General features: G+C 46.1%; 1 protein-coding gene, 1 long non-coding RNA gene and 4 gene segments (V, D, J or C); all 6 read left to right on the top strand.

The window, feature by feature from the left end:
* Positions 1-8,520: 8,520 nt before the first annotated feature.
* Positions 8,521-9,717, top strand: LOC125965467 (T cell receptor beta variable 20-1-like). The segment is given in 2 exon segments: positions 8,521-8,710; positions 9,028-9,717. Coding segments are annotated over 2 exon segments (381 nt in total).
* Positions 9,718-21,290: 11,573 nt separating this feature from the next.
* LOC105748116 (T cell receptor beta variable 19-like) lies at positions 21,291-21,880 on the top strand. The segment is given in 2 exon segments: positions 21,291-21,406; positions 21,525-21,880. Coding segments are annotated over 2 exon segments (405 nt in total).
* Positions 21,881-26,842: 4,962 nt separating this feature from the next.
* On the top strand, positions 26,843-88,897 carry LOC117199257 (T cell receptor beta constant 1-like). The segment is given in 6 exon segments: positions 26,843-26,935; positions 27,064-27,273; positions 86,921-87,307; positions 88,010-88,027; positions 88,199-88,305; positions 88,629-88,897. Coding segments are annotated over 6 exon segments (792 nt in total).
* Positions 35,572-97,136, top strand: LOC101273865 (T cell receptor beta constant 1-like). The segment is given in 7 exon segments: positions 35,572-35,635; positions 35,741-36,039; positions 92,786-92,825; positions 95,223-95,609; positions 96,314-96,331; positions 96,503-96,609; positions 96,890-97,136. Coding segments are annotated over 7 exon segments (921 nt in total).
* PRSS2 (serine protease 2) lies at positions 67,962-71,784 on the top strand. Its single transcript, XM_033432304.2, is given in 6 exon segments — positions 67,962-68,447; positions 69,415-69,574; positions 70,528-70,718; positions 70,721-70,807; positions 71,181-71,302; positions 71,580-71,784. Coding segments are annotated over 6 exon segments (792 nt in total). The 5' UTR covers positions 67,962-68,407; the 3' UTR covers positions 71,772-71,784.
* A 22,426-nt stretch (positions 97,137-119,562) lies between the features above and the next one.
* Positions 119,563-127,448, top strand: LOC125965374 (uncharacterized). The gene is made up of 3 exons (XR_007479164.1): positions 119,563-119,603; positions 125,414-125,614; positions 126,902-127,448. It is a non-coding gene; the product is annotated as an uncharacterized LOC125965374 (long non-coding RNA).
* The last annotated feature ends 6,211 nt before the right edge of the window (positions 127,449-133,659 follow it).

The raw sequence follows: 133,659 nt of genomic DNA, 5'->3' as shown, positions 1-133,659 counted from the left end.
TGTACCATCTAGTTTCTGTAATTTTCTCCTGCTATCTGGGGCACTTTGTCTGATAAACTCATGTTTACCATTCAAGTGTTTTCAGGGGCCTCAGGGTCTGCACCAGTGTAATGTTTATAGGCGCAGTATATTCTTTCCAAAAACTCAGAGGGGTTTTATTTTGTTTTTGCTGAATCTCTTGAATGTTGTTGACACTCTTTTGTTTTGGTGCCCGCCTTTCTGAAGGCCTGCCAAGATGCACTTGCAGTCGCGCTCTGTTAAGAGCATCCCTCTTTCACTGGAGTCCCAGTTTGGTTCAGCAGTGGGTACTGCCGAGTGGGTTTTGGGTGTACCATTTGGGTCCACTAGGTGGAGCTGGTGTGCTACCTCTCTAGCTTTATCCGTGACCACCATCTTCTCATCGCCCGGTAAGCATCATGTTGGGAATACAAATGTCTGCCTGTGAAAGCTGGTGGGTAGTGAAAATGGAAGTGAACAATTCTGTCATTTGAAAAGGATCCTTTCTATATGGAGGGTTTCAGTCCTTCCAGTTAAACAAATCTGAGGTTGAAAATGGACTGTGCATCCTTAAATACCCAGTTGGCTGGCCATTCTCATTGAAGCTCCCTACAGGATGATGGGAAATTGCCCTGCCCTGGAGGTGGCTCCGGGTCTAAACTGAGTGCCCAGTTGGGTCTTAAATGACGATACCAGACCATGTCGTTGTGCCCTGGGAACCAACACAAGATTTTCCAATTGATCCTATAAGAAGGGACTTCCCGCACCTCAGTGTCAGGAGTGGGGTACAGAAACAGGAGGCAATGGAAGGGATGGACATCAGTTGCATGAGGATGGTTAGAGCAGATGCAGGGACAGCCAGCATGGCCAGAGGAGGGTTTAAGGTTTGCAGCAATATCTCCTCACTCTCATTCCCTTCCTTGTCCTCCGGTAGAACAGATTTTCTCTTGGGTTTCTTTTCAGACCCTTGTACCATAAGGTAGCAACTGTCTGACTTTTTCTCTTCCTGATGTAACAACGTAAATGCTTGCATGTAAGGAATCTCGTCATTTCCCCCGCTCTTTCACAGAATAACTCTAACTGCAAGATTGTATAATAATTCAGAGAACCATTCAGACGCCACCGTTCCTCAGATGCCAGTGAATAATGTGGCCAGACACTTCTGCAATAAAATGTCATCTGTTTCTGTCATAGGTTCACAGCTATAATCAGACAATTTTTCCAAATGCGACCAGTGAGTTTTCTTTAGGGATGGATGAAATGTTTCCCATCTTTTAAAAAACAGAAAGGCAAGAAAAACAAAGCACAAGTGGTGCTCCCAAAACCAAATGCTAGCATCTAAAGAAACAAATGAACTGGTTCACAAATCAGGTAGCGTCTAACAACTATTTACCTCTTCAACAGGGTACCCCAGACAAATGCAAAACAAATGGGCTTATTCCAGACAGGAAAAGCCCGGGGTGGAGGGGAAGGGAGTTTTCAGTTGTACACACTGAAGTGACTTGCCGTACTGCATTGAGACTGCTGACTCCCAGATGTCAAGTGTTTGCTCCAGCTGCTAAGCGCTAGGGCAGCTGATGCTACTCTGAGGACTTCTGAAGGAGAATCCCCAGGGCCTGGCTGCATCTAGGGCCCTGCCAAACAAAATTCCCTGACCAGGGCCAGCTGGCCACGAGCAGCAAGATTCCTGGCCGGCTTGTCAAGTTTTGTTACCAAGTCCAAGCTCTTACTGCCCCACGCACCACAGGCCAGTAAGTCAAGAGACAAGGTATTGGGGCAAGAATAGCAACTTTATTCGGAAAGCCAGCAAGACGACAAGATGGTAGACTAATGTCCTAAATTTTGCAGTAGAATTCAGGCTGCTTTTACGCTAAGGAAAAAGGGGAAGCCGGAGGGTTTAATAATAAAGGGTAAAGGCAGATAGCAGGCTTCCTGGAGCCACCTGGCCTTCAAGGGAAGCATAACATTTCTTTGTTCTTCTGCTTGTTCACAAGGCTGCATCACGAGGCTTCTGCAAAACTCTGGTACATCTGTCAACTAAATAGACCAGACGTAGCCCTGGGCAGCGGCCATGTAGCCCTTAACTATTTGATGGTCCAGTTCAAAAAAGATGATGAAGACGGCCTTGAGAGCAGCTTAATCCCAGAACTTGTGCGTTCCTTGCTGCTTATGCGGAAACGTTTCAGTGAAACCACCAAATATATTGGTCCTGTCTGACTCTGCTGCATGGCGGTTGACTTGGCGTACATCTAGCCGAAAAGGGGAGCCAGAGAAATATGAATATACCAGAGTTGCTCAGTTTCCAACTTAAGTTACATTAACCAACTTAAAGAGGTTCATAGTATAGCTTTCCTTTGGTAGGTATGATGTCAAATAGATTGAGGAACTACGTCATTTGCAGTGCTTGTATTGGTTTAGAATATAGGATTCGAAGATCTTCCAACACTGTACTAAAAACATTTCAATAAAATCATGCTCCTTCTTTCAAAAAAAAAAAAAAACTTCAAGTTGTTAGCAGTTATTTTTACTTTACCACTCTTATCTCTGCTTATTCGCAAGGTTTCTAGGCTGAAAGCAAACTTATCTACAACAAGTGATAGCCATAATGAACCTGGGACTGTGGGATGGGGACTTTCTTAAGGGAACTTAATGAGCTATTTGGGCACAAGCAACATTTCTCTAATGTTTAACTCTTGATGTGCAGGGCTAAAGTAATAGAATACAGGGGCTAAAGAGTAAGGGAGGCAGTTTCGACCTGGTGTTCATTCTGTTCCTCCTCTGCTACAGATCTGGAGCAGTAACTATGGCAGCGACGGGATTAAAAATAAACTCTGCATTCTTGTGTGACCAGAGCACCTACTATGCTCCCATAGTAAGCAAACGTTACCATAACAAGGAAGGTGAAAACCCGTGGGCCAATCATTTCCAGGCTCTGGCCTGGAAATGTGGTGGTACCACCCATCCGGACCAGACAAAATGCAGAGTTCTGGGGAGAGAGGCACAAGGGGGGGGGGGGGCAAGTGATTCAGATCTCTGTTCTTAATCTGCAATATTAGGGAGCCTGTCTTGAATATCTCCAGGATTCTATCCAACTATCCTTTCTGGCCTTATGACAGATTCCACCCATTAAGACAGGGGGAGCCCCAGAGCTAAGTTTCTTTCCTCATTTGTCTGTGCTCAGAGCTACAAGGAGACCCCCTTTCCACTATGGGCAACCAGGTGATCTGCTGTGTGGCCCTTTGTCTCCTCGGAGCAGGTGAGTCCTGGGTTCAGGAAGCAAGTTTCTGTCCCAAAGGGGCTGAGCTCCAGAGCTAAGCCTTTCCCTCATGGCAGCAGCATTAGACACCCTCTTGGGCCGTGTTCCCAGAGCCACTCCCTTTCTTCCATAGGCACTGTGGATGGCAGGGTCACTCAGACCCGAAAATACCTGTTCCAAGTGGAAGGACGAGATGTGACCCTGTAATGTGAACAGGAGTTTGGTCACGACGCCATGTACTGGTACCGACAGGACCCAGGACAAGGGCTGAGACTGATCTGCTACTCTCACATTGTAAAGGATGTTCAGAAAGGAGACATAGCTGAAGGATACAGCACCTCCTGGGAGAAGAAGTCACTGTTTCCTCTCACCTTGACATCGACACCAAAGAACCAGATGGCTCTCTGTCTCTGTGCCACTAATACAGACACAGTGAAGCAAAGCCACCTCCTCTCTGCACATAAATGCGGCCCAAGCCCTGCTTCCCCACCAGGTGGCGGGGCTTTTCTGTTTTTAGTACCCTGGTCAGCCCCCTTTCTTCCTCCTCAACCGGGCAGCCACAGCAGCTACTGCAAGAGCGCACGCTGTGGAATTGGCACCATCACAATTCAGCGATCCACTAAGTTGATTTTTAAAATTACATAAACCTATTTATCTATATCTACCTACATCAGAGAGAGAGGAGAGGGTAATTTCACAACACAGATTTTTTTTTTTTTTTTTACCAAATACTGGAAAACAAAAAATGAACAGAAAATGGTCCCTTCCTTCAGAAAGATAATAAAAGTCTAGTGGGGAGAGAAATGTGTAGAAACATACTGTAATCAAGCATCATAGAATGTGTGCTTTCATCAGAGGTATTAGTGGAGTGTAGGAAATAACACAGTCAGTTCTGTCTGTTGACATCAGGAAGGGCTTCAAAGGAAAGGCAAAATGTGAGATGAAACTCGAATGTGAGTAGGATTTCACCACCAGATGGAAAAACACCAGCATAGTGATACAGGCTTAGGGAACTACGGCAGGAGAAAATCACGAGATAAGATAGGGAAAAGATGCTCACCACCTCCTCCCCGGAATATGGCAATAGGAGAAAATTTGGGAAAATGGGTGGAGCAACGTTATTAGACAAAACTGGGCTTCTAGTTCTAGTGGGCCTTCCTTGGATGTGTGCGTAGAAATACCTACCAGGCTCTTGTAAATGTAGGCTTGGCACTTAGAAGAGTCAGGCTTCAGAGAAATGTTTGCATGACTCATAAGCAGACCGGTGACCAGTATTATTTTGCAAATGGTCTTCATATTTTGTGTATCTTTTCTCCTTTTGTGGTCTGCCACCAATCTATCAAATTAGGAGGCAAGTGTGTTAATTCTTGGAACTTCATTTTGTCACAAATATTTATTTAATCACATAGTTCTGTTTCTAGAAAAGATTGACAGCCCATATTATTCAGACTAACCCTCCCACTGCATACAGCTAAAAAGGCTGTATGAAACATATTTTTAAATCATTCTTGGAAGCATTTAAGAGTCCCAGTCTCCTCGGTGTGACCCTGTGTCTCTTGGGACAAGCAATTTTGGGGAACACGTGGGGAGTCCCTGACCATTACGTACAAGCCTTGGCTCCAGGCATTTTATTCGGGTTCCTTCTTGAATTTTGTGTTAACTTTGGCTTTCTTCTCCCATATATTCTCCCACATATTCACACTAGCACCAAAATACTGAGAAACAGAGATGGAAAAGAGATACTAACCCCTTGAATAGTATTTAAAGCACTAAAATGTGACATGATGAGAGTTCCAAGCCCTCACTGCAGCTAGCGCTCTCTGAAATGGTAAGGAGATAGTTGGGAACGGATGGATCTAAGATCCTTTACTTTGTCCAGACCATGCTCACAGATGCCTCCAAATCAGTCCTCCCCTGAGCTAGCTGATGCAGTGATAGACCAGTAGGAGACACAGCCCCTCGAGCTCTCTGCTCCCTGCGTAGAAGCCATGCTCCAGAAATCCTGGGAGGGGGTGAGGCTATCTGTCCAATGAAAGAAAGGAAATTAAAGGGAGGACAGTCAGAGATAGGCAATCTTAAATGTAAAACAGATAGTAGTGGGAAGCAGCCGCATAGAACAGGGAGATCAGCTCGGTGCTTTGTGACCACCTAGAGGGGTGGGATAGGGAGGGTGGGAGGGAGACACAAGAGGGAGGGGACATGGGGATGTATGTATACATATAGCTGATTCACTTTGTTATACAGCAGAAACTAACACACCATTGTAAAGCAATTATACTCCAATAAAGATGTTAAAAATTTAAAAAAATTTTTTTAAGAGATAGGTAATCTTGTTTTTCTTTATCTTGGGCATAACCAGAAAGGATACGGATTTCTTCCCGTCAGTGGAAGAATTTATGAAACAAAGCAGATGGACTTTACTTGATTTTAAAACATCTACTCTAAAACTATTGAAACATTTACTTTTTCAGAGTGGTCCTAGTACAGAAAAGAACTCTTTAGTTGTGAAATTTCATAATAGCCCCCATTCCCATAACCAAGTTGTAAAAGAGTTACTGTATGAAATGAAAGTCAAAAAAGTTAAAGTATCACTAAATGCTTTCTTAGCAAGTTTTAAGAAGCCATTGCATCTATCACCTAGGAAGAACAATTTATGGAAAAATAAAATCCAATTTCTGAATTTAAATATACTGGAAGCAATCAGTAGTAAATTAGGCAAGTCAGAAAACCAATTTAACTGTACACAAACTTAAGAAATATTCCAGAATTTTGAGGAAATAGAAAAGGATATGTGAGAAAAACATACTATCCCAGCAGCTTTATTCGTGACAACCTCGAACTGGAAAACACCCCATTGTCCATCAACCATGCAATGAATAAATAGAGTTACACTTAGTAATAGGATAAAATATAGCAAAAAAACAAATATTATTTGCACAGTCATGAATGAATCTCATACACATAATCTTAAACAAAAAAGAAGCCAGAGTACAGACTATATACAAAGTTAAAATAATGGCTACATTTGAGGACATTTTTAATTTACTTGGAGAGAAGCATGAGGGAGGCTTCTGGGGTTCTGAAAATGTCCTATATCTTGATCTGGGTGATAGTTATATCCTGGGTTGGCCAAAAAATTCATTCGGGTTTTTCCATAGGATGCACTCATTTGTGAAAGTTCACTACGCTGTACACTCAAGATTGGTACAGTCTATTATGTGTACTTTATATCTCATTTTAAAAGCTTAGAAAGACAATGATAACAACAACCACTTCAAACTGTGGTGACTTAAACATGTATTATGTCTCATGATTCTGTGGGCTGAGCGGGATCGGCTGGGCCGTTCCCACTTGGGGTGTCTCATGCCGTCACGATCAGGTAGTCCCTGAGGCTAGAGACACCTCAAGGCTCCAGTTACCTGCACATCCAAGCTGGCTTCTTTCCACACATGCCTGATCCCTCGCCTGAGGTGACGGGAACGGCTGTGGACCAGCCTGGCATGTCTCTCTTTCTACATACAGCCCCTCAACGTGGTTAGGTGAGTTTCCTCACAGCATGGTGGCCTCAGGGTAGTGAAAATGATTACCTAGTGGCTGGCTTCCCCGGAAGTGAGAATTCAAGAGACCCAGGTGGGATCTACAGGTGGAAAATCATAGCATCACCTCCATTCAGGCAAGCCCAGATTCAAGAGGAAGGGACTTAGAGGAATGTGGATACTGGGAGGTGTGCTTCATCTGGTACCATCTTTTTTTTTTTTTTTTTTTGTACGCGAGCCTCTCACCGCCGCGGCCTCTCCCGCCGCGGAGCACAGGCTCCGGACGCGCAGGCTCAGCGTCCACGGCTCACGGGCCCAGCCGCTCCGCGGCACGCGGGATCCTCCCAGACCGGGGCACGAACCCGCGACCGCTGCATCGGCAGGCGGACCCTCAACCGCTGCGCCACCAGGGAAGCCCGATCTGGTGCCCTCTTTGAAGAGTAGCTACCATAGTATGAAAAATTGGTACTTCTGATCCTGTCCCTCACTGCCTTGGACCAATGACGACTTCAGAGCATCATGACAGCTGCTTCATTTGCAAATACTGTTTCTGAGGTCAACTCTAATCAAGAACTATAACACGAAGAAAATTCTGGAAAATTTGTTTCCTCCTTAGTTAAGTTGATACAGTAATATAAAACACCGCAGGTATATACCTAATGGCTGGTGGTCCTCAAAAGGAGTAGAAAGATTGTCTTCTGATCCAGGAGCTTCCGGCCACTTCATCCCATATGTCACAATATTGTGCCAGAAGTAATCCATTACAAGGCACATTCACCTGCTCTTTGCAGAAAAAGTAGTTATAATGGGAGATGATCCCATTCTAATGTGATCCACCCCATCATAAAAAAAAACCAACCACAAGAGCATGTCAGATGGCCTTTAATACATATATCAGTATTATGTGTATAGTAATAAGTAGTATGCAGTAATTTCCATGATAAAAATCTATGTCACTAGAGCACTAATACAATTTGATGGGTCAAATTCTAATTCCACCTTTTTAAGTTACCCATTCCAGGTAAAAAGAACTAAATATTAAATGAAAACACAAGTAGGAGGTTGTTATGAAAATGAAAGTATACTGCCTTGGAGAAAAATCTTTAACCTCTTTGAAATTGCTATACATTTCCAAGCCTGAGCCGTTTAGAACATATTCTAACATGTTCAAAACAGAAATAATTCCCTAGATCTCCTATAAGCTATTTCCATTGTCCAATGCTTAGCTGACGACCTGTATCATGATGAAATAGCTATAAATTATCCTCATAGCCTCCACGTTGATTTACACAGACATACAGACTGTAATAAATAGATATGTTTAGCATTAAGTCCATCAGTATGAGGGGCCTGGCATAAGATAGTCATGAAATACATACTTCTTTGAGAAGATGAGGAAGTGTCCTTATCAGTGTGAAGAAACATTGAGCTTCTAGTCTAGGATTTCTTATGTTCAGCCATAGTTCTAGTGATTAACGTAGTTAATCACTCGTTCTAGTGAGTTGTCTTGGTTACTTTGAGGATATGTTATAGAAGTAAAGAATTAACTATAATGTCATTTACTACACAAACATATAGCTCTTTCCTTATATAAGACTAAGAAACTGAAGTCACTGCAATGATCTAGGTCTCAATTTATGTTCTATAGAATTGGGAGTTGAGTTAGAACATCTCTGAGGCCCCTTCCAGCAGTGTTTGTAGAGTTCTTTGATATTCAGAAAGAGCGATGGATCCTGCATCATTGGCAATGATGGCCACCAGGAGGCAGAGTTGAGCATCTTTAGGATTACATAAACAGTCGTCCCTCCTTCTAGGGGTGGAAAAAGGAAGATTGAAGAGCAAGGTCCTACCTCTCTTCGGAGACGTGTGGTGTGAGGCTGGGTCCTGAAGATGTTGGTGTTTCTGCTGCTTCTGGGACCCGGTACGGGCCTTGTTATCTGAGTAGTTTGGGCAAGTGTGCGTGTGTGTTGGCACGAGTGAAGTGACAGCCAGAGGTTGTGGGGTTTTTACACTGATCAAAATGAGAGGGAACATCCGTGTTCTCCGGAGCTGTAAAGGGTGAGGTGAGAAGTCACCCGTCAGGGGAGACGGGGGATTAGGATAGGCAGATTTCACAAAACAAACAGGATTCTCTGGGAGCTGAGAGAAAGGTGAGCGAACGTGGCTGTGATTTTTCTGCCTGTGGTCATGTCTGTCTGTCCTGCTGGCCTCTCATCTCCTTGACCTCTGTCTCAGCAGGCTCTGGGCTCAGTGCTCTCGTCTCTCAACATCCCAGCAGGGCTATCTGTAAGAGTGGAGCGTCTGTGACCATCCAGTGCCGTTCAGAGACACTTCAAGCCACAACTGTGTATTGGTATCATCAGTTCCCCAAACAGGGCCTTGTGCTGATGGCCACTTCTAATAGGGGCTCTGATGCCACATACGAACAAGGTTATACCGAGGACAAGTACCCCGTCAGCCACCCAAACGCCACATTTTCATCTCTGATGGTGACAAATGTGCATCCTGCTGACAGCAGCCTCTACTTCTGTGGTTTCAGAGACACAGCGCTGGGCAGAGATCAGAGACCAAAACAAGAACCTTTGTAACAGCTCCCACCCCCCACCCCACCAAAGCCATGGAGCCCCGTGGAAGGAGGTGTGGAGAGAGAAAAACCACAGCCTCTCTGACTGAGTCAGCTGTGATCGTGTGTATGCAGAAAGAGAGAGAAAATATCTGAGTACGGAGCGTGGAAAAAGCATGGTGTTAGAGAGCCAGCCATATGGGAATGGAGCTGGTCCTATACATGGCCAACCAACCTGGAAAGTTCCCTGGGCTGAAAATTATAAAACCTGGATTTTTCTTCTGACTCTGCCATGTGTTAATCATATCTTCTTAGATAAATCAACACATAATCCTATAGGCACATCTCAAAATGCTTCCATAATGCACTGTGTATTTTTATAATAAACTCTGGCATTTGTCTCTCCAAGAAAATTCAGCACTGTCTTGTCACCATCCTAGGCCCTCAAGATAAACAGAATCATTAGGAGGCCAAGTAGAGATGTTCACTCTTGAAAGAATTCAGGGATGTGCTATATATAGTATTGGGGTTGATGAATGAACAGGGTAGGACTGCATGGGGTGCACCCTTTAAACCCAGGTACAGAGCATGCCCCGAACCTTCACAGGGAATGTGTTTCTGTCTCTCAACAAAGGTGTCAGAGGGAAGAGAAGACAGAGTAAATAAGAAAGACTTCAGACAACAAGTCTTGTCTATAAAACCAGAAAGTTCTGTCGGAAGCCAGAAGATAGTAAGTGGAGCAGTGAGTGTAAACCCCTCAAAAAAATCCCTTTATAGGAAAAATCACACATTGACCACAAATACTGTATGGCCCGCGAAAAAAACAAAAGATATTAACATACACTTAATAGAAGAATCATCTATGATCAATAAACACATGAGGAGATATTTGACTCCACTGGTGATCAGGAAACATGAAGCAAGACGCAATGATATGTAAGTTGATACCCATTTGATTAGCAAAGAAATGTAAACTGTTAGAGGGGGTCTGGTCCACAGGATTACTGCTGTGAGCATAAGTGATGCAAACAATTGGGAAACACTGGCATTAACTCATATAGTTGGTCATTCCTTTATTCCATGACCCAACAAATCCACTACATCAAGGAAGCTTCTGCATGTGCTTATCATGCAGAAGACATAAATAAAAATCTGTTCTCAGCAGCACTGTTCACAGTAGCAAAACCTGCAACCAAGGCACCTATGCATTGACAAGAGAGTGAATGAATAAACTGTGGTATATTCATGTGGTGGAAAACTACATACGTCCGTCAAAATGAATGCACTACAGGGATAAGCCATGTTATAGGTAATCTTAGCAATATAATACCAACTACAAAAACTAACCCTGGTAAGATTTTGTAAAGCATGACACAGTTTTTATAAAGCTAAAAGCAACTGAATCAAGAAAATAATTTTCACAACCTCAGATATATTAGAAAAATATTACATTAAAAGTAAAGCAAGAAACAGCTGTCGCTGGAGCTGGATTTTACAGCTCACGAGGGCCCATTGTACACATCTTTCCCAACTTTAATGTCAGTGACATCATGCTAATAGCTTGAAATCAGCCATAGTAGGGATGTTTACACCACAGTAATCAGCAGACACCACAAATCAGGGCTTGTTGTATTTTCCTCCAGAGAGCTGGTTGTCAAACATTTACCAACACACAGTGGCAAGCGAGGGTGATGACCCAAGTTCAGGATGATGTTTAATGTGGGACTTGGATGAGGAGTGGCAGGAGATGAGATGGGGGTAAACCACATAGTTTAAATATTTAAATATTGTCAAGGTCTACCTTGCATATCATTGGATGAGTGGGGCAGATGTTTCATAATTACCCACTATATATATATATATATATATATATATTTTTTTTTTTTTTTTTGGCGGTACGCGGGCCTCTCACTGCTGTGGCCTCTCCCGTTGCGGAGCACAGGCTCCGGACACGCAGGCTCAACGGCCATGCCTCACGGGCCCAGCCGCTCCGCGGCATGTGGGATCTTCCCGGACCAGGACACGAACACGTGCCCCCTGCATCGGCAGGCGGACTCCCAACCACTGCGCCACCAGGGAAGCCCCTCCCACTATTTTTTTAAATAAATAAATAACATGCATCAATAAACAATGCCTGTGTGTTATGAGTCAAGGGTTAAGACTAATCAAATCCTATGTATATGAGACCAAAAAGGAGAGAAAAATAAAAGAAATAACTGAAGGGATTATAGTTTGTGAAAGAGCAGGATGAAGGACATTATATAGTGAGAACCAGGGAGCTGATGCTTAGACACCAAGTGTGAAAATGAAGACATGAAGATAAGACCTTGTCCCTGACCAGGTGGAACTGAACAGAAAAAATGGGAACCAACTCAGCAATGGACCTGCTGCCACTTTATATCTACATGATGACCATGTCCATTTGTTACTGTGATTAAATACCCCACATAAGTTCAGTCACCTGCCCTCAGACTTTGTTCATTTCCACTGAAACCAGGGACCTATTTTAGTAGCAGCCCCCTGCTGTGTCAGCATTTCCAGCCTAGAGAGCTAGTAAAATATTTTTTAAATATCTCACTGCTTCCTTCACCAACAGCAAGGAACAGATAAGAGCATTTTATGCTCTGGCATGAAACATAGTTAAAGTGATAACATCTCTATCTCAAGCTGTCATTTATTTCCTTCCTCTACATTAAGCGTAAGAGGATCATATTCCAGTGTCAGTTAGCATGGATGGATGCTGCGTCCGAACTTACCTTTTCCAATCCAGCTGACTATCAAGGTCAGCCTGCTGCTCACATGTGTTATTTTAGGGGAGTATGGTATATTCTGAATATGATAGTAGTAGTACTACTACTATTATAGTAGTACTGAATATAATCCAGTCCAAATTTGTGTCCTGTCCTCCTTGAAATAGGACCATGAAAATAAAATCCTACATTACCTCCAAATTTTTCGTGATACAAGTGGGAAGTTTTTTAAGTGTAATGCTTTGTCTTCGTGCTCTGAGTCTATACTCTACTCTCTGGGCTATGTTGTATTTGAAACCAAGTTAGCCTCCGAGAGCCCGTGACGGATGGAGTAAGAGATAGACTCTTATCTCCCCCTCCCCCCAACACACACACACACACACACACACACACACACACACACACAACAGAGGCACAGTGTTCTCCAGTAATAGAGAGGCCATGGAGAGAATTTCAGAGGCTTTGAGGGAGTCAAGAGCCTTTAAGTCTTCCATATCCTTGGAGATCACCATTCTGAATGTCCATTTCTTACTCAATACCCTACTTTACACATAAGAGATTGGCAAGGTTGTGAGTCAACTGGCATTGAAATTCAACATCTCACAAAAATAATTTCTGGAACTGGTTTACAAGACTCTCAACACAATTGCTGCAGTATATGATATGCGTTAGGTGTCTGAAGGTGATCATTTGATTGGCTGCTTCCCTGGGTTTCCATTCTGCAACACGGAAAGCAAAGCAATTGGACACTTTTGAGTGATCAAGAGTCAATTTCAAATAGTGTCGAAATATCTTACTGTTTTTTTTATCTGTAATTCTCTCCCTGGTTCCATTTTTTAAAAATCAGTTAAGATGCTTTTGTTTTTTTTAACACAAATGGACTATTGACTAATTGACTGCTGGTGACAATCAATTTTTCCTCCCTTTGGGAAAGGTATGAGCGAAAACACTAAAAATTATTCTTATATGCTTTACACCAAGATTTGTGTGTCCTTTTACCAGAAACATTACTTTCTCCTCATTACACAGGGGGCAAAAGATGTTTGAAAATACCCTTAGAAAGATTTTAGTCTAAGTTATTACTGAGGAACCTCAACATATATGATGTGGAATTTAACATAAAATTGAGTAGGAGCCATTGAGGTTTTCTTACAGACAATTTTTTAGAACAGTTTCAGGTTCACAGCAAAACTGAGCAGAAGGTACAGAGAGTTCTCATATACTCCTTGCCCTGCCATTGAGGTTTTAAGTATTGGACTTCTGTAGTAATTGTTGTTTGCTGTTCTTGCTGTGTGTGTGTGTGTGCACTGTTTTGTTTTGTTTTGAATTATTTTGTTATTTGTCATTTTGTTTTGTTATTTGAATTATTCTGGCATTCCACAACAATGGGCAGTGTGGAAAGGATGAAGTAGAGAATAGAGTCAGCCAATGCCATTGCCCAGCCAGGCGATAATGAAGCTATAGGACAATGATGGTGGTGCTAAAATACGGGGAAATGAGAGATTTAAAACACAGTTAGGAAATAAAATCAAAGGATGGGGTAATTGATTAGACACAAGAGGCAATATATAGGGGGGATGGTTGTGACCACCAGCCAGATGGTTAGGAGGACCCAGTGGAAAGAAGGTCATGATTCACTTCACATTTGGGGTGCCTTTGAGACAGAAATCTGACCAGAAATATGCAGAAAGCAGTTGTATGTATAAGTCAGGGACTCAAAAAAAAGGACCTGGATGAAGGTAAAAATTCAGGACAATTTCCATAATTGGAAGAATGAAAATGTATATGGTCCCTTGATGATAGAATATACAAAGAAAAGAGCAGAGAACTTAGGACAGAGACCTGAGGAACCCACTCACCTTGAATGTGGCTGCAAGAGGTTAAGGTTAATTATACTGATCAACAACACCAATCAATGGGATTGGTGACTACTTGCGCAACTAAGTACTAGTAAATCTCTGCAGTACCCCAGCAGGTCACCACATCGATGGCCGCGTGTTTCTTAGTTCTGCTCTGATACTTGGTGGCCCTCGCTGCGCAGTGTGGAACCAGCAGCTCCCCACTCACCACGAAGGGGGTGCAGGCGCTGAGACACCAGAGGGCATGTGAGAAATGTGCCCCTTTGACCACTAGGGGGTGATGTGGTTCTTTCTGTAAAACACCTCTGCGCATAAAGGGCAGGCACAGACCTTCCTTCATCTGACAAGATTTGTCAGATACTTGAGGGAACTCAGGTGAGACCCTTTAGGTAGTGGTTTGGAACTCTGGGTAATGATTAGTCAAATCCATTGCACCTGCCTTCACTAATTAAGGTTGTTTTAAGACTTGCCTCCAAGGGGCACGTAGCCTAAATAAGATGTTTGCCTGAGTTATTTTCCAGGAAACTTCACGTAGTTCAGCTGGGCCCAGAGTCAGCTGTGTCTAGTTTGAGCTGAACTTGTTACGACTGGTGAGAAGCAGCGACCCTCCTTCTAGGCCTGCACAAGCGTCTGCTTGGTGACATTTTGACCTCAGAGGACCAAAGACTCCATGCTCAGATCCTGGTAAGCACTTCTGTTATGAACATGCAGCGGCTTCAGCTCAGTTACACCTGTGCAGAAAGATGGTTCGCGCACCTTTTCCCAATAACCTTTCCCCAAGCTTCCCGAGTGCCCCATGCTCCCCATACGTCAGACCATCCGGCTTCTTCATTCATGACCCTATAAATAACCAGAGCCCCTTGCCTTTTGGGAGGTGGATTTGAGGTCTTTTCTCCCAACCTCTTGTTTGGCTGCCTTGAGAATAAACCCTTTCTTTGTTGCAAACATCAGAGTCTCAACATTTTGGCTCCCTGGCTTAGGGCAAAATGAACCTCGTTCAGTAACAGTTGCGAGAATGATTTGCAGATATCCTGGGATGCTAATACGTCCTTAAAATGGGATCTAATCTTCCACTTTGTAACGACCATAGCATGTACCACATATCCAGTACCTGGAGTTGTCCTAGTCATATGTAATTGGTAAGTAAATGAATGCCACCACCATTTCTATTCCACATTGTGCTGAATTCCCAGCCCGTAGAACAAGAAAAAAGGGTGAGAATGAGAAAAGAAGGGGAAAAAAGTGATTATAGACAGATGGCAAGTTTAGAAGACACAAAGGAATCTAAAGAAGCATTGCATTGCTTATAACAACATTTAGTAAGTTCACTAAAATTAAAATAAAGTCAGTTTATTTCCATATACTAGCAACAAACAGTTGAAAAATAGATTTTTAAAGAGAGATCATTTACAAATAGTAACATAAAATATAAAATACAAAAAAACACGCAAATCTATTAGAAGATAAGCAATTAAGAAACATTAAATTTCAGAGGAAGGCATTTTAAATGTGAAATAAGTGAAGTTATATGGCATCATCATGAATAAGTGAAACTAACACTAAAAGCTTTCCAATACTGCACTATCACCTACGTATTCAATGCAGCACTAAGCAAAATCACAAGATATTTTCATGAAATTTGACAAAAGTAATCAGAAATTTAAGTGGAGAAAGAGGAAAGAATACTCAAGATAATATTAAAGAAGTACAAAGTGGCGTGAATTCCCCGTCTAATCATCAAATTATTTTAACTATTATCAATTATTTTAATTATTATCAATAATATTTTAATTATATTAGGATATTAAAAGGCATAAATAAATGGACAAATGAAAAATCATAGGTTTAAAATAGCACCATGCATATATAGGCAATTAATATATGGTAGAGCTATCATTGCAGGTATGTAGGGGAATAATGCACTACACAACAAGTTCTTCTGGGACAAGTGGTATCCACAGAAGGAAAAATTAAACTCTTTCTTACAGCATATGCAAAAATAAATTCTAAAACGATTAAATGCTTAAATGCAACATTTAAATTATTAACTATTTTGTAAATAATATGGTAGTACATTTTTATGAACTTGAGCTATGGGAACATTGCTTATAAAGAATTAAAGAATGCATATCCTCCCAAAAAGGAATGATAGACTCTACTAAATTAGGAATATCAACAAAAACAATTACAAAGAGTAAAAACACAAGCAACAAATTGAAAAGATATTAGCAAGATATATAAATGACAAAGTTTGGTATCCAGAATATACAAAGAACTGTTACAAATAAATGACAGCTAATCAAGCAGTGTACAGAAAAGCACTAGTGGCCTATAAATATACGAAGTATCCATCCCCCTTAGCAATCCTAAAACCGCAAACTGAAACTACGGTGAGACACCATTTTAACCTAATACACTGGCAAAGTTCAAACTGAGTCCTAGTTGTGGAACATTTGGAAACAGTTCATGAACTGTTGGACTGTTTTTTTAAAAACATCTTTATTGGAGTATAATTGCTTTCCAATGGTGTGTTAGTTTCTGCTGTATAACAAAGTGAATCAACTATACATATACATATATCCCCATATCCCATCCCTCTTGCATCTCCCCCCCATCCCAACCCTCTAGGTGGACACAAAGCACTGAGCTGATCTCCCTGTGCTATGTGGCTGCTTCCCACTGGCTGTCTATTTTACACTTGGTAGTGTATATATGTCCATGCCACTGTCTCACTTCGTCCCAGCCTACCCTTACCCCTCCCCATATCCTCAAGTCCATTCTCTAGTAGGTCTGTGTCTTTATTCCCATCTTACCCCTAGGTTCTTCATGACCTTTCTTTTTTTTTCTTAGATTCCATATATATGTGTTAGCATATGGTATTTGCTTTTCTCTTTCTGACTTACTTCACTCTGTATGACAGACTCTAGGTTCATCCACCTCACTACAAATAACTCAATTTCGTTTCTTTTTATGGCTGAGTAATATTCCATTGTATATATGTGCCACATCTTCTTTATCCATTCATCCGATGATGGACACTTAGGTTCCTTCCATGTCCTGGTTATTGTAAATAGAGCAGCAATGAACATTTTGGTACATGACTCTTTTTGAATTATGGATTTCTTAGGGTATATGCCCGGTAGTGGGATTGCTGGGTCGTATGGTAGTTCTACTTGTAGTTTTTTAAGGAACCTCCATACTGTTCTCCATAGTGGCTGTATCAACTTACATTCCCACCAGCAGTGCAAGAGTGTTCCCTTTTCTCCACACCCTCTCCGGCATTTATTGTTTGTAGATTTTTTGATGATGGCCATTCTGACTGGTGTGAGATGATATCTCACTGTAGTTTTGATTTGCATTTCTCTAATGATTAATGATGTTGAGCATTCTTTCATGTGTCTGTTGACAATCTGTATATCTTCTTTGGAGAAATGTCTATTTAGGTCTTCCGCCCATTTTTGGATTGGGTTGTTCGTTTTTCTGTTATTGAGCTGCATGAACTGCTTGTAAATTTTGGAGATTAATCCTTTGTCAGTTGCTTCATTTGCAAATATTTTCTCCCATTCTGAGGGTTGTCTTTTCGTCTTGTTTATGTTTTCCTTTGCTGTGCAAAAGCTTTGAAGTTTCATTAGGGCCCATTTGTTTATTTTTGTTTTTATTTTCATTTCTCTAGGAGGTGGGTCAAAAAGGATCTTGCTGTGATTTATGTCATAGAGTGTTCTTCCTATGTTTTCCTCTAAGAGTTTTATAGTGTCCGGCCTTACATTTAGGTCTCGAATCCATTTTGAGGTTATGTTTGTGTATAGTGTTAGGGAGTGTTCTAATTTCATTCTTTTACATGTAGCTGTCCAGGTTTCCCAGCACCACTTATTATCATGAAAGTTTTTAAAGCAATTTTGAGGCATCACATACCCACAATAAAGTGCACCCATTTTAAGTATATATTTCAAAACACTTTGACAAGTTTTTACACCCACGTAACCACATGACAATCAAGACACAGAATATCTCCCCCTCCCCAAACATCCCCACATGCTATTTTACTGAGCTCTTTTTAACTTCTCTCAGCATGGCTTTGTATTTTTTTTTTATCGAACATGATGTCCTGCACATATTTTGTTGAATTTTTCCTTAGTGTTTCCTAAAATTATTTTAAGAAATGTATTATGAATGCACGTTTTAATACTCATAAGGAATTTATGTATTAAAATGTTTTTTGCCAAGGCTTCACATTAGCCTACTTCATTTTAGTCTTCACATTTCTCAACTGATGTCTCAACTGAATAACAAAGCTCAACAAAGCTTAAAAGCTTTGAACAGCAAAGGAAACCACTGACCAAACAAAAAGACAACCTGCTGAACGGGAGAAAATATTTGCAAGCTATATAACCAATAAAGCATTACTATCAAATATATCTCAACAGTTCAAGCAACTCAATATGAAAAACACAACAACCCAATTAAAAAACGAGCAGAAGACTGAAGAGACAATTTTCCATAAAAGACATACAGATGTCAATGGGCATGGAAGAGATGCTCATCATTGCTCATCAGAGAAATGGAAATCAAAACACACAGTGGGATATCACCTCACGATTGTCAGAATGGCTATCATAAAAAAGACCACAAATAACATATGTTGGCAAGGATGTGGAGAAAAGAGAACCCTAGTACCCTTTTGTTGGGAATGTGAATTGGTGCAGTCTCTGTGGAAAACAGTAAGGAGGTTCCTCAAAACACTAAAAATAGAGCTTCCATATGATCCAGCAAACCCACTTCTGGGTACATATCTGAAGAAAATGAAAACACTACTTTGAAAAGATACATGCACCCCCATGTTCATAGCAGCACTATTTACAATACCTAAGATATGGAAGCAACCTACATGTCCATCAACAGATGAACGGATATAAGAAGATGTGGTATATACATACAGTGGAATACTACACAGCCATAAAAAAGAATGAAATGTTGCCATTTGGTGGCTGCCAAGGTCAATTGGAAGGGGTAAATGGAGAGATATTAAATTGATTTAAAATTTCAGTTATGCAAGTTTAATTCTAGAGATCTGCTCTAGGACATACTACATCTGATATTGTGCCTATATTAACAATGTTAACAATAGTGTATTATGCACTTAACAGTTTAAGAGAGTAGATCTCACGTGAAGTGTTCTTACCAGAAAAGACAATAAAATGAAACAAAGGGACACAAGGAAACTTTTGGAGGTGATAGATTCGCCTATTACTTTGATTTTAGTGATGGTTTCATTGGTGTATTCTACCTCCAAGCTCATTAAACTGTATACATTAAATATATACAGTTTTGGGTACATCAATTATACTTCAATAAAGCTGTGAAAAATGGATAAAAGGAGCAAAAATCTAACAAGTTCTGCTTAAAACAGTAACTTACGTATTAAAGGGACTTGGTTGGATGGATGCTGGTTGAGCTCAGAGGGACGTGAGAATCAACTGCAGTTTAGTGAGAAGGAACCTCTCTTCCCATGTCCTTAAGGCATAGGAGCTCCTAAGTCTTCTTTCTAAAAGACAGGCATAAAAGGCCTCAGCAACCACTACCTTCTGTCTCTGTGGCTCTGTTAAAGTTTCAAACTCATGGGAAAAATAATACCTGTTGGGATCTGGTGTCTCGGCCTTTATCTCAGCACACGGGCAGGGTATTATATGAACCCAGTTGCTACTTTTTATGACGCAGGGAGAACTAAGGGAGTCACAGAGCAGTTTCCTTAGAGAATGTCATGTCTACGATGACATCCTAAAGATGAGCTAGAGTTCATTAAGTGGGACCGGGGATAAAGAACCGATAAGAACCATTAGCATGGTTGGAAGCAACCTGTCAGCCAGCATTCTTTCTCAGAGTTCTACACCAGGGCTGCACTTTCTAATGATTCTCATTCTCTCATTACATCATTTCCTCTCTCTCTCTCTCTCTCTCTCCCCCTCACACACACACACACACACACACACACTCTCTCTCTCTCTCTCTCTCTCTCTCTCACACACACACACACACACACACACACACACCTTTCTTCCAGAAAGTGGAAGCAACAGTGTCTGAGCCACCACACTCCAACCAAGTTTTATCATAAAAGTGTCTTTTATTACAGATGACCCCAGAAATAAAAATAAAACATTTATCTACCAACATAACAACAGGTGATAAGAAATCATCTATGATTGTATTTTTATTTGTCTAAGATTCTTGAGAAGAAATGATGTTATGCAATGAACATCACAGCTCATTGAATAAGTTTCAGTTCAGTGCTGGGGAATGATAGCTTTGTTAGCTTACACAAGCCTATGTCAGTAAATATCTGAATTCCCTTGACATAGTATTAACTTCCTAAATCCTCTGGATTAAATAACAGATCCAGAAAGTAATAATAGCAAACACAAATAGTGCCTTTTCTGTGTTAAAAACTGTTCTAAATTCTATATTTATATAATATTCACAACTTTTTCTTTTTTTGCGGTACGCGGGCCTCTCACTGCTGTGGCCTCTCCCATCGCGGAGCACAGGCTCCGGACGCGCAGGCTCAGCGGCCATGGCTCACGGGCCTAGCCGCTCCGCGGCATGTGGGATCTTCCCGGACCGGGGCACGAACCCGTGTCCCCCGCATCGGCAGGCGGACTCTCAACCACTGCGCCATCAGGGAAGCCCTTACAATAACTTTTGAAGTAGATACTCATTATACCCATTTTACAGATGAGAAAACCAAATCAAAGGGAGGTTAAGAGACTTGCCCAGGGTTACACAGCTGCTACTCGGCAGGGTCAGAACTCAAGCCTAGGCTGTCTCCCAAATCCCTGCTCTAATCCACCTCCATAAGGGGAGGGTGGGTTTAGGGCCCTTTGTTATTGCTAAATTGCTGGAGTAGCCACTATACCATCTCTACTGTACCAATTATAATAAATACAGAGGACAGAGAGAATTGGCTCTATTTTATAAAACAACATCTGAACCTCTTCTTGTGTTGGGAGTTTGGTGGGAAACAGAAGAGTTGATAGACAGGCAATAGACTGAAAATTGTAGGCATTTCCTTTCCTAGTTTTCATCACAATGAGTGCACAGGCACATGGCATTCTGAGCGTGACTTTGACCGGGAAATGGGGGATTCAGTATCCTCACCATGTGGGCACTTGTCCATTTAGAAGGGCTATAAAGAGCTCTGTTAGGCAGAAGAGAAGATGCAGGTGTCTTGATCTCTCTTAGCCTTTGTTCCCCATGTGCGAAATCAGCTGTGACAGTCAGTCACCTTACAGCAATTACCAATTCTGTATATTGAGCCAGGGGGAGCCCTAGCTCCCAGCCCCTCCCCTTGGCCTCTCTCAGAGTCTTATCTCTGGAGATTTACAAATACCTAGTCCTTGCCATGGGTAGCTGGGCCTTCTGCTACGTGGCCCTTTGTCTTCTGGGAGCAGGTGAGCCCAACACCCAGACAGTAAATTCCAACCCTGTAGGTGCAGATCCCCACTCCAGCACCCTCTTCTCACGATAGTGTCAGGCTCTCTTCTGGACGTTTGTGTCTTTACCCCACAGGACCCATGGATGCTGAAATCTACCAAGTGAGATTCCTGCTCGCTGAGGCTGGACGGAATGTGACCTTGGAGTGTAAACAGAATCTGACCTACAACTCCATGTACTGGTACCGGCAGGACCCAGGGCAGGGTCTAAGGCTGATTTACTACTCTGCGGTGGTAAAGGATGTTCAGAGAGGAGACATATCTGAAGGCTACAGTGTCTCTCGAGAGGAGAAGGGGCTGTTTCCTCTCACTGTGAAGGCGGCTCACACCAACCAAACAGCCTTGTACCTCTGTTCTGGTAGCGTCACAGTGGAGCACGGCCACAACCCACCTGTGCACAAACCCGCTCCAGCCCTGCAGCTCCCAATATAGCCTTTATCTAAAACTATTAAAAACGTCCCTTCCTTGCACTCCCAGAATTCTTAATCAAGAACTCACGAGAGGGGCTTCCCTGGTGGCGCAGTGGTTAAGAATCCGCCTGCCAGTGCAGGGGACATGGGTTCGAGCCCTGGTCCAGGAAGATCCCACATGCTGCAGAGCAACTAAGCTCGTGCGCCACAACTACTGAGCCTGCGCTCTAGAGCCTGCGAGTCACAACTACTGAGCCCACGTGCCACAACTACTGAAGCCCGTGCGCCTAGAGCCCATGCTCCACAACAAAACAAGCCATTGCGATGAGAAGCCCATGCACTGCAACGAAGGGTAGCCCCCGCTGGACACAGCTAGAGAAAGCCTGCACGCAGCAACGAAGACCCAATGCAGCCAAAAAAAAATAAATAAATTTATTTTAAAAAAGAAACTATAAATAGAAAAAGCTTCATGTAAATCTGGAAAAATGTTTGCGAAAAAGTGTTTAAGAACACTTTAAAAATGACTTACGTTATCCAGTTTGATCAGGAGCCCAGCCAGAGGGTTACATTTATAAACTCCTTGTAATGGTGTCAGTTTGACAACAGAGATCAAGAACTTTAAAAACGCAGTAAGCATTATAGTAATTCCATAAGTATAATAACGATAAGTTGGGAATTTGGCTTTGGGTCAAAATGGATAGTTGTTACTTACTTATCCTACATCCTTAAGCCACTACAAAACCTGATGAAAGTTTTAAAGCAACAGTTTTCAGACATTAGACAGCAGGCAGTAGAGGGCTGTCATTCCTGAGAAGAGGAAACATACAAGTCTCTGTCTTAGTACAGTTTCTAGGCTGACACACAAGGACGTGGACACCAGGCAGAGCGTAGTGGTCTGACTGAGTCGGGGAGACAGAGACCAGAGCTCGGGGCTGTGGAAGCTGCTGATACTGCAGGGTCAGCTGCTGTAGAGAAGGGAGCTGGGCAGAAACAGAGCTCCCAGCATTGCATGGAGTCCCCTTTATTCTTCGGTCAAATGGTAACAGCAGGTGCATAACAGAGAACGCCCCCCTTCCCCACGTCCTGGCAGAGAGGAGTTGCTGGGGAGCTGTGAGAAAAACGGAGATGCTGGCATCACACAGTCGTGGGAGACACGAATTCTGACCAGCCAGAGTGGAGAGACCTCGCTGACACCCTGGGACAACACCTGGCACCCCTGGTGGGGGTCACACCTCGGGAGAAGGGCTACCCAAGTCCTAGAGTGAGAGCCACTCTAGAACTGCCCCAACAAGGCTCAACAAACCCCAAAGGGATCTGCCTGATCTGCCAATAAACTGCATTTTAGAGAAAAATATCGCAGCACTTGTTAAATAAAGGCCAAAGAAAATCTAGACTCTCAAAAGGTAGCATCTGCAATTTGAATCATGCAGTAAAAAAAGTATTAGACATGGGAATAAATGGGAAAATATGAGTTGTACCTAGAAAACAACTGGCGATAGAAACCAACCCTAAATAACACAGATGTTGGAAACTTCAGACAAGGATTTTTAGGAGCCATTATAGAAATATGTTCATGAATTTAGAGGAAAATACGATAATAATTTGATCAAATGATAAAAGTGTTTAGCCCATAACAATCAAGACAAAAAGGAAGAAAACACAAATTACCGTATCAATGATGAAAAAGGAAAATATGGACACAACAGACATTAAAGTGATAGAATATCATAAATAAGTATGTGCCAAAAAATTCTACAACTTAGATTATTTGAAAAACACAATTTACCAAACTGACTCAACATGGAATTAGAAATATGAAGAATCTGATATGTAGGAAATTGAATTCTTTATCAAAAACATTCCCTCAAAGGAACTACAAATCCAGATTCCTTTACTGGTGAATTCTATCAAACATTTAAGGAAAAAAACAATGTCAACTTTACCTAATTTTTTTTAGAAGACAAAAGAGGAAGAAGCACTTCATAACTCATTATATAAAGCCAGCAAAACCCTAATGCCAAAATCTGACAAAGATCTTATAGAATATCCACAGATGAGAAAAATTCTTCCCAATATATTAACAAACCCAATCCAAAAGAATCTGTGTATATGTATGTAGGCACGTGTGTATGTGTTTATACATAGATAGTGGTAATGCATCATGACCAAGCGGATTTATGGCAAGAGAAACAATGGGTTGGCATTCAAACATCAATGTAGGTCATCATATGAGCAAAATAATGAAGAATAATCATTTGACCATCTCAATAGATGCTGAGAAAACATTTGACAAAATCCAGTACTCTTTCAAAATGAACACTCACAGCAAACTGGTAATAGAAGAGAGCTTTTTCAATCTGGTAGAGATTATCAGCGAAAAATTTACGACTCACATCCTATTTAATGGTGAATATTGGACACTTTCCTCCTATAACAGGGAACAAGGCATGATGTTTCTCTCACTACTTTTCCTCAACATTATACCGGAGGTCTTAACCAGTATCATAGGGCCAAAAAAAATGAAATAAAAGTCCTAAATATTGTTAAGGAAGAGGTGAAATTATCAGCTTACATGATTATTTATATAGGAACCAATGAACCACAACTAGAAATAATTAGTGAATTTAGACAGAAACAAGGTCAATATTCAAAACTCAAGTGTCTTTATACTGGTTGCAAACAACTGAAAAATAACGTTCAGGAAACAATTCCATATACGATAGTGTCAATAACAAATAAATTTAGCAAATGATGTTCAATGAAAAACTACAAAATGTCACAAAGGGAAACTAAAGAAAATATTAAAGATGGAAAGATATCTGTTTATGGATTGAAAATGTCCATGCATTAAGGTAGCAATTTTCTCAACAAATAAAGTTGAAACAAATGGATGAGCACATGGAAGGAAATGAACTTTACTGATACCTCATATCATAAAAATCAATTTGAGGTGGATGAGGGGCCTAAGTGTAAAGGCTAAACTACAAATCTTCTAGAGGAAAGCACCTTTGTGAGTTGAAGGGAGGCAAAAATTTCTTATGACACAGAAAGCAGTAACCAGCAGTAAAAAGCCGTTTCTCCTTTGGCATCCTTTGTGCCAGAGGATGTTTGTTATACGGATCAGTAGTTCACAAATAAGAGCGTTTTCAGCGTCCCGAGGATCACATCCATGAATACACAGCACACAGCTGGCAAAGAGCTCGGCGTGTGGGTGAGAATGAGAGGTCTGTGCTCTGAGAGTTCTGAAGATAAGTCAGAGGAAAAGTGGGTTATAAATAAGACTGGAGAGCCATACGAGCTACCCAGAGTAGGGGGAATATTGGTCCATGCCATCAAGGACCCTCTTGGTTGCCCAGAAATAAGTGTCTTTTTCAACTCCATTCCCATCCAACAGGTGTCTCTTCCATTCATTCCTCTGATAATAGTCTCTCATTCCTCCTCAGGCATAGATTCTGCTCCCAGATGATTTCTGCTTCTTCTCTCCTTGCCATGCATCTCCAAACTGCTCCTGTAGGACTCCACTGGACCTGAGTCCTCTGTTCTCTCAACTGTTGTGACCCCCCCAATAATAGGTTATATTCAGCTCTCAAATCTCTCTTCTGCTCAAATCGCTGCCTACAGCAGGGGGCAGCAAAACGGTACATTCAAGAATTGCAAATGAGTGCCGTTATATTTTACCATTAAGGACAAACCCAAAATGATGATCTTTATTTTAATTACCCTGTTTGTGTTCACTGAACCCCAGGATAAGCAATTTACTGGAATAAATTCACCCTTCTATTGGTATGATTAATGGAGACCTCTACCAGAAAGAGAGAGAAGGGAGAGAACACTGGACTAGATCATATGGAAGGATGCACTGGCTGAAAATGCGCTTGGGTGCTCCTAAATAAATCAGGAACTCTGCAAAATAACACAGGAGAGAGAGAAGCCAAGTGGGGATAAACGAGAGAGGCCATGAGTTGGTAATTACTGAAGCCAGGTAATGTGGGAACATGGAAGCTCATTATACGATTATATCTACTTGGAGTATGTTAGAAATTTTCATAATCAAAAGGAAAAATATTTTTAAAAAGGCTTTCCCAATGTGAGGTGTAGCAGGATTGATTGGGGTGGAGCCAGGACAAGCACAAGTGGCAAACAATGTTTGCTTATTACATCACAAAGGGTTTCATGCCGTTGTTGTTTAACTGTGTTATTATTTGTAATTTGTTGCCTTGAAATACCGAACACTTTCCTCCTAAAATCAGGAACAATTTATGTTATGCTAAAATTACCTGTCTTTAAGGAACCACTTACAGTTAATTCAAGATATGAGTGAAGGTGTTAATATTTCTTTGAAATCCATACACACATTAAATGAATATCTTCCTGCAGTGAGCCAATGCTTTCAGTAAAGATCTGCATCTTGAAAACATTGACCAAAAAGGCAGCAGCCATTAAAGAACAGTGTCAATTTGGAACAAAGTTATAGTGTTGCCCTTCTTTTAAAAAAAATCTCAAATTTTGCAGTGCATATGTTCAAATTGCATAGCTTATCTAGACCTGAGTTAGAAAAATAAATAAATAAGTGCAGAAAAAATAGACATGTGACAGTGTCACAACCTTCCAATGAGACTGGACTCCTTTTATTTGAGAGGGTTCTGAATTTTCCCTGTGGCGTAGCCAATTGGGAGGATGACGCTTCCTTGAATGACTGAAGTAGATAAGGTCTGAGAAGAGGGAGAGAGACTTCTCTCTGATAGATGGCAGAGAAGCAGCAGGAAAAGAGGAGGGAGTAAGGGTTTCAGCATCTGCTGGTGGATATACACTAAGCTAAAGCACCACCCGCCTAAGGAGTAAGGGAGTGAAGCAGGTTAGACCCTTGGGGGATGTGGTGGGAAGAGGTGTGGCTGCATCTTTCTCCAAAACCCACTAAGTTGGGAGGGACAATGACATCACTGACTGAATCCTTGCAATTTCCTATTTCCGTGTCCTGTTCCCCCAACACTCAAAGCTAAGACCATCTTCTTCCTGCCTCTCGTCACCATGGGCTCCATGCTCCTCTGCTGTGTGGTCTTTTGTCTCCTGGGAACAGGTGAGTTTAGGAAACATGGGGAATCCCTGCTTTAAATTTTCCAGGTCGTGGCCAAAGCTTCTCCCTGAAGACTGTGGCAAGGACCCTTCCTAGGTTCTGTCTCCAGTTTTTGTCTTGTTTCTTCACAGGCTCCATGGATGTTGGTATTACCCAGACTCCAAGGAATAGGATAGCAAACACAGGAAAGAGCACTGTACTGGAATGTTCTCAGACTAAGGGTCATGAGTCTATGTACTGGTACCGACAAGACCCAGGACTGGGGGTCCGGCAGATCTACTACTCCCACGGTGTCGATGATATTAACAAAGGAGATGTCTCCGATGGGTACAGAGTCTCTCGTAAGGAGCAGGCGAAGTTCTCCCTCTTCCTAGAGCCCGCCACCCCCAACCAGACAGCCCTTTACTTCTGTGCCAGCAGTATTTGCACAGTGCTTCCTGGCCACCTGCTCTCTACACAGAAAGACAGGCACCTTTGCTCATAAGGGCACAGAGTCTTCCTAGATGTGGGATGTGGGATCCTTCGAGGTCGTTCTATGCTGTGTGAGCCTCAGTCTGAACTTAGGGCCACCTTGGGTCAGTGTCCCCAGGCCATGGGATGACTCCGAAACCACAAGCTAGACTGAACCTACCTCCCCTGCCTACTGACCCTCTTTATCTATTCTAGTGGGGCTAGCCCAATATTGTCCTCCCAGGAGAAGGAACCTGAGCATTTGGGAACACCATCATGATTTGCAATAAAAGCATTTCTTATTAGCGCATCCACAGTGTGGCTTTTAATGGTCCTTTGGCCTCTGTCTCCACCCGCCTTGCAACATCCCCATCCATTCTGTTCCTGCTGATGTCACCTTTATCCTGCCAGCCCCCTCCCGTCCCAGTCCTTCCAAGTTCTACTGTTTAGCTCTGTAGTTGGTTACCTTTATACCAAAAACAAACTACCTTGTTTTCTAAAACTTCATTCTAAGTAAATTTAATCACCATTAAATCTGACTCAGAAGGTGAAATTCAAGTACGAGAGGCTGTGATCTAGAAAAGTTATCTTACATCTATAGCCCGACACTTGGATCTCTACCGAGATCAACCTGCAGGAATAGATAGACTTGCTTCATGTTCTGGATATACTGAATTCCAGAACATTTGCCTGCTGTCCAGCATAGAACCAAAGCTAGGAGCTTGGAGATTCCCTTTTCTCTCAAGGCATTGGGAACTAACCCTGACTGCCCTGCAGGGAGGATCCTCCTAGGAGCCAGTGAACTCTAGACACAAAAATACTTAATCAAGGGCTGCAAGCATGGTGCAAAAGTCTGCCTGAGAATCAGGTTGAAGCCTTCCTCATGTGCTTTGTCTTCTTAACTCATAAACCTCGATAATTTCCACAGAAGAATCCACAGGACCTGGTGACAGTTCAGATACAAAGAACCCAATTTCTTTCATTTTCTACCTGTTCTAATTGGAAAAAAGTCATACTTCTTTTTTTCCTGTCTCCTTCATGAGTTCTATCTCATCTGCTATCCCTTTAAAAAATCCATTTTCTGTGGCGCTTTGTTGCCAGGTTTTCTATGCACATTTTATCAGCAGTCTCATCTGTAACAATAATTCTTCCCTCACGAGCTGATAACTGTTCCATTTACTTGTCTACTAGACATTTTTAGTAGATTTCCCTAGACTTTTCTTCTGCCTTCTTTTTTTCCTCAGTATAAATATTCTTCCTTAACCTTCCCATCCAGGATGATGACAATTTCTTTCATTAGTTCTAACTGGTAAATTCAGGCTTCTACTGGACACTTCCAGCTCGATGCTCCACAATTCAAACTCAAGGGATTTATTGCTGAATTTATTGCCTCGCCACCCCCACCTGCATCCATTCTGGCCCATATACTGTGTTTCCATCTCAGTGACCTGAATGATGGTTGTAAGTTCCTCTTTTCCATTAGTCCTCACATGAAATCCATTTATAAATCTATTACTTCTATATTGCACATTGTCATAGATCTGCTTTCCTGGTAAATGGTCTGTGCAGGGGACATTAGTGTACAGAAGGGTTATTAGAAAGTGCCCTTATGATCCACATGGATACAAGGGAAAAGAAGGAAGTCGGAAGAGAAAGAGGGGACGTGGGTCTGTCTTGCAGCCTCAACAAAGGCCTAAGCTGAGTCCACAGGGAGCTGGGAAGCTGGGGTGGCCCTTACCATCATCCGAAGTTGAGGTGAGGGGGCCAGGTCTTATGCCCACTTTACTGCAGCCGTGTCATTGGACATGGTGGCCCTGAGAAAGGGCATATGCCCTTGGGGGAAGAGGTGCCTCTTTAGCCGAGACAATTCACAAGGAGGGCCGTCAGCCAGCGGCACTCCTAGCAATGGGGGGAAACGTCCTTCATGCCTAAAGGGAGAGACACAGTCTCTGATATACAAATTTATCTGATTGAGCTGCTCCTTTCCTTCCTCGTTGCTTCTATGTCACGCAGGCCCTCATTACCTGTTACCTAGAAGAAAGGCAACACCCTTCTCACTGCTCCACCAGCCTCTTACTGCATCCACTTTCTTCTGACCCGGACATTCCTACCAGCCTGATTGAGCCTGGCACACAAAGCCCTTCACAGACACGTCTCTGTCTAGAAATATATCCAGGTCTTCCAAAGCCACTCAGCACTTTAGGATCCAGCTCTACTGAACGTTTTGTATTTCCCTGAACGGACCAAGCCACACTGCACAGCTGTACCTTCGCCAGCGCTCTCTCCTCTACCTGGAATGGGTGACCACTGCTTGACCGCCTGGCTCACTCTTGAGCATCCCTTCGTTCTGAGCTCAGAGGTTAGCTTAAAGGCTCTTCTGACCCCTACAGACAGAGAAGACTCAGCTCCTATTCATTCCCAAACTACTATAGTTAGTGTATTCTTTCATAATTCTTGCTCATTCTTCCCAAGGTTCCATATTCTTTAATTTGAGAGTGATGTCCCTCCAATTATATATCCCTAGACTGAGTACAATGTTTCACTTAGTGAAGAAAAGATAGAAGAAAGGGAGGACGGGGGTTTCCCTGTGGCGCAGTGGTGGAGAGTCCGCCTGCCGATGCAGGCGACACGGGTTCGTGCCCCGGTCCGGGAAGATCCCACATGCCACGGAGCGGCTGGGCCCGTGAGCCATGGCCGCTGAGCCTGCGCGTCCGGAGCCTGTGCTCCGCAACGGGAGAGGCCACAACAGGGAGAGGCCCGCGTACAGCAAAAAGAAAAAAAAAAAAAAGGGGGGGAGGGGAGGACGGGAGGGAGGGAAGAAGAGAGGAAAGGAAAATAGACTCAAATATGTCTCCAGTAGCTCTTCAGGATTTTCTTCCAAGTAACATGTTTTCTGAGTTCCAGTGCGTGTGTATTTAAGTCCTCTACACCCCTTGACCTATAAGTCCTTTTAAGCAGAATTATATAAGAAGACTGGCAAATGAGAGAGGCTGCTTTTACTGGATGAAAAGTGTATAGAGATGTATGTAACAGTTATCTCTGATGATTCCTGTATCCTCAAATGGTGACATGTAGAAATTCTCAGCAGCCGCTCTAGAGACTTTCCTAGCTATACCAGAAAGGTGGACCATGCATGAGTTATTCTTGAACTGGCAAACAAGGGGTAGATGGTTTATCTCTGCCTTCAAGCACCCCTTCATTTGAGTAGGACCTGAACCTCTCTCATATCTACTCCCAACACAGCTTCTACCCCTGTCATTCTTCCCTCTTTCTTTAATCACTTCTACTGTGAGATACAGAGTTTACATCCAGTCACTGCTGAGATCCCCCTACCCAGTGCAGGAAGAAGGATGCTTAAAGAGAAGAACTAAGGTTCGGGGGGATGTATTCAGCCCTGATACTCCAGGGCAAGCAAGAGTAATTTCAAACCATGACATGGTGCTTAATTCCAAAAACTGCTAAGAGAGGAGTCTACAGGGACATCAGAGAGGGCAAAGACCTAGAATGTGTCAGAAATAAAGAAATGTTGAGGGGAGAGCAGGAGTATGAGAACCTAGAACTCTTTTCTCCTTGCTTCGAAGGGCCAGTTTGGAGGGCTGGAGGAAACAACCAAACACCCATCACCATGAAGAAAGACCCAGGAGCAAGGTTCTTGTCAGCCTTTATAGATCTTGTAAACCATACATCACTTCAGGTTTCCAGGCAGTATTCTAAGATGTGGCACTGAGGAAAGATGTGAAGTATCCTCATCTAAAATATGTGAATGGTAAATCATAGTTCCTATTTGGACTCTTTCAAGGAAACATAACTTTCACTGTGGAAACATCCAGTCCTAATATTTACTGTACTTCCAGTAGAAGAGATGAATAACATACCACACTATCGATGATATAGGGAGCTTGAGTTTGAATCTTATTGTCATATAGCAGAGACATCCCCCGACCTCCTCAGCTTGAGACTATACCCCAGTTCGTATTTCTTTTGCTAGAATTATTTTTTTTTAATCCCTTTTGTCCTCCCTAGTAATTGTAAGTTTTACTGCATATTCCTATTTTGATACTAGTTATCTTCCAAGTCTTAACCGTTATATCTGTAGCTTTATTTTATCTTATATAGTATTATAGTTAAATAACCATGCTCCCCCCGCCCCCCAACATGCACACTCACACACACACACACACACACACACACACACACACTCACACACATACCGTTGTACTTCCCTCCTCCAGCTGCCAGTCCTGTTTGTCTCAGTCCTCTTCCAACTTTTGAATCTGCTTGAAACAATAATGGTCTGGGACTAAAGATCTTAAATTTCCCCTTTCAGCAAATTTTGAGATTTCAAAGCATAGGTTGGAGGTTTAAGATTATATGTTCAGTTACACTCAGGCTATTTCTCCCTTCTTTCCTTATTACAGCAGTTCAACTGGGTACCCTTTTAGATTACAAGTCCCTTGAGAGAAGGAATTAGAGGTGCCTTAATCACCTGTTGTCCCCAGAACTGGGACGTAAATAATAGTTACCTGACTGGAGAAGCTGTTCGCCAAGGATATGTAAAGTCACTTTATGTCTGACCATACAAGAAATGGTACCTCTTGAGACTCTCATCAGCTGTTGATAAGAACTCCCTTAACTGGGAATATATTGCTCTAAAGTTCAACAACAGCAATAACAAAAATCGATGGCGTTCCTGCATTTCAGTTTACTGAGATGAGGGAGACCTATCTCCTATCGTCAGGTGTTTCTACAGGATCGCTGGAGGATTAAGAATCCTTCTTTCCCTTCTTCACTGTCTCCTGGCCTCTTTCAGCTTTTCTCCCTCATAGCCACTAGAGTGATATGTATAATACTCAGATCTGATCATTCTACACACACACAATTTCTCCATATGCTTCTCCTTCACATTCAAGGTAAAATTTAGATTTCTTAACCTGGCTTAAAGGTATTTCGGGATCTGGACTCTGGAACCCTAGCTCGTCTTCAATCCCCTCATGCCTGCTGTTCTTCCAGCATGACTGAACTGGGGCTTTCTTACCTGTGCCTTTGCACATGCTCTTCCTCTACCTGCCATGGTCTGCTCTTCTCATCTGTGGGGCTGGCTTCTATGCTTCCATTAACCACTGTCCCGACACAAGAAGTCTTCATCTGTTGTCACTCTGCCTACCTGAGACTTATTTCTTTTCCTACAAATCTTACTTAAAACCACACCACTTCTGTGAAGTCTTCCCTTTCTTCCCAGAAAGATAAGCTGTTCCCTTCCTTTATGCTCCTACACCAATTTAAAGAAACCCCAGCATTTGTAACTGCCATGTGGCTTGTCATTTTGGTCATATCTGAGTCCTCATAGGCCAGTATGACCTTTGAGAGACTGGACTTCATATCCTTTTACATTGTAGCCCCAGGATCTTGGGCTGTGCAAGATATATTGGATACAAAATTATAAGCTCCATGGGAGCAGAGACCTTTTTTTGGTTCATGCTTATATCCTAACATCTAGTGGTATGTCTGGCACATAGTAAGTGTTCAATAAATTTCTTTTTTTTTTTTTTGGCGGTACGCGGGCCTCTCCCGTTGCAGAGCACAGGCTCCGGACGCGCAGGCTCAGCGGCCATGGCTCACGGGCCCAGCCGCTCCGCGGCATGTGGTATCTTCCCGGACCGGGGCACGAACCCATGTCCCCTGCATCGGCAGGCGGACTCTCAACCACTGTGCCACCAGGGAAGCCCCCTCAATAAATATTTATTCACTAAATAAATGAAAGATTCAAATATGCTTTATGGAATTGACCCTGAATTTGTGCCCCACTATCGTCTACTCACTCACCCAAATTATTTATTTGCTCAAAATCTCTCAGGTCTCATCCTCCTTCCCAGATAAACAAAGGCCCTGTTGCAAAGCAGCTTAAAATGGGAGGCTGATGAAGAGACCGCTGTGGAAAAGGCTGAAAAAGAGGCATGGAAATAAAAACAATATTGTTATTCTGGTGACTCCAGTTTGAAGTACAGATAACTCCAGAATTGGCCCATTTCTGTAAATGTCACACCTCCACAGGTCCAGGGATAGAATCTTCCATCAGGGGACTCCACAGTGATCCCTGGGCTCCACTGGGAGCTACTCTCCAGGGAGAGTTCCCTCCCTGACACTGAGTGGGCCATCATAGTGGCAGGAATCAACTTCATGGTACTATTGAGAGGAAAGAAAGAAGGTGTGACAAAGGGGCACAGGAAGTAACCCCCTGAGGGACTTTCAATTTGGAATTGGTTCTCTTTATAACCAGCAGAGAGTAGCCCGCTCACTTTTCCCATCCCATACCCCAACCTCAAGTGACTTCACTGTATACTAGGCATTGTTGTAACCACTTAACATATAAACTTATTTAATCCCCACAGCAACACTATAAGGTACATACTTTTATTAGCGCAAATTACAGATAGTAAAATTGAGGCCCAAACAGTTCATTTACTTGCTCAGGATGACAGTAAGTGACAGAACCAGTATTCAAATCCAGGCAGTCTCTCTCTAGAACCTTCCATGCTATCGACTAACCTCGTGGCAATGGTAGTTATTAAGAAATGTCATGGATGAAGAAATAAGTCTGAGTCAGAAAGAACGCAAAGGAATAGCATGTATTAACCCCAAAGAGCAATTGTTTTCCCTAATCTTAATTGATCAGGAAAGTCCAATGTCTGGTGGTGCTCTGTGAAAGGAAGAAAAGATTCCATCTCTGTAGATGTGGAGCTCTGGGTGTGGGCAGAGACAGTGACATCACAGGCAAACAGCCAATAGGCTGTCTACAGTTGGAAAAAGACCTATTCCTTCTCCCATCCCACGGTGAGTGTCGGGCTTCTGTGGGGAATGGCCTTTTTGTCTTTTGGAAATGGATGAGACCTTGGAGCGCAAGGAAAAATCAGATTCTGGGATTTCTAGGCTCCAGCACAGGGTTTTTTGTTTTTGTTTTTGGTTTTGTTCATAGCCCAAATGTTGGGCCTCCTGGTGGACACTGCTTGTAACTTCTGCATCCTTCTCCCACAGGTCGCCTGGATGTTAGCATAATCCAGAACCTAGATATCTAGAGAAGAACAGAGGGGAAAGACTTTTTGGAATGTCTTTCAGAATGTTCTGGTATGACCAAGACCCAACATTGGGGCTACAGCTGATCCAGTTTTCACTTGCTGCTGACAGCACCGGAAAAGTTTCCCCGATGAGCGCAGTGTCTCCCAGAGGAAGGAGCGTTTCTTCCTGGCCTTGGAGACATCGTCACACTTCTGTGCTCGCAGTTTATCCACAGCAATTCACTGCCACATCCTCAGGAGACCTAGAATTAAAAAAAAAAAAAAAAAAAAAACTTCCTAGAAATAATGTTAAACAGCACAGAGCCACATCAATGACATTTGAGCTTCAGTTCATCTGTGGCGACTAACATCCCACAATTTCCCTAAAATGCTTTTCTTCCCAAAGTGCTCCTTTATTCAGAGCAGTTACTAGATCACTCAGGAGGGAGAAGGCTGCTGGAAGTCCTTACATCAGCATTTGTCCACACCCAGTTCTAACGGGTGGAACCTCTGGTAAGATGAGTTACTACACCACATGAAAATCCTCTCTAAACACCTACAAGATTTTCCTAAATTTGTATACATTGTGTTGCTCCATTCCCTTCACCACACTTTTTCACTCCCTTAAGAATTAGCCTAAAGGAAAAGAGAGGACATAGGACTATATGGAAAGCATGTAGAGATTGTTCAGCATTCATGTAAGTGAATAACATTAGGCTGGCTAAAGAGATTAGAGCGCTTCTAGAGTGGAATTCGAGGTTGGGCATAAGGGCAAAATGGAAGAGTTCTAAAAGTGTTCAGAGAAAACACTCAGGGGTCCATGGAAGACTGTTCAATTTACCATAATAGCCTAGTAAAAATTCAAAAGATGCAAACCCACCATGTCAAAAAGGATATATTGTATAAGAAAAATTAGAAAATTCATAAAGGGAAACAACGGCCATGCTAATTCTTCAAGAGAACAGCATAAACAATTATGTGGCCCGGATAAATGAAACTATCACATCCTGTCAAGTCTAAGAGGCTGTTCATTCCTTTCTGAAGCAGTGGGGTAGGAGGGTGTGGTCTCTGGCCAGGAAGTAGATGAAACCTGTTGGTTTCAGAGATTAAATTCATCCCAGGAGCAGACAGCATTCTTCATCTGACGCTGCCATGAGCAACAGGCTTCTCTGCTGTTTTGTCCTTTTTCTTCTCAGAGTAGGTGAGTCCTGGGCACAGGTAAGGAACCCCTGTCACTGGCTTCCCAGGCTCCAGCTACAAAATGTTTCCTCCTGTCTTTATGTGATCCCTGCTTTATCTCTCACAGACCTCAAGGATGCTGTAGTCACACAGTTCCCAAGACACAAGATCTCGAAGACAGGAAAGGAATTAACTCTACAGTGTTCACAAAAACAGAATCATTATTCAATGTACTGGTACCGCCAAGACCCAGGATTTGGACTGCGGCTGATCTATTACTCAACTGGTACCAACACCACTGAGAAAGGAGATGTCCCTGAGGGGTATCGTGTCTCTCGAAATGAGTTGGAATATTTCCCCCTGACCCTGAAGTCTGCCAGCACCAGCCAGACATCGGTGTACTTCTGTGCCAGCAGTGAATCCACAGTGCTGCAAGGCTGCTTCCTCTCTGCACAAAAAGAGGAGCAAACCAGAGAGTGAGGGGATGCTGTCCTCAAGATTCCTGACTCCAACTAGAAGTTTTTTTCAAAAGCCTGCACTGAAGCCCTGCCCTAACTTTACTATTCTTTACTTCCCTGTTCCCATTCTTGTCCCTCTAACACCCTTCCTATTGTAATCAAAATCTTTGCTTCTGGGGCTTCCCTGGTGGCACAGTGGTTGAGAGTCCGCCTGCCGATGCAGGGGTCACGGGTTCGTGCCCCGGTCCGGGAAGATCCCACATGCCTTAGAGCGGCTGGGCCCGTGATCCATGGCCGCTGAGCCTGCGCGTCCGGAGCCTGTGCCCCGCAACGGGAGAGGCCACAACAGTGAGAGGCCTGCGTACCACTCACACACAAAAAAAATTCTTTGGGATGAGGAACAAAATTGTTTTAGTCCCTGAGTTGAGAAAACGGATAAAAAAAAAAAAATGAGACAGAACAGCAGTCAAAGGATGCAGTGAGGCTTGAGAGAACTTTTCCAAAGAGAATAAAATTAGTTGCAGAGGGAAAGCAGTATATAATTAGCCTTGTCCTTATGAATTTTGAGTAACCTAACATGGAAATAGTTTATTACCAGTTGATTAATTATTGGGGGAGAAAGCACAATCTTTTGAAATTCAAATGAGTCAGAAAACCAACACCTTCAAGGTGGGGCCTCAGAAAAACAACACATATTAAGGTCCAGTTTATATGATGATATATAATGTGATATTGTTGTTCTCAGCAAATTTGTGAAAATTTCCTGGAGAAGAAATTTGGGATAATCTGGGCACTGTTCTAATCTTGGGAAGCAAATTGTTTTTCTTGTGAATTGACCTACCCTTCCACAATGAGACAACAGGGATCGTGTCAGGGTAACAAATATTAATGAGTAAAGCAGAACTGGCTTGCCACCTGCTGCCATAGATGGAGAAAGTGATAAAAAAAAATAAGAGGAGGAGAAAAAAGGTACTTTCTTAAAGAGAGAGAAGAATTCTTAAAATAGTATTAGTCTCTTCTGTTTCCCGCTCTGTTACCAAACCAGACTTGGGTCCACTTGCCCTCATGCAGTTAAAGTCAATATACTGACATCAGGTTGTGTTGAAGGAAAGGGCAGCATTTATTGCAGGTGCCAAGCAAGGAGGCCAGGCAGCTAGTGCTTAAAGGCCTGAACTCCCGATGGCTTTCAGGGAAGGATTTTTAAAGACGGTGTGAGGGAGGGGGGTTGTGGACATCACATCAGCTCATGGACATCCTTCTGATTGGTTGGTGGTGAGGTAATTGGGAGTCAACAGCATCAACCTTCTGGTTCCAACCAGTCTGGGGTCTACGTGCTTGTGGGCAGCAAACAGATAATTTCTTCCCCCGAAGGGCGTTTCAGTCTCTGTAAAGCAGCTCAAAGCAGCTCAGAATATTATCGACAGCCCTTTGGGAGGAACTAAAATCCTTGACATTGTTTAATGGCTAAACTCTCAATATTATTATTTTGTCTTGTCTCACTCTTTTCCTTTGCTTCTGCATATTCTTACTTCTCTGACCAAATTTATTCTTTGGAACTCGGAGAAGGCCTAGGAGGCTAAGTTTTTCTATAAACAAGAGGCAGGCAGAGGCCATGGGCAGGGGTTAGGAGGTCTATCCTGGGAAGGCCCCATAGGGTCCTGTTTGTTTTCATCTCTGTAAGGTAGTTGCTATCCATTATTCCAAGATGGGGACTGGGGCACAAGAATCCCACCTGGTAATTAATGAATCCTAGATCTGTACTCTCCACCCTGATGCCTAATTTGAACTTAAATCCATTCAGGACACGAACTGAACACTTCACCCTGCAGGTTAAACACAACATGTCATCTTTGCCTCTGAAGCTACCCTTCTGGTTTCCTGATTTGGTGAAGAAGAAAGTATGAGTTATTTACATGCACAAGATTGAAAACAGAATTATACTAAATTTCTCTTCCTCCTTTACCCTGGACATGATATATATGTATATATATATACATATATGCCCATATCCCCTCCCTCTCGCATCTCCCTCCCACCCTCCCTATCCCACCCCTCTAGGTGGACACAAAGCACCGAGCTGATCTCCCTGTGCTATACAGCTGCTTCCCACTAGCTGTCTATTTTACATTTGGTAGTGTATATATGTCCATGCCACTCTCTCACTTCATCCCAGCCTACTCTTCCCCCTCCCTGTGTCCTCAAGTCCATTCTCTACATCTACGTCTTTATTCCTGTCCTGCCCCTAGGTTCATCAGAACCATTTTTCTTTTTTTTTTTTAGATTCCATATATATGTGTTAGCAATATGGTATTTGTTTTTCTCTTTCTGACTTACTTCACTCTGTATGACAGACTCTAGGTCCATCCACCTCACTACAAATAACTCAATTTCGTTTCTTTTTATGGCTTAGTAATATTCCATTGTGTATTGAGCTATAAAATCTTTATGGTAAAAAGACTTGTCTTTCCTTCATTCCTTCCCCAGTAGCTTCCTCGGGGCATGACATACAAGTTCAATGAATGATCAAACATAATCAATATGTCTTTTATGTTCATGTCTGTATTCCCGTAGTCTAAAACAGCAACTGACGCATAACCACTATTCATTATATGTCCTTTAAAGAATGGATAAATAATTCAGCAATGTCTACAATGACTTGTTCCTGCACTTTCTTCCTCTACTCTCCTGAAAAAATTATATTTCTTAAGTTTAACCAGTTTCTGGCCTTACCTTCCTTTATCTGGCTAAGGGTCCCTGATAGGCAGAATAATGACACTCCCCCAACCAACGTCCATGTCCTAGTCCTTGGAACCTGTGAATACGTTGCATGAAAAAAGAAACTTAGGTTTGTAGATGCAACTAAATCTGCTAATCAGTTGACCTCAAGATAGGAAGAGCCACCTGGATTGTCCAGGTGGGCCCAATTAAACTCATGCGTCCTTAAAAGCGGCTGACGTCAGCGTGATGTGAGGATTTCGTCCATTGTTGCTGGCTCTGAAGATGGAGGAACGGGGCCAAAGGACGTGAGTGGACTCTAGGAGTTAATAAAAAACGGAGAAGTTCTCCCCTAGAGCTCCCAGAAAGGCAACAGCCCTGCACGCTTTGATTTCAACCTAATGAGACCCGTGTCGAACTTCTGACCTATGGTAAGATAGTTCATCTGTGTTGTTTGAAGCCCCTAAGTTTGGATAAGTTGTTACAGCAGGAATAGAAAACTAATACAGAGCCCTACTTCCAAGCAGCTGCAAGGAGGCGGCTGATGAAGAAAGCCACTGTGCAAGTAGCCTAAGAGGCAAAGGGCTAAGGATGGGAGTTTGAACCAGACGATGCATTTTTAAAGGCAGATGCTACCAGTTTCTGCTCTTGACATACCCCATTTCTGCAAATACCTCATCTCCACAGGGTTAGGGTCAGAATGTTCCAGCTGGGAGCCCCACAGTCATTGCTAGCCCCAGTGGGGGGACTGTTCTCCCGGGAAGAATTCCTTCCTTTGGTCTGACAGTCGGTGGCCGGCACAGTGCGCATGGCCTCTGCTAAGGAGCGCAGAGCCACGGGGTGCTCTGCAGAGGAAGGCAAGGGGGTTGTAACACAGGGAGTCACCCTGCAAATAGCAGGAGGTTGGAATTTTTCCTTGTTACTGAGAATATCAGAGAAGTTCATCCACTTTCCAGCTTCATTCCCCTGTAAGGCGACCACACAAACACACTCAGGAACCCAGAGGGAAAGAAGGACAGGGAGACGGAGACTGGGAGAGAGTGAGAAAGGAAGGAAGAAAAGAATGATCTTCCCTTGGTCCTTGAATCTTCCACGGACATCCGAGTCCCTGTGCACCAGCAGTTTATCAACGCAGCCACATCTCCTGCGCAAAAACAGCAGACCCGAGGTGTGCAGGGACCTTGCCCTCGTGAGCTCCCCTCACCCACACAAGACCGCCCAGAGCCCTGCCCACTGGTTATCATCCTTTCCTCTGCTTTTCCCATCTTTGACTTTTAATTGAAGTATAGTTGATTTACAATGTTGTGTTAATTTCAGGTGTACAAAAAAGTGATTCAGTTATATATATTTTCAGATTCCCTTCCATTCTAGTTTATTACAAGATATTGACTATAGTTCCCTGTGCTATACAGTAGGACCTGGTAGTTTATTTTATATATAGTAGTATGTATCTGTTAATCCCAAACTCTTAATTTATCCCTCCCCCTCCCCTTCCCCTTTGGTAACCAGAAGTTTGTTCTCTATGTCTATGAGTCTGTTTCTGTCTTGTAAATAAGTTCATTTGTATCATTTTTTTGGATTCCACATGTAAGTGATATCACATGGTATTTGTCTTTCTCTGTCTACTTATTTCACTTAGTATGATAATCTCTAGGTCCACTCATGTTGCTGCAAATGGCATTATTTCATTCTTTTTATGGCTGAGTAATATTCCACTGTATATATGTACCACATCTTTATCCATTCCTCTGTTGATGGACATTTAGGTTGCTTCCATGTCTTGGTTATTGTAAATAGTGCTACAATGAACATTGAGGTGCACGTAGTTTTTCGAATTATGGTTTTCTCTGGATATATGCCCAGGAGTGGGATTGCTGGATCATATGGTAGCTCTATTTTTAGTTTTTTAAGGAACCATCATACTTTTCTCCATAGTGTCTGTACCAATTTACATTCCCACAAACAGTGCAAGAGGGTTCCCTTGTCTCCACACCCTCTCCAGCATTTATTATTTGTAGAGTTTTGATAATGGTCATTCTGACTGGTGTGAGGTGATACCTCATTGTAGTTTTGATTTGCATTTCTCTAATGATTAGTGATGTTGAGCATCCTTTCATGTGTTTGTTGGCCATCTGTATGTCTTCTTTGGAGAAATGTCTATTTAGGTCTTCTGCCCATTTTTTGATTGAGTTGGGTTTTTTGATACTGAATTGTATGTGCTGTTTGTATATTTTGGAAACTAATCCCTTGTCAGTTGCATCATTTGCAAATATTTTCTCCCAGTCCATAAGTTGTCTTTTTGTTTTGTTTATGGTTTCCTTGCTTTTCCCATCTTAAATGCTTTTTTTTTTATCACATTGTGCCACAAATTTTTAGTGTTGGTGATTGTTTTCTGTTGCTTCTATAACAAGTTACCACACACTTAATGGCTTAAAGCAACACAAATTTATTACCTTATAATTCTGGAGGTCAGAAGTCCAATGCAGGTCTCACCTGGCTAAAATCAGTACATTGGCGAGTCTCCGTTCCTTTCTGAAGGCTCTCCTTACATTATGACTCCCTTCCTCTAGTTTCAAAGTCAGTAGCATTCGGCCTCTCCGACTCTTCCACACTCAAGTCTCCCTATAAACATAGCTGGGTAATGTTCTCTGCTATTAAGGACCCATGTGATTCGATTAAGCCCACCTGGATAATCTAAGTTACTGCTCAAGGCCACCTGATTAGCAACCTTAATTGCATGCACAACCTTAACTCCCTTTTGCTATCTAAACATTCACAGAATGCAGGGATTAAGACTTGAACATCTTTAAAGAGCCATTACTCTGCCTATTGCAGTGTTATTCCACTAGAGGGCACTAACATATTCCTTAATATAAACGCATTTCAGACACTGATAAGAGGTTTGATAAAATTGAATACTGTATCACCAATTAAAAGAAAACTCAATATACAGCTATTCCTCTCAAGGTTTTTGAAAAGTTAATCATATAGTATAGAAAAATATACAGGGTAAAGTGACTTCCTCAGAACCAAAAATGGCCTGAGCAGAAATAAAATAGGATTTGAAGGGCGGTGAAAATTCTGTAGTCTGTTATCTGTGCTCAGGGTCACCCATAGAGAAAATATTGTTACATATTTAAAGGGACCAGTGTATTCTACTTGCAGGGATTTTAAAGGAATGTTTCCTTAATTGGGTAGAGGCAGGCATAATTATTATTGTCAAGAGACTCTCACCAGGAAGGATGATAAGAGATGCAGCAGATTCACTAATGCCTCAGAGGAGAGGCTGAGAGCAAGTAGGCACAGGGAAAGACATAAAGGGATGGACAGTGTAGAGTGAAAGGCATTACGCTGAAGTGCGAAAGATGGAGGGGACATTTCAGAGCTCCTGGACATCGAGAGGATTCTGTTTTCTTCCCAGTGCTTTTGTTAGGGACACAGGAGCCTGGTCCACATTGGGGAAGTGAAGTTCCCCAGACTCTTGCATGTGGTGGCCTTGGGAAGGAGAGATCAGAGGGAAGGTCCCAGGAAGGAAGGGCGGGGAAGATACAGGAAGTGGCTCCTAGTACAAGGATATCAGGGACTCAGGTCAACAGTATCACTTTGGTGTCTTGGTTGATGTTGAGAAAGAAAGAAGAGACCAGAGCAGCCTCACAGCCAACAGGACGGGGATGCGGGGAGAAGCATGGGTCTGAGGAGAGTGAATTAGCGCATGGGGGGTTAGGAATATAGAAGCAGCTGCCTCCTAAATCTTTGGTTAATCTAATATGGAAAGTACTTGGGATAAACTATAAATCTTTGAGTTGTAATTGTCCACCTCGATGACATTGGAAGTACCGTGGAACCTTGGAAAATCCAATGGGCAGGAGTATAAACAGTGAGTTTAGCTTTGTGGATGTGGGTAAACTGTGAAAGATTTTGAAAGATGCAATTTGGGATGACAGGTTAACTGAATAATACAAAGTTATTCACTTGAGGCAGATTCTTGAGAATTAAACCTGCTTAATTTTTTTCTTGAACACTTGTACCCATAGCTAGGATATGGAGGGCTTGCCTAGGACTGAAATAGAGCCAAGTTTGCTCCCACGGTCTTTTCCGAAAGGGAATGGCACAGAAATATAAAAAGAAAGAACACTCCTCCTTAGAGCAGAGTTAATGTCATGATAGCAAACTGCATCTCCCTTATTTGTATGGAATAGGGAGTGCTGGACCTGAACCTCCATCATGAAAGGGGTTGGGGGCAGAAAACCATCTCTGAGGTTTGAAGGCAGCCCAAGAACTGGGATGAGGACCCACTTCTTGCCTGGAGATGATAATGATTCGGCGAAATTCGGCAAAATACAGCTTTGCGAAGCTCTAGCTGTGGCTGAAGCAATTAGGAGGATGGGACAGTGTCCTTCCCTCTCTTCCTCCCCACACCCCCAGGAATACTTTGGTTCCAACAAAGCTCAAGAAAAGTTCAAGGGGGGAAATACTTTCAGCAACACCTGGAAAGTCACCTCAATGCAGGAAAGACATCATGACCCAGAAAAGAAGCAATATGTGAGTGGCTGGAGGAGCTAAGAAGATGCGATGACACCCCAGCTACAGGCAGAGCTCCCTGTGACTTAGATCCGGAGCAGAAAAGACAGCCCGGCTACAGTGAAATCTCCAGCGACAGAACCCTTCCGTGGGGAGCCCCATCTGCAGACCACAAGATAGCAAAGCACACCCCACAATCAGCAAAGAAACTGAGTTGGCTGGTAAAAATAAGAGGTTATTGAAGAAGGCAGATCTCTCCTCTGCCTTTCACAGCCCCTTTAAGAGGAGAGAGAAGAGAAGGAAGAAGGATGCATCCAACACCAGCCTTGAGGAAAGCAGCTATTCATACCTGCTACTAAATTTAATCTGCTAAGGAGAATAGCCCTGAGTCTAGGTTCATGAACTGGATACAAACTAATAAAATAACCCATGATGTGGATCTGGCTAAGTTTTCACACATGAGACTCTTTTAAAAGGTAGTGGCTAAAAAAATATATCCGTGGAGAGACAAAGATATGAATATATCTTGGATTTTTTTTTCTACAGAGTAGAAATGAGGACTTCTAAAGTAAAAAAAGTGTTGTTTTGATGATAGCATGAGTTTCATGTTCTCGCATTTCTAAGTGATAATCAAATATACCAATTTTCATCATAAAGATCCAAAATACAGAACTATTTTTCAACTTCGACAAGAGTGTGCTAATAAGAAGACATTGTCAAATGCATAGAAACCAGCAGCCTCAAAGGAGGACAAGGAAAATGACAGTGATCACAAGCTTGCCAGCACCCATTGGCCATGACTGATCCCCTGTGTTACCCTTCAGCCCTCTAAGGAAGGGGGAGTGGCTTCTCCCCTGAAAATGAGGATCGAGTAGCCGCAGAGAGGGAGAGAGACATCACAGAAACCAGCTAGGGCCCCCAGGGCTGGCAGAGCGATGCTGCCATGGGCCCCCCGGCTCCTGGGCTGTGTCCTGCTTTGTCTCCTGGGAGCAGGTGAGTCGTAGAACTCATGGGCATGCCTTGGCCATAGCTTTCGGGTCTTATCTCAAGCCCTTTCCTAGAAGCTGCAGCACAAGGCGACTCCTCAGCTGCCTCTAGTTCTGTCTCCTTCTCCTACAGACCCCCTGAAAGCCGATGTGACCCAGAGCGCGAGACACCAGATCACAGAGACGAGAAAGCGGGTGACATTGACTTGTTCTCAGAATATGCAACACGATGCTATGTACTGGTATCGACAAGACCCAGGGCTGGGTCTAAGGCTGATCTATTTTTCAAGGAATATTGACTTGGTTGAAAAGGGAGATGTCCCCAATGGATACATTGTCTCTCGAGAAAAGAAGCCAGATTTCCCCCTGACCCTGGCATCGGCCAGCACCAACCAGACCTCTTTGTACCTCTGTGCCAGCAGTTTACCCACAGCACGGCACAGTCAGCTGCTCTCCGCACAAAAAGGGCAGCCACAGGAGCAGGGAGGCTCCTCCCTCCGGAGGCCCCACCCTCCGGAGGCCCCACCCAACCAAGAAGACAAACTTCCCCCGCCATCAGTGCCCACAGGAGTCCTTCCCTGACTCTCCAACTCTGTGGACTCCGGGCAAGGCAGCCCCTCTGCAATGTGTCCTCCTCTCACTTCTGGTAACAGTGAGCTTTTCAAAGGGCAGGCAGGACAAGCTACCTGTGTTAAGGCTAGCACCATGAGTAAAGGTAAATTCCTAGAAAAGGAATTTTACACACACTGCAATCCTTCCTCCTTACTGAGCGCCATCGTTGCCCAAACTGAAGATTTCATTTTCAATCCAATCACTCAACAAAATTTCATCCCACCTTCCGGGTCCTCTTCCTGGAGGTTTTGTCACCTGGAGGAGTAGCACATCGGACTTGTTTACTAAATCTGATATCTCCCATTTTTCTCATCTCTGCAAATGGTCTGCCATCCACCCAAATGCCCGAGCCAAAGATGTAGGAGTCGTCCTCACCGTTTCTCAGATTCTCTCCTTCCACACCCAATCCATCCATCCCCTGCAGACTTCTCAGTATTAAATTCCTTGCAAATTTTACTAATTTAACCTCACGGACAACACTGTGATCCAGAAAATGTTGTCTCTCACCTGGATTCCTTAACCACCTTCCAGTTTGCTACCCGCCCCCACCCACAAACCACTCCGGAGCTTAAAACCCATCAGTGTTTCTCATTAACTTAGCTAAAGTCTCGAGTTTGTGGTACTTCACAAGACTCTCAACACCCTCCAAGATGCAGTCTTTGCACCTGTCTACCTTCCTAACGGGAATGTCCTCTTTTCTTCAGTTACCACAACTGCTTTCCATTCTAGCAGACAGAGTCCACCTCCCTCAGGTCCCCAAATATATCCTACAAAGACGCACTCCTGGGTCTTCACCAATGATGTTTACTTTCCCTAGAGCACTCTTCCTCTCCCTCTCTAGCCGGATCCCTAACTGATGATTTCTCCGCATACCAATTCAGAAGTCACTTCCTCCAGGAAGATTTCCTCGAACCCCTGACTGGGTTAGTTCTTCTGCTATGTGCTCTTAAGACAGCCTGAGCTTCTGTCCTCAGGGACACTTGATTGTTTGCTATTTAAAATTTATGTGAATAAATGTTGAAGTTAATGAGAGCAGGGACCGCGCCTATACTGGTTACTTTTTTTAATCTCCATATTTACCAGAGTGCTTGAAGAGAGTCGTGTTAAGTGAATGAAGGAATCAGTCTTCTCTTAGATCAGCTTCCCAATACCCCTCTTACTAGTGCAGGGTCTAAGCTCCCTGCAAAGTCCTCTCCCACACATACTCTGGGGGGATGCCAGGGGTTTTCACATGGGTATGTAAACAAGATAAATCATGTACTCTAGCAGAGTTTTATTCTTCCTCTCCTCCAGCCCCTGTTTACTCTGTGCTATATGTCCTCCTGACAAGGATGTCGCCTCTCTCAGGTACCACTGTATCCATGGGATTCTTTTCTTTTTGGCCCTAAAATACCTGCCAGCCATGGCAGATGCTTCTACTCTGTACCATTCCAGCTGCCAAGCTATGCAATGCAGCAGACCCTATTATTGCTCCCAATGAGTTCCGTCATCACTCCCAGGTATAGTTCCCTGCAGAGTGGTGCCTCTATCGATGAAGTACAAGAGGAAAGCTCAACCTTTTCCTTGCTGGTGTTAGAGGGGCAAGACTGCAGGTCTGTGTCTTGATCCCCAATGACTTACTGAGATTTTAGCGTAAAGGTTCATTCAATTACATACATTCCTTACCAACCACTAATATAGTAATTATAACCTGGAACAAGGGAATGCAGAGGACCTCATCCAAGACACAAATTCTGGCAATAAAAACCCAGCTGAGCTTAGAATCTGCTCATCTTTCCAAGAACTACGGTTGTATTACTGGGTCAGTCTACCCTGCCACGCCCCCATCCCCACCCTTACTTCAAGGTGAGCTCTCTCCTGGGAGCATCGCATGCTGTCATACACAGAGACTTCCAGGGGACCATCCTCTCCTTTTTGAAATACTTACCCAGACATTTCTGAACTACAAAAGTTGCTGCTCCTTAGGTCCAAGCTGGGTTTCCATTATACCTTTTATCATATTCTCAATATAAATAGAATTATACTAATTCAATCAAATATGTCATTGGAGGTTATAAGACCAAGACTGTTCCCTGTGAAACAGAGTCTACATCCAATAACTTATTCTTAGTTCCTGGAGGTCATCACAGGTGACTCCCATCCCATGAGAACCTCTGAGACAATGATGCCGACAGACTCCTTCATACTTATGAAGAATCCACAAACCTAGTTCCCTCCGTTATTTCAGAGCTTAGAGCTGGGATACCCTTATTCTTGACTTAGACCTGCCCTAGGCACCAGGTTACTCTGCTCTTTGTTTCCTAGGACCAGGAGAGTTCTGGTTTTAAATTGCTCTCTATAAGAGGAATCCAGTCTCAGTCTTCTTTATGGAATCTTTTTCCAGTGCCTAACTTCTACCTCAGTCAATTTCACACATGCTAAAGAAATATCTACAAAATTTGGTGAATTTTTAGAGTTAAAACATGCTATGGCCTGGATATTTATGCCCCCCACCACCAACAAATTTATGTTGAAATTCTAATTGCAGATGTGATGATATTAGGAGGTTGGGCCTTTGGGTGATGATTAGGTTATAAGGGCGGAGCTCTCATGAATGGAATTAGTGCCCTTATAAAAGAGACCCCAGTGAGCTCCATAGCCCCTTCCACCACGTGAGGTTACAACAAGAAGTCTACAACCAGAAAAGAGCCCCCACCAATAATGCAGGCACCCTGATCTCAGACTTCCAACATCCAGAACTGTGGGAAATAGTTTCTGTTGTTTATAAGCTACCCAGTCTGTAGTATTTTGTTATAGCAGCCAAACAGACTAAGAACACTATTCATGATTTGTTTCCATCTTAATTTTTGGTTCACTCATTGTCAATGTCCTTGGTAGACAACCATTTCTATATTCTTCCATTAAAAATGGTTTTCTCCAGTATTCCATCCTTTTCCCTCTTCTTATTACTTTATACACTTTCCCTGAGCAACATCATTCAAGTTCATCACTTTAATGAAACTCTCTGTTCTAATAACATCAAATTCAGTATTCTAGTCAGATATCTAATCTGAGCTTCAGCCCAATTTATGCAACTTTCTACATGGTAATGTCACTTGAAATCTCCACTGGTACTTCACACTCAATTCACCACATTCTACAAATTTAATCCCTGTGCCAGTCTTGATGAAAACCAATTCATCCAGTTTTTCATGTGACTAACCAAGGAGTTTTGAAGAACAGTCAGGGAGCACAGTTTCACAGCAATCCTTAAAAACTGGTTCCTGTATATAACTGAGTTTTAATGTACTTCATATTTGAGAAAAAAAGCAAAATGATTAAAACTAATTATACCCAAATTGCATGCAAAAATAAAAAAATAAATTAAAAAGAGGAATAAACACATACATAGAATGACACACAGTTACATGGATACACACACACATATGAAATGTTAGGTTTTCCCTAGACATCCAGAATCCAGGTCTCTCTACTCTCAGATGGAAAAGCCACAGTTTTCTCCCAGTTTCTTTGTCTGGGATTACCAAAAAGTTCCTCAAGTGCAGGAAATAGACATGAGGTATGTTCTTAGAAACATGTAGAAAAAGTGAAAGGAAATTTATAAGAGTAAAAGATGAAAATATTAAACAGAAAACATATTATAGACCTGGGTTAAGCTGGGAGAACAAAGGCATCTCAGTGTTTGGACTAAATAAAAGGATGGTAAAAAGAGAGCACAAATGGTGCACAGCAAAATGCATGAGCAGAATGGTGGTGTGGATCTGAAGAAAGAAAGAGAAAAGGGGTGTGGACTTTACAGTCATTTCCCTTCTTCTACATCATAGTCCTAATAATTGACCTAATTATCGAACTGCAGAGGGATAGGTACCCCCAGTGTGCGCTCAGGGTGAGGGGAACTTTGGCAAGCCCCTCACTAAGGGGAAATCATTGAAGATGGAAATCTTTGTAACAGGAGAGTCAGTGGGATGAAAGTAAACTTGCACATTTGGGTAAATTGGTAAAAGCAATTTTGAGGAGGAGTTTAGGGAGACAGTAGGGATGATGAAGAACCATCCTAAGGACCCAGACTATGGAAATAATTAGAAAATTCAGCCGCCATACATTAATGAAAATTTGTGATGCTGAAATAATAATGTGTGTAGAGATTTAAGAAAAGACAAAAGATAAGAATACATCACTATGAACCTGCGCAGACAGAGGCCACCAGCTTCTTTTCAATCCAAGTTGACCAGTTGTACATGAAAATCTCATTCAGTGTGATGGAGAAAATGGGCATGCCTTCTGGTCTTCAGAAGGGACGACTGGCAGACAAGATATCACCGACTGACTCCTTAGTACCCAGGTCTTTTTTCACTAATGCCAGAGTTGACACAGACACCCCACCATGAACTCCCCTTCCATGAGCACTGGGCCTTCTCTGCAGTGTAGCTCTTTGTCTCCTTGGAATAGGTGGTTCATGGGCACAGGAAGAATGTCCTTGAGCTTGGTTTGCCAGACCCTTACATTAAGCCTGTCTCTGGTGGTTGTACATCAGCTCTCTCCTGAGCTCTCTCTCCAGGTACCATCTTTCTTTATCCACAATGTCCATGCTGATGCCAGGAAAATCCCAGCTTATCAGGTTTCAGGGTCAGGAAAGAAGGTGATGGTGGTGTGACAAAAATATGTACTGTGACTTATATGTAATGATCCAGATGAGAGCCAGGAATGGGGCTACAACTAATCTACTGCTCACTTGGTGCAAGGAGTACCAACAATGGGAGTCGCTAAGAGATATGTGTCTTTTAAAATAAGGCTGAGCATTTCTCCCAACCTGAAGACGTCCAGCCCTTCTCAGACACTTCTGCCAGCGGTTAACCCACAACCCTGCACAGCCGCTTCCTCTCTGCACAGAAAGGTTGTCACAGCAGGAAGGTGGCTCGGCTTTCCTGGGCCTTGCCCCTACCAGGGGAAGCTACCGCCTGCAGAAGCTCGCGGAAGCCTTTCTCCACCCCCACCGGGGAGACATTTCGAGCTCCAGGGCCCCAGTCAGTAGGAGTCCATCCGCAAGTTACACAAAGGACAGCACCTGTGGGTGAGCTGTCACCATCCTCTTTTCCTTTCTTCTCTTCTGCTGTTTCAATAGGCTCCCTCCACCCAGGCCCTTTACAGAAGTCGCCTGACATCAATCCAGCTCCCCTCACACCACCTGCTGCAGAGCGCATCTTTCTAGCTGACACGCTTGGTCTTCAAGAACTCTCCCCAGGGCCGCCCAGGCTGTCCAGCCCATTGCATTTCCCTGTTCCCCTCTCCCCACCCTCTTCCAAAACAGCATTTGAGTGTCCTATTCTACTCCATTTCCAAACAAACTGCCTTTCCAACTTCAGGTCTTGGCCCTTGGATTTCACTTCTTCAGGACTCAACACCTTATACGGGGTTATTTGATAAGTGCATTTCATCACCTGTCTACCAAGGTAACCTCCAATTGCCCATCACGTTTCCTCCACTAGGTCAACCTGCAAACTCATGTTCTTCTCTGGATCTCATGACCGCTTCCCAGGTTCCCCAGGAGGTCTCTGGTCATTTCCTGAACACAACACACCTTTTACGCATCAGAGTTTTGCAATAGTCTTAGTGAAGTAAGTTCTTGTTTGACGTATATCTCCCCATTGTGTGTGATATAAGGGTTGATGAATTGAATGGAAGCTCTGGGAGGCGTGGACCTCTGTGCCTCTGTGGTCCATAGCTGTACTCCCAGTGCCTGGCATATAGCCAGAGTTCAATAAGTATCAATGCAAGGACTCTATGATGCCTTCCAGAATTCTAATCAGAAGATGTCCTCCTTATCTCTCTTTCCAGCCAAGAGCCCTTTATAGAAGCAGCTTAGATAACAAGGCCGATGAGTAAAGTCTCTAAGAGATAAGCTTTTCATGCTGCCCATTTCTTCTCTAGACTTACCGATTACGGTAAAGCCTCACCATCCCAGGCTCAGGCATAGAATTTTCTAGTCTTCGAATCCAGTCATCTCCAGCCCCAGAGAGGAGGCGTGGTGACCAGGGGTAGGAGGGGAGTTCTCCTGGGGAGAGGCCCTTCACATGAGCTGCTGGGGTCACTGGGCTTAGCGCAGGCACGTTGACCCTCTGCCACCAAACTGCTGCCGTGAAGACAAGAAAGAGCTTGTGACAAAGGGACACTGTGAAGGTAATCTCTTCCTGAGTATCTTTCAGTTTGGAATTTCTCTCCTTCATAACAAGTAAGAGAAAGGCCCAGAATCCTTTCCCTCCTGCCATGGCGTTATCTAGTCTATTTGTCTGCCAGAGCAAATAATATTTTAGCATCACCCTCCCCCCTCCCCTATACGACAATGTTATTTTCATTAACAGTCATGTAATAATCACTAAAAATCAGCATATTTTTGATTTGTTCTTTAGATTTAAAAAAAATCAACAATTATAAAATAAGAATGTATTAATGCATTTCAATGTTAAAAATCTTACTCAGATTCAATGAAATAGCCCATGTATGAACCCAAACTTGTATTTATCAAACAAAAATCTTACACTTCACAATAAATATTGTCTCACTGTTTAAAATTTTAAACATAATCTTAAATTGCGCATAGAGTATGACAGAAGTGACAAGTTTGTTTCTTCATCTTGACAAAAATTAGGCATATTTTAATTTAATGTTTAAATAGAGAAATATATAGTACTGAGGGGCTGGGGCAGAACCTGTGCCTGAAAGGAGCATGAATGATCCCAAACTTCGAGGACCTTAACTCTTGAAACAGCCAGGGTGTGACTGGGGAAGCGGCGTAACTAGGAATTCTCCAAATCAACTTCTGTGGAGAAACAGTGCTTGTTAAGAGAGAAATTATATGCGTGTGCACACACACACATATACATGTGTATGTGTTTATACAAAATATACATATATAAACATGGAAATCGTTTCTTGCTTAGACCAATGAAAGATTTTTATGGAAGGAGTTTTTTTTCTTTTTTAATGAAGAAAAATTCTTATTTTACCTCTATGCGCCAGGGAAGAATTTTAATCTTAGCCTAATGCCTTTCATTTAAACATGTTGATTACATTGCATATTTACAGATTTCACTGTCTTGTAAAAAAATAAAAAGGAAAACACATTCTAATAGAAATAAGAATGATGTATTGAGTTGAAACCCTTTGTATAAGTAAATAATGCAGTAAAACATGTTCAAAGGGTTTCTGTGTTGAGTAACTGGGTCAATATGCTTGTTTATAGCAAGGTTTTGGCTGTTGGATTAGATATTAGATCTTTACAGTAGTGTCAAATGTAAGGAATTTAATCTGAATCTTTATGATCGTATGATTTTATATAATTGCAAAAAACCGTAGAAGTCGGGCTTCCCTGGTGGCACAGTGGTTGAGAGTCCGCCTGCCGTGCCAATGCAGGGGACACGGGTTCGTGCCCTGGTCCGGGAAGATCCCACGTGCCGCGGAGCAGTTGGGCCCGTGAGCCATGGCCGCTGAGCCTGCGCGTCCGGAGGCTGTGCTCTGCGATGGGAGAGGCCACAACAGTGAGAGGCCTGCGTACCGGAAAAAAAAAAAAAAAAATGTAGAAGCCATTGTATGATTATAATTGATTTGTGTTGTACACAGGCAATTTTTCAACAATTTATATGCCATTAGAAAATTTTAATAGATGAGGGAAGAGGAGTAACTACAAATAAAACTTTGGGACATACAATCCTCATAGTGGCGTCCGCATCTGACCCTTTTGTCATGATGAGTGTTCTGAACATGCACCAACATCAGCTGGTGAGTTGTTTCTTGTTGTTACTATTATTTGGGTTGGGTTTTTTTTTGGTTTTTTTTGGTGATGACACTTAACATGAGATCTCTTTTAACAAATTTTTATGTGTACGATTTGGTATTGTTGACTACAGGCACAATGTTGTACAGCAGATTTCTAGAACTTAATTCTCTTGCACAACTGAAAATGTATACCTGTAGAACAGCAACTCCCCATTCCCTGCTCCCCGCAGCCCCTGTAAAGATTCTTCTTTCTGCTGCTCAGGGTCTGACATACTAAGTGAAAAAAACCAGTCACAGAAGGACAAAGCACTTAAGGGGTCATTTATCACCAAAGTTGTTTAGAATTTCTGGCACATGGTGATAATAAAAGCAGAACAACTTGTAATTGATTATTTTTTTATGTCAGTATGTTTTACTTTATTTATATTTGGCAATTGTCCAAATAATGTCCTTTATAGCAAAAAGGGGGAAAGATTCTGGTCCATGGTCCAATCCAAAATTACGTCTTGTGCTTAGTTTTTATGTCCCTTTACTCTTTAATCTGGAATGCTCCCCAGTCTGTCCTGCCTTTTGTAATCTTGACATTTTGACATTAATATAAGTTAATGTTGTGGTAAAGCATTGCATAAAAATAATTTGTACTTTCCATGTTTCTCTTGGTATAATATTTTCAAGGTTTTTATTAGGAAAATTTCTATCGCAAAAGCAGAGAGAATAATAAAATGAGTCCTATTACCCAGATTCAATAATTAACATTTTGCCACCCTTCCTTCTTCTATTCCCGGCATTTTTAGTTGATGTATTTTGGTGCAATTTCCAGACATCGTAATATTTTACTGCAGATTTTAGTAAGCTCTAAAAAAATGACATTTTCTTATCTTACCATAATATTACCTTACCTAACAAATTATTTCTAATTCCTTAATACTACCAAAATTATATACACATTTCTCCTATTGTTACTGAGTCCAAGCTTGCACTGCTCACCACACAACAGGCCAATAAATCAGGAGAAAAAGTGTTGGGGCAAAGAATAGTGACTTTATTTGGAAAGCCAGCAGACCAAGAAGATGGGAGGAACCGTCTTACCCAAGTTAAAACTCAGGCTTCTTTTACTAAACGGGGAGGGGATATTGCTCGTTGTTTCAGACTTCTTGATGCTGGCCAGGCCCCAGCAGGGATGCCATAATCCTTTGCTCTTGCTGTTGTCTAACTCAGCGGGGTCACAGTGTTCCTGTAAACCTCCAACAAGGTAAATGATATTCTCTGTTCTGCAACTTTGTATCTCTATGTGAATGAAAACTGTTATACCTTTAAAGGTCAAGCCTGGGAGGCAGAGCCTTGAGAATGGGCTATCATGTATATTTCAGGTTATAGGCAACATTCTCTACAAAGGTGCAGAGTCAGCGTGACTAAGCACAGGCAACAGAGCACAAAGGTTAGCGCTAAAGGAATAGATCCAATATGGAGTCAGGTTTGTTCTTCTCTGTTACGATACTCTGCAATGCAAGACGCCAACCTGGATGCACAGATGTCCTGGGGATAGCTGGGAGCTATTAGCAGCCTGATAAAAATCTCCTAAATGCTAAAACCAATCATTTCAAAAGCAAAGAGCAGCCTAACAGGAAGATAGAACTTGAATCAGGACACAAAGTCAGACGTACTTCTTCTGACCACTTCTGGTTAAGGGATTTCATCAGGAATTCAGGGGAGAGAAATTGATGGTTAGTGTTAGAATTTCCCTGGAGTTTGTAGCTTTTCCTTCCTAGCAGGTAAGCAGAGCCTGATGCATTTGTGTAAGGTGCCTGTTACAAAAGTATCGTGCAGCTTAGAGAAAAAAATCAATAGAGATGATGTAGGATATTTGGTAATGAATGAAAGTTTAATAACCATGGAGGCTAAAGAAGGCATGTTAAGTGTAGTTTTAGTTTTATAGATTAGATTTCATTGAAAACAATTCCTGCAGAAATATTTTGGAAGGTCAATCTAAACAGACAAAGACTTACATAAGGGCAGATGCAAGAGGGGCTGACCCTAAGTCAGGGCTGAGCTGTGCTGCTCTTACAGCACGTGTGCCCATTAGAAGAAAGGTGGACAGTTAGGAAGAACTGAGCCCATAGCCGCACGTCTTGGCCAGGACAGCACAGGGTATATTTTAAGCCCTACTCACCACTCCTTTCCAAGTCAGGGGCCATTCTGAAGTGAACCTGACCAATCTTACATGTTGTTTCCAACCTAAATTCATGAGACTCCAGCCAGGAGGAGGAGTCCTCTCTCAGAATCACGCTGAGGAAGCCCTGCCCTATTTTTTTTTTTTTTTTTTTTTTGCGGTGTGTGGGCCTCTCACTGTTGTGGCCTCTCCCGTTGCGGAGCACAGGCTCCGGACGCACAGGCCCAGTGGCCATGGCCCACGGGCCCAGCCGCTCCGCGGCATGTGGGATCTTCCCGGACTGGGGCACGAACCTGCGTCCCCTGCATCGGCAGGCGGACTCTCAACCACTGCGCCACCAGGGAAGCCCTCCCCTAACATTTTAAAATCAACCTTTCCTTTCCTCCCCTCCCCTCCCCTCCCCTCTCCTCTCCTTTCCTTTCCATCTTTTTCCCTCTTACTATACATTTGCTACTCTGCTCAGTATCTTTGCTCTTTTTAAAAATTAATTTTTATTGGAGTATAGTTGCTTTACAATGTTGTGTTAGTTTCTACTGTACAGCAAAGTGAATCAGCTATACGTATACCTATATCCCCTCTTTTTTGTATTTCCTTCCCATTTAGGTCACCACAGAGCACTGAGTAGAGTTCCCTGTGCTGTACAGTAGGTTCTCATTAGTTATCTATTTTATACATAGTATCAGTAGTGTATGTATATATCAGTCCCAATCTCCCAATTCATCCCACCAGGCCCCTTCCCCCTTGGTATCTATACGTTTGATCTCTACGTCTTTGCTCTTGACTGAGGGCACTCACACATTCTAAACCCTTTGTTGAGGTAAATGTTATTGTCCATGTGCTGATTCCAGAGAAAGTTTGTGGGATTTGAATTCTGTTCATTCAATCTATAAAGAGGAAAACTCTGATAAAAATACATCTTTCTCCAGGTTCTCTGAATGGTCAGTAATGTTTTATTGAAAAATTCTGATCAGGGAAGGAATAAACTATGATGCAGGAGATGGTAAGAATTAGGCTATATCTGAAGTTGCAGTGGGGCTTCCTTGCTTTCGTCCTCACATGCAGGGAGAAAAAGGGAGTTACTCCCAGAAGCTGTCTGTCCTGGAAGAATGAGAAAAACTTTCCCCAAAGACCTGCAACCTCTCATAGCATCTCATTGACCTGAATTATGTCTCATGTTCCTTCCTGAACCAATTACAACCAGGTTAAGATGATTTTGATTGACTTAAGTGCATCCAGGTCTATTCCTAGAACAGGAAATAGAGTCATATTTGCCTAACTTAATGGGCAGCATGGGAGAGAGATAGATAACTAATCAAAGTTATCAGCATCGTCCTAGGAAGAAGACTGAGGAGATGTATATTGTATGGGTGACTAATAATCATTAATGCTGTTCACCAAGTATTTCTGGGGCCCACCTTCCTGGCACACGATGGGATTGTACCTCCTGGTTCCTGGAGGTTGGGCAGGGGGTGGGGCATGAGCCGTTGCAGTGAGTGATCAGTAAGCAGAAGTGACATGTGTCACTGCCAGGCCAGAAACTTTAACAGCCAATGTGAGGCCTCCAGACCTATCTTCAGTTCTGCGTGGGAGGCGAGTGAATGCTTGAGATGGTGACTTCTGCTTCAGCCTACGTTCTTGAATGAGGAGACCTAGGGCAGAGCCCCCAGACAACCCGTGGTGGAGATGAACAAGAAATAAACCTTTGTTTTTAACTCTCCCCACCAAAAAAAATTAGGGTATATCCCTACTCACAATCAACTGGAGAAAATATCTGTTTATTTTGAAGAATGAAGCATCTACTACCCTTCTCGCAGCAAACATTGTCCAGACTCAGAAAATCAACTGCAAGAGAACAGAACAGGTATGAGCCTGTGAGTCTGTTTCCAGAGCTACCTGGGTCCTTCCCCATTACAGCTGCCATCACCTCAACTGAGCCTCTGGTAGAGAGAGCGCTATTCCCAGACCCAGTTCCTCTCCACATCTGTGCTGATCTGCAGTGCGCCTGCTTCTTCCAACATCTCTCCCTTCGCTTAGTTTTGGTTACGAAGCTAAACACACACCTACCTGCAGGTCCACAGCCAGCGCACTGCTGTCTTTGAAGGGAGCTGTATTCAAGGACTCAGACCCCCGGGCTGGTCATTTTTTCATAACATTTGCGTTCCTAGCCCTGAAACTGCATTCCTAGGTCTCTTTATCTGAGGCCTTGGGCTTTGGGTAGAGGGCTTTCTCAGGCCCCTTTGCCACGGCCTCCTCGTGGGAGGAGGTGGGGGAACCCTGGGACACTTCCCCATTCTGACTCAGCGCCCAGTACTTCTCCACTCCTCGCGCCCCCTTCACACCCTTCTCCCACACCCCAGGGTCCGAAAACCTGCTGGAGGCTTTTGTTCAGGCTTCTCAACAGTGAGAAGACCGCCCACGTCTGTGCTGATCCCCGGACCCTGAGCAGAATGCCATTACCTCAGGGAAATGGCACAGGGAGTCTGTGCTTTCTTCGGTCTTAGACTCTTGCTTATGCCATCACAGTAAGTAATTAGGCAATTTTCAGAAGAATTTAGGATTGCTAAAATAGAAAAAGATTTGGGTTTATTTTGGAAGAAAGTTTGGTGTATTTGACCAAGAGATTTTAATGTACTTAATGTTTCATGTCAAGAAAAATTGGATTATTCTATACTTTTTACCAGGATATTACTTTGTAAGGTTTATTTTGTTTTTTGGGTTTTTTTTTTTAACAACTTTATTGGAGTATAATTGCTTTACAATGGTGTGTTAGTTTCTGCTGTATAACAAAGTGAATCAGCTATACGTATGCGTATATTCCCATATCCCCTCCCTCTTGCGTCTCCCTCCCACCCTCCCTATCCCACCCCTCTAGGGAGACACAAAGCACTGAGCTGATCTCCCTGTGCTATGCGGCTGCTTCCCACTAGCTATCTATTTTACATTTGGTAGTGTATATATGTCCATGCCACTCTCTCACTTTGTCCCAGCTTACCCTTCCCCCTCCCCGTGTCCTCAAGTCCATTCTCTACATCTGCGTCTTTATTCCTATGTAGGCTTTATTTTGAACCACTGTCTCTAGCATCTCCCATAGATGTAGAGGCTATACACACACACCATAGAAAAGGGTTACTGGAATATTGTTATCCCTAATATACCACATTTCCTCTATTATAAGGTAAATTGTTTTTCACAATTTTATTTTTCTAAAATATTGGTAAATCCTATATTCAATGTTCATTGCTAATGCAATAGAATTAACAACCACTTAAAAATAACAATTATGTTTTTAACAGTACACCTTTTAATAGATGGCATCTCAGAATCAAAGAGATAAGTTAGTTTTGCAAACATTTCTTTCTAGAGGTTCCTCGCTTCCTTTAGGGTATCTAGGCCTATGGTTCTCAGTCATCCACCGCCTTCTGCTCTACTAAGGCACAAGCAATGGCAAACGTGAGGCAATCCCTAATAGTACCCTTGTTAGCTTCTGAGCTTTGGTGTCACAAAGACATGGATTTGAGTCGGGCCTCTGTCACTTAATCTCAGATTGTGTGAACTTGTTTAGGTTATATAAAGTCTTCGTGTCTAATCTGTAAACTTTCTTAATCTGTAAAAATGCCTAAGTCGCCTAATTCACAGACTGAAATAACTCCTATAAAGCACAGAGTAAGTGCTCCAAAACATTAGCTCAGTTTTTATGCAAGTGTTAAACTGTTTCAGGAAGCTACGTGACAGAGGAAATCAACTGGATGATGAAAAAGGACCATAGCACTGTTGTCAGATTTTACAGAGGGGTGATGTGTCCCATAGTCCATAATGAGCTGAATTAGAATAGAAGAAACCGTATTACAAATAACCATTGATGACCAAAATGAGGTGGAGATATGACAGACAAATAGAGATACCACGCATATGAGTTGTGAATTAATTGTGAGAGACCTGAGAACAAAAGAGGCAATAAAGATGAATTTCTGGGGACTTCCCTGGTGGCACAGTGGTGAAGAATCCACCTGCCAGTGCAGGGGACACGGGTTCGAGCCCTGGTCCGGGGAGATCCCACATGCCGTGGAGCAACTAAACCCATGCTCTACAACTGCTGAGCCGGCGCTCTAGAGCCCGCGAACCACTACTACTGAGCCCGCATGCCACAACTACTGAAGCCCGTGTGTCTAGAGCCCGTGCTCCGCAACAAGAGAAGCCACTGCAATGAGAAGACCGCGCACCGCAACGAAGAGTAGCCCCCCGCTCGCCACAACTAGAGAAAGTCTGCATGCCCTGCAACGAAGACCCAATGCAGCCAAAAATAAATTTAAAATTAAAAAAAAAAGATGAATTTCTGAGCCTAGACAACAAGATGAGTGGGGATACCATTTATTTTTTAACTAATTTTTATTGGAGTATAGTTGCTTTACAATGTTATGTTAGTTTCTGCTGTGCAGCAAAGCAAATCAGTTATGTGTATAAATATATCCCCTCTTTTTTGGACTTCCTTCCCATTTAGGTCACCGCAGAACATTGAGTAGAGTTCTCTGTGCTATACAGTAGGTTCTCAGTAGTCATCTATTTTATACATAGTAGTGTGTGTATGTCAGTCCCAGTCTCCCAGTTCATCCCACCCCGCCTCCCCACCTTGGTGTTTGTTCTCTACATCTGTGTCTCTATTTCTGCTTTGCAAATAAGTTCATCTGTATCATTTTTCTAGATTCCACATATAAGCGATATTATACGATATTTGTTTTTCTCTGACTTACTTCACTCTGTATGACAGTCTCTAGGTCCATCCATGTCTCTGCAAATGGCACTATTTCGTTCCTTTTTATGACTAATATTCCATGTATATACATGTACCACTTATTAAGAGGAATGTATTCAGCAGTACAAGCCAGTTTACTGGAGTATGTATCAGGGAAGGAAGAATGCGTTCAATTTGGGACAACCAAAATAAAGACTCAGCAGACAGTCGATATTCTGAATTATGTTTCCCTAATATTCTAAAATTTTACCTTTAGTTATCTAAGGTCCATATTGCATACCTAGTCTTGCTTTACACCCAAGGAGTAGCACATACGTGGTGCTCAGTAATGATGGATGGGGAGGTGGTGGACACGTGGTGGATAGACTGCAATTGCAGGCTGAGAGACTTGTGAATGACGATCCAAACTAAGTGAAGAGCCACACATCTCCACTAGGGGGCAGACAAGTCTCCATATTCTGCAGAAACTTGACTGCCTATGACAAGAAGGGAAGAGAGAGCCAGTAAGGATGAGCTACACAGTGGTGACAGAAGATGAACTTGAATTTGATGTCTTAGTGCCTTTTCTCTGGGAAGAGGCGAGGCCATCACCTAAAGATATTGACTCTTCTGCCACTTCTCCTGGGATTAGGTATGGCCTTATACTGGGGGGAAGTTTGGGGTAAATGTGGATGTTGGGGAGAGGAGTAGGGTGTCCGAGGCCACCAGTCAGAGGATGGGGGAGATGTTGGATTAGAGGATCCTGACATAATAACAGTTGGCAGAACAAAACCAAAGTGCAGGCAGTGCTACAGGTTTCTTTGGGGGCCAAGGTGGTACTGGAGCAAATAGTAAAAGACCTTCCTACCTGGGGACAAGCTTGTCAGCCCTCATGGGTTTTTCTATCTCTCTGGAACTAGGTTCTGTGTTTGGTGCTCTCCTATCTCAAAAGCCAAGTAGGGACACCTGTGAATGCGGGACCTCCGTGATGATCCAGTGTTATAGGTCGATGGCCAGCTCACCTTCATGTACTGGCACCGTCAGTTTCCAGGACAGAGCTTGGTGCTGATGGCAACTGTGAATCAGGGCTCTGAGGCCACTTATGAGAGTGGGCTTACCAAGGACAAGTTTCCCATTCGCCGCCCAAACCTGCCGTTCTCATCTCTGACTGTGAACAATGTGAGCCCCGAGGATAGCAGCTCTTTACTTCTGCAGCGCTGGAGACGCATGCTGGGCACAGATCGAAGGTCCCAGCAAGAACCCCTGCAACCTCCTACCCGGCTCCATCCAGGTGAGCCTGAGAACCCTGGGAAGCAGGCTGGAGGGGGGAAACCGCAGCTCTTGGGCAAATGCAGCTGCCTGTGTACTGGTGGGTGGGGATGGGTGTGAATGCGTAGGCTGGGATGGGGAGAGAATTGGTAGGATCCGCTGGAGGGCCCCATCCACAGACAGGAAGAGTAGCTACTGGAGGTTGAGGATAAAATTTCTTCCAGAGGAATGTTTAGAAATATTCAGTAAAGACAATCAGATACAATCTGCCTTCAAGTGGCACACTCAGAAGTACCCTTTAAGTATTTTATCTCAAGTCTATATTTAGCCTGTTCTCTATCGATATAGTTTAGAAGGCCCTTAGCCATCTTGATATCATACTGGTCCAGTACACTGATGGCATTATGCCAATTGTTCTTGGTGAATGGAAATTGTAAAGCATTCTAGATACCTTGGTACGACATATGCATGCCAGACCAATGCAGATCTGCAAAAATTCAGGGACCTGCCGATTTGGTGAGCTTCTGAGGAGTCCAGAGGTGTGAGATATGTTGGAATGTCCTCCAAAGCGAGGGGCGAGCTGCTGCATCTTACATCATCTGCCGTGGAGAAAGAGGCGCAATGCTTCATGGGACTTTCTGGATTTCGGAGTTAACATATACTACAGTTGGGTGTGCTACTCTGGTCCATTTACTGTGTCATCTGTAAGGCTGGGCCAGTGCAAGACAGAGTTCTTAGCAGAATGAGGCGATGATGTAAGCTTCCCAGCCACCCGGGCCATAGACCGAGTAGCTCAGTTATTCTTGAAGTGCCCGTGGCGGATGGGCTGCTCTGTAGAGCTCGTGGCATTCCCCAGTAAGAGAATCGCAGGCAGATGCAAAGAGTTTTGGTGTAAAGCCATCCTGTCTGTCTTCTACCGGCAACAACTATTCTTCCTTTGAAAAGCTGCTCCTGGCTGTTTGCTAAATGCCTCATCACGGCATTCAGCACTGGGTGTTAGCTGATTTGCAAAACTGTGAAGTTGAACAGCACAGAGTATTCTGTTACTCAGTGGAAAATGTGTAATTAAGACAAGATTCAAGCACGGCTGGAAGGAGGCACAATTTGATTTCAAGAGCAAGTCCCAGTTTCCTGGTCCACACTCTTATTCCACACCCACCTTACCCTCAATCCGTACGCAAGGTTTTGTGGGAATTCCCTATTTGCAGCTGAAAAACTATGGGGCTGTTTTCTGGGTAGGGTTGCATTTTATTCTGGAATGATCATTACAGTTTAACAGAAGTATGGTTCTGAAAGGTAGTGGTAAAGGAAAATCTTCGCAAGGGCCAGAACCTCAGTCCTGAAGAATAGATCTAGCCTGTGTTCAACTTTCCCAGTATCATCTAGATTCTAGCCATTCATTCACATTTTCCCTCTTTTTGCTTCCCTGTGCTGTGTTAGGGGTAATTCCTTTAGACTCTCTGTCCTATTTACTAATTCACACCTCAACTCCGTTAAGCCATTTCACCTTTCAACTGACCTTTTTTTTTTTCAATTGACTTTTTAATTTAAAATATATTTTCATTTCCAGGAAATCTACTTGGGTCTTTCTACAAATATAAGCAGTCATTTCTGAAAAATCTTACTTGTCCTGTATTTTTCAGTTATTTTATTTCTTTAAGGCTATCAAACTTATACTTGGAATTACCTGTTCGTGCCAACATCTGATGACTTTATGCACCTGGTTTTCTTGTGGTTTCTGCTGCCTCTCACTCAGGGTGGCTTATTTCCCTGTGCATTGTGTAATTTGATATTATAAAATTTATCTTTGGGAATCCCCTAAATCCTGGCGTAAAGGTGGGCTTTCTAGGAAATATTTATTTTTGCCTCTGTCAAGCAATTGGGGTGCAGCAGACCTGATGTTTTCTTTTATAATTCTCAGCGTCCATCTTCTTGGCCGTACAGTGTCTGTGCCAAAGCCCAAAGGGCTGACTACTCAGTGGCCATGAATATTCAGAGGAAGCTGTTTGTGTTTTTTTTTTGCGTACGCGGGCCTCTCACTGCTGTGGCCTCTCCCGTTGCAGAGCACCAGCTCTGGACGCGCAGGCTCCGTGGCCATGGCTCACGGGCCCAGCCGCTCCGCGGCATGTGGGATCTTCCCGGACCGGGGCACGAACCCACGTCCCCTGCATCGGCAGGCGGACTCTCAACCACTGTGCCACCAGGGAAGCCTGAGGAAGCTGTTTTTAATCCTCCACCCAAAGCCAAGACCAAGAAAAATAATAGTCCTTGTCAGTTGCCTGGGGGGTTATTTTCTTTAGTTCGCCCTTTCACTAAGTGTGTAGCTTTTCCCGTAGCCTGGCTTTATGAAGAAGCGATTCCCTTCGCGGTCCTAGTCCTGTACAAGTTCCCGTGGGTCTTACCCGGTTTCTACACATGCTGATTCTCCTGGTCACAGGGATCCACATGTGCACCCATTTGATCAGATGGATCAAAAGTGCTGGTTTACCTTCCTGTCCCCTGCTCCCTAGGAAATGGGCAAATTCACCTACAAATAAGCCTTGGGCTGTGAGCATCTTCCTATACAATGGCAGACTTTTCTCCTAAGGAGCAGTAAAACACTGTGGTTAGGGGCTTGATTTCTGTTCCCAGGCAGACCTGAGCTTAAAACTTGACTCCACTGCTTTATCACCAGGTGTAACCTTGACAGGTTACACATTTTCATATGCATATATATAATATTGTTATATATAAAATAAGGATAATAATGATGCCAAAAAAGAAAGGCGTGAGGATTTTTATAAGCATGAGATGAAGTCTTCCATGTAAACCACATCACACTGTGCCTGGTAGAGACAAAACACACAATTTAGTTACTAGTTAAATGTATTTCTCACTGTAATGCATGAAATTTTACCATTAACAATTCCATCCTCAAGGTCAGGTATTGCCCTCTCTGGGAAAATTTTATTTATTATTATAATTGTTTCTCTTTATTTTAGCTATTTTAATAACAAAATTAATGCATGTTTTTTTGTGAAATACACAGTTTATTAAACTGAGGAAAATTAAAAGCACCCATTTAAATAAAATTAGATCATATGTATTTTATCATTTATTCTCTTAAGCCAACAATATTTCATGTCAAAAAATATACTTGACATTAACTTATAAGAATATTTCAGTGTATTGATCCTTTAAATTGATCCTTTAAACCATGCTTTAAATGTCAGTTTTTACAACTAAAATCAATAGCAAGGTAACTATCTACATGCTAGATGATAGGGTAATTTAATTTAAAAAGCAGTGGTTGTATGTGTCAATTTATTTCTGTTATAGACTCAGCAGGGAATGATGAAAGCCCTGCTTACCCCACCTTCACAGGGCTGGCATCTTCTTATTCAGGTTCTCAACTCAAATACTATCTCCCCAAAGTACAGTTTTCCCGACATTCTTACCTAATATAGCACTTGTGGACCCAGCCACCAGTTACTCACATTTATTATCACTTTATCCTATTTTAATAACATCTAATCACCATAGTCTGATATAAATATACAGTTGATCCTTGAACAAGGTGCGGATTAAGGGCACTAACTCTCTGCACATTTGAAAGTCCATGTATAACTTTACAGGTGGCCCTCTGTATCCGAAGTTCCATACCTGTGCATTCAACCAACCTGAGATCATGTAATATTATAGTATTTATTGTAAAAAAAAATCCATGTATAAGCAGACCAGTGCATTTCAAACCCCATGTTGTTCAACTGTAGGCATTATATGCACATTTTATATGTATATATACATATATATGTATATATACATTTTTAATTTACTGTCTGCCTCTCATAGCTATACCTCCTTACATATGTGTGGACACGAACACACATAAATACACATAGATGCCATGAAAGCAAGGACCTTTTGTGTCTTCTTCAATGCTGTTTCCATGACGCTTAGAGAAATTACAGGAACATCACAGGAATTCAGTAAATATTTACTTAGTGTTATGGACTGAACTGTGTTCCTCCAAAATTCATATGCTGCAGTCCTATCCCCCAGTCCCTCAGAATGTAACTGTATTTGGAGATAGGATCTTTAAAGAAATAATTTAAGTGAGGCCATTAGAGTGGACCTTAATCCAATCTGGCTGGTGTCCTTATCAGAAAATATTAGGTCATAAAAGGAGAGACACCAGGGACGTGCCCACAGAGGAAAGGCTACATGAGAACACAGTGAGAAGAAGGTCATCTGCAAGCCAAGGAGAGAGAAGTCTCAGTAGAAAACAACCCTGTTGACACTGTCGACAAAAATAATCCATAAACAATCTGTAATAGGAATAGAAACAAGTTTTATTTGAGTCAAACTGAGAACTATAGCACAGAAGACAGCCTCTCAGATAACTCTGAGGAACTGCTCCAGAGAAGCATGGTTTTCAACCCAGTTTTATATCTTGTCAGAACAAAGAACATTAAACAAGTCAGGGATACATTCCTTCAAGGTTTAAAACAAAACAGATCAACACGTACAGTGAGTCAGTATGTCCTTTGTCCCTGAGAAGGAGTCTTATCATCGAAGGAGTATCAGCACTGGTGTCCCAGAAAAAGAGGCATTTTATGTTTTAACATAGACGTTTTTACTTCCAGTCAATGTGCCCTTTTCTTTAATAATTAAAGCAGATGTACAGTATATGTCTGATGGGCAACAAACAGGCTGTTTCAGTTAGCATAAAATTCAAATTAACTCATGTATAAGCCAGAATGACTTCTCCATACCTCAGTATGTGAAAGTTTCTTGTATGAACACCTTGATCGTGGACTTCTAGCTCCCAGAACTGTGAGAAAATAGATTTCTGTGGTATTTTGTTATGGCAGCCCTAGCAAACTAATACATTGAGTAAATAAATATGATTCAGCAGAAAAGAGAAAAATTTGCCAAGCCATGTGGACTTCCCTGGAGAAACACTGTACAAAAATCATTTGAGTTCAGGCAATGTAAGGCCATTAAAAATGAACTAGATTGTTCTAACAGGGAGGGGACAGAGGCTTTTCACCTTTCTGCCTGAGGAGAATGGTGGCCCCAAAACGTGTGCCAGCTCCCTCTGCTCCACCACCCCACCCTGCCCAGGCTGGGAAAGGGAACAGATATGGTGGGTTCTAGAGAGGCAAGCCCAGAACCTGCTCAAACACAGTGGCCCTGAACTTGGACGGTCCTCAGTTTGGAGCTGTGTTGGTTCCTGTGTGGACTAAGCACTCAGTTCTGAGACTTGGGAGCCTTTTGAAGATCCTCCTGGACAGGTCGGCCTATAGGAAGTGGGCTGACCAGTTGGCTGCCTTCCAAATGGACAACAGAGTCTAGAGTTTTTAAAAGCTAAATGAGTGGAGGGAGCTCAGTTGACTGGGCTTACCACTGAACTTGACTTGTGGGGCTCAGTCTGGATCTAATATGATTTAGAAAAGTAAATACACCTGTCATTTATTAAACTCTGCGTATCGTGGTACAAGTCACGGCTGCTACAATAACAGCCACGTGGGTATTCCTCCCAGACTCCTTACTGGCTCTCCTCTGAGTACTCGTCAGTAGACTCTGGAGTCACTTAAGCAGCGTTAATAAGCCCAGGGATGAGACAAGGAATGACTGCAATGTGGACAAAAAGACCATTATAGTATAGGAACCAATCTATCTTCAGATAAAAAGCTTCAATTGCTAGAGACTCCCCCATTCACCCCTCTATATCAGCCTGAAGGCTAGACAAAATATGCAAGTAGACGTACCCATCTTCCTTGCTTCAAGGTGGGAAGCAGGAGAGGGCTGGGGAGGAGCAGCAGACTACTCCATGCAGCCAACCAGCCTATGCCCAGTGTGTGCCTCTAGCCTCTGTCTCACCCTTCAGTGTGTTTGGATCACACAGACCACCCCTTCACTACCCAGATTCAGTGATTCCCAGGTTGCGCCATTCAAGAAAATAGTTCTTAGTGGATAAAGAGAAATTGCACAATGGGCAAAATACGTAGTTTAGAAAAAATAATGGCGGCGGGAAGGAGTTGGGGGTTTGGAGGAAAGACAGCAGAGAATTTGACAATCTGATTGGAGCTGGCAAAGGACCCTGGGGGGCCAAGGAGGAGTTGACTAAGAGCTGAGGAGAAGTACCTGAGCTGGGGGGCTGGGGGAGGGACGTATTTTTTAAAGAGAAACTAACGATTTGGAATCTGACAAAAATCTACTTTTCAGACCAATAGGAGATCTGAAAGACTCCACTATGTAGCAACATGGTGGGAATGAACTTAGCTTCCATAGGGAAAGGTTCTGGTGTCATTCATGGATTCCTTAGCTGGGTGACCCTGGAGAAGTCACTTAACCGCTTAGCTTTAGAGTTTTCATTGGTAAAAAGGAGAAAATGGTATCTGTTGCCCAACTCATGAGGCTGTGTGAGGATCAAATAAAGGGAAGGGGAGCCAAACGTTCTGTGGTAGAGTTTACAGGCTCTGGAGTTGGCCTGCCATGCTTAAATCCCATCTCTACAGCTTACTGGCTGTGTGACCTTGAGAAAGTTACGTCACCTCTATAAAGCTCATCTTGTCATCTATAAAATGGCAACCCCATAGGTGGTTGTGACAATAAAGTGAAAAGGGTCCGTGAAAGACTCACACACATTTGGTATAGTAAAGTGCACAGAAACCACCCACCATTATCATAATGAAAAGCCAGTGGCTTGATGTGCCAAGAGCTAAAAATCAACCAAGAGAATGTCTTTTTTTTTTATTAATTAATTTATTTATTTTTGGCTGCGTTGGGTCTTCGTTGCTGCGCCCGGGCTTTCTCTGGTTGCGGCGAGCAAGGGCTACTCTTCATTGCGGTGGGCGGGCTTCTCATTGCGGTGGCTTCTCTTGCTGTGGAGCATGGGCTCTAGGTGCGTGGGCTTCAGTAGTTGTGGCTCGCGGGCTCTAGAATGCAGGCTCAGTAGTTGTGGCGCACGGGCTTAGTTGCCCTGAGGCATGTAGGATCTTCCCGGACCAGGGTTCGGACCCGTGTCCCCTGCATTGGCAGGCGGATTCTTAACCACTGCGCCACCAGGTAAGTCCTAGGAGAACGTCTTAGAGAAATAGACAAAGGAATCCAAAATTCAGAATGAAGAGTGCCAAGTGCTGCAGAGTCTTATTCAAATTGAATTTGGGCAAATGTGGACTGGAATCCAACCTACACATCTGAGCCTAGAGTATGAGGTAATGGTTTCCACCTATATCTATTTTCTCTGCCTGTAAGGTGACTCCTGATACTTTGACCAAAACTCCCCTCATACTGCATCGCGGGTGTGATAGTTGATTCTAAGGGGGAGCGCAAAGCATCAGGAGAAGGCTAGTCTTAAGGCTTTAGACACAGAAAAGCCCAAGCAGTTGGGGATTCCCTTTCAGACAGAGTCAGAGCCACAAAGCACCAAGCAGGACTCCAGGAAAAGGAAAGCTGCAGGTGTGTTTGTACGGGGCTGGGGGGTGGTGACCCTCCACCCTCACCTACACACGCCCTCCCTCTCCTCGGGAGGTATAAAGGCTCTCCGTCAGCCACTCAACTACACTTCTCCACCATGAATCCACTGCTGATCGTTGCCTTTGTGGGAGCTGCTGGTGAGTCCCATGCGTTGCTTGCGCCCCATTTGCCCCTGTCCTGGCAGAGATACATGCTCCACCATTCCTGCTACCTTTCCTGTTCTACCTGTGCGCTGAGATCCTACCTTCCCTGTCCAGCACCCCTCCTTCCCACTCTGGGGGTCTCTTTAAGCCTCATTCTCTCACCTGCTGCCGGACTCCACTCCCATCCCCCTCATCCACCAGTTTCGGGGCTTTGTTGGGAGAGGCGCGAAAGGGAGACCAGGTGGGGACGGTTTGTGAAATGAGCCAGGACTTGAGGCTCTAGGATAGCTCCACGGCAGCTGTTCCTAACCTCGGACGCACCTGGGGAGGTGGAACGATGACTCATTCCAGCCCTATTAATTGGCCTGGGGTGTGGCCCATGCATTGACCTTTTAAGCCTCCCAGGTAGTTTTCAGATGCCCGGATGTAAAGCCACAGCTGCAAATCACTGTTCTATTGGCCAATAACCGTAACTACCTTTGTCCTGCGCAGTGGGTCGCCGGCCTCACTGCGCAGATGTGAGCTACGGGAGGAGCTGGCTACAGCCAGGGCTTCGCGGTCAGATCTTCCTACTTAGGCCATCCCATCATGACAAGCCGGGGCTGAAATTGCAGTGGGGAGTAGACTGGTGATGAGTAAGAGAGAGAAAGAAGCATTCGGTGGGTGAGAGGACCCCATTCCGACCCTATCGCACTGAATGCACTGTGAGGGGGTTTCTTGTCCTTGGCCCCAGGGGAGGTCTGGGCCCGAGCCCCTGCAGGGTCCCTAGCTCTGTGCCCTGCAGGCACACAGAGCAACTCGGGAGAACTACCTCTGTGAGACAAGCTGGGGATGCTCCCCCGTGGCCTCCCTCTCATCACTGTGCTCCTTCAGGAATCCTAATTAGCAAGGTCCAGCCGCGGGGCTCTGGGCTCCAACCCCACCCCTCCTGTTGAATTGGCTTCTCCCTTCCTGTCTCAAGTTGCTTTTCCCACGGACGCTGATGACAAGATCATAGGGGGCTACACCTGTGCAGCGCATTCTATCCCCTACCAGGTGTCCCTGAACTCCGGCTACCACTTCTGCAGGGGCTCCCTCAACAGTGACCAGTGGGTGGTGTCCGCGGCTCACTGCTACAAGTCGTAAGTGCTGGGCCCCTGGCTACAAAGCCCACCACCCAGGGCCCTCTGGAGGAGCTGGGGTCTGTGTAGGGGTTGCTGAAGTTGGGAAACGATGATGGGGAAGAGAAGAAGTTGACGATGGCAGCTGACTCGCAGGAGCTGCGGGTAAAATGGGGCACCTGATAGGAAGCCGCTGACACCCCAAATCAATAGATCAAACAGCGGGTCATAAAAGCAGGGACGGACCATTTTGCGGTAGGAGTGGCCAGCTTGAAAAGCAGGCAAGGACCTCACACCGAGTAACCTTTGCCAGTTGGCTACAGGTTAAAACCACCTGAGATATGTTAAAAAAAAAAACAAAAACAATAAAAACAGTTGCCTAGTTCCTATTTGACTCAGAATTTTTAGGAAGAGAGTCTGAGTATTGGTGAGTTTATAACTGCCTCTGGCAGATCTACTCTCTGGGCAGAGCTGAGAATCACTGTCAAGACCAAGGGCTTTCAAACCTGAGTGCGCAGAAGAATCACCCGGAGGGCCTGTTAAAACACAGATTGCTGGGTCCCACCCCCAGGGTTTCTGATGCAGTAGGTCTGGGGTGGGAACTGAGAATGCGTTCCCAGCTGAGGCTGAGGCTGCAGTCCCGGGGCTGCACTTTGAGAAGCGCTGGATTAGCTCACACGGGACGATGGTACTTAGCAGAGCGAGAACGGAGGGAGTAGAAGTCACCCGTGTAGTTCGCAAGGTGGCAGAGGATGAAGGATGCTCGGGGAACTCGAAGTGGCTCGGTGGCACCCACGGCACTGAACGCATGAGAGGCATGGGGAAGGCGGCTGGAAAAGCAAACGGAGGAGCATCCCCGCCGGGACCCCTTCACGGCCTCCCTGCCCCACTGCCCCTCTACTGCCCTGTGACATTCCCACACCACCACCTGCGAGCAGGGAAAACGCTGGGGGACGCAGGGATGTGGGCAAAAGGCCTTTACTGTGCTTCGCCCGCAATGGCCGCCTCCAGGCGAGGCTGGGAGAGCGCAACATCGACGTCCTGGAGGGCCGTGAGCAGCTCGTCGACGCGGCCAAGATCGTCCGCCACCCCAGCTCCAGCAGCTGGACTCTGAACAGGGACATCTTGCTGATCAAACTCTCCTCGCCTGCGGTCATTGATGCCCGGGGTCCACCTTAGCTCTGCCCAGCGCCTATGCGCCCGCTGGCACCCAGTGCCTCATCTCCGGCTGGGGCAACACCCTGAGCTCTGGAGGTGAGTGGGACCCTCACGACTTCACCCTCCAACCTACCCACATTGCCCAGAACTGAGCATCCCCTGAGCTGGGACCCCTTTGCTTCCAGTCTGCAAATTCACATCAAGTGCCTACTACACAAAGGGCTCTCTGCTGGGTACCAGAGAGATGCAAAGTGTCAAGGAGTTGAACCCGAGAACCAAAAGACAGGACAGATGTAGCCCTTGCTATTAGCACCTCTAGGGAGGGGTCTGCAGTGAGCTTTCTGGGAGTTGAAATCCATCACTCCTTGGAGGCCTCTCCTGGCCGCCCTCAGGGTTCAGCACTGGATTGCCATCCCGTCCTGGCCTGACCCACATTTTCCTTTCCTTGATCTCTTCCTGCCCCTCAAAGTCAACTACCCCGAGCTGCTGCAGTGCCTGAGTCAGGCCGAGTGTGAAGCCTCGTACCCTGGACAGATCACTGACAACATGGTCTGCGCCGGCTTCCTCGAGGGAGGCAATGATTCGTGCCAGGTGACTTGACCCTAGCACTCTGAGACCCCTGCCCAGACACACAGGCCCCCTGGGAACGGGATTTGATTGCCCGGGGCTGTGGGGCTGGTAGAGGAGGTCCCTGGGCAGTGGTCCCGTGGAGAAACAAGGGAGGCTAGTGTGCGTGGCGTCTCTCCACACTGTGGAGAGATGTGGAACCACAGAGCCGACAGGAACGGGGTCTCGTAAGGTTCAGACTGTGTGTGGCTCTGGGTCCCTTCTTCTCTTTATAAACCTTGTCCCACCGCTTCCTCCCCAGGGTGACTCTGGCGGCCCTGTGGCCTGCAACGGAGAGCTCCAGGGCATTGTTTCCTGGGGCTCTGGCTGTGCCCAGAAGGGCAAGCCCGGGGTCTACACCAAGGTCTGCAACTATGTGGACTGGATTCAGCAGACCATCGCTGACAACAGCGAAAGCCCCCGCCCCTCTGCCATCATTATGCTAATAAAGTGACTCTTCTCTAACTGCCCAGGTCTGTACCTGCTCCCTCCGGCCCCTTCACTCCAGGAAACATCTCCTCCCATCTGAGGTCAGACAGGGCTGTACCCCTTACAGATGAGCAGAGCGCCCCACTTCCCAAACTGTCTTCCATGGCACACTGGTATAGCAGCATGTAAAGAGAAGGAATCCAGAAAATCATAATCAGGGGGAGGTTTTCTAGAGGAAAATCCATTTCGGAAAGGCTGCATCGGCCTTTGTGCTTCTCTGGGTCTTGAGTGCAGTGCTGATGTGCACACGTAGGCATGGTCTGTAAGATCCCACACTTCGTCTCACCGCTACCCACACCTAGGGAAGCACCTGTGCCAATCACCTTGGCCTCTTCTGAGTCCCCTCCAAGCCCCAGCTTATGTTCTCTCCTGGCAGCAGGTGACCCCATTGGCCCCTATTTCCCAACGACCATCTCATGTGTCTGAGGAAGACAAGAGCTCCCTGGTCTCCATCCCTCAGGCTCCTGAGAAATCTGCCTTTTGTTCTCCCCATGTGATGGTACTGACATGAATATGCCATACTGAGTACTTTATAGGCACTTTCAGATTTAGTTCCCTCTCCCCTCTGGGGTGGTTATTATTCCAGCAGTACAGATGAGGAAACAGAGGTTCAGAGAAGGTTATTAATTTACCCACATCCCTCATCCAGCAAATGGCAGATCTGGAGGGGTGGTTTTTTTCTAATTTTAATTATGCTTTATTATTTGACCTACATGCTATTTATGATTGTATTGATTAATTTTTAATTCTTTTCTTTTTTTTTAAACCCCACATTTGTTTATTTATTTACTTTTTTGGCTGTGTTGGGTCTTCGTTTCTGTGCGAGGGCTTTCTCTAGTTGTGGCAAGCCGGGGCCACTCTTCATCGCGGGGCACGGGCCTCTCACTGTCGCGGCCTCTCCCGTTGCGGAGCACAGGCTCCGGACGCGCAGGCTCAGTACTTGTGGCTCACGGGCCCAGTCACTCCGCGGCATGTGGGATCTTCCCAGACCAGGGCTCGAACCCCTGTCCCCTGCATTAGCAGGCAGATTCTCAACCACTGCACTACCAGGGAAGCCCAGATCTGGAGTTTTGAGTCCCTATTTGCCTGCTCCCAAAGCCCAGCCCCTGCTTCCCCTACCCCATCTCATGGGCTCTCCAGCTGCAGCTATGGTCCATCAGCTCTGCTGTTCACCGTCTCTCCAGCTCATCCCCTGCCTCACAGCACTTCCTGAGGGATGCTGGTCTCCTGCCCGCCTTCTAACCCTGCGCTTAGAGAGGTCCGGCCCGTTATCTGATTCCTGGTTAATACCTTTCCTGATCTCTCACATTTTCAAAGTAGAAGGCAAGTTCCTCATCGTGGAGATGTAGGGTTCTTCCTGCTCTGCCCCTGCCTATGTTTCCAGCCTTGGTCTCCTCACCCCTCCCCTCCCCTGCTGTGCTCCAATGCTCAGAAGTCCTGGGGGTTTCCTCCAACAAGCATGGACCTCTGACCTCTAGCTCTGGGCACTACTGGTCCATCTGGTTTGATGCCCTTCCCACCCACCCCTTCACCCTCTTCAGAAAAGTCTTTGACCCTCTGTGGACCCTCTGGTCTGAGTAAGGATTTTTCCTTCTCTTCCATGCTTTCTTCTATCACAGTTCTTCTCATGCTGCTGAATGTATATGGATGTATCTACCTTGGCCTTCAACCATGAGCTTCTTCCGGAAGAAATCTCGCCTTACTCGTCCTGGGAATCCTACTGATTAAACAACAGCTGGACTAAGGTAGGCACCCCACGATCGGATGAATGAATGAACGATGAGCTAGGAGTGGAGGCAAATGTACTGAAGAAAGGAAGAGCCTTCCAGAAGACTGGTTCTCAGAGTGTGCTCCCTCGACTAGCAGCACCAGAATCACGTGGGAATTTAGGAGAAATGCACATTGTTAGGCCCGACCCCTGACCTACTGAGTCAGAAATTCTAAGATGGAGCCCAGCAGCTTGCTTTTAACAAGACTTCCAAGTCATCCTGAGGGATGCCAGAGCTTGGGAACCAGTGTGGTAGAGAGACCCCTAGACCAGTACTCTCTGTGAAAACACCAGTTACGGACGTCTCTACTAACTATAGGCAGGCATCGTGATAAAACTTTACGTGTATTATTTATGTCTCACAAGAGCTCCATTAGGGAGATGTTATTTTATTTATCATCATCATCATTCCCACTTTACAGATAAGGAGACTGGAGTTTAAAAAGCTTCAGTAACTTGCCCAAGGTCCACAGATGTAAGTAGAGAGCGTGGGTGGGAGCCCCGCAGTCTGGCTACAGGAGATGAGCTTGCCGGAGGAGCGGGGCCTCAGCGGCTCAGGTACAGTGCCCAGCGGAGCCCCCGGAACTTAAGTGAGGAAGCCTGGGTGCTGGTCCCAGCCCTGTCTCCTCACATCCCGCACCCTTTAGCCTCTTCAGATTTCAGTTTCATCTGGGGAAATTAGGAGACAAAGTTTGGGTTCAAATGGGTCAATTAACGTACTTGAAAGTTTTCAAAAATTACACATAGGTGTTCTTTGCGTATCTCCTCCCTACGTCCCAACACACAGCTTGAGAAAGGCACACAGGTAACTAACCAGCTTCCCCTCGGATCCCCTGATCACTACCCACATTCTTCTCACCCAGCTTCCCCTCGAATCCCCTGATCACTACCCACATTCTTCTCGCCCCCTCAGGTGGCCACACTGACAGTGCAGCCGCTTAAGTCTAACAAAAACTAAGGAAAGGCTTCCCCCTGCTGCCCAAGATGAAGAATGACCTCACTCGGCACCTGCCTGACTGGTCTAAACTCCTTTCACCCCACCCCACCCCCCAAATGAAAGCTTCGCGGGCACTTGGGCTACTAACAGTGTGTGACACAGTGGCAAAGATCTGGGACAAACCCCATGAGGATAAAAAGTAGTTGTGAAACCAAGACAGGGTGGTATTCTTTGTAAGTCCAAGTCGGGTTGAGAGTCCCCAGCTAGATGGTCAAAAGGAAACGCTTACTTAGGGGGTAAATTAGTGACAGGCAAAAAGGGTTAATAAGGAAAATACTATATGGAACTAGATCAAAGTAAATCAGTACATTGATGAAAGTTCCTCAATGTGGAAAGGGAACAAGGAAGAGGCCTTGCCACCTTCCGACTGATAAAAGCAATTGATGACCTTTTATTGGGCTACTGTGAGACCTGTCACTATTCCTGAGTTAAATACAGACTGTCTCCCCTTTTTCCCTAAATTCTAAGAGCCCTGCCAGTTGCGGCCAGCTCTCGCACCACCAGACAGCGCTCTGCTGTGCTTCCAGCTGACAGCTGCCCTTCTCAAGGACAAGCAGTGGATCCCAGGACTGATGCAGAAGTGGAAACACCCAGGGTCATTTTGTGCTTAATTGTTTATTTAAATGCAAATTAATAAACCTAGAGATTTTGAGCTCAGAGTGTCCTGGGGACTACTCAGAAATAGGTATTTTTCACGAGCCGCCTCGGTGATTGGAGACTCACTGAGCAAATTCAAGACAGTACAACAGCTTCTTGTATAAACTGGTCTTCTTTGGAAAAAACGAGTTTGTAAATAAAACAAGTATCTTTTTTCTCTAGTGGCAGATTTTAAAATATCGCTTAAAGCAGTATTTTGCTGTTGTTTTTCTTTTTAAATTTTATTAAGTTTTACTTTAAAAGAAAATAGATAATAGCTATGTTATCTATTTAAAATAAAATAGCTATGTATGGCTCAACACAATAAAGTTGACACTGAGAAATGTTAATTTTCCTTATACTCTGTGTCCTCCACTCATTCTTTTTTTTTTCCTTAACGTCTTCATTGGAGTATAATTGCTTTACAATGGTGTGTTAGTTTCTGCTTTATAACAAAGTGAATCAGCGATCCACTCGTCCTTAACAGGTAATCATTTTATCCATCGCTTTTGTATCCTTCCATTGTTTCTTCATGCGGCATCAAACAAACAGAAGTATAATTCGTATTTTAATAATAAGTATTACTCTTACTTTGTTAGACAAAGGTAGCATACAGGAGCCTTATTCTACAGCTTGTTTTTATCCAGTTAACATTATATCTTAGAAAGCTTTCCATGGCAGTATGAAACATTTTCATTCTTTTTTAGCATTGAATAATATTCTATGTGAATGTTTCACAGTTTATTTACCCAATCCCTTACTAATGGGCACTTGAATTTTTTCCCAGTCTCTTTGCTATTCCAAATAATGCAAATACTTTACACACTTTTGTTTATTTGTATGCAAGAGTAATCACAGGATAAACTGTCAAAGGTGGGATTTCAGGCTGAAGAGGTAAGCACATTTGTAATTTTTATAGATATTTCCAAATTGCTCCCATGAAGAGTTGTATTATTTCGCACCCACCGGCAATCAATGTGTAAAAGTGTATATTTCACCAGAAACTAGCCAATAGAATGGTCTTCCATAATTCAGTTTGTCAATCATATTGGTGAAAAGTGACATTTCAATGCAGTTTTACTTTGTATTTATCATAGCAAGTTTTCTTTTTCCTATGGTTAAGCACCATTTGGATCTTTTTTTTCCGGAACCTCTGTTCTTTGCCATTTTTATTGGGCTCTGGGTTATTTTCTAATTGATTTCTAGGAGTTCATCGTCATGGAGAGATCAGCCCTCATGACGAGAATCACTAATGCTTTCTCCGTACTGTCATTTATCTTTTGATTCTGCGTCTGTTTCGCCCCGTAAGCGTGTTATCGTTATGTGATCGAGTGTCCTTTTTTCTTCTAGATGTTGTCATAGTTTAAAAGGCAACGAAAGGAAGCACCATGTAGTGAGATGAGATGCAGACCACCCAGCTGGAGGCTCAATTTCAAGGTCATCTCGTGCAGGGAGAATAAAATATCTACCAAAAACTTAAAATGTTCCTGCCCTTCAGGGAAAAGAGGGAGAAGACCTTGACCGTGATCACTTGGCCGTGTGATTGTATTTGAACGTCCCTGAGGCTGTATTCATTCAGTTCTCCACACCTGGTTCCCCCAGTGCCCTCCACTGAACTCGAATGTCTAAAGTCCACAGTGAGAAGTGCAGCAGCTGATGACACACGTGGTCCCCCCTCACCTCACACTGGTTAGAAATACAGCTCTCAGCTATCACTTTATCTACCCCTGGGAAAACCCTACCTCTATGTAGCTTGTGGCCAATTCTCCTTCAGACCACCCTGGAGGTTCAGAATTGGGCCAACGGGGCAGAGTCTGGGTACTGAGTGCTGAAAGGTGTGGCCTCCGGTGTGGCCAGCATCGGAGCAGTCCCGAGATAGAAAGGGGCTGCTACTATGACGCCAGCTTGCAGAGGGGCAGATACCAGGGAAAGCAGCCCCTGATGCAAAGACACACGGCTCTGAGGGGCTAAGAAGGTCCTGAAGAAAGGGCATGAGCACAAGGAGGGAGCCCCCTGGCCTGGTCCGTCCTCCCCACCACTTGCACCTGGGGCGGTGATGTCACCGCCTCGCCCTCCAGTGCCCTCACAGGGGCAGCTGCTCTGGTGGTTTCTCCCAGACTCCGACTTGGAGGGGCAGACGCATGGGAGGAGCCGTTTTTGTATAAAGCTGTAACGTTGTGAGGACAGGGGGGCCACAGTGATTCAACCCTACGGGAATCCTTTACAAAAACCTTTCTGCCTGTCCCAATTCCCACCGTCCTTCCATTCTTCTCCCGGGTCACAGGCCCAAGGGTGGTTTGGGTCAGAATGTCTCCACCTTCCTCCCGTCCACCTGTCAAGCCCAGGCCATGGAGAAGCACAGGCCTGGATCAGAGCTGAAGCTTGCAGGCAGAAAGGCCAGACATAAGAAGATGCCTCTGTGGCCTCATGGGTGAAGGCCTCAGAGAGACCCCTTTATCCCACCCTCCTCCTCCCCCCACCCAAGGACAAGGTCAATGGGAAGGTACATGGGAGGTGACCGTTCTATGAAGGAAGAAGCCAGCACTACCCAGCCCTCCGGGGACAGTCACGGGTCTCTGGGACCCTGCCCTCCTCGCCAGGCCCACATCCTTCTGATGGACCCTCAGGAAGAATCAAAAAAACAGGGCCCAGGGCTCTCTGGATGGACTCTGCCCATGCTCCGTGGCCCCAAGAGTCAAAAGTCGAAAACATTCTTCTGTGCGATATCTGTAGAGCACAGGAGGGGATTCCTAGTCCCAGAGTCCACCAGGCACCAACCAAAATCCCCTCCTCTCTGCACTCCTCGCGTTTGCTTTCCTCCTTACTCCGCGTCACTGTGCAAACACTGAAGTCTTCTTCGGAGAAGGCACCAGGCTCACGGTCGTAGGTAAGACATAATCCAGGCCTTTCCTGGCCCCTTGTAGGGGAAGGCGGGTCCCAAGTGTGCATTGTAAGGCGGCTGTATTCTGATGTGCTATGACTATACCTTCGGCCCAGGGACCAAGCTGACTGTTGTAGGTAAGGCCAGGGTGTCCAGGTGGGTACCACGAAGGAGCACTCTCTCGGGGAATGTGGGAGGGAAGGGATGACCCAGCTCCTGGGTCTTGGGGCCCTGGAAAGTTCTGGAATGGTATGCAGAGTGTTTGAAGGGGGCTGGTGGCTCTGGGAGGGAAGGCAGCCATGAACACCCTAACCTCTCCCAGAATCCCAGCAGACAAGGAGAGGTTTTGAAGTGAATCTGGGAGGCTGTGCTTTGCAGACACCTACTATTTTGGGGAAGGAAGCCGGCTCACTGTCATAGGTAAGCTAGTCAGGGCTGGAGGGCTGGGAACCTACAGGGAGGGGCAGGGTCCAGGTGGAGCCTCCGATAGGGGTGCCTAGGTTAAAGCGTGTTTTTATTAGAAAAATCTGAATTCTCGTCTTGATGAATTCTTATCTTGATGAGATGGACAGCCTCCATCTCCAATAGTTTCATAGGCTCGCTGTGCCAAGCCTGGGTCTCCCTACCGAGAGTCTCAGCTGGAAAGGGGTCTCCGTGTCCATCTTCCGTCTCCTTGGAGGGTGCCCATCATGGCCACGGTAGATGGGAGGGCGTCTGGCCTTGGATCCGTCAGTGCTGCCGTTTCTCTCCCTCGCGTAGAAAGGAGATGGACACAGGAGAGGGGGGTGAGAAGTCTCACAGGGGGCCAAACTGGTCCTCTGACCGCAGCTTTTCGGGTTGTACAGTTGTCACCAGCTCCACCTCCGGGGGTTAAAATTCCGCCAAGGAAGGGGACAGGAGAGCTGCAGGTGGACCGGCAGAGGGGTGGGGAAAGAATGGGAGGCGCAGGCACCGTTTCCCTACCGGGCTTTCGTGTTCTGCGACTAATGAAAGCCTGTATTTTGGCAGCGGAACGAAGCTTTCTGGGCTGGGTAAGTAAAGGTCTTCCCTGGGAATGATGTATTGTAAGGCTGGAGTTCTAGAAGTTCCCTTTAGAGAAGGCAGGGACTGAGAACACAGCAGAGAAAAGGCGGAGAGTGTGGGCGAGTGGAGAAGGTGCTAGGACCCCCAGAAGTTCTGGGGAGAAGCTCGTTTCTGGAAAGAAGGGCCCCATACCAGCCGCTCTGGGGTTTGCCACGCCCGTGTTATACTGTGGAGCAACCGGGGGCAGCACTTTGGAGGTGGGACTCGACTCCCTGTCCTGGGTAAGACATAAGAGCTGGGAGACGGGGGCCACTGTCCCTTGGACCCGGAGTGTCTACCCCTCCGTCCAGCCCCGGTGGGAGAGGGTTGAGTAAACCCTGGTCCCTGTGGGGCTTCCGGGGAGCTGGGTCTGCCGCCGCCTTAGATGACGCTTGGTCGATTCCTGTTTGTCCTCTAAGTCTTCGGCCCATAAACTGCTTCCTTACTCTTCTGTCGGTGGTCCATTCCTCCTTCTTCTGTGCGTGGATCGGCCCCTCCTAAGTCTCTTCCTCTTTTCCCTCTTTCCCCAGAGTGTGCTTAGGCCTTTCTCCTAGTGGGATCCCTTTGGTCCTGAGCCGTGAATCCAGGCAGGGAAAGGTGGCCATCTCTGCCCTCAAGGAGCTAAGACTAGCGCTCTGGCTGGAGACCCCTGGGGGGTTTTCCTACAGCCTCCTGCAGCTGTGTTCCTATAATTCACCCCTCCACTTTGGGACCGGCACCAGGCTCACCGTGACAGGTATCAGACAGGGAGGGAGGTGGAAGGCGGGGGCCAGAGCTGCCCGTTCCTTCCGGAGCATCTCCAGCTCGCTCCGCTGTGTCGGCCGAGGGCTCAGAGGAGCTGTGCTTCTGTGCTTCGTCTCCTGGCTTTGTGTTTTCTCGTTCTCCTTCTCGTTGTTCTCCAAGACTCCCCTCCTCTCTCCCGATTTAGCGGGTGTGCTGCTTTACTTTCCCCTTCTCATCTGATCTTCTCCATTTCCCCCCCTCCTTCTAACTCTGATCCTGCACTGGTGACCCCGTTTTGGGGAACAGCTCCGTCTTCAATGTTAAAATCCACCCCCAACACCTCCCTCCAGCTCAGAGCGCTGTCCTCGCCTTCCTTGAGTCCTTCTCTGTCTCCAAGATCCATGTGTGTCTTCCTGAGGTGGTTTAAGGACCCAGGAGGCCATAGGGGAGCAGCTTGGTGAGACTGAGAGGGCTTGAGGGGGACTCCTGAGCCCTGAAGGCCGAGGTCCGTGTCACGGCATCATGTGAGCTTGCAGGGGTGGCCCTGGGGAACATTGTGCTTGCTGGGGGTCAGAGGAGGTAGGTCAGAATAAGCTGTTACAACTGGAAACTTACACCATCTTAGTAACAGCCAAAGCAGAAAGAAGAGAAGCAGGTTGAGGCCCCGTGCTCTCAAACCTCAGGATCTGTGCTGAGATCAGCGAGTCAGAGGCCCATCGTGAAACGCTAACACACCATCACCACCCTCTGGAGGAAGCAGGCAGGTGGGAGAAGCAGGGCGAGGGTGAGATGGGCCTGGGCTGGAGTTATAGACACGGCCAGAGCAGCGGGCCACAGAGGTTCTACCAGACTGGTTGGCTGAGGCAGGCTTTGTCCTGCAGAGGGAAGCACGTGCCAGGGAGTGTCATGGAAATTGGAAAGTACAAATCACGGAGATTCAAAATGCCTGGGTTCTGGGGAAAGAGGGGCTCACGCAATTTGCAAAGTGACCTAAACTGTCTCAGGCCCTCTGAGATGTATAAAACAGAGATGACAATGGTCGTCTCTTGGGGTCCTGAAACTCTAAGGGACTAAATCACGTGAAAATCCTTTGTAAAGGATTTACCCTCTTGTAGCCATCCTTTTCATTCTTGTTGTTTATCCTCACTGTGTCACAGAGTATGCCTTTTTCCAAACCTGTGTCTCAATTTTGCCATTAGAAACATTTCCCAAACTTGGATAAAGTGGAGACATCTGGGTTTGCCATACTTCTGCTCATTCCTAGAACAGAGCCAAACAGAGGGCACAGTACCTTCTGGCAACAAGGAGGGTGCTTGAAAGGTAGACGTGTTTTTTTCCCATTCCTCCATGTCTTCACGTGAGGGCCTGCCTTCCGACAATTCCAGAGATTCTCTCCCTTCTGTCAGGCATGTCAAAGGGCCTGGGACTTTATCATATGAACCCTCTGACGAACTGGTCCTCGGACTTTGGGATTTGTTCGTTTCCAAGCTTTTGCTGCTTTTATGAATATAAAACGTGGCTGGAGCTAGGATTTAAAAGCGGGGAGAGAGGTTTGCTGGGCACTGGAAATAAGAAAGGGTTCAACCCATGAACATTTCCTTTCATGGGATTCCAGCCATCCTCGACGCCCGGAGCGCCCTGGTGTAGCAGTCGGTGTGGAACATCAGATAGGACAATAGCCAGAGGCACGGGGGCTCCACAAAGCAGGTTACATGAAAATCAAAACAAAAGGTGAGTTGGGTAGAGTATAGAGAAAAGAATATGTCAGATGCAATGGGAAAAGTATCTCTTCTGGGGAAGAATGTCTCATTCTAATTCATAGGTGCTGTCACTCAAACAGATAAGCACATACACCCTGCAAAAAACAGGAAAATGATCATTGGAAAAAGTCAGTTTAGTTCTCAGGATCATGCTTCTAGTAGGAATCCTCTGCCTCAAAATCCAGGCTTATTTCAACTTTACTGTAATTGCTTCTAAGTCTGAAAAGTTAGTCATGCACCAAAGAGGGATTTAAACTAGGAAGAAAATAGATATACTCATTCGATGGCTAATCCTACAGGGCCCCAAGTACAGGGCTTTTCAAACACAGCCAAGAAAATCAGGGAATAATGCCACCTTAGGGGCTCGTGGGAGGCGGTCAGTAGTGAGTGCCCATTGAGGGGAGAGAGAAGGGGCAAGGATGAGGGAGACTAACAGCAGGGAATGCGGATGGTGACGCCCAAACGAATCACCCCTGCCTCTCCCTGCTCCACACTAAGCTTCCCAGGAACATGGAGCATCAAAACGTTACAGAGGGATAATCATAAAACTTCTCACAAAACTCGCCCTTTGACAAAGCACTTGCAGGTGTGTAATTTGTTAAGCACTCGCAACAACGCTGTGGGGAAGATATTACCCCCATTTTTCAGCTGCAGAAATGACGGCCAGGGAGGTTGCAGGTCACAGAAGTAGTAAGAGGCGGGGTCTAGCCTGGAACACTTCCCAATCCAGCAAAATCTCCATCACAAATACCCTTTCCAATTTCACAACCACTGTAAGTCCCCTAGCCAAGCTCATTGTCTGCAAATTGGGGATGACCTCAGGCAGGGCCCAGATTTCTGTGTCCAGCTAGTTCTGAAGAGAGGTGGGAAGAGAGAAGCCAGGGAGAAGGAGGGTGGCCCCAGGCTGTGCCAGGGGAGGAGGGGAAGAGGGAGGAATTCTTGGTAGCCCCTTCCCACTGTGCTCCTACAGTGAGCAGTACTTCGGGCCAGGGACCAGGCTCACGGTGCTAAGTAAGGAGGTTGCTCCAGGGGGGAGGGAGGATGGGCTGCCCAGGCTGGATAACCCCTTGAACCCTAGCTTTGGGGGCGTGCGCGCTGGACCCTCCTAGGCTGCTGTCTGAGAAGGCAAAGTTTGCTCCTGCGTCCCAGGGCTGTGTGGATACCACACAGCTGTATTCTGGGGATGGCTCCAAGCTGACTGTGCTGGGTAAGGAGGGCAGCTGGGGTCCCGGAGCGCTCGCTCGGGCGGGCTGGAGAGAGGTGGGCTGCTGCCCATCTTCATTTGGGGCTGTGCTCAGGGTCGGTGGGGACTTGGGCTGAGTCCCGGACATCAGGAGAGGGCAGCGGCAGTTTTTGTCCTGGGCCTCAGGGCTGTGAGCCAAAACACTCAGTACTTCGGCGGGGGCACCCGGCTGACTGTGCTAGGTGAGCGGGGTGCCCTGGGGCGTTAGGAGCGGAAAGGGGCGTTCAGGACGCCAGCAGGGCCGCGGGACCCCTTTTTGTGCTGAGCCCTGAAGCTGTGAGCACTGACACTCAGTACTTCGGGCCGGGCACGCGGCTCCTGGTGCTAGGTGAGCGGGGACGCTGCCGCCGGGGACGCGGCGGGACGCGCGGCGGGTTTTTGCGCGGCGCTGGGGGGCCGTGACTCAGCCCCTGTACTTCGGGCCGGGCACGCGGCTCCTGGTGCTAGGTGAGCGCGGGCGGCGCGCCTCGGTTTGGGTGGGGAGCCCCGGGGCTGTGCTTTACAGGCGCCGCTCTGCCCTTCGGGGCCGGCAGCCCCTGACCGTGGTGGGTGAGTGTCCGCGGGCCCGGCAGCGGCGGCGGGGCGGGTTGGAAGGTCGGACCCGGGCACCTGGTCCCCTCTCTGCGCTGGAGCCGGGCGCTGGGACCCGGAGGGCGAGTGGCTGGGCGCTGAGGGGTTTGCGTGCTGGACTGGGACTCTGTGCTCCAATGAGCGGTATTTCGGCCCAGGCACCAGGCTCACGGTCACAGGTGAGATTTGGCTGTCTGCCTGCCTTCCATTCGCAGCCCACCGTGTCCCCGGAGATGGGTGGGGAGGGCTGCAGCTGGGCTGTGTTGCCAGTTGTCCGTCTGTGGGGTCAGTTCTGCAAGGGATGAGGGGCCTGGGATGGGGTACTCCTGGTTCTGGAACAGAAACAGAGGGCAAGGGTTGGGTGGAGGGGGTGCTTTGGTCTCTGTTTCTGAGATATTTAGGGACAGGGTGAGCATTGGAGAAAGAGAAGATTTATTGGGACTCTGAGAGCTGCTTGATTGGAGAAAAAGACCGAGGAGGGCAATCTGGGCTGGGGGAAGGGCAGGAGGGGGTGTAGCTGATGCAAAGGGGAGAATGAGCCCGAGGGGCAGAAACAAGCAGGGATGAGCGCAGGATGCGGCCCCCTGCACAGCCGGCTCCTGGGAGGTGCAGGTGGAGGCTTCCACTGAACACAGGAGAAAAAGGATGACAAACAAGAGTGTGGAACAGAGAGGTGAGAGAGAGAAACACGAGGCATGAGGGAGAGAATCAAAGTCAGCGGGGTTGGTTGATTTACTGTTTAGAAGTTTAGATTTGAAATTAGCTTTAAAACCTTTTCCTCTCTTCCTAAGCCCCAGACCCCTGAGGGCCAGGCTGTGTGTACAGCACACGGGGGCTAGATGGGAACCTGGGCCACTGGGTGGATTTACTCACCAAACGTACCCCCCTCATCCCCTAGCCGGAAATCTCCCTCCTCACACCATGTCTTCTAGGTTAAACAGCCAGGTGGGGCAGGACATACATTAAAATGCAGATACTTTGCTTGTGAGCTGAGGAACATTCCCTGGAGGATCTTAGGCTCTTTGTGCTGGAAAAGGACCTTAAAGGTCACCTGGTGATGGGAGCACTGAGGCTTCAGGGGGAAGAACCCTCAAAACTGGTATATTTACCGGCTAATTTGACAACAGCAAACGTGTTTGTAGTTAGGTTCATTAAGATGGAGCCAATGAGGCTCAGCTGAAGTGTTTGTTCCCGGAGGGGAAGCTGGGTTCCTGTGATCAGCCAGGGTGGAGAAAAGCAGGAGACCTTACAACCAGGTAAATCTAGGTCCCAAGCCCTGGCCCTTTAATGATCTGGTGACCTTGGTCAAGTGAATCTGTGGGAACATCCTCTCTTCTATACAAGGTCATCAACAATACCTACTGCTAAATCTGATGTGAGACTTACAGGAGTAGCTACATGGAGAGTATCCAGGAAACCTCTTGTAATCCAGTGGTCCCCTCCCTACCCTTCCGCTAGGTGGCCACTGGCAAGGGAGGGGAGCCCAGTGCCAAGGGAGGGGCAGGTTCGGCATGTGGCTAATGGGCAGGAAGGCTGGGAACAGGACCCATAAACTTCAGAATTCTGCCTGAGGCTAGTTCAGCCCACCTCCAAGCACACACAACAGAAGCTCACCAGGACACACACGTGCACCTACATGGGCAAGCCGACCCGCACCCCACAGGGACTCGCAAACACGGAGGGAGAACTGGCTTTGCCCTCATCATGGAGGAGGCATGTAGTCAGCGCTTCAGGGTGTAAGGACGGTCTGGCTTCCGATCGTTCTGTCCATCACGTCACCATCATGGGGACCATCGCATGTGGCTCAGAAGGCATCTTTACTTTTTCCAATCGGGGCTGAGAGTTTGCTGGGTGAGGAGGTCAGAGGAGTAGATTCCATAGTGCCCTTGGAGGGCTGGTTGAACCCCAGGGTCAGGGGCTTTGAGGCGAGAGTGAATAACCAGGCTGGGGGCAGAAAGCCTGATAGAGCTGCACAGCAGAGAGAAGTTAGGAGATTACCTGGGCGGCCAGTAAAGACCTAGGGACAGAGGAGTGAGTAATCAGCAAGGTGGGAAATGCAGGGTGGGGCAGCAGACCTCTTGGGCAGCAGAACCACTGCAAAGGAAACACCCAGGGCTTTTGCTAAAAATTACTTAGAATTTCAAAATGGTGACAGCAGCACATTAAGTCAACAAGGGGCCCTTCTAAGTGTGGGGTCCTCTGTGACTACACAGGTCATACACCCAGGAAGCCAGCCCGCTAGTCAGGTCACATCCAGGGAAATGTGAAGAGTCGGTTAGAAGAACATTTTCTCCATCTTCCAGCCTAAACTAGATCTCTTTTAGAGTGAGATGTCTTCCTTTTAACAGAATTGCTCAGAAACAAACAAAACAATCGATAAAAAGCAAAGAGCAGAATAACAGGGATGTAGGAGGGCCGAGAAGCAGTGAGCCAGCCAGATGGAAAGGCCGCAGGGGCATTAACTGGACCGCCTTCACCTGGAGCCCTCGAGGACGCCACGCACCAGGGGCTTAGTTGCAGCAAGACAGCTGAGAGCAGAAGTTGCTCTGATGATCTCATGCCTATTGAGGAAGCTTGCTGGTAGGGTGAAGTAGAACACGTGGAATCAAAGGGACAAAGAAGGTTGAAGATGCCTGCATTTGAAACACAGGGGGATGGCTATCTGCCTGAGCTGAGGAAACTCAGGGGTACCTGGAGGCAGAGGAATGGCTAGGATGACCTGCTGAAGCAGCAGAAAGAAAGAAAACCTCCCATTCTCATGAGCGCACCCTAATACAAAAGGCTGTCCTCACGTGGTGCCCCCCAATATGCCATCTGTATCCTGTCATCTGAAGAAAACCCCCACCCCCAAATGACCCCCTTAGCCCCAAATCCCCTTTACTCCTCGACCCTTGAGACTCACATACAAGTAACGTAGCTGAGGGCAGGGGCTTTCTGAACCCTTATATCATTTCATCTCCACCCCGGCGCTGCACAGTCGGTGTTGGGATTCTCCCTTCACAGGCAGGAAAAATGATGCAGAGACAATGAGAGACTGTCTAAAGTCATGTTGGTGGGCAGAGTCAGTTCCAAGCTTTGGATTCCGTTCTTCTGCCTCCAATCCACTGCTCTATTTAAATAACTACTACATATTATGGGGAGAAAAAGACAGGTAAGCTTTTCTTGATGGATAAGAAATCAAATAAGGGGAAAGAAGAGACATTACGCAGACTGTTGGGCAGTGCCATTTGTAAGGCCACCTTAGGGGCTGGGGACACAGGAGACAGGGCTGTCGTAGGGTCAATACAAAGGCCAGGCAGGCCGAGGGAGCACAGTCACAGAGGAGCGGGCGGTGACCCCCAAACAAACAACCAGGACCTACTACCACGTGATTTTCTTTTACGATGACCCCGTGGCCCCCTTCCCTGTGCCCCCAACTCACACGCACAGGCGGCCCTCCGGGCACCCGTGCTCCCAACCCCCTCTCCCTTCCAGACGACCTGAGCAAGGTGACCCCACCCAAGGTGGCTGTGTTCGAGCCGTCAGCAGCAGAGATCTCCCGGACCCAGAAGGCCACGCTCGTGTGCCTGGCCACGGGCTTCTACCCCGACCACGTGGAGCTGAGCTGGTGGGTGAACGGGAAGCAGGTCGAGACGGGGGTCAGCACGGACCCTCAGCCCCACAAGGAGGACCCCAGCCGCAATGACTCCAGCTACTGTCTGAGCAGCCGGCTGAGGGTCTCCGCCAGCTTCTGGTACAACCCTCGCAACCTCTTCCGCTGCCAAGCCTGGTTCCACGGGGTCTCGGACGAGGACGAGTGGAAGCAGGACAGGCCCAAACCCGTCACCCAGAACATCAGTGCCGAGGTCCGGGGCCGAGCAGGTGAGCTGCTCCGGGAGGGTTCGGCAGGGAGGGAGGCAGAGCGGACAGAGGGGGAGGTCCAGGGAGGAGAGCAGAGAGACTAGGTGCAGAATAAACGGGAGGGTGTGGGAAGCCCCCCGTGAGGGAGGACAGGGCACCTCGGGCTACTTCCTCCCCCACATCCCAGATGGTCAGCCCAACTCAGCTGTGCTGAAAGGTCCCCCTCCCTACGCGCCTGCACAGCTCAGGGTCTGAGCAGTGGGTCCTCATCCCCTTCACTGCTGCCATGTTCCATGACCTTCGAGGATGCTGTGACCACATCGCCAAAACAGAAGGAAGGCGCTGCTGGGACTCTGACCAGAGGCTGCCCTGAGCCTGGGAGTCTGTGCTGACTACAAGTCTGGCTTCGTTTTTTGTTTTTCTTGGTTCTTTTGGAAGCAGCTCAAAATACCACACATTTGTTATTGTAGAGTTTTGACGGGTCAGGAATGTGGGCATAACTTAGCTGGCTCGTCTTCCTCAGGAGGCTGCAATCGGGTGTCAGCCAAAGCTGGAGTCTTCTCTGAAGGCTCAACTGGGGAAGGACCCACTTCCAAGCTCACGTGGTTGTTGGCAAGAGTTAGCACCTTGCCAGCTGTTGGGCTGAGGAAGGCTGGCTTAGTTTTGAATCTGCTTTTGACGATGGACTCTCTCATCCATTTCCCTCCCCCTTTTTTCTTTCAGACTGTGGCCTCACCTCGGGTAAGTGGCCCCCTGCTCCTTTGTCTCCATCTCCCATGGTCTTTGCTCTGGAACCAGAGAATGCAAAACCCATGAACCCTGGTGGGGCATGGAAGGGTGGGTGGTGCGTGGGCAAGGAGACCAGAGATCCCTGCTCACAGGTACCTACCTGCTCTCCCTTCCTGCCAACAGCGTCCTACCAGCAAGGGGTCCTGTCTGCCACCATCCTCTATGAGATCCTGCTGGGGAAGGCCACCCTCTATGCTGTGCTGGTCAGCGCCCTGGTGCTGATGGCCATGGTAAGGACGAGGGCAGGATGGGGCCGGCTGGTTGGAGGTGACACTTGAAACACAGCAACTGACACCCAGGAACACAGAGACCCTGCCGGGACCAGAATGGGCAGAGAGGAAGGGGGGGAGTCACCCACATGCCTCAGAAGACACTTATATCTGGGATCATGATGCAAGTACCATGCTGTGAAGGAGAAACTGGGGTCACCTGAATCCCCAATGGATGGATGTTGGGGGAACCCTGCTATTTGTCTTGTCAGTGGGGAACCCTACTTCCTCTCAGTCCCCAGCACTGCTGGCTCCTGGTAACCCCCAAACTTTCTCTTCTTCAGGTCAAGAGAAAGGATTCCTGAAGCCAGCTTAGAGGTGAATCCAGCTTAGAGGTGGAGCCAGGAGCTTCCAGCCTGTTATGGCCCTGGTGTGAATTCTGCTTTTTCCATTCCTACCCAGTGCTTCAGAAGAGCTGCTCTCATCTCTCTACGCACCCCAGTATCTACCCCTGTGTGCATGCACCCAAACACTCATGACCAAAATCTCCCTAGCCCAAGGGGGACCCTGGCGGGCCTGAACGGATTCAGCCAATAAAAATGGCCTGATCTGGCTTGAGTCTGCCTTGTGAGTGTCTAGATATCACTTCCGTCCATCTCTGAAGTCCCATGTGACTCCAGCCAGGGTAGAAACGAGGTATCCAAGAAAGTGCAGGCCCCTCAGGTAGGAGGGTCAAGGGACCCAGCCTGTGGCTCGTACTACTCCACACTGCCGGCAAAACTTAAGTACATGTGAAAGGGTGTGATTGGTGAAGAGAGAGGCTTACTCTGGAACAACCTAGAAAAAGCTGTGATGCTGCCTATAGGAAATTTCTGTCCTACCTGGACAAAGGTGCTCTGAGGAAGAGCTGTGTCCACTTGCTGAGTGGTCATGTCCCCACGGCCACCAAAGCTGGGTGTCATGTGCTCACCCACGCTCTCTCCACTGTCTCCCTGAGGGCACTACTCAGCTTTCCCCATCACCAAGGAGTGATTCCAGGTGAGAAGAAGAGAAATTACTATCTATTCTCATTATCAGATGTACCTTCCAGTTTAAGTTACGAAGCTGGATATAAATTTCACTCTAGTTAATTAAATGTGTGTGAATATGGCCCTGATCAGTCCTGAGAGGATAGAAAATCAGTTTCCCTAAAACCAAGGATCAGCCCTGTTGGTATTTCTAGAAATCCTTCCAAAGCTCTTTACTGTCTCATTGTCACCATGGTGATGTAACCCAAAGTCCGCAGGATGGCATAAAAGACCCACCTTTGTCCTCCACCACTTTATCCACACTCACCCTCACTCCCGTCACCCTGAACCCCCGAGTCACTGGCGCTCAGGCCATCTTGCACTCCTCTACCTGGAATGACTCATATGTGCGCTCCCACCCATCCTTGCGGATTCAACGGTGACGTCTTCCCCAGCAAGTAGCCGCCTCTGGAGGATCTTTGCCCCTTACTCCATGCGAATGGATGAAATTCTCCCTGTATTTTGCTATCACAGTACCCTGCGTGCATCTCCTTCCTGCCACTGACCACAGTTGATGGAAACTACCTCTTTCCTTGTCTGACACCCCCACTAGAAGGTCAGCTCCTTGAGGACCAGGTTGTGTGGTATTACAGTATCCTTGCGATGTGGCAGAGTACCTTGGTTCAGTGTACTAACCCGATAAATTCTCTTTAAAGAAATGAATGAATCAATGAGTTTGCCCAAAGTGACCCAATTCAGGAGCAGATACCACCCTAAGGGCTGCCTGGAACAGCCATCTGTCCCCCCCCACACAGGCCTGCAGCACACAGCCTCCTCCCACTACTGGAACTCTGCGTGCATTCTAACATGGGTGTCTGCACCTATACCAACACACATGCACAAATACGTATGTCTACATGTATGCATGAGCAGAGGCACCTACTCGTTAAGCACATATTGCAACATCTGCTAGTAACCTTCAAGAAAACAAAGGTATCCAGGTCACAGTCCCCAAGAAGCTTCCCTGCTCATAGGGGGATAATTCATGAATAGAAAGTTAACACACACGGTGATGCTTGCAATAGCAAGGTGATCTGTCTCCAACAATGCAGGCAGAGGCTAGCACGAGGTTTCTGACAGGGACCATCAGGGGAGAGTCTGAGACGGTGGCAGTTCTTCAAAGGAAGAACCGGTCTCAGTTAGCCATGTGGGAGAGAGGTCATGATAGTCGGATGTATGAACAGGATATGAAACTACAGGGTCAGGTACTTCTGCTCAGCGGGTCTGCGAGGTCCAAGATGGAAGTCGTAAGGCTGAAAAGGCAGGTTGGGGCTTCCCGCTTTGAGAGTGGACTCTGTCCTTGCAACCAGCGTGAGGCCTGGCATATAGTAGATGTGCATTGCGTGTCTGTGGACTAATGAAGGGGAAGGAGCTTGGACCCTATTCAGGAAGCAATGGGGAATCGCAGAGCTTTCCAGGCTGTGTGTCCTCCTGCCCTGAGTTGCCATCCCCTGCTCTAGGGATGCTCCTCCCACGTGCCTCACTATAAATGCCAGTCTGTGCAGGTGGGCACAGTGAGTCCCAGAGGGGAGCCCTGATGACATAGGAGATCTCCTCAGGGTGGCGTAGGTTCCAGGAGGGGCCTCTCTGTCCCCTTCCCCCTCCACTAGCACCCTAACATTCCCCAAGCCCCTCCCCACTTTCGATTACTCTGAGGTTTTTTTCCCACCCCACTCCATCAGACCAAGCTCTGCCACCTGCACTTCCTGCCTCCGCACAGTCGTTAGGGGAGGGGGACAATAGGAGAGGACATTTTTGTTTCATAGTGTAACACTGTGGGGACTTGGGGGGGGCACGATGATTCAGTTAGAGGAAGGGCTTTTACAAAAAGCCCAGCCTCAGACAAGAGCTCCACCTGCCCGGGTGGGGCTCCTGCATGGGGAGAGTAGCTGGGAGAGATCTCCTGAGCGGGTCCCTGATGTGCTCTCGCAGGGATCTGGACTCCGCGATCACCTCTGCCCCTCCCTGCTCCACGCTCAGCTTCAGGAAAGTGAAGAATCAAGCCACAAAGTGGAGTCATGATTCTGTGCTTCTCACAAACTCGCCCTTTGACAAAGCACTTGCAGGTGTGTAATTTGTTAAGCACTCGCAGCAACGCTGTGGGGAAGATATTACCCCATTTTTCAGCTGCAGAAATGACGGCCAGGGAGGTTGCAGGTCACAGAAGTAGTAAGAGGCGGGGTCTAGCCTGGAACACTTCCCAATCCAGCAAAATCTCCATCACAAATACCCCTTCCAATTTCACAACCACTGTAAGTCCCCAAGCCAAGCTCATTGTCTGCAAATTGGGGATGACCTCAGGCAGGGCCCAGATTTCTGTGTCCAGCGAGTTCTGAAGAGAGGTGGGAAGAGAGAAGCCAGGGAGAAGGAGGGTGGTCCCAGTCTGTGCCAGGGGAGGAGGGGAAGAAGGAGGAATTCTTGGTAGCCCCTTCCCACTGTGCTCCTACAATGAGCTGCACTTCGGGCCAGGGACCAGGCTCACCGTGCTAAGTAAGAAGGTTGCTCCAGGGGGGAGGGAGGATGGGCTGCCCAGCCTGGATGACCTCCTGAATCCTGGCTTTTGGGGAGTGCACGCTGGACCCTCCTGGGCTGCTCTCAGGGAAGGCTAAGTTTGTGCCTGAGTTCCCAGGGCTGTGCGAACACCGAGAAGCTGTATTTTGGCAATGGTTCCAAGCTGACTGTGCTGGGTAAGGAGGGCAGCTGGGGTCCCTGAGCGCTCGCTCGGGCGGGCTGGAGAGAGGTGGGCTGCTGCCCATCTCCATTTGGGGCTGTGCTCGGGGTCGGTGGGGACCTGGGCTGAGTTTGGGACATCAGGAGAGGGCAGCGGCGGTTTTTGTCCTGGGCCTCAGGGCTGTGAGCAACGACCCTCTGTTCTTCGGCGAGGGCACCCGGCTGACTGTGCTAGGTGAGCGGGGTGCCCTGGGGCGTTAGCGGAGCGGGGCGTTCAGGACGCCAGCAGGGCCCCTTTTTGTGCTGAACCCTGAAGCTGTGAGCACTGAAACTCAGTACTTCGGGCCGGGCACCCGGCTGTCGGTGCTAGGTGAGCGGGGACGCTGCCGCCGGGGACGCGGCGGGACGCGCGGCGGGTTCTTGCGCGGCGCTGGGCGGCCGTGACTCTCCCCCGGTTTTCGGGCCGGGCACGCGGCTCCTGGTGCTAGGTGAGCGCGGGCGGCGCGCCTCGGTTTGGGTGGGGAGCCCCGGGGCTGTGCTTTACAGGCGCCGCCCTGCCCTTCGGGGCCGGCAGCCGGCTGACCGTGGTGGGTGAGTGTCCGCGGGCCCGGCAGCGGCGGCGGGGCGAGATGGAAGGCGGCGAGCGCGGGGCGGGGCGGACGCGGGCACCTGGTCCCCTCGCAGCACTGAAGCGGGGCGCTGGCACCCGGGAGCGGCCTGGAGCTGCGGGGGTTTGAGTGCGGGGCTTCTCACTGTGCTCCTAGGAGCAGTATTTTGGCCCAGGCACCAGGCTCACGGTCATAGGTAAGATTTGGATGCCTCCCCTCCTTCCAGCCTGGCTCCTGGGGGGTCCCCAGAGATGGGTGGTGTGGGCTGGAGCTGGGGCGCGTGTCCAGTTGTCCATCTGGGGGTCAACTCTGCAAGGGAGGTGGGGAATATTGGGTGGGGAGGGCTTGGGTAGGGATACTCCCGGGACGGGAATTTGGACAGAGAGAAAGGGGGGCTTTGGTCTCTTTGTTTCTGAGATATTTAGGGACAGGGTGAGCATTGGAGAAAGAGGATTTACTGGGACTCTGAGAGCTGCTTGATTGGAGAAAAAGACCGAGGAGGGCAATCTGGGCTGGGGGAAGGGCAGGAGGGTGTAGCTGATGCAAAGGGGAGAATGAGCCCGAGGGGCAGAAACAAGCAGGGATGAGCGCAGGATGCGGCCCCCTGCACAGCCGGCTCCTGGGAGGTGCAGGTGGAGGCTTCCACTGAACACAGGAGAAAAAGGATGACAAACAAGAGTGTGGAACAGAGAGGTGAGAGAGAGAAACACGAGGCATGAGGGAGAGAAAATCAGCGGGGTTTGTTGATTTACTGTTTAGAAGTTTAGATTTGAAATTAGCTTTAAAACCTCTTCCTCTCTTCCTAAGCCCCAGACCCCTGAGGGCCAGGCTGTGTGTACAGCACACGGGGGCTAGATGGGAACCTGGGCCACTGGGTGGATTTACTCACCAAACGTGCCCCCCTCATCCCCTAGCTGGAAATCTCCCTCCTCACACCACGTCTTCTAGGTTAAACAGCCAGGTGGGGCAGGACATACATTAAAATGCAGATACTTTGCTTGTGAGCTGAGGAACATTCCCTGGAGGATCTTAGGCTCTTTGTGCTGGAAAAGGACCTTAAAGGTCACCTGCTGTGGGAGTATTGAGCTTCCAGAGGGGAAGAAACCCTCAATACCAGTATATTTACCTGGATGATTTGACAACAGCAAGGGTGCTTGCAGTTAGGCGAATTAAGATGGAGCCAATGAGGATCAGCTGAAGTGTTTGTTCCCAGAGGAAAGCTGGGTTTCTGTAATCAGCCAGGGTGGAGAAAAGCAGACCTCAGAACCAGGTAAATCTGGGTCCCAAGCCCTGGCCCCTTAATGATCCAGGACCTCGGAAAAATGAATCTGTGTGCACAGGTCACACACCCAAGAAGCCAGCCCGCTAGTCAGGTCACATCCAGGGAAATGTGAAGAGTCGGTTAGAAGAACATTTCCTCCATCTTCCAGCCTAAACTAGATCTCTTTAGAGTGAGTTGTCTTCCTTTTAACAGAATTGCTCAGAAACAAACAAAACAATCGATAAAAAGCAAAGAGCAGAATAACATGATTGTAGGAGGGCCGAGAAGCAGTGAGCCAGCCAGATGGAAAGGCCGCAGGGGCATTAACTGGACCGCCTTCACCTGGAGCCCTCGAGGACGCCACGCACCAGGGGCTTAGTTGTAGCAAGACAGCTGAGAGCAGAAGTTGCTCTGATGATCTCATGCCTATTGAGGAAGCTTGCTGGTAGGGTAAAGTAGGATACGTGGCATCAAAGGGACAAAGAAGGTTGAAGATGCCTGCATTTGAAACACAGGGGGATGGCTATCTGCCTGAGCTGAGGAAACTCAGGGGTACCTGGAGGCAGAGGAATGGCTAGGATGACCTGCTGAAGCAGCAGAAAGAAAGAAAACCTCCCATTCTCATGAGCGCACCCTAATACAAAAGGCTGTCCTCACGTGGTGCCCCCCAATATGCCATCTGTATCCTGTCATCTGAAGAAAACCCCCCACCCCTAAATGACCCCCTTAGCCCCAAATCCCCTTTACTCCTCCCCGAGAGTCACATAAGTCACCCAGCTGAGGGCAGGGGCTTTCTGAACCCTTATATCATTTCATCTCCAGCCCCGCGCTGGACAGTCGGTGTTGGGATTCTCCCTTCACAGGCAGGAAAAATGATGCAGAGACAATGAGAGACTGTCTAAAGTCATGTTGGTGGGCAGAGTCAGTTCCAAGCTTTGAATTCCGTTCTTCTGCCTCCAATCCACTGCTCTTTAAATAACTACTACATATTATGGGGAGAAAAAGACAGGTGAGCTTTTCTTGATGGATAAGAAATCAAATAAGGGGAAAGAAGAGACATTATGCAGAATGTTGGGCAGTGCCATTTGTAAGGCCACCTTAGGGGCTGGGGACACAGGAGACAGGGCTGTCGTAGGGTCAATACAAAGGCCAGGCAGGCCGAGGGAGAACAGTCACAGAGGAGCAGGCGGTGACCCCCAAACAAACAACCAGGACCTACTACCACGTAATTTCCTTTTACGATGACCCCGTGGCCCCCTTCCCTGTGCCCCCAACTCACAAGCACAGGCGGCCCTCCGGGCACCCATGCTCCCAACCCCCTCTCCCTTCCAGACGACCTGAGCAAGGTGACCCCACCCAAGGTGGCTGTGTTCGAGCCGTCAGCAGCAGAGATCTCCCGGACCCAGAAGGCCACGCTTGTGTGCCTGGCCACGGGCTTCTACCCCGACCACGTGGAGCTGAGCTGGTGGGTGAACGGGAAGCAGGTCGAGACAGGGGTCAGCACGGACCCTCAGCCCCACAAGGAGGACCCCAGCCGCAATGACTCCAGCTACTGTCTGAGCAGCCGGCTGAGGGTCTCCGCCAGCTTCTGGTACAACCCTCGCAACCTCTTCCGCTGCCAAGCCTGGTTCCACGGGGTCTCGGACGAGGACGAGTGGAAGCAGGACAGGCCCAAACCCGTCACCCAGAACATCAGTGCCGAGGTCCGGGGCCGAGCAGGTGAGCCGCTCCGGGAGGGTTCGGCAGGGAGGGAGGCAGAGCGGACAGAGGGGGAGGTCCAGGGAGGAGAGCAGAGAGACTAGGTGCAGAATAAACGGGAGGGTGTGGGAAGCCCCCCGTGAGGGAGGACAGGGCACCTCGGGCTACTTCCTCCCCCACATCCCAGATGGTCAGCCCAACTCAGCTGTGCTGAAAGGTCCCCCTCCCTACGCGCCTGCACAGCTCAGGGTCTGAGCAGTGGGTCCTCATCCCCTTCAGTGCTGCCATGTTCCATGACCTTCGAGGATGCTGTGGCCACATCGCCAAAACAGAAGGAGGGCGCTGCTGGGACTCTGACCAGAGGCTGCCCTGAGCCTGGGAGTCTGTGCTGACTACAAGTCTGGCTTCGTTTTTTGTTTTTCTTGGTTCTTTTGGAAGCAGCTCAAAATCCCACACATTTGTTATTGTAGAGTTTTGATGGGTCAGGAATGTGCGCATAACTGAGCTGGCTCTGTCGTCCTCCGGAGGCTGCAATCGGGTGTCAGCCAAAGCTGGAGTCTTCTCTGAAGGCTCAACTGGGGAAGGAGCCACTTCCAAGCTCACGTGGTTGTTGGCAAGAGTTAGCACCTTGCCAGCTGTTGGGCTGAGGAAGGCTGGCTTAGTTTTTGAATCTGCTTTTGACGATGGACTCTCTCATCCATTTCCCTCCCCGTTGTTTCTTTCAGACTGTGGCCTCACCTCGGGTAAGTGGCCCCCTGCTCCTTTGTCTCCATCTCCCATGGTCTTTGCTCTGGAACCAGAGAATGCAAACCCCATGAACCCTGGTGGGGCATGGAAGGGTGGGTGGTGCGTGGGCAAGGAGACCGGAGATCCCTGCTCACAGGTACCTACCTGCTCTCCCTTCCTGCCAACAGCGTCCTACCAGCAAGGGGTCCTGTCTGCCACCATCCTCTATGAGATCCTGCTGGGGAAGGCCACCCTCTATGCTGTGCTGGTCAGCGCCCTGGTGCTGATGGCCATGGTAAGGACGAGGGAAGGATGGGACAGGTGATTGAAGGGAGAGGGTGGAATGTCATGAAGGGTAACTGAGGGGGTCTCAGAGTCATGTCTTGGCACCTCAGTGGAGTTATAGTGGGCTGCCAGACGGGGGACAACGTCCGAGGTCATCACAGAATGTAGCTTTAGAGGATGGGGAGAATCAACTAGCTCTACCCGAAATCAAGCCCTAGAGTCAGCTTCCTCTGACCCACTCGTACTGTTCGGTGACCCCTGGCACCCTGACAATGTCCTCTTTTCCTCAGGTTAAGAAAAAGGATTCCTGAGACCAGCTCCAAAAGTGCATCCTGAGTCATTCTTCATCCTCTCCTTGGATGTTCCTTAACATGTTTCCAGTCTGTGTTCCTCAAGGGTTTCTCTCTCTCCACCTTCTTTTATCTCCTTCCTACTTGGATATCTGTCCCTTCTCTCAGCTTCCCTGCAGACTGAGCTCCTCCCCACTGAATCTGAAATTGATTAAAGTAATAAAAGTGTCATGGTGGGCTTGACTGTATCCCAGGAGTGTCTATGGAGTTCTGCCCTTCCCTGTTCTACCTCTGATTTAGGGAAATCACCACCCCTCAGGCATACAGAGTGATGGACCCTCCTCTCTGACCAATGTCGATTCCTCCTGTTCGTCCTGATGGAGGATGGACCCCATGGTCCACACCTGGGTATTCTGGGCCCCAGTGGGTAGGGTTAATTTGAAGGGCAAGGAGCTGGACTCTGGAAAACCTGCATATTGATGGCATAAGGATGAATGGAGGTGAACCGTAACCCCCAGCTCAGCGCTGGACAGAGGACAGGGCGACCTGTAGGTTAGAATGTCCGATCATTTCTCAATTCCAGATTCGAGTTTCACTCCTTACGCATTTAGAGTTTATCTGTGTTGGTTCTTAACACTTCTATCTTGTCTGCTTTCAGAATTTGGGCATAAGATTTAGTTCTACTTTGCCTAAGTTAGAATCCTAAAGAAGGCATAGAGTTGAAAACACTGAAGTATGAAACCTGGAGATTTCACGGAAGTGGGACACATAGGGTCAGGCCTTGAGGAGGAATGGCGAAGGGGAGCAGGGTCCATTGGGGGCTGGGGTGCTGCACCTGAGTGTCTCTTCCAACAGGCTCCTTCACTTGATGGAGTGGAGACCAGGTCACCCCAAATGTAGTGTGTTGTGTGCACCCACTTGGGTGGAGACCGTTCCCTTACTGGGGTAAATGCTACTGCAGGTTACAATCACTGTGGTAGAACACTGCACCCAGGGAGGAGAGGAATGCCATCGGTACAGAAGACAGACCATTGAGAGAGGCTCTGGGTAAGTTCGTTGAGTCAGAACACGGCGGGTGAGAAAGCAGTTCTGAAAGCTGGGAGAGGGTGGGGAAAGTGGAGTCCTTATAGCCTGCTTTGTTGCAGGATTCGGGCTGGCACACGTGTTGTCCCAGCCAATCCCCACAATGATCCCAGAAGCAGGTGTTTTTCTCCCAACTTCATAGGTGAAGAAACCACAGTTCATAGATCAAATGACTAGTAAGCTGTGAAACTGTGGCACATTGTTCTGAAGACGGCAGTTCAGGAAGTTTTTCCCAAGTCGTGACCAAGAAGTGATTGCTCACAAAATCGCTGGGTGACCTTAGAGCAGCTGCTCCCGAAGTGTGGGCCAGGACCTGTAGCAACAGACACCTGGATTCCTGAGTATATTTGTTCCCCAGTGGTGCTGTAACAAAGACTTGATGGTTTAAAGCAATAGAAATGTATTCTCTCACGGTTCTGGGGGGCAAAAGTCAAAATCAAGGTGTTGGCAGGGCCACGGTCACTTCCAAAGTTCTCAGGAAGAAGCCTTCCTTGCTCCTTCCCGTTTCTGGTGGCTCCTGGCCTCCTTGGCTCATGGTGGCATCACCCCAACCTTCTATTTCTGTCTTCAGGTCTCCTTCTTCCCTGTATCTCTGTGTGTAAGCTTCCTTCTTTCTCTTACCAAGACCCAAGTCATTGGGTTTAGGGCACACCCTAAATTCAGAAGGATCTCATCCCAAGCTTCTTAAATAATATCTGCAAAGATCTTATTTCCAAATTAGGTCACGGTCTGAGGTTCTGGGTGGGCGTGAATTTGGGGTGACATTATTCATCCCACTACACTGCGTATCAGGAGTGGGAGACGAGGGGTTCTCTGGACCCAGCTCACACAGGCCGGGAAAGGACATGGCCCAGGGGAGGGATGGCCTGGGAAACTTATCACATGCCCATAATTTCCCATCAGTCATGAGTATCTCAGGATTTCTCAAACTGCAGACAGTGTTTTTACTTGTTGCTGCTGTTGTGTATTTGTTTTGGTAATGACTAAAGAATCCCCAGACAGAGGAGACTGAGTTTAGACTCTAGACCAGCACCCACAAAAGCAACCCCTCCCATTCTTTAGACACGTGTGGCGGTTCCTCACAAGGGCGGGACAGGGAGATAAGCAGCTCAAGAGACAAGCAAATGCCTCAGAGGGAATGAGGCCTGGAAGAGAAGGAGCGGGCCAAGCAGGGAGTGTTGGAGCCAAGGGTTTGTGCAAGCAGAGCTGTGAGGAGGGTCGGGGTGGAGGCGGGAGAGGAGGGTCTGCGGGCTTGGTGGCTGTCATCTTTGGGGTGCTAAAAGCAGAGGCATTAGCAGGTGGGAGGATGTGGGGGGGAGTTGCTGGTGGGCACCTGGGGTTTGTCAAAGTGAGGAACGAAGGAACGAATGTCCCCTGGAGGATGGATGACTCTGTGTATGTCACCTTCTCACTCCTGGAAACATAATAGAGATGAAGAAACTCCATTTGGTCCCCACCCTACGTTGACCCAGGGAGGCCCCTCTTCCCAAATCTTTACAGCCCTTTCCTTGTCTCTCTCAGACAGCACTGCCCCCAGCATTCAATTCACAGGCACTGGGCAGTTAATTTCTTCTGCCTCTACCTTTTTCTCTATAATCGAAATAGATCTTTCTGGACCAATTCTAGCCAACCCGTCCATTCTTCCTCAGGTGAAACTGAGCCAAGATGGATTAGATATAGGGCAACCGTATCGTTTATTATGAGAATGAGGATGCTATTGAGGGTGAAAGATAAGATGCTGGGACAGGAAGGGTAAGCCAGGATTGTCCTGGCAGACCAGGACACACAGTCGCTCCAATTAAAGGGGCTCAGAGGGCGTTTCTGAGACCAGAGTCACTCCTGGAATGGGAAGCACTAAAGCAATGCCTCATTGACCTGCGCCTGTCGACCTATTCCAGTCTCCAGGCTAATCCAAACTTCATCCCATTAAGGAAATCTGTGGGCAGAAGGTAGTACAGGGGCAAAGCGTGCTTACTGATTGAAGAGACTCAGAAGCCAGGCATCTCTAGAAGAATGCCTGTGGTCCCCCAAGTTCTCACCATTCCAAGGGGCACAGCTCGACCCCCACATGGGTAGCTCTCCAGGAGAGGAACCTCAACCCTGTAACCTTTAGAGATTTACTCAGAAATTAGGAGGGGAAAGGAAGCATCCAGCTGGTCACGTTGGGTGACATCCTGGTGGGGGGAATGGGACTCCTGTGGGGAAGGGCTGTTTGAGTCGCTGTCACTTGGCCGGAAGAAGAATGTTCCTATCAGCACCAGGATCTAGTAAAGACCTGCAGCCTTTCCTACTGCCCTGGGGTTGCGGGGGCGGGGCAGGCTACGTAAGGTTGGGTAGTAAGGATGCCAGGGATGGGGCAGGTAGAGGACATTGAGACCATCCAAGAGACAAAGACTTTTTCTCTCTTAAGTAAATGACTAGGGACGAGTAAGGAAGAGAAAAAAAGGATTTTAGAACAAGAGAGGTCGGGATAAGAACAACGGATCTTGACAGATACTAACACTCGCGTTTCCTGCCCTGAGCCATTTCCCTGTTTTGCTTCCTCCCTAGTGACCCAGAGAAGGGGAGCCTGCCCAACTTCAGCCCCTCACAGTGTGTGTGACACACAGCCCCAATGGTCCTATACAGGAAGAGCCTCCTGAGGCTGACCTGCTTAGGGATGGGTGTGGGAATGGAAGATTGGTACCTGAGACCTCTCTGGAAGCTATATGTGTACAAGGAAAACACACTCACACCTCGGTGTATTACGTTTAGGGATTAGGAGATGCTGATGTAAGTCAAGAAATGGCTAAAGACCCCAGGTCAGTTCTTAGCATTGCACTAACCTATGGATGAATCTGTCATCTGCAACCCCACTGACCTCTTCTTAAACTTCCATCACCAAGTTCCCTTTTTCCATGTCCATGGAAATTGCCCTGTAGCTGTATAAGAGGACTCACAGTATTGAAGGCCACCAAGCCTGGGCAACAATTGTAACTACAGTTCATTCTCATTACTTGTGGCGGACTCCCATAGTTTCCAGAAAGGTGATCTCTGGGCCTTGCGACCCCATAACGTGAGATGTCATACACCCGCTCCTGGCCCCCAAAATAAAGCATTTCCTGCCTCAGTCTAAGGTTGGATATCCTCCCCTCGCATCCTGAGTACTTTCTCCTCCTTTGCTGCTTGTGGGTCTGAAATCCCTGGGTTCTTAGCACACCACAGTCTCTGGCTCTCCTGGGGATTTATTGTCTGCAGCAAATGACATAGTCTCTGCTCACCACCCCACCCCACACCCAAGGTCCCAGCTGCATCTCTTTTCTCCTCCATCTCCATCTATTGTTGCACCTGGACTCCTCGGAGGGCTTCTTGGGGAAATAGATGAGTGGATGGATCTGCACATCAGCAAATAGAGCTGAAAGGGAGCCAACAACTGTGCCTATTTTCACAGAAGTTTTGTCTAACTTAGCTCTAACTTATCTCAGCTGTCCTCTGTGAGTGTAAGGGTGGTCTTGACAGAAAGATTGCATGCCAGAGTTTCCCGTGGTTGCATCGCCTGCCACATCCTGACCAGATTCACTGACATAAGGAAGTGGGTTTTATAATAGTGACTTGATGGCGGTCCTGGGCGTGACCCCAGCTGCCCACGTTCTAGGCCACTCCAGTGGTTACAGCTCAGCCCTTTTACCCTCACTCCCACCATGGGTCTTGACTTTGACTGGATATTGGACCCACAGACACTCTGGGTGGTAAAGAAGCAGACATTTCAGAGTCTTGAATCCCCCCAGTTATCCTTGATCTGTCCTGGGACAGAGAACTCTCAACCTGTCTAGGTAGGCCACTTCGTCACTGGACAGTGCTATGAAGAAATCTGTCCTCTTTAGGTTTCCATAAATCTCACTGCAGTGCTGAGCATTGGTCATAATTATATGCCTGTGAGAGTCCTTCTTAAGACAGCTAGCACGCCCACCTCTAGTGGAGTCCACAAATCTATAAGAGACAGAACAAGCAGAACCTTTAAAAGCTTGAGTTTGCAAAATGGAAAAAGTATGCAGTAGATAGATGAGACCATTATGCCAACAAAGAACATGGACTTTAAAGCCAAAGGGACATAGTTTCAAGCCTTAGATCTGCCCTTATCAGCTCTGTGATCTTCGGTAAGTGACCACCTCTGAGACTCGGCTTTCCTGCCTACAAAATGGGCTCAATCACAACCCCGACTTCGTAAGGTGGTTTTGTCTTATTTAGTCCACACAACATATAAAGCTGTGATCACAGTGTCAGTAACTATTAGCTGCTGTTATGATAATTATTGCTAGTCTAAAGATTTATTTTTCAAGCTAAACATTTACAGTTCTCTCAATTTTTGTCTCATATGGGACAGTTTTGAGCACTCCTACTCTCCAAAGCCCAGCCACTCTCTTCTGAAACGTTTACATTTGTTTTTAATAAATTTATTTATTTATTTTTGGCCACGTTGGGTCTTCGTTGCTCCGCGAGGCCTTTTCTAGTTGCGGCGAGGGGGACTGCTCTTCGTTGCGGTGCGCGGGCTTCTCATTGCGGTGGCTTCTCTTGTTGCGGAGCACAGGCTCTAGGCGCACGGGCTCAGTAGTTGTGGCTTGCAGGCTCTAGAGCGCAGGCTCGGTAGCTGTGGCGCACAGGCTTAGCTGCTCTGCAGCATGTGGGATCTTCCCGGACCAGGGCTCAAACCCGTGTCCGCTGCATTGGCAGGCGGATTCTTAACCACTGCACCACCAGGGAAGCCTCTGCATTTGTTTTTAATCCTCCTACTTTTCTAAAAGTGTGCTCTTCTGACCTACAGAGGGGAAGAGGGAGCTTCGCATCCTGTTCTCGATACTTTCTGCTTTGATCCCATGAGGGCAACTCTTCAGTGTCTGGACCCACATCATCCTATTGGCTCACAGAGCTCACTTTCGACTCAAACCCTGGGTCTTCTCCACATGCACTGCTTGTGAGCCCATAGTCCCCTTCCTGTGTTCAGACAGTTGGTTTCCTCTCTTTGCGGGGGGGTGGGGGTGGCAGGGTGGCAGGGAGTACTTGTTTAATATTATCATGTTTCTTCAGCTCATCTCTCCAACTCTCTAGTTTCTGCAGAATTCTAACTCTGTGTTCATCATAGTTACCTCCCATCCTCAGGCCATCTCGGATCTGATCATTGTGTCTTATTTATTTCTCTATAAGTGGTTCATAAAATTCACAGCAAGATCACCACTCAACATACAGCCCACGTTCCCCTAAGCTTTGCCTGAGATCCAGGAGCTGCTAAAACACAGGACGTTGGCCTCTGGTCCTCCTCTGTCCACAGCTGCATAGCTCGGAACAATTTTCTTCTCTGGGCTGCTATCCCCTCCTCTGCGAAGTGAAGAGACTGGGTCAAATGATCTCTAAGGAATCGTCAGGCTCTGCTCTTCAGATCCAGTGACCCAAAGTCTGCAGGCCCCAGATCACCATGCAGAAGGTAGCTCGGGGAATCTAAGCTCTTCCCAGACACAAACCAGTTCCACCTGTGACATAGTCTCAGAGGCTGTCTGTAGTGTAAGGGGGTCAGTGCTGACCCCGGAATCCCACAGTTCACAAGAGGCACCTGGAGCCCTGGCACCTGGAAAGAGGGCCAGGGCCTTGAATGAGGAGGGGAAAATAGCGTTGAAAGGAGAATGGCCTTGAATCCAGGAAGTAAAGAGCAGCGGGCTGGGGTCTTTTAGAAGACAGCTGGGGAAGAGATGGGGTGCCTGAACCCAGTGCTGGCTGTCAGGCTCTTTATCTCTAAGTAACATCAGCGCAAGTAGCAACAGCAACGCACCTGCCGCTGCACCATCTCGGGGACTCACAACAGGATGTGGTTTGACATTTACCAGGTCCTGCCTCTGGGGCGCCTGTGAAAGTCCCTCCTGCCCCCCCATCTTCTGAGTTCCGTGAACACCAGGCTCACCACATCCTGTCCCAACTTCTTCCCATGCTGTCCTTTCTACCTGGGCCTCCAGTGAGCACCCTGGCAGTGGAAATAGAACTACAGAGGGAGAGGCAAAGGTCTCTGGAGGGGGATCCAGGCACCTCAGCTAAACGTACAGACCACCCAGCCCCCAACACAACTCCCACACCTGCTGGAGGTTACGCCCAAGCGCAGAGGCTGCAGGGAGTACCTGGGGGACGGTGAAGAATGCAGAAGAGCTGCAATAACTGCTGTGACCCCACTGGGGTCCCTTCTGGCCCCACGTCATTCGGGAAAATCCCTCCCCCATCTGCCTCTAAGCACCCTCCCCCCCACCTCGACACATACATAGCCTCCCACTTCCTTCCACTCATCTAATGAGTGGGTACTAATGAGTTACAGGAAAGGGAGCCCTAGATCATCAGCAGACTGCGAAACGGACAGTCGCTGGATCTCCAAGCTGGTGTCTGCGTGCTGTAGTGACTGGGTTTCTCTAAGCATCGTCCCCACCACTAAGGCCTGTGAAGTCTGTGTGATGGGCAAGGTCTAGCTCATCTGGGCAAGAAGTGGAGGGAGAACACAGTGCAGAGAGAATAGAAAAGCACACAGCCAGAATAAACCCCTCCAAGGAGGGAACAGGAAACAACAGGACAGGTAACGGGGCAAATCTGCTTTGCAGCAGCTCAAAGGGCCATGGTATATCCTCAGCTCAAAGTGTATAACCCTGGACACAACTGTGAAGTCACCCAACTTTAATATTGCCAGCTTCCCCACCTGGGCATTCCCCACCTTCCTCAAGCTGCCTAGAGGCCCCAGAGTCTCTCCCTATAAATCCCGTGAGTAGCTAAATCCAGACGTGAAGCCCCAGATCTTCCAGTGGCCAGGGAATGACATGTATGGGAAGAATTGTCCGGGCACATCTACGAAGTCAGAGCCAAGAACAGGGTCTTGGAAGGTCTCCTGGAAAAGAGACAGCCTCGCCTCTCCAAAGGGGCGAGTGAGGCTGATGGATTCCTGGCAAGAGGTAACATTTCTGAGCATATCTACCCTCCTGAGCTGGTTTCCTTTGTCTCCTGAGATGACGATGATTGTAGATTTCTGATTCCCAGATGCTATGGAAGCAGTTAGGGGAATAGGATTCTTATTCATGAATAGGGTAGATATCATGGCAGATAGCAACTTGTTTTGATGAATTTAGATGGCTTTCAAGCCTTGCCTTAGCTAGCCTCCCCTTACCTATTAACGCCCTCCTGTCTCTATTGCCTTGTGCAATGATCAGGACTGTTTTCTCACTGCTTTTCTGGAACTTTCAATATTGATGGAGATCTCCACATTTCTATTCAAACTGACTCTCCTACTGGGAATGTCATTTTTCTTATCTAAATACTAGCCTCCCCCAAACTCAACATCGTTAAAATTCTATCTCCTTCTGAAGTTTTCTAGAACTTTTCTGAATTTCTTACAGGAATGAAAACTCTGTTTTAACTCTCCTACCAACTTCTCTTGAATAGTCATGAGTCCCTGGAAAACACCTCTGTTAAGAAGGATTCTGGGACTGCATAAATCCCCAACAGAAAAGATTAATATCTGAACAAGCAGAATGTAGGGTACAAGTTTCATGGGTTTGCCATCAAAGTACACTTAGCATTTTTAAATAATTACTACAGAATTTAAATTTAATTATTTTTAAAAAAACAAGTCTTTCTTTTGGATAAGTTGTAATCCAAATATCTTGTAAACTTGGAGAGGAAAATAATATCTGTTGAAAATTAGACCCTGTAATAGGGTTTTATAACATAAATACCATCTAATTTAACACATTTAATGATCCAATAAGAAAGGTTTCACAGGTGAGGAAAATGAGTTCTAGAGAGACTGGATAATTAGCCCGAGGTCATTAGAGCTAGTAAATTTAAACTCAAAAACCAAGTGCCTTAAAAATATAGAGACAATAAAAGATCAGTGTTTCACCAGGGTTTGCAGGGAAAGAGGAGAGAAATTAGTAGGTGAAGCCCAGGGCATTTGTAAGGCAGTGAAACTATTCTGCATGACACTGTAATGGTTAATACAAGACATGATACAAGACAAATACCACAGAAACGTACAACGCAATGAGTAAATTTTAATGTAAACCATGGACTTTAGTTAATAATAATATATTAATATTGGTTCAATAATAAACATATCACACCCATGTAAGATGTTAATAATAGGGTAGGCTGGGGAGGAAAGGGACATATATGAGAACTTTATTATCTGCTCAATTTTTATACTAATCTAAAACTGTTCTAAATATTAAAATCTATTAACTAAAAAATAACCTGACTGTTTCAGGGAGAGATCTGTTTCCACTTATATTCAATAACCAGCTAACATCCAAACATTAGCTTAAGATGCTGTTTACTACTAAATGTGAACAAAAGTTGAGTTGCAAATGCATCTTTATTTCCATGGTTTTAGCATTGCTGATCGACTTAGTAAATTTAAATCTTCACACACGGAAAAATAAGAAAACAAACCAAGTGCCTTGATTTTTTTCCTGCAATTTCTATTTTTTATTCTTTTTATTGAAGTATAGTTGGTTTACAGTGTTGTGTTAGTTTCTGGTATACAGCAAAGTGATTCAGGTATACATATATATACGTATCCTTTTTCATATTTACAGAATATTGAATATCGTTCCCTGAGCTCTATAGTAGGACCTTGTTGTTTATCCTTTTTATATGTAGTAGTGTGTATCTGTGAATCTCAAACCCCAAGCGCCTTGATTAAACCATGTTGTGACCATGCCCAGCACCATCTTGAGTGTATTTCACTTTTCTTTTTAATCCTTGTGATGGCTCAGAGTGTCCAGCACGTATAGCTGCTTAATACAAGGTAGACCTTAAAGTGCAACAAGGACCCTTGGGCATTATTCAATACTGTCTTGATCGCTTTGTGTCTCTGTCTCAGATTTTGTGCTGCAGATTAAATGATTCTGAAAGTAAACAAATGTCTGAATTGTCCTAAATGAAATGATGCCAGGAACAGAGTATTTTAAGACTTCTTGTGCCCCCTCGTGGAACAGAAGGGACATTAGACAAGAAAATCTTTTTAGGAGTGAGGAGGAAGAGGGAGGGATGAGGGGCTGAGGGACGAGGAAGATGCTCAGTTGCCAAGGTAACCGTGGTATCTCTTTCCAGCCATCCTCATAAGCTTTGCCTCTCCTTCATTTCCATCCAAGTAATTTCTCTTTTTTAGGGTTTTGCCATTACATATCCTGTCTCTTGTATCTCTTTCATCACCATCTGCTTCTCTGCTCCCTTCTTTGCCATAAGGCGAGGGATGAGACACAGTAGAACAGGACTAAAAAAAAATCTAAAACCCGAAACAATACTCAACATCCCTAAGTGCGCGTTTCTGATACTAACAGAGCCACACTTGTAGCCCCTTTGAATTAACACCTTGCCCCTTCCCCAGCTCAAAGCCTCATCCAAGCCTCCAAAAGACGTCTAGTCTCTTCAGAAAGAGCAAGGATAGGAGACTTTCCAGGTGATGAAAATTAACTAATTAAATAACCCTAGTTGGCAGCCTCATATTTGCTCACCAGTCCTCCGTCATGTCACATTATCACTGCGGGCGCATCCTGCCCCCTCATCAGCATATGCACAACCTCAGTCCCCAGTGCAGACCCACGGGAACGTGAGAGAATAGGGTGTTGGGCAAGGTATAGCACACTTTGAGGACTGGAGTATGAAAGCCTAGGACTAGACATCCACACATCGGGAACTGGACTCTGCATACGCGATTCACAGGTTCTACACGCATACATTTTTTGTTCTCCCTAAGAATGTAGTGAAGGTCTTTTGGAATATCTGGCTTGACTCAGTTGCCCTCACATCGGCTGACAGTCAGAAACCCAGTGACAAACATCCTCTGCCCAGTCCCTGAATGAGGGCTCCTGGAGCAGGTGGTGAGGACTGGGGAGGGGGGGAGGTTTTTGCACAGATGTCTGCCCTACCCAGCTCAGTGTGAGATTCCAGGCGCAGAGGTAGAAGCCAGAGTTACTAGGCAGAAGTTTCTTAGAACTCAGGATGAACAGGTCTTCCCGGGGCCTGGAGGCTTCGAAGTTCTGGGGTTTCTCAGCATCTATCTGGTCACTACTGATGGAGTAGTAGAGCAGCTGGAGGGCCCCTCCTGCCTCCTGCCGGTACCAGTACAGTCTGGGGTTTGGTGTCCCCTTCACAGTACACTCCAGGGAGAGCGGGCTGCCTGCAGGCTGCACCCTGATAAGTGGCCATTGATGGATGGTCTGAGCTCTGACACCTGCGGGAAGCATAAAAGGTCATTTAGAGGGAAGAACCCCAGCCCAGCTCACCTTCCCTCCTGAGAGAGGGATGGCTCAGGCCCTTCCATGACTCAGGCACATGGGAGCCATTGAGGGGAGTAGACTGGGAAGGCCAAGGGTGCAGAGGGTCAATGGGCAACGGGAGACCAAACTCCTTCCTGGGGATTGAGGAAACCAAGACGCAGCGCACCAGCCACTAAGATTAAACTCCCATATTCATTGCAGACCATTGAAGGAATGTACCAAAGAGAGTCAAACCAATAGCTGAGACTCCAGATTCAGAGAGCTGTGGTGAGGGTGAGGTTTTGAGAGGAGGACCCACCTAAGAAAGTGCCCAGGAGAAGAGCAAGGAGACAGCAGGGCATAGCTCCAGCCCGCCTTCAGTTCAGCTAGTGTGGCCGACACCTCCTCTGGGCCCAGAGATGGCCAGGCCCCTCCCACTCAGAGATCACAAAATAGAGCGTGTATCTCCTCAAACTGGGGAGGAAATGAGGCTTGTCTTTTCTTAAGTGTGTGATGAATCATCCTGTCCTCCCTGGGAACCAGCTTTACCCTGCACTAGTTATCTGTATTGAAATCCCTCTGAAGTCCTGGTACGTAAATCTATTTCATGTCTCATTAACCTGTAAACAAGAGGTGACTCTCTGGCTCCCCCAGGAGACCATCTCTGTAACCGTCAGAGAAACTGATACTGGCAGGATGATGATAAGGGATTTTAGTCTGTCTGAAGCTGGAAACCAGCTATAGGACATGCCACCTGTCCTATAAGGAGATAAAAGCAGATCAAGGTCCAGAGATTTAGGTCTTCAGTGTATTCAAAGCGAAAAAGCTCAGCTCTGAGGGAAAGAAGCTGCTCTGACAGCCAGCCAAGGGCTCTGACGCATCCTCTCCATCGCCGGCAGACAGGATTTGAGACCTAGACAGGCAGAACCAACTACTGAACTGATCAAAGTCGGCCTCTGTGCTCCATGAGCCTCTAACGGCCTCACTGGATCTAATTTATCCTTTAAGTGCAACATGGGGTAGAGAAAAATTGAGGCCTTGGAATCAAATAGATATGGGTTCTAATCACAGCTCTGCTTCTTAGGAACCCTCAGTGAACTGTCATCCTCAACGTTCTCATCTGTAAAATGAAAAGAAGGATTGTCATACAGTAAGTCCCCTACATACGAACCTTCAAATTGTGCACTTTCAAAGATTCGAACATGCGTTCCATCAACGTCAGGCGTGAGTGGAATTGCAGCTTGCCCTCCGTCTCCTTTGCTGACGATCCTTCAGCTCTACCATCTCCCACCTCCTCTCCCTCCTCCAGTCAGTAACTCTTCTCTCCTGTTCACTCGATGCCAGCCCCTGGATGCCAGCTGTTGTACTGTACTACTGTACTTTTCAAGGGACTGTACTGTAAGATTTAAAATATTTTCTTTACTTTTTGTGTTTTTTTAATGTATTATTTGGGTGAAAGGTATTATAAACCTATTACAGTACAGTACTATATAGCCGATTGTGTTAGTTGGGCACCTGGGCTAACTTTATTGGACTTATGAACGTGCTCTTGGAACGAAACTCATTCATATGTAAGGGACTTACTGTACCTCCAAATGGTTGAAGATGCATTTTGCCTGGTGCACTGCATGCACTCTTACAAGTGTTGGCTGTTTTCGGTACCCCCAGTGCTTGCGGTCAAGAGTGGGAGATGTACCATGGGATGGGATGGAGGGTGGAGCTGGAGGATGACAGAGACACAAAAAGCATTGCCAAGCCACCAATTCATAGGAGCTAAGGGTGAGAATCTGCTAGGCAGCTGGTATAACCTCATTCTATTGAAATGAGACATAGGACCCCAAGATGCCTGGAGGACAGCCATTGGGTCCCTTGGAACCTCCACTTCTCTTTGCCTTTGCCAGGCCTGTCCTCTGATGGATTCATTTTCCAAACAATTACTCAGTTTGGGCTGGACGTGGTGAAGTAGTTTAAGGTGAGTCCCTGGGAAAAGGAGCCGTAGAAGTGGCCTAACAGGGAGAACAAGCCTGACGCAAATCAGGCATCTGTGATGCTTTCCCATCCCATCAGCGGCTAGTGATGTAAGAGATTTGTTATTGTTGCTGTTGCTGCAGTAACACAGTTCAAAGTTCACGTTGGGGTTCTTGCTTCTAATAGAGTTTCGGCTGCAGCACACGTGTTTGGTTTGCATTTGAAGGCACTGTATTTGTGGGAGAGGGTTTTGGTTTTTGATCCTGTCCGAATTTAATGAGTCCTTTTATGTTATTGACTTAAGTGATGATAAATCAAGTGGTAGGCATAGTGTGGGTTCCATGAACACTTGTAACATATGATGAAAAATAGCTAGAGCCAACTACAGTTGTTCAATCTCAGTTTTTATAAACCTCTTAATAGGACCCAATATGCCTCTATGCTCGTCAGACTGGAGGGGTTGAACCCAAGATGGGTATGTGCCCACATGCACACACACGGCCCCTTGACTCCTTTTCTTTCCCTTTCTGTCCTTCATCTTTGCTCCTGGAATTTTTATTGAGTTAGTCCTGAGTGGGGATGCGGGTGGAAGGAGGGTAGACAGAGAGCGGCAGCAGATACCGGGAGGAGGGACTTGTCCTTACTTTTGATGAGAACACGTCATGCCCTCATTCGGCTGGCAGGCTCTCACTCCAGCAAAAGCTGTGTGGGTCCTGCAGAGCCCACGAGAGCTGATGTAACTCATGGGCTGCCTTGGCTGCCAAGCATAGAAAGCAATGTGACCTTCTTCCCTTGAGATAGCACAGCAGATTGGAGAGTGAAGAGACATTCAGAGGAGCGTAGCCAGCTGGCTCCTGCCTCCCTAATCATTGTCACAACTCACTAGCTTGGAGCTCCTTCCATATGGCTGATGCCATGGAAAAACATCTCCTCGTTCTCCACTCCCACCTGCAATATTGCTTATTCATTCAAGTTATTCAAGTCATTCATATATTGAAATGTGGATATGGTCCCTCTACTCTGTGGCAGCAGATCTCCAAGAGGGAGGAGCCATATCTCTGGCCCCTGTGAGGAGGTGTCAGCCACAGAAGCTGAGCTGACGCCCAGGTTGAACTATGGCAGCTCTCTCCTTGCCCTTCCTGGACACTTTCTTAGGTGGGTGTTCTCTCTGGCAAGGCTCCCTCAAATCCTTTGGTTACCATGTTGGGTTTCTCTCCCCACACTGAATTCTTAATGATTCACTACTGACAGGATAAAGCTCTGTACGTGAAGAGAATGGCAATACATTTAACTCTTCTCTCTTTAATTTAAAAAATGAAATCCGTCCCTAAACGACAGATTTGGAAGATACTTTGAGGGTCCATTTGTTCCTCTGCAGAAGAGTTAAAAATTACGTGGGCTGAGGGGAAGAGAGGAGAGTCACCCAAGGAGGTGTTCCTACATCTCCCCAATCTCTGTCGTCTCCACATCCTGCCCCTGCCTGGCTACATCTTGATCAAGGAAAGAGATGGGGGAGAGGCGGGGAGGGCAGAATCGGAAGCTCAGAAGTTCGGAGGGCAGAGAATTGTGCTAATTTCCAGGGTGGGGAAAACAAGACCCTGGGACCTATTTGCCACACCAGAGATCCATAAGTAGAAACGGCTTGTGGTAAGAGGATAACGCCTCCAAAAGATGCCGACATCCTATTCCCCAGAACCTGTGAATACGTGGGGTTACACAGTGAAGTGGAATTCACGTTGAAGTTGGAATTAAGGTTTCTAATCAACTGAGCTTAAAATAGGAGAATTATCTTGGATTATCCAGGTGTGCCCAATGTAATCACAGGCATCCTTAAACGTGGAAGAGGAAAGTAGAAGAGAGTGAGAGAAAGAGATGTAGCGATGCAAGCAGAGTCAGAGAGGCTAGGGACTTCCCTGGTGCTCCAGTGGGTAAGACTCTGCACTCCCAATGCAGGGGGCCCAGGTTTGATCCCTGGTTGGGGAACTAGATCCCGCATGCATGCCACAACTAAGACCTAGCACAGCCTAAATAAATAAATATCAAAAAAAAAAAAAAGAGAGAGAGAGAGAGAGAGGGGCTATGTTTCTGGCTTTGAAGATAAAGGGGGCCATAAGCCAAGGAATGCAGATGGCCTCTAGAAGCTGCATAAGGCAAAGCAAGGGATCCTCTCCAAGAACCTCCAGAAAGGTACACAGCCCAGCTGACACCTCGATTTTACCTCAGTGAAACCTGTGTCAAGCTTCTGAACTATATAGAACTGTAAGATAATACGTGTGTGTGCTGTCTCAAGCCACTATGTTTGTAGCGATTCATTACAGCAGCAACGGAAACCAGTACATGGCTCTCAAATGTTTCTTGACAGAGGGACCCAAGGTAGTCTCCAAGAATCCCCAGGGAACGCAGGATAACCAGGAGAAGCCACTTTCTCATTCATGTGAAAACAGATGAACTGAGAGAAGAAATCAAGCCCGAAGAGGCCTCCTTGTTGAGACATGGAATCTATAGAGCACCCTGCATGGATCAACAGGGACTGAAGAACAGATACACACTAAAAAGGCAGCAGTTACCAGTGGGGCCAGATGCTGAAAACCTGTATGAATGAGAATTCTGAAGAAAAGATATACAAGGACTGAAGTACCCTCCGATGGTGCCTTGATACTTGGTAAGCGCCCCAGAACTTAGATACCATCAGGAGGAAAGGGGTAAGAGGAAAACCATGAACTGCCTGAGAAAATCCTGAGTCAACCACATGTACCCAAAGGAAAGGGGACTTAGATATAAAGTTATTTTCATTATAGAAAATAAAATTATTTTACCCACCCATGTTTGAAGCCATAAATTTCATACCCAATGCATATTAAATTCAAGGTTAAATAGGTGCTGTGGAAAATACAGAAATAAATAAGCTGTGATACTTGTCTTCCAGTAACTATTATCTGGTGAGGAAAGTAAGGGGTGGAAAGCCATCCAGATAGGAAAGGTTAAAAGAGTTTGGAAACTTCTGCTTCCAGTTCTGATGGAGAAACAGGTATCCACCTAGTCCTCTGTATTAGTTTCCTTGAGCTGCTGTAACAAAGTACCACAAACCGTGTGGCTTCAAAAAACAGAAATTTACTGTCTCACAGCTTTTGGAGTCCGGAAGTCCAAAACTAAGGTGACAGTAGGGCCGTGCTCCCTCTGAAATCTGGAGGGGAATCCTTTCTTGCCTGTTCCTGGCTGCTGGTGGTTTGCCGGCAATCTTTGGCCTTCCTTGGTTTGTAGCTGCATGACTCCAGTCTCTGCTTTCATCATCACATGGTGTTCTCCCCGTGTGTGTCTGTCTTCATATGGCTGTCTTCTTATAATGACACTACAGTACTTAGTACTCAGGCAGCCCACACTCTGCCAGTATGACTTCATCTTAACTTCTTAACTTCTTAACATCTTAACTTCATCTTAATCCCATCTGCAATGAATCTACTCCCAAATAAGTTCACATTCTGAAGTACTGGGGGTTAGGACTTCATATCTTTTCTGAGGAGGACACAATTCAACCCATTATACCCTCCAACTATAAAGAACTAGAAAACCGGATAATATACATGAGACAATTGTTTTCTGATATTAGACGATAGCTAGTACAAGACTGTGATGTATAAGACAGGGAAACAAACGAAGTGAGCTCTGTAGTCATTCCAGTTTTCTGCTTGGTACTTTTTGGGCTGCTTTGCCAGGAGAAGGAACCCAGACAGAGCACAGCAAATCTTGAAATCCTACTGAGCTGAGGAGACAGCTCAGAGAGGAGGAAAAGAGCCCCAGAAATCTACAGAAGGGGCTCCTTGAGTCTTTGGCTGAATACTAAGCTGTGTGTGACTAGGGTGAAACTCCATGAGGCCAGGCAAAGAATACCTCCTGGGGAATTAACTACTGGTGAAATACAGGGTGAGGAATTACTAGAGCTTGCCCAAGGCTGAGAGATGTGCAAGCTGTGTCCAACCAGAATAGATTTTTTTTTTCTTTTTTTAAATTTATTTATTTATTTTTGGCTGCATTGGGTCTTCATTGCTGTGCTTGGTCTTCCTCTAGTTGTGGTGAGCGGGGGCTACTCTTTGTTGCAGTGCACAGGCTTCTCATTGCGGTGGCTTCTCTTGTTGCGGAGCATGGGTTCTAGGCGCACAGGCTTCAGTAGTTGTGGCTCGTGGGCTCAGTAGTTGTGGCTTGCAGGCTCTAGAGCGCAGGCTCAGTAGATGTTGCGCACGGACTTTGTTGCTCTGCGGCATGTGGGATCTTCCCGGGCCACGGCTCGAACCTGTGTCCCTTGCATTGGTAGGCAGATTCTTAACCACTGTGCCACCAGGGAAGCCCCAGAATAGATGTTTTTGAATTCCCAGTGCATTCAGTTGAGACCCCAAGCCCGTAGAGTAGGATTCAACTAGTCCTGGAATACGGCTCTACTCTACCTTAAACCTAACAAAGCTTAGAAAAACCCTTGAAATGAACAAGCAGACAAGCTGATCTGCAAGTAAATTCATGGCCTGCTGGAACGAGGCTCCACACTGAACGAAGAAAACAAGATCCAGACAATAAAAACGAAAACATTCAAAATTGTAAGGAATGGCACCAAGAAACGGGGGAGAGCTTAAACAGGCTTTATTTGGGAACGCTCCCGGGCCCCTGGCCCAACAGAAAGGGGCCAGAGAAGTCACGCCCGGGCGAGGGTTTGGGCAGAATTTATAGGGGAAGAAGGGAAAGGGGTGTGGTGAATCCGGGAGGGCGCAGGTTATTCCTTATTTGGTGGTCTCTTTGGGTATCGTGGCAATATCTGGTGCCGGTTGCATCAGTCTTGGGACCATTAGTCCCGCCCCTCGAAAGGCGGGAAGGCTGGGCCGGGTGGAAAGTCCCCAGGTCAGTTCCTGTAACTGGGTGGTCCGGAAAGTCTCCAGGTCAGTTTCTGGAACTGGGTGGTCCGGAAAGTCTCCAGGTCAGTTTCAACCTGTGAGTCTGATTGCGTTCCCCTGCCTCGGGCCAGTTGGCCTTACATCCCGACATCTTTGGTGTAATGGGGCGGCGTTCTGATCTCTGGCTACTTCTTGCTGAATGGGGGCGTCGAATGGGGAGTCGGGCGACCAGAGGTCCGAGGCTTAAGGGAGACCAGTGGGGGGTTCTGTAGGAAGCAAGGTGTAAGGACCGAGGAGCATTTGGTTTGTGGCCACCCGAGAGACTTCCTCCATGCGCCTGCAATGGACCCTAAGAAAACAGGGAGCAAGCATGCTACGAAGAGGGTGCGGTCCGGTTTTGAAAGAGGGGTGTCAAAGAGTCTCTCTCTCGGCGGGCTGAGGGCCTCTACAACTTGGGGGCAGGAGTGGGAAGGGGAGGTCCCGGTGTCGGAGATAGGCAAGAGGGAGGCCGGGTTTAGGCGGGGGGGAGAGGTCGAGGGAGATAGCAGGGTTTTCAATTAACAGCAGGTGGAACTCCTGGATGCGGGAGGGGCCCAGGAGGGAGAGAGACTTGCGGCCTAGGAGGTCGGCCAGCCGGTGGGAGAAAAACACGGTTAGTGGGTGGGCCAGAGTCAGTTTGAGTGTTTGTTTGGTCAGTTCGGCGGCTGCTAGGGCCCGAAGGCATGGTTGCCATCCCCGAAAGGTTGGGTCTAGCTGTTTGGAGAGGTAAGCCACGGGGCGGTAGGAAGGCCCTACAGGCTGGGCAAGGAGTCCAGTGGCTATTCCGGCCCGTTCATCCACAAAAAGGTGAAAAGGTCTGTTTGGGTTGGGCAGAGAAAGGGGAGGAGAAGATATCAGAGCGTTACGGAGGGTGAGAAAGGCCTGTCGAACGGCGGAAGGAGAGGTGAGGGGTCCTTGAGGGGTTTCTTTAGCAGCTAGATATAAGGGTTTAGCGAGGAGAGCAAAGTTAGGGATCCAGTGCCGGAAAAATCCTACGAGGCCCAGAAAGGAGAGAATTTGTTCCGCTGTTTCCGGAGGCTGGAGTTCACGGATAATCCGGGTGCGGTCGGCTGTTAGACCGTTTGTGGTAGGGGTAAGGTGGAGCCCCAGGGAGGTTACAGAAGATACAGATAACTGAGCCTTGGCTGGGGAGACCCGATAAGCGCGAGGGCCAAGGTAATTGAGGAGATCTGCAGTATGTTGTCTTGAGAGGCTGAGAGACGGGCTACAAAGGCGGAGGTCATCTACATATTGAAGGAGTGTGCTGGGGGTAAGGGAGCAGGAAGTGAGGTCCCGTGCCAGCGCCTGACCGAAGAGGTGAGGACTGTCGCGGAAGCCCTGGGGAAGAACTGTCCCGGTGAGCTGACTGGACGTATGAGTATCCGGCTCCGTCCAGGTAAAGGCAAAGAGGAAATAGGAGTCGGGATGTAGGAGGATAGTGAAAAAGGCATCTTTGAGATCCAGAACCGTAAAGTGGGCTGTGGATGGGGGATATGGGAGAGCAAGGTGTATGGGTTTGGTACTACTGGGTGGAGAGGAATTATGGCCTCATTGATTAGTCGGAGGTCCTGGACCAGGCGACAATCCCCAGAGGCCTTGTGGACAGGCAGGATGGGGGTGTTGCAGGGAGAGTCCGTGGGGATAAGGAGTCCCTGGTTTAGGAGTCTGGTGATAATAGGTTGTAGGCCCCTAAGGTGAGTCTCAGAGATGGGAAATTGGGGCCTTGATGGAAATTTGGAGGGGTCCTTTAGGCGGATGAGGATGGGGGAATGGTGTATTGCTATTATGGGCTTAGAAGTATCCCAAACTTGGGGATTGACTGGGTTCGGTGTGATTGGAAGAGGAGAATAGGAGGAGAAGGGTTCTAGAGACAGGCCGAGAAGAGGAAGCAGGAGTTGGGAGGAGGGGACCTTAGGGTCAAGTCTAACCAGCTGGAGGGAGGCCCCTAAGTGGAAAAGGACATCTCGGCCTAGCAAGGGAACTGGGCAGGATGGTATGATTAAGAAGGAGTCCTTTAATATGACATGGGAGTGGACCGGTCTGGAGTGGGAAGGATGGTTTGCCATCAATACCCATGACTGAGATCTGGGAAGGAGAAACTGGGCCGGAATAGGTAGGCAGGACCGAATAGGTAGCCCCCGTGTCCACCAGAAATGAGATGGACTTACCCGCTCCCTGTAGCGTTACCCTGGACTCGGCGAGGGTGATGGGGGTCTTCGAGTCCGGGCGCCGTCAGTCGTCAGCCAATCCCAGCAGTTCGAGTGGTAATGCCGTTGGGTCGGCCTGCCTCCCGCGTGGAGACGCTGAGAGAGGGCCAGTCGTAGGGCACTCACTCTTCCAGTGGCCCATTAGCCCGCAGCTGGGACAGGGCTTAGAAGGAGGTCGGGGATTGGGACACTGGCGAGCCCAGTGGTCTTCTTTCCCGCATTTGAAGCAGGCCCCTGGCGGGGTTGCCCTTTGCGGACCCCATGGACGCTGTGATTCATGGGAGATGGCCGGCCTTAGGGCGGCTACAAGAGCTTGGGTTTGGAGGGCCACCTTCTGGTGCATCCGAGCCTGTCGGCTGGATTCTGCCAAATCCTCACGGCCATTGTAGACTTTAAAGGCCATTTTTACCAGATCTCGAATAGGGGTCTGAGGGCTGTCTTCTGCCTGTTTTAATTTCTTTCGGATGTCCGGGGCTGATTGGGTGATAAAATGGGTGGCTAGGACCGCTGCCCCTGCCGGGGTGTCGGGATCCAGCCGGGTGTAGAGAGTTAACGCCTCTGTAAGGCGATTGAGAAAGATAGCTGGATTTTCGTTAGGTTCTTGGGTTATCTCTTTTAGTTTTTCAAAATTGACTACCTTATGAGCGGCAGCCTGCATGCCAGCCAGGAGGCATTGGATCATGAGGTCGCGTTTACGACGGCCATCTTGATAAGTCCAGCCTGGATCGGTGCCGGGTACGGCAGTCGCTCCGACAGGCATGGAGTTGTCGGTAAGGTGAACCTGATCTGCATGGTTGCGGGCAGCAGTCTGAATTCTTTCCCTCTCGTAAGGGGTTAGAGTAGAAGATAGGATCACAAAGATATCGTGCCAGGTTAGATCGTAAGCTTGAGAGAGGTAGCGAAATTCTTTGATGTAGCGGGAAGAGTCGGCAGAAAAGGAGCCTAATCGCTTTTCTATTTGAGAGAGATCTTGGAGGGAAAAGGGAACATGAACTCTAACTAATCCTTCCGCTCCTGCCACCTCCCTCAGAGGGCAGAGGAAATTTGGATCTTGGGAGTCGTGAGAGCGTGTATGTGCACTAACTGGCGAAGCAAGGGGCATGGGAGGAGAAACCGTTGAGGGAGGCGGGGGAGCGGTTGGAGGGGCCGGGGCGGGTTCCGGAGGAGGAGGGACCATCTCAGGGTAGGGTGGAGGTTGGAGAGGAGTTCTGGAGCGGGGAGAGGCGAGAGATTCGGGAGGGTCGGCTAGTGGAGAGGGGTCATCGTCAAAGGAAGTTAGGGGCTTGGATGTAGGAGATGTCTGTTTGGCAAGAAGGATCTGGGAAGTGGAACAATCGACGCAGAGGGAAGGACGGGAGCGTAAATACCAGAAGGCCTGGACATAGGCGACCTCGGACCATTTGCCCGTCCTGCGGCAGTAATTATCTAGATCACGGAGGATGTTAAAATCGAAAGTCCCTTCAGGAGGCCATTTGGATTGATTGTCTAGAGGATACTGTGGCCAGGCCACAGTGGAACAGAAAATAAGCCGTCGGCGACGGAGATCTTGGGAGAAACCGAGGGCTGTAAAATTGGCTAGGAGACACCCCAGGGGCGTCTTAGGATCTGGTTTCGATTGTGAGGTTCCCATGACCCCCAGTCTGTCCCTGAGTGAATGGAGAGAGAGAGAGGCGTCCCTGGTCTCCGTCTCCAATTCACGGCAGGTCGGAGGGCGGTCAGGCGATTGGGACGTCTCCACAGTTGCCCGAGGCCCGGAGAGAGGACGGAGGAGTCCCTGACGCGGCCGCGATTAAGGACAGGGAGTCCGGTGGGCAGGGACTCTGGGGGTCGGAGGGAACAAGGGAGGGGGACTTACCCCGTTTTCTGCCGGATAGGGTGGATGAGTAGAGGTTCCCTGGTTGTCTCCTGGGGGAGGGGAGGAGCGGCCCGCGCGCTAACCCGCGGGGCTTGGTACCCCTCCCGGGTTTCGGCACCAAATGTAAGGAACGGCACCAAGAAAGGGGGAGAGCTTAAACAAGCTTTATTTGGGAACGCTCCCGGGCGAGGTTCACTGGTCCGAGAGAAAGGGGCCAGAGAAGTCGCGCCCGCGCGAGGGTTTGAGCAGAATTTATAGGGGAAGAAGGGAAAGGGGTGTGGTTAATCCGGGAGGGCGCAGGTTATTCCTTATTTGGTGGTCTCTTCGGGTATCCTGGCAATATCCGGTGCCGGTTGCATCAGTCTTCGGACCGTTAGTCCCGCCCCTCGAAAGGCGGAAAGGCTGGACCGGGTGGAAAGTCCCCAGGTCAGTTTCTGGAACTGGGTGGTCCGGAAAGTCTCCAGGTCAGTTTCAACCTGTGAGTCTGATTGCCTGCCTCGGGCCAGTTGGCCTTACAATAATGTCGAGTATTCAGTTAAAAAGTACTGGGTATACTAAGAAGCTGGAAAGTGTGACCACACTCAGTGGCAGCATCAGTCAACAGAAACTGACCCAGAAATGTCACGCAATGATAAGTTAGGTAAGACTTTAAAATAGCTATCATAAATATGTTCAAAGATTTAAAGGAAAACACAACATGAGGAGGGAAACAGAGACTTTAAAAAGAATTAAATAGAACTTTTAGCACAAATAAAATATATGAAATGAAACAGTTCCTGCATAAGCTTAACATTAGATCAGATACTGTAGGAGAAAAGTACACATAAAACCAGGACAATAGAAAAAAAGAAAAAAGGGAGTAGCAGAAGGCTGAACAAAAGCAAAAAGTCTTAGCAACCTCTTGAACAGTATCAAGCAGCCTAACATAACTGGAATCTTTGACACAGAGAAGAGGTGAGGCGGCAGGAAAAAAAAGTTTTCAACATAATAGCCAAAGTGTTCAGATTTGAAAACTAATATCAACCTACAGACCAAGAAGCTTGGCAAAACCCAAGCAGGATGAGCCCAAACACTTTGGTCAATGGACTTCCCTGGTGGCGCAGTGGTTAAGAATCCGCCTGCCAATGCAGGGGACACGGGTTCAAGCCCTGGTCCAGGAAGATCCCCCATGCCGCAGAGCAACTAGGCCCGTGCACCACAACTACTGAGCCTTTGCTCTAGAGCCCGTGCACCACAATGAAGAGCAGACCCCGCTCGCCGCAGCTAGAGAAAGCCCGCACGCAGCAGCAAAGACGCAATGCAGCCAAAAATAAATAAATAAATTAATTAATTAAAAAAAAAAAACTTTGGTCAAGAAAGAGATTACTTCTAGTTACGATGATCAGTGTAACTTTCATGTAAGAGACAGACTCTGAGTTTGGCATAGAGTTTTAGGCTGAGAAAGATGAGAGCAAAAATCAGGAAGGGAGGAATGGATTAAGCGAAGGTACAGAGGCTAAAAGTACAGGACATAAGTGAAGAACAGAGAAAGATTAGTTTAGGGGGAGTGGAAAATAATGCAAGAAGATCGGTTACAATAAAATTCCCTAAAGCTTAAATATCAATATATGGAAGGAATTTATGATAAAGTAACAGGGATTGGACTTATCCTCCAACTCAAAACAACTAAATATCCAAAATATATGAAATAATAGTTTTTAGAAATTGGACAACAGGTGGCACAAGACAAGGATCCCTGAGAGAAGTGAAACAAATGAGGCGACCCTGTGATGGCCCCAGCTTACTATCTTGAGAAATATTTCAGGTAGCAGTGGTGAAAAATAGAACCTTTCTGTCTCTCTGAGTTGAGAAGACTCAAGTTCGGAGTTTAAAGAGGCCAAAGTGGCTAAAATTCCAGGGCAGTGAGAGGAAAGCTGCAAAGAAAAAGAGCCCTAGAATCTGCAGAGGCTCTTAGTGATTCCTTAGCTGTTCTGATAAGTACACGCATATAAGGAAACTACTTTCAGGTAGGGAAATGCTACTGGAAACGATCCGCAGAACCATCCCAGAGCTCACATAGGGCTTGAAATAGATGACGTTTCCGCCAGCAAGAGTTGAGAGCATTGAGTAGAATTCTCAGAAGAGTATTGCCTCAGTAGTGGAGGCAAGTTAACTTTAGACTAAAGGCTATTCTAGACACAACATACAAAGCTTCAAAGCAAGACTTGGAAATATCAAATTGTTTCCATAGAAGTTAACTGTGTCGCAAAACGAAGTTCAGAATTTTTCAAAGAGGTACAAATATCCCAGAATGTAGCAACATAAAATTCAAATATCTGACATCCAATTAAAAAAAATTAGACCCTCTCCAGAGGGTCCACCTCTAGTATTTAGCAGAGCACTGATCAGAGCATAGATGTGAGGAAACTATCTGAAGCTGGGAAAATAACTACCCAAAAGGATTAAAAAAATCAGGACCTGAATTTCACTTTGGGCCAGGAATATTGTATATACTCACCAGCCAAACTAAAAACACTTAAAATTCACGCGGCATCGGGTAGAGAACTTATAAGTGTTTTGACTTAGGAGTGGAAAATAATTAACCCTAGACTCCATGCTGCTCTCGACCCACCAAACAAATGTTTAAAGCCAGACAATAAAAAAAATCAGATTGCGTCCAAGTAACTTCTAAAACAGAGTTCTAAAACAGAGCTCAAGAATATGTATAGGAATATAAAAATTCCAACACAAAAGTAAAATTCAATGTGTAGCATGCAATAAAAAATTACCAGGCATGCAAGGAAGCAGAAAAATATAATTCATAATGAGAAAAATAATGAATTAATCAAAACTAACCCAGAACTGACACAGATACTAGAATTAGAAGATAAAGATATAAAAATGGTTGTTATAACTGTGTCCCATATGTCCAAGACGCTAGAGGAAAGATTGAACATGTTAAGTAGAGACATAGAAGATATTTTTTAAAGCCTCAAATCAAACTTCTAGAGAGGAAAACTATAATGTCTGAGATGAAAAAAATACATTGTCTGAGATTGATGGCAGATTAGACAATGCAGAAGAAAATATTAATGAACTTGAAGGTAAAGCATTAAAAACAAGCTGAGATGAAATAGAGTTTTTGAAAAGTAAATAGACCATCCAGAGTTATAGGACAACTTCAAGTGTCCTAATGTAATTGGGGTCCCAGAAGAAGAGGAAAGAGATGAGAAGAAAGAAAAAAAATTGAAGAAGTCGTGACTGAAAAATTTCCAAATTTGATAAAATTTTAAATCCACATATCCAAGAAGTCTGACAAGGACAAGAAACACACACAAACACAAACACACACACACACCCCAAAGAATACCACAATCAAATTGCTCAAAACTATTGTTAGAGAGAAGATCTTAAAAGCAGCCAGACAATAAAGACATATTTTATACAGTGGAACAAAGCAAGGAAGACAAAAGATTTCTTGATGAAAATAGTACAAGTGAGAAGACAGCAGAGCGACATCTTTAGGGTGCTGAAGGGAAAATATTGTCAATCTGTCATTCTACACCAAGTGGAAAGCTTCATGAAATCCTTCCTAAACACGTCTGTTCTTTGGCCAAATTTCCATTCTGGACGCTAGCTGCCTTTTCCCTTCCCTTTCTTTCCACAGCCACTCCCATCCTGAGTTGTTCCATCCTGAATCGTCCCAAACAATTCAGCTCTTGAAGAGAATATCCAGCAAACAAAAGTGTAATAGCAGATCAGCCCCATTTGGAAATTAATTTCATGACCACCACTTTTTATATAAGCTTGATCCTTTCAGATGTTACCCTCTCACCTAGCCCCCTTCACCGGAAGGGACTCATCAAAGTATCTAGTAGACAAAAATCTCTACTGAGGGAGAATTCTGCTACTTAGAAAATAATCTTTTCTTTCTCTTGTTACCTATAAAAATTGGTAAAATCGCAACGATTGGTTTGGGAGAGAGGGGAATAATAAGTGTAATTCAGTGCTCTGATCTGCGGGCCTCTCGCTCTTGTGGCCTCTCCTGTTGTGGAGCACAGGCTCCGGATGCGCAGGCTCAGCGGCCATGGCTCACGGGCCCAGCTGCTCCGCGGCACGTGGGACCTTCGCGGACCGGGGCACGAACCCGTGTCCCCTGCATCGGCAGGCGGACTCTCAACCACTGCACCACCAGGGAAGCCCTAGTGCTCTGATCTTGAAGTTACAGTGGTCCAATTCAAGGGGAAAAGCACAAGTGAAAGACTGGGTTTTTAATGAGACATCAGGATTAGTGATAGTGATTTGAGAGTTAGTTACATGGAGATAACAGTTAAAATTTTGGGAATGGGTAAGATTTCTAAAGTAACAGGTGAAGGCAAAGCACAAAGGTCCAAAAACAGGAAAGGCTAAAAATTCATGCTTTTTGGCAAAGAAGGAAAAAATGCTTGAGAAAGAAAGAAGGTAATCCTAGAGGTAAGAAGAAAAATGGGAAGGTGTCTTGGCAGCTAAGAGAACCTGCTGACCAAAAAGAGATGGTGGGGACTTCCCTGGTGGCGCAGCGGATAAGACTCCGCGCTTCCAATGCAGGGGGCCCGCGTTCGATCCCTGGTCAGGGAACTAGATCCCACATGCATGCTGCAACTAAGAGTTCGCATGCTGCAACTAAGGAGCCCATGAGCCACAACTAAAGCAGCCCGCCTGCCACAACAAAGGAGCCAGCTAGCTGCAGCTAAGAAGCCCACGAGCTGCAACTAAAGGAGCCCACCTGCCACAATTAAGGAGCCAGCTAGCCTCAACTAAGCAACCTGCCTGCCACAACTAAGGAGCCTGCCTGCCACAACTCAGGAGCCCGCCTGCTGCAACTAAGGAGCCTGCGAGCTGCAACTAAAGTAACCCGCCTGTCATAACTAAGACCCGGCACAACCAAGTAAGATAAATTAAAAAAAGAGAGAGAGAGAGATGGCAATGGGATTTAAAAGGACATAACAAGGTCAACCAAATTAGGACTGAGTGAACTCACTGGTATCATTGATTAGAGGAGCAGATGTGAAGCATTCATCTGTCGAGCACAGGGGTGCAGAGAACAAGGCAGGAGTTCAAGGGAACGATACAGTTGAATAAAGTCTTATCCCAAGATAATTGTATCTGATTATGTTTGAAAGCCAAGAGGAGTAAATCTGTGAAGATGGGAAAATTGAAGATGCTAAAGAGAGAAGTTAATTGAGAAACAAGGGAAGCCTGAGGAAATTAACCCTGGGGCACGAAGAGAGGGGGATCTCTTCCTCTAAACCAGGAGAAAAAGAATTAGAAATGTCTAAAGGATAGATTTGCAGTGAAGAAGGGCAATAAACATAATGAAAAATGCTTAATCTAACTAAAGTTCAGTGAAACGTGAATTTTTTTAAGTAAAACACCATTTCACCCATCAGATTGGCAAACTTAAAAGAATCGATAATATCCGACGCTGGGGAGCATGTGGGGAAATACAGACTCTCCCGCACAGCTGGAAGGTAAGCTCAGTCTTTGTGGAAGGCCATTTGGCAACGTTTATTAAAAATGCACATAACATGTTACTCAACAATTCACTTCAAAGAAACAATTCCATAAAAATATATGTACAAGTAGGCAGAAAATCCTGTCAGGATTTATGTGATAGCATTGTTTATAAATGGCAAACTATAGGAAAAACGTAAATACCCATCAGTATAGTAATGGACAAATAAATATCTATAACATACTATGCTATGCAGCAGTATTGCTGAATAAAATAGAGCAATATGTGGTGGAAATAGTCCCAAGATATGCTGTTAAGTAAAAAAAGAAGGCTGCCAAATAATATGTATAAAGCAATATGACTTATATCAAAACACATTGACAATCCCATGTGCAAAGCAGTTGATTCGTGTACACACACACACACACATCTACATGTGCATTCATCCAACCAGTTGTAACTGGGTACCTACTAGACATTCGTGTAGCTTATTTTGATAAGAGATTCAAATGTATAGAGAGAAAAAGGGCTGGAAAAACGCACACCGGATTGATAGTAATGGTTATTTGTGGGAAAATAAAGCAGGAGAGGGAAGTGTCAAGAAAGCCTTCGTTTGATCGTCAGTGTTGTATTTTTGAGGTAGATGTATTTGTGTGATGTGTATTGAGTACAACTGAAGGAGCCCAACTCTCACTAAACTTTTGAGCAGGTAACTAAGTGAATTACAGTCATTAGGCTCAAACTCCATCTTTTTTTTCTTCAGGTCATAATAAATAACCTATTGAGAACAACATCAAAAAAGGTGCCTGAGTACTTCAGGTTGACAGGAAGTCTGGATGCCCAGTGAGGGATAAATATGTGAAAGTCAGAGAAGGAATGGCGTGAGTGAACGATCCAGGAGAGGGAGAGGAATACGTGGAACATGGAAATGCTGACAGAAAACATGTTGAGAAAGAACTGTCTGGTAAGATGAAGACACTCAGTGTTTGGCCCAAGTGGTGTGAGGTCTAAGCTCTTGGGGGGTCACTCAACAGATAGACTGTGCTCATTAATGAATGCCAGGACATGAATCAGTTACTGAATCATCTTTGGATGTTCAAATGGGTCAGCAGAGGTTGCTAAGCTATAGATTTCAGGAGGGCTGTGGACATAAAAGGGAAAGACTTAAAATAACGAGGAGCAGAGGAAGGGTGGTAGAAATGGCCCAAAGTAAGGTCAGTCCCACCCACCCCCTACCTCTTATAATGCTGGTTTGGGGGAGCTCTCAGTGGGAGAGAAAAGTAGGAGGAACAGTATTGAAAGAGGAGGACTCGATAGGCAAAGCTGTGAATCTAGAAAAACGTTAAGGGAAAAAAACAGTATGTGCAACAGAGCAGACACCAACTGCATAATATGAACACATCGCGGACGAGACTGGGTGCTACCAGCGGGATGGCTAATAAGAACGAAGTCAAAGCAGCCAAGGAGAAAGGGTGCTGCCCTGAGCTCTGGGTGTGGTTCATTGGGATACGGAGACAGTTGGGGAAGGGAGCGAAAAGCAGAGCCATTCAGGGAAAGTCATAATGAGAACCAGGGTGTCTCCTTGCCGTCATTCCTGGAGCAAGGTGTCTCAAAGCGGGAAAATCAAGTTCAGGAGGGGAGAGACCACGCACACACACGCTTTCTTTCATACACACACCCTAAGATTCCAAATGCAAGACTTGTAATGAGTCATATTAGTAGCAACAATTATTTGACCGGTCAGGTATGTTTTTTTATTTTTTTTAACATCTTTATTGGGGTATAATTGCTTTACAATGGTGTGTTAGTTTCTGCTTTATAACAAAGTGAATCAGTTATACGTATACATATGTTCCCATATCTCTATTTTTGATGACATTACAAAGAGCAGTGGATGTGAGAGGATGTGAGAAAACTTCATTGAGATCTCCCTTTAGAATCTTGCTGTGTTCAAAGGTATGTACTAGATTATAACCGTGTTATCTTTTACTGAGGGAAGTTGAGACAAGCAGTGTGGAAAAGTTTCAGGAAAGTAAAGAGTCACTTTAAAAAGTGTCTTATAAAAATAACAGTAAAATTCATGTGCCAGTTGGAAATAAATGATAAAGAAATTCCCCAAACAAGTTTTAAAAATGAGTGGACTAAAGAGATATAAGGAATGGGCAATTTCTTTTTTCTAACAGAGAACGTATTTTGAGATTTGCTGTGTCCAGGTGCAATCGAGTTGTTTTCACATCTTATCACCCTTAAGGTAAAGCTCCACCATCCTGACAGGTGGTTGGGATTTGTCCCAGTTAACAAATGAGGGCACTGAGGCTTGGAGGGACTAAGTCACGTGCCCCAGCTCACACCACACCGGCGACACCTGGGCTCCACCTACTGCAAAGCTGACCGACTGCAAAGCTCCTGTGTTTCACTGTCTGCACTACGTTACTCCCCAGCATAGAGTGAGCGCAGCAGATTCACGTCGCTGCTGTGCAGAGAGGTATGCATTTCTCCCTCCCTAATATCTACCAGTGCTTACTCTTCCTTGCGTGCTGTTCATAGTGTTGAAACAGCTTGATCCTGACAAACACCCTATGCTGCAGCTATCAGCCCCCTCTCTGCAGATAAGCCCAGGCACAGATGAGTTTGATGATTCTGCCCACGGTCACAGGATTAGCAAGTAGTTGAGACAAGAGACCCAGCCAGGCAGTCTGTCTCCCGAAGCTCGTCGTGGTGGTGAAGAACCATGGCAATGCGAGTGGTTGATTTTGCTTCCCCCATGGAGAGAGAAACAAGAAAACGCTAGGATCGGAGGCAAGAGATGAAATTTCTTTTAAATTTTCCTCTTCACAAGAGTGTTGAGGAGACAAAAGAACCACAAAATTGGGTTTTCTGTTAACATATACATTTCAGATATTTGAAAGACAATGGGGATTTCACAGAAACTGAGAATTTCAGGATTCCCAGGTGATTCTGCGAAACAAGGGCCTCTAAGCAAAGCCAGATATACTCACAGGAAAAGTTGTGACGGGATCAAGGAACATGAGAAAGAAAAGATTTCCAAGGTAAGTTTAATCACGTACAAAGATAATGATAATTGTAACAAACGTTACTGAGTGCGTACTCTGTGCCGGACATTGTTGTAGATAACATGCTCCCCTCTAGGCTGGATGGTCAGGACATACCCTCAGAACCTCCTACAGCCAGTGGATGAAAGATTGGATTCGATGACCTTATATCTCTGCAAATGCAGTTCATTAAAAAAAGGTTATTAAGTACATACACGCCTACTCTTTGAATGATTGTAGAGTCTATGATTCTAGAAATAAAACAAGATTCTAAGAACATAGCAAGAGAAACAAATTGCTTGAAGAGCTGGTTATAATAAAACAAGACAAGCAAACACACATATACACATATATATACACACACACAAATCTAGATGGAAGATATCCACTATGTGCGTATGTGGAATTTAGGAAAAAACATACAGTGAAGGTTACACCAAGGAGAAAAAACAAAATTTCTAGGAACATTGTCTGAGGACTACCAGCTGATTTAATGAGGCATAAGATGCAGTCAGTAGCAGATCTACTCAGGGCTCAGAAAGGGCCTAGGGATATGCACTTTGATAAAGAACCTTCCTCCACTTTTATTTTTTTCCTTAAGCTAGAAGTCTCCTAAAGATGTCATTACTTCATTTGATCACAATGGTAAAAAAAACAATGGGCATAGTATCTGAGTATGTCTGTGAAGCCTTACTCATTAAAATATCTGTCTGTATTGGAAGCATACTTACTTGTAATACCTCTCTACCCATAAAGACATAAATAGGACATTTGATATGACCCAATGCTTGATGGAAGCAAAGTGAACGTTTAGAGTAACCTAGGCATTCCTGCATTGCTAGGGTGTGGTCTTTGGAGAAGTAAAGCTCCATCCTTCCCTAAGGATTTTGAAAAGTAAGAAGTTAAGGTGAGGTGTGGTCCTGCTAATGGATGAATAAAGCAATCAGTAAGATATTAGTGATAGGGTCTCCCTCCTCCCGTTCTCCTCCAAACCATCCCTCAGGTCCTTGGTGAAGTAGCTGAGGCAAGCTCTACAGTAGAAGGCTGTGTCACCATATGGAAAACACACACACGCACACCCAAGAGAGAAGCCATGTTATGTAAGGTCCAGTGTTGTGTGTGGCTTTCACTAAAAGTCCTGAAAGGAAATCAGTGTGTCCATTCTTTCCCCCTTCCTCTATTCTGCTTCTTGGTACCTCAGCGGGATGTCTTTCACTCAATCTTGGGTTATCAGTACTCTAGGAAGTACAAAGCCAAAAGTCCTTCTGGGTCCTAGCTCACCATGCAGCTTCTACAACCGCCCTGCACTACTTACATTCAAGCTTTTATGTGAAAGAGAAAATTCTATCTTGCCCAAAATCACCTCAAAGCCTTTTTACCAGCTCTAGACTGCCTCACTCTGGGCTCCTTTTATGCAAATTTTTAAAGACTGGGTGTTTTTAAAGCCACGATTATTTAACATCTCTTACCAGCAGAAGAATGCATAACCTGATTGATATAGACTCAGACAGGACATCCTTGTTTTACACACTTGCCTCGCTCACTGACTTCGTAAGACAACACATGGACCGTGCTCAGAGTTGATTTCAGGGCACAGATGTAGGACACAAAGCAGGACACAAGGACTGCTTGAGTGGGTCTAGTGACAATTATTCATAATCAAATGTATTATAGAGCTGAACGTTGATGTGAAACAATGGCTGCTTTTAACAGATGAGGGTGTACTCCAGGACAGGAAGAACAGAGGGAGAAGAAAACAAGGCTCCTAATATAAAATATTCTGTGTAGCCAGCATTTCATCCCAAAGATCCTAAATCTATAGAAAGAGTCAAGGCAGAGGCACCTCTGGACAATCGTTTCACTTGTTCAACCCAAGTTCTCTTTGTCCTATAATTTCTGGACCTAACTTTCTTTCTTTCTTTTTTTTTCTGGGGGTGATTTTATTTTATTTATTTATTTATTTATTTTTACATCTTTATTGGAGTATAATTGCTTTACAATGGTGTGTTAGTTTCTGCTTTATAACTAAGTGAATCAGTTATACATATACATATGTTCCCGTATCTCTTCCCTCTTGCATCTCCCTCCCTCCCACCCTCCCTATCCCACCCCTCCAGGCGGTCACAAAGCACCGAGCTGATCTCCCTGTGCTATGCGGCTGCTTCCCACTAGCTATCTACCTTACGTTTGGTAGTGTATATATTGGACCTAACTTTCTAATAATTGTAATATTCACCTTTCCATATTCATGGTTATCCCTTTAAATACCCACAATGTTTATTAAGCTAGGTCTTTCTTCTTTATTTTTTTCAAAGCTCTGTCCCTTCCTTCCTGCCAACTTGTTATCAAAACCCCCAGAGCTCTTGAGGGAACCAGAAATGTGTCCTCTCCGTACCTGGGTTGTATTCATATAAAGACTCGGTGGGAATGGGGCTGAGCAGAAAATCACTTAGCCACAGGGGTGGTGTACAGGGAGCAGAAGATGACAGTCTTGTGGATAAATTGCTCACACACAGATGTTCCAATAAGTCTGTAATTAAAAGGAAATCTGAATGCTTGGGCCAGGGGAAATAAATTCCCCAAGGCCAATCCTCTGTTGGTCTCTTTGATCATCTTCAGTAATGGGTCAATCAGACCACCTGCCCAAAGCTCTCCTCGTGATGTGCTTGTTTTCCCTGTGTCCTAGCTAGGGCCTGGGGATTTAGATTACCCTTGCATTCAAGAGGCCTGGATTAGAAGGAGAGAGAACAATAATACTTACCATTTAAATACTCCATGTATACCGTGAAGGGGAGGAAATCTTTTCCCTTCTTCTATTCTCGGTTCTTTGGCTGGTCCAGCAATTAAACTGGCATTAGACAGATTCACAGGAAAAAGAAAAATAAATTTCATACATACAGGAAGCCCAAAGAGAAGAGGCTCTAAGACAGTAAGGCAACTGAGGTTTATATGCCATCCTGAGCAAAGGTGAAGGGGGGAGGGGTTTGGGGACTTCAAAGGGGAGGGATACAATTCACAGGAAGATGGGAAGAGCAGATGGTTGCCATGCCCTGCAGCTAAGTCTTTCTGATATAAAAAGTTATCTCTGGTATTAGCTCTCTTCCTGGTAGAGGCCCTCTATCTAAATTCTTTTAGGCATTTAAGGGAGGTGTCAAACAAACAAACCAAAACACCTCTTCCTGAGTCTGTTAGGCCTTGATTGTCATCAGCCCAAAACAATCCACGTGGCAAAGTGGCATATTTGGGGGTCACATTATCCACTCCCCCTCAGTGACTTCTGTGTATTTTTACGTATATTATTTCATTTAATCCTCATAAGGATTTTGAGAGGCAGGCAGCTGATTCTTTTATTTTCTTAATAATTCATTATTTTTTAAACAAAATTTACTGCATATTTAGATTGTGATAGGCATGTATGAAGTATCTGTTTAACCTTTACAAGACTCTAATACCTAGACCATATCTTACAGTCGAGGAAATGAAGGCACCCAGTTAGTAAGTGCTAGCGGTAAAAATAAATTGGCAAATATTTTTTTAAATGATAAGACCTACTGCTGATGGGCTTATAAGACAGTATGGTATTTCAGTAGGGCAATTTGGTATACATACATAAAGTCATCAAAAAGCAAAAGATCTTTGGGTCAGTGAGTCCACTTCAAGGAATTTGATCTAAGAAAATCATCAGACATTTAACATCCCAGGTACAAGAATGTCAATTGCAGGGTTGTTTATAATTGTCAAAAACAATACTGAAATAAGGTAAATATTCGACCAGAGAAAGTTGTTTGGGACTTCAAAGGGGAGGGATACAATTCACAGGAAGTATCCCTGTATAGAAGTATTCTATAAAATGAAATATTTTTCACATATCATAACTTGTTTTAGGAGACTATTTAATGATACAGAAAATAGTTATATAGGCATGGAAAAATCATTTATTGCAAAGTGAAAAACACAGAGCTTTTAGTTCAAGATGATAGTTGGAAGAAAATCATTTATCTCCCTTTGGTCCCCCCAAAAAAGGCAACAAACTATTGAAATATAAGTTTTGGTAAAGAGCATAAAAGTGAAGAAATTAGTATGATTGCTGAACACTGGAAGGAAAATACTAGCAAAGCAAGATTTTATGAGTTTCTGAAAGATCAAAGATGGCTCCAGCCAAATTGATATATGAATGAGAGTGAGTAGAGACACGGCTCAGCACCGCTCAAGGAGAAAGCAGCAGCTGAGGCAGGGCTACAGCAGCTGTGGACAGAGTTCCTTACACCCACAGGCATGGAGTCAGAGCGTGAGAAAGAACTTAATGCAAGACAATGGGTTTAAGAACTACATGTTCAATGCCTGCTGAGTCAGAGCCTCTCCTTTCTGACCTCTGCACGTATGAATGTGTTTAAGGAAAATGTCTATAACGTGAAGCTGGAAAAATACCTTTCAGAGGAATTAAACTGTCAACCTACGAGGGGCAATGGCTTCTAGAAGAGGTTGCCAGCTCGCTTACCTTAAAGGCTGGCAGTCCACACGCCACACCCACACAGAGCGTGTGCAGTCTTCTCATGCAGGAGAGAGGCCACACTATCAGAGGAAATGTAGTCAGTTATAGGCAATTTATGTTTATTTCATGAACATGATTGGACCACTGAGTATCAGTAGACATTTGGTTTTTCAAGAAAAACAGCTGTGGCAAAGACAATGCTACAGATTCATCAAACCATTTTAGTAACCTCTTGGGAGTCCAGGAAAATTACATTTCACACACCCCTTGCATCTAGATGCAGCCAGACCGCTAGTTCTGAATAGTGGAATGTGAATAGAAACATATGCCGTTTCCAGGCTTGGTCCCAAACGCAGGATCTCCCACATGTGCTCTTCCACCTCATCTGTTGTGGCAACAGTGAGAAGCTTTGGTTAGCCATGTCCTGGATCTCAGGGTCACCCCTCGTAGAATAGCTGTACAGGTGAGCCTCCTGCCCAGAAAGATACGCACTGGCCCTTAGGTGAAGAGAAAACTAAGCAAGACAAACAAAGAACCCACAACTTCTGCAGGGTTAAAGCACTAAGAATTGGGGGATTGTTATAACAGGTATTATTAATTACTCTTCCTTATGTAGTAATATAAAGGAAAAGACCAAATGAAACGGAATATTGACTCCAGAGGAAACAGAGATAGTTCAGGCTGTTGACACAAATAAACAATCTATAATAAGAATAAAAGAGAGTTTTATTCAGTCTAAACTGAGGACTATAGTCTGGGAAACAGCCTCTCAGTAGCTTTGAGGGGACGGTTCCAAAGAGGTAGGAGAAGAGCCAGTATACACTTGAATTCTTTCAGCTGGGAAATACCCGTAGTCAAGCATACATCTCTGTGAAAGATTACTGATGATCACAAAGGTCTCAAGTTAATGATTTTAGTGTTTTGCTTTGTATGGGAAGATGCAAGAATCGGAGGTCACTGAGATTCTTCCTTAGATATGCATCTTAACTTTGTAGGAGCCAGAGCCTGTAAATCCAAATAATGGACGCTCCGTTCTGTTCTTCCCAGCCTGAATGCCCCTCAAGGCACACTGTCGTGGGTGACTGCGGTGAACTGCAGCTTAACGCTCTGTATAACTGGATGAGCGACACTCTTTCCTTTAATGGTTAAAGCAGATGTACGATGTATGTTTGACAGGCCATAAGACAGGCTGTTTTAGTTAGCATGATGTTCAAGCCAAATTATGTGTAAGCCAGAATGACTTCCCCGTACCTTAATATGTGAACATTTCTTCCATCAAGGGCAAAGACAGGGACCTTAACTGAATTCTAAGTCTCTTTTCTCTTTTCAGAAAAGTTTGAGGATATGTTGTATTGACTGATTAACAAAAGGATAAAATGAAAAAATCAACGAGAGAGTCACTGGAAGTAAAAAACTATTACTTAAATGAAAATTTCAGGAGAAAAGCTGCAAAAATTAGACCCC

The sequence above is a fragment of the Orcinus orca genome, chromosome 9 (assembly GCF_937001465.1).
Source record: "Orcinus orca chromosome 9, mOrcOrc1.1, whole genome shotgun sequence".
Taxonomy (NCBI): domain Eukaryota; kingdom Metazoa; phylum Chordata; class Mammalia; order Artiodactyla; family Delphinidae; genus Orcinus; species Orcinus orca.
Note: the sequence above shows the minus strand (reverse complement) of the source record. Positions and strands in the feature narration are given on the sequence as shown.